Here is a 144,179-nt window from a genome sequence, read left to right as displayed (position 1 = left end):
CCCGTCACAGCCCAGTGTGCTCTAACATATCTTCCTTTTTATCCCTTCATGAGATTTCAAGCAGACCCCAGAGCTGTCCAGTCACTCTGAGTGTTAAAAATTTCCATTTTGATCTACACTAATTTAAAACCATAATCTCTATCAAATCGACTATCTGCATTCTCACTGAACCCAGACTAGCCAAGCCTAAGTTTAAAACGCTGGATTTTAGGGAAACAGCATGTCTGGTCATTTATTCCTTATCCCGCCCTCCTTTTCTGCTCTATCCCATAGAGAGAAGAAGAGAGTAGAAGAAAAAGAGCACAATCATTCTGTGCCCAATTTGGTTCCTTGTAATCTTCATTTTGGAGAAGGCAATGACACCCCACTCCAGTACTCTTGCCTGGAAAATCCCATGGATGGAGGAGCCTGGTAGGCTGTAGTCCATGGGGTCGCTAAGAGTCGGGCACGACTGAGCACCTTCCCTTTCACTTTTCGCTTTCATGCATTGGAGAAGGAAATGGCAACCCACTCCAGTGTTCTTGCCTGGAGAATCCCAAGGACGGGGAAGCCCGGTGGGCTTCCGTCTATGGGATCACACAGAGTTGGACATTACTGAGGCGACTTAGCAGCAGCAGCAGCAACCTTCATTTAGTGGTCACAACCTCTGTGTATGAGCCTTCTAACAGCATCTCACTCCTGCATCGCATATCTGCGGGCTGCAGGCATCCGCACAGGAGGCATTCCCACCCCAGGTCCCTAGTCCTTGTGATCAGTGCTGGTTTGGCCTTTCTCAGCATCCTCCTCAAGTCCTGCGGGATGTGTCACAGTTGCCTGACACACCCTGAAGTGGGAGGGCTGAGGAAGGGCCAAACCAAACTGGCTTCCACTGGTCTCCAGACCTCATGAAAGTGATGCATCTCTGGCACCTGAATCATTAACAGTATGGCCTTCTCTCCCCACTGGCCCATTTCTCCTCCCAGCCATCTCTCTCCATTTCTACTTTCCTCTGCTTAACATGGCTTTCCAGATGGTGCTAGTGGTAAAGAACCCACCTGCCAATGCAGGAGATGTAAGAGACTCAGGTTCAATTCCTGGGTGGGAAAGAATCCTTGGAGGAGGGCATGGCAACCCACTCCAATATTCTTGCCTGGAGAATCCCATTGACAGACGAGACTGGTGGGCTACAGTACAGGGTCTCAAAGAGTATGACATGACTGAGGTGACTTAGCATGCACGCACTGCTTAACACAAACACAGAGCAGGTCAGCAAGCAATTGAAGAAGCAGATTTAAAGAGGCAATTAAGATTGAATCATCTTGCCAGTACCTTCTTCACTGGAGTAGTTTCCTGAACAAAGGACCCCAGAAGAAAAGTCTGCCTGGAGAGATTCTAAGAAGTCAAGAGAGGTCAGCTGGAGGGGTGTGGGGTGGTGGTTCACCCCACATTAGGGAACTGAACCATGGGTGGATTCCCCCCAAAGAAGTTACATGTATACCTCATCACTGAGCCTACAGTTGGGCTTCTGCCACAATCAAGACATAGGTCATTAATACTATGACACTACAAGGCATGAGAACACAGCTTTCATCTCTTTATTAATACTCTTTTTATTCTTGTTCCATCCTGGAGGGTGGTTGGGGCTCCAAGCAGAAACTGGGAGTGAAAGGAAGAGGCCTAAGCCTGGATGGCACTGACTGGGGTAGGAAAGATAAGATTACTTAACTGGATGTGATTTTAAAGCTCTACTCTGAATTATAAAGACCTTATCATGACTTCATAAATTTTGGAAATTGAATGGAAAATAGTAATACCTTCCCAGAATGTTCTTAACATGTGGGGAAGGGAGAATCAGTAGAGTAGATTTGCCTGCTCTAGGAGATAAATGGTAAAGCTGTTTTATGTTTGAGATGCACCAAGTTCAGACTGTCCCAAATCTAGTGACATATTCGATGGGCCAGACTTCCTAATCAGACTAGAAGGAAGGATGAAGTTAATGACTAGAGTTCTGTTCTTTTATGCTTTTCCTGAATAATTTGAAAACTTCTTCACATCATCTCATTATACATTTTCAGAAATCTCATTTATTTCTTAGAAAGTGAATGATAATTATTTAAACAATCACTCAGTAGTTCTGAGTACATTCTTAATTTTCCCCTATTTAAGTTTTCATCATCAGAAGTAAATTTGCTGTTGATGAAGTGCTCTTCGAAAAGTGACCATTTGATTTCTGGGTCAGTATTTAGGGCTGACATTTCAAAACGTGAAAAAATCCATCTGCTAAGACATGAGCAATGACTGGTCAGAAAGGATGCTCTTTTGAGAGACAGTTAATCTGTGGAGGTGCCCACCTTTGCTTTCCATTGATCTTTCATTGTTGGATCATGTCAAGGCTTGAGAGGTGTAGGAGGCTCAGGTCAACAGATGTTTACCAACCAGCAGTTAAGCATTTCATCATTTTCACAATGGAATGGTTGAATTGGTACATAGCATCTGAAGATTAGCCCTGTCAAGATAAGTGAGCCGATAATTTACTTCCGATATCCCAGTAAGATGCCCTAAAGTATATCTCTGAAAGATAAAAATGAGATAGGGTCAAACAGATGGAAAACCCTAGGTACAGAAAGTACAACTCACATTAAACACAGTGAAAGTTTATAAGAAGGGTAAGAGAAATATTCTTTCCATAGGACCTGGGAGAAATTCTTAATCCCAGAAAAAAGCAGTTGAAGAATAAGCACAAGAAAATAATAAAAATGATCCTAGAGAAAGTTTCCTCTGAGCTAAAGAATCTAAACTCCAAATGTAATTAAAACATTTGGAGTTTAGATTCTTTAGCTCAGAGGAAACTTTCTCTAGGATCATTTTTATTATTTTCTTGTGCTTATTCTTCAACCAAAAAAAAAAAAAAAAAAAACTAAAAAAAAAAAAATAAAATAAAATAAAAATAAAAAATAACCTGATTCAAAAAAAAAAAAATAAATAAAAAAATAAAAATAAACTCCAAATGTAAATGCCTACCAACTACAAAGAGACAAAACAAAACAAAAAATAGAGGTGCTAAATATAAACAAATATAAAGAGAAATTCTTAAAAGTTCCTAGGAACAAAGGCCAGGGAGAACAAGTCTATGAAAATGGAATGAACACCGTACTGGGACCAAGCTTCTCATCAGTGCACTAGGTCCAAGAAGACAATGGAGTTATGTTTTTGAAGTTGCAAGATAATTTATTTTTGGAAATATAACTCTTATGAAAATTAAAACTATAATTGAAATCCTATAAAATTTTAAAAAACTTTTTGGAATTGTTGCTGTTCAATTGCCAAGTCTTGCCCGACTCTTCATGACCCCAGGGACTAGAGCACGCCAGACTTCTCTGTCCCTCATTGTTTCCCAGAGTTTGCCCAAGTTCATGTCCAATGAATTGGTGATGCCATCCAACCATCTCATCTTCTGTCACCCTCTTCTCTTTCTGCCTCAAATAAGAAGTAATATATAATGGATAATTATATATAGTATACATTTCTATATACTATAAAATGCAATATAGTAGCTCAGACGGGAAAGAATCTACCATCAATGCAGGAGACCCAGGTTCAATCCCTGGGTCAGGAATATCCCCTGGAGATGGAAATGGCTACCCACTCCTGTATTCTTGCCTGGAATTGCATGGGCAGAGGAGCCTGGTGGGTTACAGTCCTTGGGGTTGCGTAGAGTCAGACACAACTGACTAACATTTTCACTTTTCACAATATAACAAATGTTTTATTATATTAAGTTATAATTAATAAACATGATTGTATAACATACATTTATAAATAAAATTTGCATTAATATAAAATTGAGCAAGAATCAGATGGTCATGGATCATTAGAACCAGGCCAGCCACATCTAAGGGAGTAGAGGTGAGGCAATTCTTAGAAAGGAGACCTTGTGCCAAGACTAAGGGGAGGAGAGGATGAAAGTAGATTTCTACACTTCTCAGCAAGGCCCAATCCAGCCAGACACCTCCTGGAGGGTGGCCAAGCCCCCTTCTGTGAATTCATGAGACTGGCTATCTTGCTCAAGTACTTAAGTACTTGTGACCTGCATCTAGAAAGAGATGGTTCAAACCAAACTTCAGTCAATAGGTGAGATGAATAAACAAATTGTGCTCAATTCACACAGTGAAATGCTGCTGCTACTGCTGCTAAGTTGCTGCAGTCGTGTCCAACTCTGTGCGACCCCAGAGACGGCAGCCCACCAGTTTCCCCCATCTCTGGGATTCTCCAGGCAAGAATACTGGAGTGGGTTGCCATCTCCTTCTCCAATGCATGAATGTGAAAAGGGAAAGTGAAATCGCTCAGTCGTGTCCGACTCTTAGCGACCCCATGGACTGCAGCCTACCAGGCTTCTCTGTCCATGGGATTTTCCAGGCAAGAATACTGGAGTGGGTTGCCATCTCCTTCTCCAATGCATGAATGTGAAAAGGGAAAGTGAAATCGCTCAGTCGTGTCCGACTCTTAGCGACCCCATGGACTGCAGCCTACCAGGCTTCTCTGTCCATGGGATTTTCCAGGCAAGAGTACTGGAGTGGTGTGCCATTGCCTTCTCCACAGTGAAGTGGTAGTCCATCACAAAGAAAAAAGACTAAAATATATTTTTTTTAATTTTTTATTATTTTTATTTTTTTTTACTTTAAAATATTGTATTGGTTTTGCCATACATCAACATGCATCCGCCATGGGTGTACACCTGTTCCCCAACCTGAACCCCCCTCCTACCTCCCTCCCCATACCATCCCTCTGGGTCACCCCAGAGCACCAGCCCCAAGCTTCCTGTATCCTGCATCAAACCTGGACTGGCAATTCGTTTCTTATATGATTTTATACATGTTTTAACGCCATTCTCCCAAATCATCACCCCCCCGCCTCGATTCATGCTTTGACATGGGTTATTCTCCAAATTACTATACAGAGCGAAATAATTCAGACAGAAATGAGTATGTATAACTTATAGCTGTATTTATATAAAATGCTAGAAGTACAAACTAGTATAGAGTGACATAAAGCTGATCAGTGGCTGTGTGGGGATGGAAGAGGGTTGAGTGCATAGGGATGAGCAGGAAGGACATTACAAAGAACATGAAGAAACTTTGAGGAGATAGGTATGTTCAGTCTTGATTTTGGTGATGATTTTACAGGTATCTACAAATGTCAAAACTTATCAAATCGTATAGTTTAAATATGTTCAATTTATATGTCCATTATGAAAACTATTTAATTATGAGCTTCTCTGTTAAAAAATTTAAATATGGGGAGTTCCCTGGTGGTCCAGTGGTTAGGATTCAATGCTTTCACTTCCATGGCTTGGGTTCAAAACCGGATGGGCTAACTGAGATTCTGTAAGCCATGTAGTGCAGCCAAGAAAAATTTTAAATTACTTAATTAATTATTTTAAAGGGATGGTTCAGAATAGATCATCTCAAAGTCACCTTCAGTTTTATTATTTTGTACATTTATCACAGCAGACTAACAATTGAATGGCCAAGAAACTGTGACCAGCTTGCTTTTCTTGGTGTGCGAATTTTTCTGTCTCTGATTTCATCTCCAAATGTCTGACAGAGAGGGATGGTCTTTCCAGAGGTACATCCCAATAACCACAAAATAAGTGTGAAGTGTCTGTAATTTGCATATCACAATAACCACTATGATGCATAAAGAATTATTTCTTTTATATACTCAGGCACATAAATGAGAAGAAGCTTGTGCTTTTAGAAAGAAAGATATTAAATATTCACCAAAATACAATGATATGTTGATCTGGGGAAGAAAGGAGCAAAATTAAATCATTTGTTAAATATATGTGAAAAGGGACTTAAAAAACAGGAAGACAAGTGTAAAAGTACTAAACTAGATGTTAGAAGTGCTTATTTGAATCCAGAAGCTTAGATATGAATCCAAAGTCTGCTAAGATATTCATCAGATTTTGTAAGCACTTTGTAGCTTTTTCTATTTTTAAAATGGTCAGTATGATTTCTCTATAGCTTGTGGCACAGGATTAGAGAAAGTTACTACATTGAAAGCACTAAATCAAAATAAATTGATGATTTTCAGCATTGGAAGAGTTGTGTATAAACTAATACTAAGCAGTCTAGGGTGCCTTTCGGAGAAGGCAATGGCACCGCACTCCAGTATTTTTGCCTGGAAAATCCCATGGATGGAGGAACCTGGTAGGGTGCAGTCCATGGGGTCACTAAGAGTCAGACATGACTGAGCAATTTCACTTTCACTTTTCACTTTCCTGCACTGGAGAAGGAAATGGCAACCCACTCAAGTGTTCTTGCCTGGAGAATCCCAGGGACGGGGAAGCCTGGTGGGCTGCCGTCTATGGGGTTGCATAGAGTCGGACACGACTGAAGCGACTTAGCAGTAAGGTGCCTTTAAATTATCTGTATCATCTTTACTCATAAAATGAAGATGAGAGAGTTTCATTCAAGCATAGTATATTCAGAAAAAGCTCACTGTCTCAGGAAAGGCTTACCAGCTTAAAGCATTTCTTTAATAATAGAAACGATGTGCTAATATATTTCTGATCTTATATAAATCAAGAAATTAAAGAAAAATAACAAGAATATTTTTAATATGTATTCACTCTTGCCCCAAAGATATGATGCTCTGATCTTTAAATTTTGATGTCTGATTACAACAATCTAAAAGTTAGAAGAGAATCAAGCAATTAACTCACTCAGTGCATGGGACACACAGCACCCTCCAATCTTAAGACCCAGAACAAGTCTTCATGTCTGAAAAGCTGGTGAATGTTATACAAAGTGAATAGCTTAGCTTACCCAATGTGAGTTGCTTAAATTACTTCAGTTTCAAATCTGTGGGTCACACAATGTGTTTACCAGCCTGTCTATCATCATTTATCTCCTTCATTTCACTTTTCTATTCTTTTGGGTGTTTTTTAATTTGGACATTTCATGTAAATCATTGAAAGCCCTTATAAATAATTTTGGTACATTTAATTACTATACTTTAATAAAATAAATGTTTAAAAAATAATATTTTTGGTACAATGCAAAAGTGAACAAATATAAAATTAATTTAAGATAGAGTACAGTAATGAGTGACAGTCTTAAAACCCATGTTCTAAAGATATGTTAACTGGTAAAATTTCTGAACAAAAATGAAATTGTAGGAGTAGAATTAATCAGTACAAAGAAGCTTACTGAATGATCAAATACTATTAATGACACCAATCACCTTTCCCATAGTAAAGACTTAAATGGATGTTATAGTCACTCTTTCTCTCTGGGTTGATCTTACCCGACTCTGAGATCATATTTCTGGACCCCAAATCTGAACACCTGACAGTAAGGAGTCACAACTTTGCCCTCCCTGAGCCAGGATGTCTCTGAGTATTCCCCAGCTGCATGTGCATTTTAATAGAGAAATATTACAATCACAAAAATATAAAGAGAAGTAATAACCAAGGCTGAACTATTATAAAGCAATACAAGGGGGGATTTAGAATAATAAAAACATAGTAGTTTTTTTTTTTTTTATACACATTCTTTTCGGCTTCTCTGATAGCTCAGTTGATAAAGAATCTCCAATGCAGGAGACCCTCGTTAGATTCCTGGGTAGGGAAGATCCACTGGAGAAGGGATAGGCTACCCATTCCAGTATACTTGGGCTTCCCTCGTGGCTCAGTTGGTAAAGAATCCACCTGCAATGCAGGAGACCTGGGTTCAATCCCTAAGTTGGGAAGATCCTCTGGAGAAGGGAAAGGCTACCCACTCCAGTATTTTGACCTGGAGAGTTCCATGGACTGTATAGTCCATGGGGTGGCAAAGAGTCAGACACGACCGAACGACTTTCACTTTCTTTATACATTCTTTTAAATTTTCTCAAGAATGCTACAAAGGAGAGGTTATTAACTAGAGACATAAAGAGACGTTCAGAGATGGAAGCAGCCCAAGATCGGTGTTAAATTGCCATGTTTCTGGCTCCAAGGTCATGCTGTTTCCATTACATACAGGGATTTATGTTATAGTTACCAAAGAATGATGAAGCTGAATTTAAGTGTTTGGGTCAAATTTGAAGCATAATTTATTTTACATTAGAAGACCTTAAACACACATGACTAAATTTTCTACCCAGAGTGTGTTCACTGTGAATCTACTGTCAATTCCTCCATCTAAAATGTAGACTTACCCAGAAAATACATTTACTGTTAAGGAATTCTCTCTCAAGAATTTGCCAGTGACAATGAGTTTGATGGCTTTTCGAAACCAAGGATAAAAGAACGCATAAATCAAGGGGTTCATAGCTGAGTTATAATAAGCAATCCAAACCAGTATTTCATAAACATATGTGGGAGTGATGAAACCTAGGAAGGCATCAATGATGGAATCCAGGAAGTAAGGCAGCCAGGAGATCAGAAACACTAGCACTGCAATGCCCAGCGTTTTTGCAGCCTTTCTCTCCCTCTTGGCCACTCTGTCTTGGTAGCTGTATGAGCATCGCTCAGTCTTATTGTTCAGATTCTCAATTTTTCTAGCCTGTTGTTTAGCGATGAGGAAAATATTGGAGTAAAGAACTATCATCACAAGGGTGGGAATGAAGAATAAAGTGAAATTCACTAATACCCAACTTTGATTCACTGCAAATTGACAGCCTCCCACACAGGTGAGAGCACTTACTAGATCCTCCAGTCCAGCTGCATTCGCTCCTGAGCCAAGAAGAGAAAAAGAATAAATAACTGAAAAGAGCCAGGAGAAGGCAACACACATGCCAGAAACAGACATAGTGAACCTAGTTGGATAGACCAGGGGGTCAGTGATCGCAATGTACCTGTCCAGAGAGATAAAGCACAAGTGGTAGATGGAAGCATAACAGAATGACCCATCAAAACAAGTGTGAAATTTACAGTAACTCTCCCCAAAGTACCAGCAGCTCTCCACGGACCTCACTGTGCTGAAGGGCATCACAGTCACTCCTATCAAGAAGTCTGCACAGGCCAAGGAGGCAATCAAGAAATTGGTTGGAGAATGCAGCTGCTTGAAGTGGAGAATGGAAATCATTACCAAGAGGTTTCCAAATATAGCCAGCACAGCTCCAAAGCTGAACACTGTGTACAGGATGAGGCGGGGACCTGGTGAGTAGGGGGTTTTCACACAGGATCCATTCAGGTGCTCGTAGCAGAGCTGCACAGCTGCAACAGTGGATGAGCTGCTGTTCATGGTGCTGCTGTAGATAGCACGTAAACATCCGGAGAAGGTCCTCCCTCTTTCAATCAAATAAAATAGAACAAAGATCTTTGAACCAGTTATTTCTGTTATAATTACCAAACATTATCGTGTGACCGGTCATGTATTTATGTTAGTTTTAATCTCTGAACATATTAAATAACTGTATATTGAATTTGAATTTATTTTAATTTTAGAATATAAAGTATTATTTTTATACTTAAAATGTACTCTGAAACAATATTCTAAATTGAATAATAATTTAACTTCAAATAAATCTGTTGCAAATTTTCTTTTCCCACAAAAGATGTCTTACCTTACAATATAACAACAATCTTTTATTACCTGGCTGATGTTTGGGTGGGTATTCCTCTTTGTCAAAGTTAGCACGGTGCGTGTTATTCATTCATTGTTATTCATTCATTACCTTTTATGGAAGCCCATATAATGCCCGTGGTAAAACTCCTGCCTGCCAATGCAGGAGATGCAAAAGACGCAGGTTACCTTTTACTACTCACCTCCAAACTATCTAACAAGTTAATGCCAAATCCCCCCAGGAAGCACAGCCAAATCCCATATCCAAAATCATCTACAGTGGAGTCCCTATGGTGCAAAGTGTGAAGAAGAAGAAATTCACACTTTTAATCTCCAATTAAAATTTATTATTTGATGTAGAATAGCATGGATAGAAAACCCAAGGAAAAAGAATAAACACTCTCACTCATAATGAAGCAGAAAATAAAATAAAATTAACAGCATATAAAGAGATGATACATCTTGATTAGAGTCTATGCCAAGAATGGAAGTTTGCTTTAACAATTGAAAATCTATTACTATAATTCACCATTTTAAGAAATTTAAATTGTATGATCATCCAATGAAATACAAAATTCCATCTGATATATTTCAAAATGTATTCATTGCTAAAAGGAAAAAGTCTTAGCTAAGTAAAAATATGAGATCTTTTTATCTGAAGAGGTCTACACAAAAAACCTATTGCACAGGATATACTGCAGAGAGATATTTAAGAAATTCTCTTTAAGATGAATAAAAACTCAGAGACACTTCAGTAGGAGAAAATTTTTGAGCTGTAAGGCATGCAAGATATCTGTAAATTCAAATGCATTCCAGTCATTCATGTATATTACATTTATATTTGCTTATTCATTGTATAGACCTTGTCAGGAAAATGAGAGTTATCAAGGGAATAGTTCATGCAAAGATGGACACAATAAAGAACAGAAATGATAATGACCTAATAGAAGCAGAAGAGATTAAGAAGAGGTGACAAGAATACACAGAAGAACTGTCCAAAAAAGGTCTTAGAGATTCAGATAACCATGATGGTGTAGTCATTCATCTAGAGCCAGACATCCTGGAGTGTGAAGTCAGATGGGCCTTAAGAAGCATTACTATGAACAAAGCTAGTGGAGGTGATGGAATTCTAGCTGAGCTATTTCATATCTTAAAAGATGATGCTAAAAAAAAAAAAAAGATGATGCTGTGAAAGTGCTAACTCAATAGGCCAGGCAATTTGGAAAACTCAACAGTGGCCACAGGACTGGAAAAGCTCAGTTTACATTCCAGTCCCAAAGAAGGACAACCCAAAAAGGTTTAAACTACTTCACAATTGTGCTTATTTCACATGCTAGTAAGGTAATGCTCAAAGCTCTCCAAGCTAGGCTTCAACGGTGAACTGAGAACTTCCAGAGGTACAAGCGGGATTTAGAAAAGGCAGAGGAACTAGAGATCAAATTGCCATCATCCTCTGGATCAGAGAAAAAGCAAAAGAATTCCAGAAAAACATCTTATTCATTGACTTTGCCAAAGCATTTGATTGTGTGGATCACAACAAACTGTGGGAAATTGTTCAAGAGATGGGAATACCAGACCACCGTACCTGCCTCCTGAGAAGTGCTGTATGAGAAGCCCTCCTTGAAGAAGCAACAATTAAAACTAGACATGAAACAATGGACTGGTTCAAAACTGGGAAAACAGTACATTAAGGCTATATATTGTCACCCTGCTTACTTAACTTGTATGCGGAGTATATCATGCAAAATGCTGGGCTGGATAAAGTGCAAGCTGAAATCAAGATTGCCAGGAGAAATATCAGTAACTTCAGATATGCAGATGACACCAGCCTAGGGGCAGAAAGTGAAAAGGAGGTGAAAGGTGAAAGACAAGAGTAAAATATCTGGCTTACAATTCAACATTCAAAAGACTAAGTTCATGGCCTCCAGTCCCATCACTTCATGGCAAATAGAGGGGGAAAAATGGAAACAGTGACAGACTTGATTTTCTTTAGCTTCAGAATCACTATGGATGGTGTCTGCAGCCATGAAATTTAAAAATGCTTATTCCTGGGAAGAAAAGCTATGACAAAGTTAGCATATTAAAAGCAGAGATATTACTTGCCAACAAAGGCCCATATAGTCAAAGCTATGGTTTTTCCAGTAGTCATGTATGGATGTGAGAGTTGGACCATAAAGAAAGCTGAGCCTGAAGAATTTATGTTTTCAAATTGTGGTGCTGGAGAAGAATCTTGAGAATCCCTTGCACAGCAAGAAGATCAAACCAGTCAATCCTAAAGGAAATCAATCCTGAATATTCATTGAAAGGACTAATGCTAAAGCTCCAATATTTTGGCTCCTGATGCAAAGAGCTGACTCATTGGAAAAGACCCTGATGCTGGGAAAGATTGAGGGCAGGTGGAGAAAGGGGCGATAAGAGGATGAGATGGTTAGATAAGACCACCATCTCAATGGACAAGAGTTTGAGCAAACTCAGGGAGACAGTGAGGGACAGGGAAGCCTGGTGAACCACTCTCCATGGGGGGTCACAAAGAGTTGGACATGACTTAGCGACTGAATTACAACAGCAATAAAACAACGTTTATAAAATGTGATAATATTGGACCATTTTGTCTTTTACTGGACTCCAAAGAGATTGCTTCTAAATTTTCATCTCTCAGTGTGCTGAATTTCAGTGATATATTTTTATCACTTTAAAGAAGGAAACAATGAGCAATCAAAACTTTGAATAGAACTCAGACAAGATCAAAGAGCTTCATTCTCATACTTAGTATTAACATGATCTTGTGTCTTTGTTACTTTTCTCTTGAGTAATAATATGATAGATTCACTCCTACCTACTAATGGAGAAGGAAATGGCAACCCACTCCAGTGTTCTTACCTGGAGAATCCCAGGGACGGGGAAGCCTGGTGGGCTGCCGTCTCTGGGGTCGCACAGAGTCAGACCTGACTGAAGCGACTTAGCAGCCTACCTACTAATGAGTTTTCCTGGAATCATTTTGCCAAAACTAATTCAGTCATCTAAGGCTACTGCTGCTGCTGCTGCTGCTAAGTCGCTTCAGTCGTGTCCGACTCTGTGCGACCCCATAGACGGCAGCCCACCAGGCTCCGCCGTCCGTGGGATTCTCCAGGTAAGAACACTGGAGTGGGTTGCCATTGCATCTAAGGCTAAGGAGGTCATAATACAGTACCAACAAAAGCATTACATGCTTGTGTAATTAGAAAGCCTTGATCAGCCAACCTGGATAGTGATATTTAGGAAAGACTATTCTGAAGTGATCTTCCCTGTAGCTCAGATGGTAAAGAATCTGCCTACAATGCAGGAGACCTGGGTTCGATCCCCGGGTCAGGAACATGCTCTGGAGAAGGGAATGGCAGTCCACTTCAGTGTTCTTGCCTGGAGAATCCCATGGACAGAGGAGCCTGGCAGGCTATAGTTCGTGGGGTGGCAAAGAGTCAGACACGACTGAGCAACTAACACTGCTACTGCTATCCTGGAGTGAATGCAAGAATCTGCTCTTTTGTTTTCTTTTTCTTTTGTTGAGTTTCACATACTCACTACATGCTCAAAAGAAATTTCATATTCAGAATTGTACTAGAGATTTTGGTATAATATATAACAATAGAATATTTTTCCTACCCATAGGAAGTATTTTTAAAATCTTTAATTTTCCTTTGGTCTATCTATAATTTAATTTAGTAACAGTGTAATTCTGTGTGACATTCATTGAATGGAACTATTATGTGACTCTTTCACTTAATTTTTTCTATGTGCTCTATGCTCTAAAAATAGGAAGATGTCCTTTTTTAAAATCTGCTGCAGTTAATCTGATGTATTGAGGATAGTAAGTGATAACATGAAAATGTACTTATTTTTATCATGCTACTGCTCTACTTGACTCCCTCTTTTTCCAAGCCCAGTCTTCCATTTATGGAAATTAATCCTACAGTCCCAAACTAATCCTCCCTTCTATTTGCCTACTTTTGCCTACACAGGTCCAAACATGCTTGGGGATTCCTCAAAAGTCCTTTTACTGAAAAATAAAGTTGAATGGCTACTCATACCAGTATTCTTGCTTGGAGAATTCCATGGACAGAGGAGCCTGGTGGGCTACGGTCCATGGGGATGCAGAGTCTGACACGACTGAGCGAATTTCCCTTTCACTTCAGTTTCAGGTTCAAAACAAAATTGTGCGGAAGGTACAGAAATTTCCCATGTGCAGCCTTCCCCCATGGAAGCACGTCCTTCCCCACTTCAATATCCAGCCAGTTTTGAAACTAGACAAGTTAATTTCAGTGACAGAGATGAAAGAGGAATTCAGCTTCAGTCCAAACCCCGTGCTCCTCATTCTCCTCACTATGCTAAATGTCAGAACCACCTCCACCAATAAGTCAGTCAAGGCCAGAGAGGTGATAAGGAACTTAGAGAGGACAACCGTTTGAGATGAGACCAGTGAGTACAGCTCCTTATACTGTGGAGAGCTTTATTATCAATTGCATTATTATTGGAAGAGAGCTTCTGTAATTCTTCTCTCATTGTGTTTGATTTATATTCTTTTTGTCATTTCTAAAATGTAAGAGCTACAATGCATGTGTTTGATATAAGCTATATGGGGAAACCATCTTCTAAGCTAAGAAGACAGTGTCCCTAGAGAATGATTATAGAGGGCTTTGAATCAGAATGTGCCTGGATATGCGATCTTGGAAAACTTTCTTGAACTCTCTGGCATCAGATTGCTCAGCGCTGACTTGGGAGTAATAATACCCACCATAAAGAGTTGTGTGACTAGAGGTAAGGTAGGAAAGTATTCAACTTATGCTTAACTGAATTACTATGTTATGTTACCAATAACATAGAATAGTACAGGTTAGTATAGTATACAAGAGTTAGAAATATAATAAGCATTAACAAAAATGATAAAACAGATGCGGGATCTTTACTGCCAATTTACAACTTCACTCCTAAGGACTGAGTAGAATGATGGTGCTGACATTTAAGGTGGGTGAGGAGAATAGTAATGAATTCCAGCAAGCAAGAGGTGAAAGGTGACTTGCATTTGGCATTCTAGAGCAAGTGAGCCTGAAAGGCTGGTGTTGGTGATGACATACCTAAACTGGAGGGATTTCAGGTTTTAGTACAAGTCCACATTCTAAAATTCTAAAATCGATAACATTGTAAGTTTATGTCTAATTAATTTGGTGACAAACACTGACATAGGCTATTTCTAATGTTTATTTTTTAATTAGTTTATCTGAATATTCATGCAGATATATCAATATTGTGTTGAATATCTGATTATTGGTGCAGAAATAATAATGTGTTGATGAAAAATGCTTTGCACACTTCATTGGTTTATTCCAAACATTTAATGGATACGCCTTTTAAATGAAAAATAAAAAAAATTTGATTACTAAAAGTCCTGGGAGTTTTAGATAAAAGATTGTAGCTGGTAAATGACAAGTCCTAAGTAAAGACAGAGGCAAATTGGAGGTGATATCCTAGAAGGACGGAAGATTGTAGCTGGTAAATGACAAGTCCTAAGTAAAGACAGAGGCAAATTGGAGGTGATATCCTAGAAGGACGGAATTTCTAGAAACTGTTAGAGGCAGATTAGCACTTTGTCAAGAGCATGGACTCTGGGGTCTTCCAGTGATTGTTCAGTGTGAGGAATTTGCCTGCCAGTGCAGGGGATGCAGTTTCAATCCCTGATCCACGAAGATCCCACAAACCTAGGAGCCACTGAGCCCATGTGCCACACTATTGAGCCTGTGCTCTAGACCGTGGGAACTACAACTACTGAGCTCCTGCCATGCAACTACCGAGGCTCCCGAATCTAAAGCCCATGTTCCTTAACAACAGAAGACACCACAATGAGAAGCACTGGAACCACAGGAGAGTAGCCCCGCTTGCTACAACTAGAGACAAGCCCACACAGCAGGGAAGACCCAGCAGAGCCTAAAATAAATAAATAAATAAAACTATGTTTTTAAAAAGGCATGGGCTCTGGATCCAGTTGCCTAGGGTTGAATCCAGGCTCTCCCCAACTTTGTAACTGACCGAGGACTTAGTTTCTCAGCTGTGAAATAGGGATAATAATATTCCCTTCAACAGAAGGTTATTATGACAACTGTTGGGGTTACTAATTCTAAAGCACATTATGTAGTATTTAACTAGCACATGTTCACACTTAAAATGTTTAAGATCTATATATATTGAGAGTAGTTCTGGAGAGAATGACAGAGTGCTGGGTATTAACATTAAGATGCAAAAAGGAAGAAGGACCCTGTGCCAGTTGAGAGTATTGGAGAGAGGCAAGACTGGTACAATCTGATGACCTTGAGGGTTTGAGGGAAGATGGAGTGTGAATTCTCCGCCACCATGAGGAACATGGAGGATGCCCCCTCATGGCTTTGCTACTGGAAAGCAAAGTCCTCAGGTGACAACCAGGTTCCTAAATGGTGCAGAGAACCTACATAGAAAAAAACATGTTTGTAAAGTTATTTCTCAATATTTATTCATTTCAATGTAGTCTTTTCATCTTAATTCAGTTATATTGAAAAGCCAGTCTGGGAATCAGTGCTGATCTATGGCCAATTCCTCATCAATCAGAGGAAAAGGAGAAAAATAAGAGCAAAGAGATGTGTGTCTCATATTGTTTGTTCAATTTATAGAACTTCCATTTATTTTTAAATAATGTGTTTCCTATAGTATTCATATCAAAATATGGTAAAAAATTCACCTGCAATGCAGGAGACCCAGGTTCGATTTCTGGGTCGGGAAGATCCCCTGGAGAAGAAAATGGCAACCCACTCCAGGATTCTTGCCTGGAGAATTCCATGGACAGAGTAACCTAGCAGGTTACAGTCTATAGGGTCAAAAGAGTCATTCATGACTGAGCAAAAAAAAAAAAACATACTTCTCTTTTATGAAATTTTGCCAAAACATAAAATTGTCCCTGCAGCTGCTGCTGCTGTTTGTGAAGTCCTTAGCTGGCAAAGTTATTCTTTGGCAAGCATCTGTGGTTTCCTTGGATTTTTTCACCAATTTTATTGTTTCTGAAACCCAAGTTTCCAGGAACCATTAGTCTTCTCAATAGCAAAGGTGGTATTTTAGCAGGTAAGCCTTTTAGAGCCTTAAAATAAACCAGGGCATCCTTTGATCAATTTCAAATATTTAAAATAGTAAAATTTCTTCCAATAGACGTATATGTCCAAGAAATCAACCACATATAAATAGCAATATCTAATGTCTGCTATGAAAAGAAAATAGTTGTCTTGCATTTTTCTACGTTTTCTTTTTTGCTACCTTCAAAACTTATTAGAGGAACCTAGGTTATTTGCTGCTCTCATGTTTGGCCAATTAAGGACAACTAGCCTTGTGGTGAGATGAGGTAAAAATTGGAGGCTCTTCCTAAACCCTCTAAAATTCTTGCAGTATCTGACTCTTCCTTTTATGCTCATACATCTTGAGAAAGTGATCTGCCTCAAATAAAGATAATATTAGACAATAATCATATTTCTCAGAGGCAGTAATCATATTTCTCATTCTATCCTTCTAATACCAAGGACAGAATTTGGAGGCAAATTTTGGTTATCTTGCATTATCCAAAGTTTTCAGTCCCTATTTGCAGATTTTGAAACTCTCAGGCATTCTTAAAAATCCATTCAATAAACTCTCTCCCCAATGACTGATAGTGTGAGACTTTCCTCATTAAAACAAAACAAGAGAAATGTGCATTAAAGTTGTGATTTTTCCAGCACACAAACTCAGAAGCTTGTTAATGGGAGGGGTGAGAGTGAAATGCTTTGTACTCTTGTCTCTTTGGATTAGAAGCTAGATGTAACCAAACACAAAGGAGGGTAGAAGTATTGAACTATGAATCAACAGCAATTGCCATCGATAAAACATAATAAGTACATACACATTAATTATATGTAATAATAATATTTAAAGCATTTTTACAAGTGAGTGTGAAACTGAATCACACTTGATTCTTTATGAATCTAGTTATGGACTTGATTCTTTACATAATCTATTTGTGTTTAATGGATATTTCTCAGAAATATATGTTAACCTCTTATGGAATAAATTGAGTGAAATGGGAAATGATACGTCATTGTATTTTCTCCAACCACAGACTCCCAATGTCCTCTACATATCTTCCTTCCTCAGCTCGCATTAGATCTTAGGGCTGTCTTGTCACTGTGTGTGATAATAACTCAGTTTGGATGACTCCAGGTTGAAACACAACCTAAATGTCATGGAATATCCCTGTCTTCCCTGTGCTAGCCAGGTCTGAACTTAAACATTTCATCATTTTCACAATGGACTGGCTGAACTGCACATGCCCTCTGAAGATAAGCCCTGTTAACTGATCACAGGGTTTACTTCCTCCTAAAATTCCATTGAAATGCCCCTGAAATATTTCTGAAAGATAAAAACTCACTGGAGCAAACTAATGGAAAAAGCAGGGTAGAGAAAATACAATCCACACTATATACAATAAAAGTTTACCATTAAGGTGAAAAAAAATGTTCTTTCTAATAAAGCACGGCAGAGATTCTTAATCCCAGAAAAAGCAAATAAAGAACGAGGACAAGGGAACTTTCCAGGTGATCCCGTGGTTAAGAATCCACCTTGCAATGTAGGGGACATGAATTTGATCCCTGGTCTGGAAACTAAGATCCCACGTGCTGCACAGCAATTAAGCCAGCACACCTTAACTACTGACCCTGTGTGCTCTGGATTCTGTGCACTGCAATAAAAGATCCCACGTGATGGAACAAAGATCCTGCCTGCCTCAGCTAAGACTGGATGCAGCCAAATAAACAAAATATTTTTTTAAAAACACTGAATGAGGACAAGAAAATCATAAAACAATGCTTGAGACATTTTATTCTGAGCTAAAGGGTCTAAACTTGAAATGCAAGTGCCTATCAAGTTTAAAGAAGGAAAATAGAATAAACACAGGCACTAAATATGGACAAGTCTAAAGAGAAATTCTCAAAAGTGCCTGGGAACAGAGACCAGAGGGAACAGGTTTATGAAAACAATGTGAATATCATACTGGGATCAAAATTCTCATCAGTACACTAGGTCCAAGAAGGCAATGGAGTCATGTTTTTTAAGTTATCAGAGAATTTATTTTTGAAACCATCATTCTAGTTAAAATTAAAATAATGATTGAAATCCTATAAAGTTCTTTAAAGCTAGTTTGGAATTAAGAACATTCATTCTAGTTACATGTACATATATAGTATGCATTTCTATGTAGTATACAATATATCAATATATTATAACAAATATTTTATTAAACTGAATTATAATTAATATATGCTTATATAATTCAAATATGTAATTTGCATAAGTATAAAACAGAGCTACAAATGGATGGTCATGGATCATTAGAAGCAGGCAAGCCACAAATAAGCGAGCAGAGGTGGGGCAATTCTTAGCAAGAGGAGGTTGTGCCAAGACCTAAGGAAGGAGCAGATGAAAGTGGACTACTGGGCTGTTCCAGCAGGACCCAATCCAGCCAGACATTCCCTGGGTGGTGGCTAGCCCCACTCTGCGAATGTATGAGACTCTGGGTACCTGGCCTTGTTCAGGTCACTTAAACTTCAGCCTGCATTTTAAAAATGATGGTTCAAACCCAAATTCAACCAACAAATAAGAAGAATAAATAAATTGTGGCCAAACCACACAGTGCAACACTACTGAGTCAGTCACAAAGAAAAAGGAAATCGCTACTGATTCATCCTTTGACATGGCTTATTCTCCAAATTACTAAGCACAGTGAAATAATTCAGACAAAAATAAGTGTATATATGTATGCTTGCATTTATATAAAATGCTAGAAAGTACAAATTAGTGTAGAGTAACATGAAGTTCATCAGTGGCTACCTGGGGACAGAAGGGGGCTGAGTTTGTAGGGATGAACAAGAAGGACATTACTCAAGACGTGAAGAAACTTTTGGAGTAGTAAATAAGTTTAGTCTCGATTTTGGTGATGAATTTGCAGGTGTCTACAAATGTCAAAATTCATCAAATTGTGTATTATTCATATGTGTAGTTTATGTCTATTATGCATATGTATATTATGAAAATATTAAAATTTTAGTTTCTCTGTTAAAAAGTAAAAGGTAATGGTTCAGAATAGATCATCTCAAAGTTACCTTCAGTTTTAGTGTTTTGTACATTTCTCTCAGAGGGCAAATGATTGGATGGTCAAGAAAATCTGGCTAATGTGATATTCTTGGTCTGGGAATTTTTCTGGCCCTGAATTCACCTGCCAAAGTCTGACAGAGAGGGATGTTCTGTCCAAGGGATGATCCCAAGAACCACAAAATAAGTGTGAATAGCGTCTGCAGTACTATAAGCACTGTGATACATAAGAAATTCATGTGGCCGTGGATGGCAGGTATTCTTTCCTTCCTGAGTTCCCTCAAGGTTACCAGTTCATTCTCCATGGTGGCTGCAATGCTGATGATCATAACCTCCTCTGTTAACTGATATGGCAGAAAATATTCCATTTCTTGCTTTCAATAACTTGATTTCAGTGGCTGGGCCACATCAGGGGAGGAGGAGTTACTACTTATTCACTTTCTGACCTCCTGGACATGAACACTGACCCTATTGTTTAACAAATATGCCACCTTGGGCATAAGACTCATCTCTCTTTGCCTCAGGTCCCTCATTTGTGACCTAGAATTTAATAATAATTTAATATAGTCATAATATTTCCTCTCACATAGTGTTGTTGTAAAGACTGAATAGGGCAGGTAAGATGGTCCCAAGCAAAGAATGAGTAGTCTATAATAAAGCATTCTTAAGTTTGCATATCAGAAGCACTCAATAAGTGTTCACTGAAGCAAAGGCGAGTGGACAAGTCCCGCATGAATAGAGTTAATTCATAGAAGAGAGAAATGAAGCCTAGAGTGTATTCTTTTATAAAGAAAGTTCAGAAATATTTTTAAAAATAGAATAATATATAGCTCTAGGAAACAAAGTGGTAAAATTGAATGATTTGTCTAGCTGTGTAAAAGGTTACTAAAAAAGGAAAAACAAGTGTAAATGTATTAAACTATATGTTAGAAGTGCTTATTTGAATCCAGAAGCTTTATGGTATTCAACAGACTTTTAAACATTTTGATTTTAGCTTTTTCATTTTTAAAATGAGGAAGTATGACTCCCTATGGCTTGTGGCATAGGATTAAAGAAAGTTACTACATTGAAAGCACTAAATCAAAATAAATTGATGATTTTCAATGTCAGAACTGAAGAACTGTGGGTAAACTAAATACTAAGCAGGTAAGTACCTTTAAATCATCTTAACCACCAAATGAAGATGAGACAACTTCAATCAAGTATAGTACAATGTAGTCAGAAATAATTCACTATCTCAGGAAAGGTTTATTGATTTAAAGCATATGTTTAATAATAGAAATTATGTTCTAATATATGACTAATTTCTATCAAGCAAGACAGTAGAAAAAATCAGAATATATTGATGTGAATTCACTTCTGCTCAGGAGACACGATGCTCTAATTCTTAAATCTTGATGTCTGATTACAACAAAAGTTAAAATGTTAGCAACTAAAACTAAAATGTTTAGTTGCTAAATAAAATCTGACTCTTTTTTTTTACTTCATTGGACTGTAACTCACCAGGCTCCTCTGTCCATGGGATTTCCCAGGCAAGACTATTGGAGTGGGTTGCCATTTCCTTCTTCAGGGTAATTTCCCAATCCAGGGATCACACCCACGTCCCCTGCATTGGTAGGCAGATCCTTTACCGCTGAGCCACCAGGGAGTTAGAATAGAATCAAGCAATTTATGTAAAAATTTGTTTAATTTACTTTTAATAACCCAGACGTATAGCACCCTCCAATCTTTGTACCAAAAACAAGGCTTCATTTCTGAAAAGCTGGCTGGCTTTTATCCAATGTGAAAATTTGTGAGTCATGTAAAATGTATTAATCAGCCTCTGTCTGTCATCCTTTTATGCCCTTCACTTCAGTGTTCTATTTTTTTAATACATTTTTAATTTGGGCTTTCTTGTGTATCAATGAAAAGCCTTATAAAACATTTCTGGAACAATGCAAAAGTGATCAAAATTGTAAGTTAATTTAAGATAAAGTACAATATGAGTGACAATCTTAAAAACTCGTGCGTGGTCTAAACATATGTTAACTAGTAAAATTTCTAGACTCAAGTGAAATTTTATGAGCAGAGAACCACCAGGAAGAAGCCCACTCGACAAATGAATGTTATGTATGACATCAATTATCTTTCCCATAGTACATAACTCAACTGATATATGTCTGTGTGTTAGTCACTCAGTCATGTCTGACTCTTTGTGACCCCACGGATTGTAGACCACCAGGCTTCTCTGTCCATGAAATTCTCCAGGCAAGAATATTGGAGTGGATTGCCATGCCTTTCTCATATATATATATTATATATATATATATATATATATAATATATACATATGCTGCTGCTAAGTCACTTCAGTTGTGTCCGACTCTGCGACCCGATAGATGACAGCCCACCAGGCTCCCCCGCCCCTGGGATTCTCCAGGCAAGAACACTGGAGTGGGTTGCCATTGCCTTCTCCAATGCGTGAAAGTGAAAAGTCAAAGTGAAGTCGCTCAGTTGTGTCCGACTCTTAGCGACCCCATGGACTGCAGCCTACCAGGCTCCTCCATCCATAGGATTTTCTAGACAAGAGTACTGGAGTGGGGTGCCATTGCCTTCTCTGATATTATATATATATATATATATATATATACATATGTGATCAGTCAATAAATCGATCTCTGGATTGATTTTACCCGACACTGAACTCACGCTTCTGAACTCATAAATCTGACCACTTGACAGTGCAGACTTACCACTTTGCTCTCCTTCAACCAGGACCTCTCTAAGTATTCCACACATGCATTTACATTGTAATGGAAAATATTACAAAGGAATAAAGAGAAGCTATAACCAGGGATTAAACTATTATAAAATGATAAAAGAAGATTTTGAATAAAAAATATACTACATCCTTCCCCATATATTCTCTTACATTTTCTCAAGAATGCTGCAAGGAAGGGATTAATAACTAGAGACTGTACAGTGAAGTTCAGAGACAGGTAGTAGCCCAAGATCAATGGTAAAATGCCACATTTCTGGCTCCAAGGTCATGCTGTTTCCATAACAACCAGGTTTTTATGTTATATTGACCAAAGAATGATGAAACTGAATTTAAGTCTTTAGATCATATTGGAAGCATAATTTATTCTTTTACTTTACAAGATCTTGCATGTATATGATGAAGTTTTCTACCCAATGGAGCGTTCACAGTGAATCTATATTCAATTCCTCCATCTAAAATGTGGACTTACCCAGAAAATAAATTTACTGTTGAGGAATTCGCTCTCAAGACTTTGCCAGTGACAATGAGTTTGATGGCTTTTCGAAACCAAGGATAAAAGAAAGCATAAATCAAGGGGTTCATAGCTGAGTTATAATAAGCAATCCAAACCAGTATTTCATAAATATATGTGGGAGTGATGAAACCTAGGAAGGCATCAATGATGGAATCCAGGAAGTAAGGCAACCAGGAGACCAGAAACGCTAGCACTGCCATGCCCAGTGTTCTCGCTGCCTTTCTCTCCCTCTTGGCCACTCTGTCTTGGAAGCTGTCTGAGCATCGCCCAGTCTTATTGTTCAGACTCTCAATTTTTCTCGCCTGCTGTTTAGCAATGAAGAAAATCTTGGAGTAAAGAACTATCATCACAAGGGTGGGGATGAAAAATAATAGAAAATTCACCAATACCCAACTCTGATTCACTGCAATTTGACAGCCTCCCACACAGGTGAGAGCACTTACTAGATCCTCCAGTCCAGCTGCATTCGCTCCTGTGCCAAAAAGAGAAAAAGAAAACATAATAGAAAAGAGCCAAGAGGAGGCAATACACAAGCCAGAAACAGACACAGTGAACCTGGTTGGATAGACCAGGGGGTCAGTGACGGCAATGTACCTGTCCAGAGAGATAAAGCACAAGTGGTAGATGGAAGCGTAACAGAATGAGCCTTCAAAACAAGAGTGGAGTTGACAGTAACGCTGCCCAAAGTACCAGCAGCTCTCCACGGACCTCACTGTGCTGAAGGGCATCACAGTCACTCCCACCAAGAAGTCTGCACAGGCCAGAGAAGCAATCAAGAAGTTGGTAGGAGAATGCAGCTGCTTGAAATGGAGAATGGAAATCATCACCAGGAGATTTCCAAACACAGCCAGCACAGCTCCAAAGATGAACACTGTGTACAGGATGAGGCGGGGGCCTGGTGAGTAGGGGGTTTTCACACAGGATCCGTTCAGGTGCTCGTAGCAGAGCTGCACAGCTGCAACAGAAGGAGACGCACTGCTCATGATTCTCTGATTTGATACCTGGAAACCTGTCACCCTCTGTGGCCCAGGATGTCATTCCTGCTTTTGAAATGTCCTTAAAGAAAAGATAAATACAATGTCAGTAGTTGCCAGTGCATTCTGTCTTTGCTTCCTTATAAGTGCAAATCTTCACTTACATGTTTAGAAAGTGATTCGTATCCTCATCTTGTAAAATGATTCATTTCTAAATGAATAAGTGGTTAATTTTCATTGTTACATAAAATGCTGTCTATTTAAATTTTTTAAAGACTTCCTGTATTACCTCATCCTTCATTTCAGAGAAGAGTTTGTCTTCAAGAAACTATTACATGATGCATGTCCGAATGCCACATTTTATTCGCATTATTTTCCTAATTTGTCAGAGCAATGATAATGCCCCAAACACTCTCTCCCCTCAGGAACATAGTTCCATAATTTCAATCCCCAAAGCTCTTAAGATTGAATCCCCACAAGTGCAAGGTGTTTAGAAAGAAAGAATTAAATAACAATTATGTTTATGCTAAACTAAGTTTATGTCCTATAATTTCCTGATGTCATTTGACCTTTGCATGAAATATAATAATGCCTAGCCTTTAAAACCTTTAAGCAGAAATGGAAAGTCATATTATTTACTGTTATTAGTTACTGCCTTTTCATTTTTCTTAGAATCATTTATCATTTCTGTGTTGAATGTCACTAGAACTCTTTCAAATAAGTCCTTTCTCTCTTCCAGTATCAGTTTGTGTTAAAGAAAAAAAATAAATAGAATCATATATTAAACAGTTGAATGCTTCAGGTTTAACTTTAATAATTCAGATTTAGAAAAGAGGAGGAGTAGAGGACAAATGTTTGCCTCATGAAACAACCAAGGAAGTGCAAGTACAAAGAAAACATTGTTCCTGCTAATGTTTTTCTTGTTGTAATGGGCACTATATGGAAGATATTTTTAAAAATAAATTGTTGAAAGAACTTTTGGAATGGGAGCATTCCTATATTATACTCCATATTTTACCACTGACAAATTTCCATTTCCTCTTAATGTTCTAGAATAGATGAGCTTATGTTTCAAAAAAATGTTTTCTGATGAATGACTTCTATGTGGTGTGCTCAGTTGCTCAGTCATGTTCAACTCTTTGCAATCCCATGGACTGTAGTCTCCCAGGCTTCTCTGTCCATGAAATTTTACAGGCAATAATACTGGAGCAGATTACTATTTCCTACTCCAGGGGATTTTCCCAACCCAGGGTTCAAACCCATGTCTCTTGCCGATCCTGCACTGGCAGGCAGATTCTTCACCACTGTGCCACCTGGGAAGCCCTCAGTGACTTCTGTAGCTAAGTCGCTTCAGTCGTGTCCAACTCTGTGGGACCCCACAGGCAGCCCACCAGGCTCCCCAGTCCCTGGGATCCTCCAGGCAAGAACACTGGAGTGGGTTGCCATTTCCTTCTCCATGACTTCTACTTATGTTAAAAAATCAGCTTTTTAATATTGAGGCATAAAATATATTTGAAAAGTTTACATTTTTAGTACGTACAGACTGATGACATGATAAATGTATCTGCTCTTGTATTCACAACCAAGAAGGGAAGCAACACCCTGTATTTCTCCTCAGGCCCTTTTATACTTAATCTCACCCCACATATCCCCTCTCCTATCCTGGGGAACCGCGGATCTCCCTTCTATGGCTAGGGATTACTTTCTGAGGCCTAAAAATCTTGTGTCACAAAGGTCACACAGATTGTCTTCTTCTCTGTCTGGCTTATTTTACTCAGCTCAGTGTCTGTGAGTTTCACCCATGTCTGAGAACATTTGCAGCTCATTCCTCCTTATAGCTAAATGGAATTCCATTGTCTGAATTCAATTGCCTTCCAGTTATTTTATCCATATACCAGTTGACAAATATTTAGACTGTTCATCTTGGGACTGTCATATTGGGAAGTGTATGTTTAACTCTGTAAGGAAGTACACATTTTCTAAGGTAGCTGGACCATTTTATGCTCTCACCAGCAAGCTATGAGTGTTTCAGTTTGCTTCAAATCTTTCTTTCCTCCTGATAGATTGCCTATCACCTTACAGGATTTTTAAATAAATTAGAGCTTATCCATTATATTTATTTTACTTCTCTTAACTCTACGTGAGAGGCTAACATGTGGACAAGTAAAGACAACTCAATGTGGTGATGGTTCCGATAAACAGAGTACAGTGGAGGTCACCACAGTGAAGCATGGGAATTGTATTCACAGGTAATTTTACCAAGAAGGTAACTTTAAATATAGGCCGAGAGGATCCAGGAGATATTTAAGGTAAAAACAGACAGGGATTTCCCAGGCCGAGAGGGCAGTGTGTTTCGAGGCTCCGAGATGGGGGCTGGACACATTGGCAAGGCTGAGAGCGGCTGTAGCGCAGGCGCAGTGTGGGGAGTGGCATGAGCTCAAGAAGACCTGCGCACAACTTGACCCCACCCCCCTCATTTTGCCAAGCTGTTTGGATATCTGCAGAGGTGAAGGGTTAGGAAGGGAGAGGACATGAAATGCCCGTGGTGACAGATACAAATCTTCACTTCACCTGCTCAGGGATGGTACATAGGATTTATATTTTTCTGTAATACTCTTAAATCTATTTAGCCTCACATTGCACCAGGTACAAGGAAAAAAATCTCAATAAATATAGGGATTCTGCTCCTTTATCCCCAGAGTGGCATCCATGTTCAGAAAGCTCAGTCTCACAGTATCTGTGGGTGTTTTTTGAGGTCTGTCTACTGAGGAATGCGTTTTCCTACCCTAAGGACCTGACTTGGCAGCACCTTTGCCTTCCCTGAGGGGCAGGGCTCCTAACAGCCAGGCTGGGAGGTTATGTCGTCTCTCAAAAGCATGTGCATCTACTCAACACGTCTACTGTGCATATTTATCACTTTTCAAAAATTACCTAAAGAGTAGAAATAAAGCACAAGTGGAACATGGAAACATAACTCTTGGTAGCTTCCATCGCTCTTGAGTACAGCACATAATTAGTATAGAGAAGAAGAGTCAGAGCATTAAAGATCTACTGAAAGAAACCATTAAAAATACCTTAAAAATATTAAGATATAAATCCTGAGATACTTAAATCTCTTTAAGATGTAGTTTCTAAAATATACCAATGTACCGACAATTTAGTTTCATTAGATAAGACAAAAATAAACCAAAGATATATGCTCAAATGTTAGTCCACCAAAATAAAACAACCAAGCACACAGATAAAACAACTTCAATGCTTAGATAAAAATAGAGATGTGCGTTGTTAACATCAATTTTAATACATTTATTTTATCACAAACATTAACATTTTAAAGATAAATTACAAAGTAAATCCCCCCATAACAGACACTATTATACACAAAGGTACATTTTGTAAAAGTGTAATATGAGGGCTTATTATACATTGCATTATAATTTAGGTCAGATGTTTTGCTTTTGTTTTCTTTTGATTTTAGTCAAAGAAGTATATTGAGGTTTTCTTTCCTTGTCAGTTGCTATTTTTAATGGTCAGTTGTGCTTTTTAATGGTTTCATAACATCTCATTTCAAAGGTAGAGCATAATTTAATTTACACCATATGAAACCTAGTTTATTGTAATTAGTAACTGAAAGATATACAATGAATGTCCTTGTTACGTTTCCTTCCTTGCCTGACTCTCTTCATATGCTTGCTTGCCAGAAACAGAACTACAGAGTCATGTGACACATGTGATTTGAAATTTTACATAAATATCTTAATTCCCCTCTAAAAGAAAATGCTAAATTATGTTTTTCCTACTTGTTTATCAAAGTGCTCAACTTTCAGCAGAGTACTCAATTTCTCATACTCTAATTAATCTGGTATTAATGATCCAGTGTTGTCAAATATGAGATACAAAACTGTATAAGATTTTAATTAATTTTAAAATTATGTGTACATTTGACATTTTAATGTATTTATTAACCATACCTCTGTAAAATTTTGTATTTATGTTTAGTGGGATATTCATCTCCATCTTAATGTTTTGTAAATTCTTTTTATATTTTTTAATCTACTAATTCTTCATCCTGTTTGCTGCCAATAGCTTTTCCAAGTTTGTGTGTTTTTCTTTAACATGTCTTTCTTTCACTTTGAAGTTGAAAATTTTTAATTTAGTGCATGAATCTATATTCTATCATGATTCCACCAATAAATTATAAAAACTATGTTTTCTTCTAGTTTTTAATATCTCAGATAAATCCGTTTTGATTTTGTAAAATACATGAAGCAAGATCGTTAACAGTTTTTCAAAAAGTTTTATACCACATTAACATTTTTAAATTATCCATTTTTCAATAACATAAATAATAGTGTTATTTTAATCATGAATAGCTATAAACTCCAAATAGTACATATAGGGGGAAAAATAAAAGACAATTGCCCTCCATCATGAGCTGGAAGGTAAAAGCAACAAACTTCATGAAATGGGAAAATTGTTACATAAAAGAAACTACTATTGCAGTACAAATATTGCTCATGGTTATTCCTACCTTTACAAAATATCTCCTAAAATATAAAATATGAATCTCATCCTGGGTCTTAAGCTGATGGATATGGCTCAGAGATCTTTAGGAGCTGCAGAAAGACTGGACCCCAAGAATCAATTTGCTAAAACTAAAAGCAAACTAAACCGAGTCCTGGGGTTGCAGAGTCGGACACGACTGAGCGACTGAACTGAACTGAAACTGAGTTCACAGAAAGACATTAACAGAGAACTTGGAAGAAACATTTGGAAATGAAAGAAGAAAAAGCTAAGCTTGGTAGGAAAGGTAAAAGAATAACAGGGACTTGAAAGAGAAAAGTAACAATTGACAGAGCAGGACAGTGTAAAGATGTGAGGAAATTAGAAATTATGACCACCGTGTCAACCACTAGTAAGTAATATGTTTTTATCAAATGCTCGGAGGATGTCCACTTCTCAAAAAATAACAGTGTAAAACTGATGCTGCTGAAATTGAGGTACTGTTTTTCCTCCCCAGTTTAGTGGATCATTTTCAAGCACTATATTTCATATAACAATTATTCAGAAATTTTCAATATATCACTAGATCACTGTTAAATTTTTCAAATCATCAATATAAAATTTGTTTTAGAATTTAGTTTTGATTGATGAAATGTCCGTTAATATTTCCAGTTTAATAAGTCCTATTACTTTTTTAAACCAAAGTAAAATGAGGCATAAATCAAAGGATTTAGAGCCAGTTCCTCATGCGAAGAGTTGACTCATTGGAAAAGACTCTGATGCTGGGAGGGATTGGGGGCAGGAGGAGAAGGGGACGACAGAGGATGAGATGGCTGGATGGCATCACTGACTCGATGGACGTGAGTCTGAGTGAACTCCGGGAGTTGGTGATGGACAGGGAGGCCTGGCGTGCTGTGATTCATGGGGTCGCAAAGAGTCGGACACGACTGAGTGACTGATCTGATCTGATCTGATCTGATAGTAACTGAAGAAGCAAAATATCTCATAAGCATATTAAATGCTATAAAACTCAAAGAAGAATCAATGAATGAATTGATTACACTGAAAAATCATGAGACCAAAAATACTAAACTGTGATGTCCATGGTTTTAGCTGCTTTTCTCTGTGTCTTAGCCACTCTGTTCTTGCAATTCTCTGGTAACAATTTTACTTTCTAGTAATGTTTAAATCTTTTTAATCTGTTTTCTAATCACAAGAAGAGTATTTCTGTACCGAAGAATCTTAACAAAGCCAGGTGTGAAAAACAATAGAGATCCTACCAATATGCAGAACTGATTTAAACAAGTTGACAATCACTTATCAAGCAGAGGGCAGTTACTTATCCCTCCATCCTATCATCTTGGGCATCTGTGTACAATTTGGCACCACTGTGGGCCAGAGACAGGATGCAGAAGATGCTGGAATCAATTTCTCAGACAGACACCAGTGCAGACCTTAAGCATAATAGATTTAACTGAAACCCAAAAGTTTCCTGGGAATATGAGCAAAGTAGAAAAGGGTGGGGGGGAAGGCAACAACCTTGAGAAAGTTAATCACAGAGAAAGTTCTGAGGAGTTGGAAATACGTAGACCACTTTGAAAAAGAAAGACAAAGGAAATCAGAGACAACTGAAATGTTTACAGGATACAAAAGGAATGGTTAATGGAATAAAAATGTGTGTGGCGGGGGAGTGGACGGTCTGCAGAGAGTGGGCTATGGTGAGTTCTGCAGTAGTTAACAAATAAGGGAGTTAACATTTATCAGTCAAATAAATATTTTTGGAGAAGCAAAGAGAAGTGCACATCCTAACAAGACTGAAACACAAGGGCTCATCCAGTTAAACTGAAAAAGCCATTTGTTTTCTTTCATGAAAAACCTTACTTGATTTTCTAAAACTCGTTTCATTTGGAAAATGTAAAGATATCTTCAACCTCCTCAACCCAACGGCTTACATTTGTTCAGAGGACAAATTCATGCTCCCAGAACTATCCTTGAAAACCCGACCACTCACAATGACTTTGATGGCTTTCCTAAACCAAGGGTAAAATAAAGCATAGATCAAGGGGTTCATGGCTGAGTTGTAATAAGCACACCAACAGCAAGTCTCATAAATATAGGCCGCGGTTATGAAGCCCATAAAGGCATCACTTAATGAGTCAATACTGTATGGTAACCACGAGATCATGAATGCTATGACTGTGATACCCAGGGTTTTAGCTGCTTTTCTCTGTCTCTTGGCTACTCTGGATTTATAACTGTCTGATGATGAATCTGTTTTGCTGCCAGTATTTTCAATCTTTTTAGCCTGTTGTCTGGCCACAAGAAAAATATTACTATAGAGAATGATCATGACAAGGGTAGGTATAAAGAAGGACAGAAAATCTATCAATACCCAGTTTTGATTTGCAACTGTCTGACAGCCTCCTACACAGTTGAGGGCACTAGACAATTCCTCTAGCCCTTTCTCATTGGCACGCGTGTAGAACACGGCACCACTGTAAGTAAGGGGCAGGATCCAGGAGATGCTGATGCATATGCATGACACAGACACCGTGAACTTGATGGGATAGATCAGAGGCTCAGTAACAGCAATGTACCTGTCAATGGAGATGAAGGACAGGTGGAAGAGAGAGCAGTAACAAAATGCTACGTCAAAGCATGTGTGAAAAGTGCAGAAAGTTCGCCCAAAGTACCAGCAGCTCTCCACGGTCCTGACCATGCTGAAGGGCATCACAGTCACTCCCACCAGAAAGTCTGCACAGGCCAGAGAGGCGATGAGACAATTGGTTGGTGAGTGCAGCTGCTTGAAATGAAGGATGGCAGTCATCACCAGGAGGTTTCCAAACACAGCCAGGACAGCCCCAAAGCCATACACCATGTACAGAATCACGCGGGATGCGGGTGAGTAAGGGGTCTTCACACAGGATCCGTTCAGGTGCTCATAGCAGAGCTGCACAGCTGCAGTGGGGGATGAGTTGCTGCTCATGATCTGTCGTTTACACTCAAAGAATTCTGTCCTTGATTTTCACAATGAACATAGGATTCTGATTTTCAATACACCTAGGGGAAAAACATACATCCACTAGGATATCTGAGGAAATTATCAGATATTATTACAATTTTTTTTTCATTTTCCTTATTGTAAAAATCACAATTGTGTTTAATAACAAAGCACAAAAATTACACTGAAAAATAACATTGGGATTAGTTTTAACTAACGCATCATTCCCTGAATTTGATAAAATTTTCTTTTAGTTATAAATATTTTTCTATTTTTTTACCTCCAGAGTTTCTCTTTGCAACAGGAAGTGATATGGGAAGTAATTACAGAGTGAAGGAATCATTTCCTACCAGGTTTATCTGTATTACTGCCTAAAGCACACAATCCTTCCTGATATATAAAAGCTATCTATAAGAGAATCCCTAGATGGAATCCCTGTAGTGCAAGGTGTGAACTTGGAAGATTATTTTGAAGAGTGATTATTAAGACAGTTATTCTCCAGAAGAGTTCCTCACATTAAGTTACCCATTATGTTTCTTTGGCCAAAGACTTTTTATATCCTTAGACTTGAACCAATTCTTCATCCTGTTGTGGCCACTTTACTGGATTTTAGCTAAAAAGATATAACTGGGTACACACAGTGAGAGCAAATACTTGGCTTTTTTCCTCCAGTCAAGAATCATTTTTGTATCTTCAGTGGACACCAACAAACAGACAAGGGAACATACACCATGAGCAACTTGTAATGGACGAATTACATTACAGGAAAGCATTAAAAACACCATGATATTTAGGCACACCCACAATTGTGAGCTTCTGCAAAAGTCAGTGCTGATTGAGAAAAGATCGCTCTCTTCTCGGGATGTTGTCACTGGAAGCAGATTGCAACGTCTCTCCATTCACCTGAGAAATGGGTGTAATCCCTCTGAATACTGCTGCTGTGAGATCCTCACAGATAGAGGACTCACATTCCCCTCTGTACTGCGTTCAGTACTGCCCACCCCCCCACAAATGATATGTTCATGTTCTAACGTCCCAAATCAGATATTCTTTGGAAAAGATGTCTTCACAGGTTTGATAACACACAGTAAGTATATTAAGTATATGCAAGTTTTAAGCATTTTTGCAAGTCAGTGTAAAACTGAGTTGGTTATGAACTTGATTCTTTACATAATTTATTTCTATTTAATGGATATTTCTTAATATATCTTAACCTCTTCTGGAATAATTTGGGTAAAATGGCAAATGACACAACATTGTATTTTCTCCAACCACAGACTCCCAGTGTCCTCTGCAAATCTTCCTTCCTTATCCCTCATTAGATCTCAGGCACACCCCAGAGCTTTCTAGTCACTCTCCGTGTTAATAATTTAGTTTGGACAACTCCAATTTGAAACTACAGTCTAAATGTACAAAGAGTATCCCTGTCTTCTCTGTGCCTAGGCTAGCCAGGTCTGAACTTAAGCATTTCATCATTTTCACAAGGGAATGCTTGAAATGGTACATACCATCTGAAGATAAGCCCTGTTAACCAATCACAGAGTTCATTTCCTCCTAAAAGCCCATTGAGATGCCCTTAAAAGTATTTCTGAAAGAGGAAAATCTGATGGAGCAAACTAATGGAAAAACCAGGGTAGAGAAATACACTCACGATATACACAATAAAGTTTACCAGAAAGGTGAAAGAAATGTTTTTTCTAATAGATTCTGAAAGAAATTCTTAATCCCAGTAAAAGCAACTGAAGAATGAGGACAAGAAAATAATAAAAACAATGCTATAAAAAGTATATTCTCAGCTAAAGAGTCTAAATTTCAAGTTCCTACCAAGTGCAAAGAGGAAAAATGATACAAAAGCAGATGCTAACTACAGACAAATACAAAGAGAAACTTTAAAGTTCCTAGGAACAGAGGCCAGAGGGTACCAGCTTATGAAAAAGACATGAATATCATATCATGATCAAGCTTCTCATCAGTACACTAGGTCCAAGAAGGCAATGGAGTCATGCTTTCAAAGTTATCAGACAATTTATTTTTGGAAACATAACTCTAGTTAAAGTCAAAAATTTAACTGAAATCTTATAAAATTCTTTAAAATGCATATGGAACTAAGAAGAAATATATAATGCATAATTGCATACATATAGCATATATTTCTGTATATCATACAATATATCAATGTATTATACCAAATTTTTATTCTACTGAATTATAATTAATATAATAAAGTACATGCTTATATCATGTAAATAATATATAATATTTGCATTAGTGTAAAATAGAGAAGAAATGGATGGTTGTGGATCATTAAAAGCAGGCAAGCCACATATAATGGAGCAGAAGTGAAGCAATTTTTAGAAAGGAGAGCTTGTGCAGGACCAGAGGAGGGGCAGATGAAGGTGGACCATCAGGCTGTCCCAGCAGGACCAGATGCAGCCAGACACCCTCTGGAGAGTGGTTGGCCCCACTCTGTGAATTCATAACTCTGGCTGTAGGACCTTGTTCAGGTCACTTAAGCTAGGGCCTGCACCGGAAAACGGATGATTCAAACTCAACCTCAATCAACAAAAAAAGGAGAAACAAATGTGGTCAATTAACACACAGTGACGTACTACTCAATCAAAAAGAAAAAGAATCAAATGTTCATTCATGCTTTGGCATGGCTTATTCTCTATGTTATTCATCAGAGTGAAATAATTCAAACAAAAAAGAGCACATAATATAATGTATGGTTGCATTTATATAAAATGCTAGGAAGTACATTCTATAAAATTCTAGGAAGTCCCACTTGATGGAAATGAGTTTGAGCAAGCTCCGGAAGTTGGTGATGGACAGGGAGGCCTGGCTTGCTGCAGTCTATGGGGTGGCAAAGAGTCGGACATGACTGAGCGACTGAACTGACTGATGAAGTGCAAATTAGTATAGAGTGACATAAAGCTGATCAGTGGCTGCCTGGGGATGAAAGAGGGTTGAGTGTGTAGGGATGAGCAGGAAGAACATTACAAAGGACATGATTAAAATCTGGGAAGTGATATATAGCAAAGCTAGTGGAGGTGATGGAATGCCAGTTGAGCTATTGCAAATCCTGAAAGATGATGCTGTGAAAGTGATGCACTCAATATGCCAGCAAATTTGGAAAACTCAGCAGTAGCCACAGGACTGAAAAAGGTCAGTTTTCATTCCAATCCCAAAGAAAGGCAATGCCAAAGAATGCTCAAACTACCACACAATTGCACTCACCTCACATGCTAGCAAAGTAATACTCAAAATTCTCCAAGCCAGGCTTCAACAATACATGAACCATGAACTTCCAGATGTTCAAGCTCAACTTAGAAAAGGCAGAGGAATCAGAGATCCAATTGCCAACATCTGTCGGATCATAGAAAAAAGCAAAAGAGTTCCTACGTCTGCTTTATGGTCTATGCCAAAGCCTTGACTGTGTGGATCACAACAAACTGTAGAAAATTCTTCAAGAAATGGGAATACGAGACCACCTTACCTGCATCCAGGGAAATCTGTATGCAGGTCAAGAAGCAAAAGTTAGAACTGGACATGGAACAATGGACTGGTTCCAAATTGGGAAAGAAGTACGTCAAGGCTCTATACTGTCACCCTGCTTATTTAACATATATACAGAGTACATCATGCGAAATGTTGGGCTAGATGAAGCACAAGCTAGAATCAAGATTGATGGGAGAAATTTCAATACTCAAATATGCAGATGACACCACCCTTATGGCAGAAAGCAAAGAACTAAAGAGTCTCTTGACGAAATTGAAAGAGGAGAGTGAAAAAATTGTCTTAAAACTCGACATGCAGAAAACTAAGATCGTGGCATCCAGTCCCATCACTTCATGGCAAATAGACGGGTAAACGATGGAAAAAGTGAGATACTTTTTTAGCTCCAAAATCACTGCAGATGGTGACACAGCCATGAAATTAAAAGATGCTTGCTACTTGGAAGAAAAGCTATGACCAACCTAGATAGCATATTGAAATGCAGAGACATTACTTTGTCAACAAAGATCTGTCTAGTCAAAGCTATGGTTTTTCCAGTAGTCAGGTATGGAAGTGAGAGTTGGACTATAAAGAAAGCTGAGTGCCAAAGAATGCTTTTGAACTGTGGTGTTGGAGAAGACTCTTGAAAGTCTCTTGGACTGCAAGCAGATCAAATCAGTCAATCCAAAAGGAAATCAGTCCTGAATATTCATTGGAAGGACTGATGCTGAAGCTGAAACTCCAATACTTTGGCCACCTGATGCACAGAACTGACTCATTGGAAAAGACCCTGATGCTGGGAAAGATTGAAGGCAGGAGGAGAAGGGGATAACAGAGGATGAGATGGTTGGATGGCATCACCGACTCGATGGGAATGAGTTTGCACAAGCTCCAGCAGTTGGTGAAGGACAGCGAAGCCTGGCATGCTGCAGTCCATGGGGTTGCAAAGAGTTAGACATGACTGAGTGAATGAACTGAACTGAACTATGTTCAGTCTTGATTTTTATATTAACTTTACAGGTGTCTACAAATGTTAAAATTCATAAAATTATAGAAGTATGAATAGATTACATCTGTTATACATGTCTATTATGAAAGTATTAAAATTAGAGTCTCTAAAAATAAAAAGGGATGGTTCAGAATAGATCATCTCAAAGTTGCCTTCAGTTTTAGCATTTTATACATTTATCACAGTGGGCTAATGATTGGAAGGTCAAGAAAATGTGGCTAATGTGATATGCCTGATTTGGAAATGTTTCTGACCCTGAATTTACCTACAAATGTCTGACAAAGAGGAATGTTCCTTCCAGGGAATGATCCCAAGAACTACAAAATAAGTGTCTGTAGTGTCTGCAATTTTGGTACTACTATAAACACTATGATGCATAAAGAATTATTTATCTAATGTATGTGAAAAGATCTTAATGACACAGATAAGCATAATGGTCTGATCACTCACCTACACCCAGACATCCCGCAGTGTGAAGTCAAGTGGAATTTAAGAAGCATCACTATGAATAAAGTTAGTGGAGGTGATGGAATTCCAGCTGAGCTATTTCAAACTCTAAAAGATAAAGCTGTTAAGTGCTGCACTTAATATGTCAGCAAATTTGGAACACTCAAAGGTGGCCACAGGACTGGAAAAGATTAGTTTTCATTCCAATTCCAAAGAAAGGCAATGCCAAAGAATGTTCAAACTTCCGCACAATTGCTACTCATTTCACATGCTAGCAAGGTAATGCTCAAAATCCTTCAAGCTAAGTTTCGACAGTATGTGAACTGAAAACTTCCAGATGTTCAAGCTGGATTTAGAAAAGGCGGAGGAACCAGAGATCAAACTGCCAACATTCATTGGATCACAGAAAAAGCAAGAGAATTCCAGAAAAGCATCTATGTCTCCTTCATTCACTACACTAAAACCTTTGACTATGTGGATCACAACAAACTGTGGAAAATTTTTAAAAACATGGGAATACCAGACCACCTTACCTGCCCCCTGAGAAATCTGTATGCAGGTCAAGAAGCACCAGTTAGAACTGGACATGGAACAAGAGACAGATTCCAAATCGGGAAAGGAGTACATCAAGGCTGTATATTGTCACTCTGCTTATTTAACTTATATGAAGAATACATCCTGAGAAATGCAGGGCTGGATAAAGATTGGAGCTGGAAATCAAACTGGAATCAAGATTGCTGTGAGAAATATCAATAATCTCAGCTATGAAGATGATACCACCCTTATGGCAGAAAGAGAAGAAGAACTAAAGAGCCTCTTGATGAAAGTGGAAAAGGAGAGTGAAAAAGTTGGGTTAAATCTCAATATTCAAAAAACCAAGATCATAGCATCCAGTCCCATCACTTAATGGCAAATAGATGGGTAAACAATGGAAACATTGAGAGTCTTTTTTGGGCTCCCAAATCACTGTAGATGGTGACTGCAGCTATGAAATTAAAAGATACTTGCTCCTTGGAAGGAAAGCTATGACCAACCTAGACAGCGTTAAAAAGCAGAGATATTACTTTGCCAACAAAGGTCCTTCTAGTCAAAGCTATGGTTTTTCCAGTAGTCATGTATGGATGTGAGAGTTGGACTATAAGAAAGCTGAGCACTGAAAAATTTATGCTTTTGAACTGTGGTGCTGGAGAAGACTCTTGAGAGTCCCTTGGACTGCAAAGAGATCCAACCAGTCAATTCTAAAGGAAATCAGTCCTGATTATTTGTTGGAAGGACTGATGCTGAAGCTGAAGCTCCAATACTTTCACCACCTGATGTGTAGAGCTGATTCATTAGAAAAGACCCTGATGCTGGGAAAGATTGAAGGCAGAATCAAAGGGGATGACAGAGGCTGAGATGGTTGGATAGCATCACCGAATCAATGGACATAAGTTTGAGCAAGCTCCAGGAGATGGTGAAGGAGAGGGAAGCCTGGTGTGCTGCAGTCCATGGGGTCACAAAGAGTCAGACACAACTGAGAGACTGAACAAAATGTGTATTCTTATATAATCTATGAGAAATAGAATATGTCCTCTCATATCAGTAAACAAGAATATTACAGTCATCAGCAACTAGTCTTCCAACATGAGCCTCTGAGTTCTAATGAAAGTCAGAAAAGAATACCTACCATCTAATAACCATCACACTGTACCACTCCCTACAGTGAGACCTGAGAATACTCAGAATGTGAAAATACAGGATACTGACCCCAGGTAGCTGAGGTACATATCAAAGGAATGGTTTCAGTGAGCCCAGACTCTTACTTCTTCCCATATATAGAAGAGCACTAAATTTCTTAACTTGACACACCTGGTTTCTTTAATTAATAGTAATTTTTTGATATTCCCAACTACCCAGCCTTTGTTGCAAAACTCCTATATATCTAGTTCCTCCCCTTGCCTCCTCAGAGCAGTTCTTTAAAGCTCTCTGAAATGCCATCTCCTGGGCTGCAGTTCTTGTTTTGCTCTAAATGAAACTTAACTCTCAACTTTCATGCTGTGCAATTTTTTCCCAATGTCTATGAAGTATTTCTATATTTAAAGAAAACATGCATTTATTTATTCAGCAAATAGGTCTTGAGTTTCCCCTATATTCCAAGCAAAGTAGAAGGTTCATCTTGAAGCTACTCATATAAACAAGTAGGTCATTTTCTTCCAAGGCATGCACTGTGGGGGAGAGATGTTCTTAGTTGATAATCATGTCCAATTCTTTGCAACCCTATGGACTTTAGCCCACCAGGCTCCTCTGTCCATGGGGATTCCCCAGGCAAAATACTAGAGTGGGTTGCCATGCCCTCCTCCAGTGGATCTTCCCAACCGAGGGATCAAACCCAAGTCTCCCGTATTGCAGACGCATTGTGGGCCACAGTGCAGGAGGAGAGATAGGGCACTATAAATATATATGTGTATAAATATAATATAAATATGTCCAACATATGATCGGAAAGCTGCAAGTAGTGTGATGGACAAATGAACAAAGTGGTTCCTAAGAAGGTAGGAGCTATTTAGACAGGTATCAATTGCTACTGTTCTAATTTCTCATTCACGGAAAAAACGAAGACAAACTTTACAACATATTGTTAATACATGAGCTATTCAAGGAGCATATAAGGTGCAAATATAATCATTCATTATCATAATAATATACTATATCCATGAAAAAAAGTTAAATGCAATTCGGAAACCCACACCACAAAGATGGCATGAAGTGTTTTGAATGTAAAAGACTTGCTATGGGGAAGAGGCTCAAAGGAACCAAATAATCAGTAATAGAAAAAACAAGAGCCTGTATTTGCTTGATGTGCAGACCAATCCTGCTGCAGAAATTGAGATGTAATTTATTTAAATGAACCTCCCTTCACCCTCAGGGGGAAAACTTTGTACAGTAAAATACATAATGAAGAATTGTAGGTTAAAATGATACATCACTAAATCAATTACTCCCATCAGTGTATTGGTATCTCCAAAGAATTGTGTTTAGTCTGTTCTCTGTGATGACTGATTTTTTTCCTTTAAAACAATTGGTACAAAGTCTTGTGTTCATATTGCTCTCAATACCTTGACTGCAGTGCCTGGGCCCCAACAGAGTAGAAAGAATTATTGGTTACTTTACTTATTCTCTGATTCTTTGGATGTGAGTATCAGCTCTATTGTTTAACAAATACACCAAATGAGACTCACCTCATTATGCCTCGTGTCCCTCATTTATGACCCAGAAGTAATAATAATATAGCAATAGTGTTCTCTCTCACATAGTATTGTGAAGACTAAGTAGGGCAGGTAAGTCAGTCCCAAGCACAGAACGAGTGGCCTATAACTCAAAGCATTCTTAGGTTTGCATATCAGAAGCACTCAATGAATGTTCATTGAAACAAAGGCCAATGAATTAGAATCCCACACAACCAGAGTAATTCATAGTAGAGAAAAATGAGAGCAGGAGCTTAAATTTTTTTTAAAGAAGAAAGTCCTGATATAGTTATAAAAACAGAAGAAATGTAGATTAGGAAAGTTGAACAATTAATGATTTGTCTAGTACATGTCAAGCTCTACTAAAAAAAGACAAGTGAAAATGTATTGAACAAGATGTTAGAAGCACTTGTTTGAATCTGGAAGCTTTATGATATTCAGCAGAGTTTGTAAACACTTTAATTTTAGCTTTCTTATATTTAAAATGAGGAAATATGATTTCTCTATAGCTGTGAAACAGAATTAAAGTTACTGCATTGAAACCACTAAATGAAAATAAGCTGATAAATTCCAGTTCAGAACTGAAGAATTGTGGCTAAACTAAGCAGTCTAGAGTGCCTTTAAATCATGTCTATCATCTTTAATCATCAGATCAAGAGTTTCACACAAGTAGAATATAATCAGAAAGAATTCACTATCTCAGGAAAAGTTTACCAATCTGAAGCATTTGTTTAATAATAGAAATGATGTGCTAATATAAGACTGATTTACAGCAAGCAAGAAATTACAGAAAAATAACAAGAATATATTGATGTGTATTTACTCCTGCTACAAAGATGTGACACTGACTTTTAAATCTTGACATCTAATGACAACAAAGCTAAAGTTAGAATAGAATTAAGCAATTTATTTAAAATTTTTAAAAATTTATTTTAAAAAAAGATATACAACATCCTCCAATCTCAGTACCAAGAACAAGTCTGCATGTCTGAAAAGCTGGCTAAGTTGTATCCAACGTGAGTTGCTTAACTTATTCAGTTTCAAATCTGTGGATCCCACAGAATGCATTTATCGGCCTCTGTCTGCCATCCTTTACACTCTTCACTTCAGTTTTCTATTCTTTTGGACACATTTTTAATTTGGGCTTTCGTTTGAATCCTTGAAAACTCTTATAAGTAATTTTTGGAATAATGCAAAAGTGAGGAAATGGTAAATTAATTTAAGATAAAGTATAATAATGAGTGACAACCTTAGAAACCAATGCATGCAATAAACATAAGTTAACTGGTAAAATTTCTAAACACAGCTGAAATGTTATGAGCAGATAATCACCAAGTAGAAGCTCATTCAACAAATGAAAGTTATTTATGGCACCAATTACCTTTCCCATAGTAAATAATTCAACTGATAGGGTAGTAAAGAATCTGTCTCTGGATTGATTTTACCTGACTCTGATCATCATATCCCTGGCTCAGAAATCTGAAAACCTGACAGTGCAGATTCAATACTTTGCCCTCCCTAGACCAGGACCTCTGGATCTTCCAGCTCCTTTGCATTTTAATAGAAAAATACTACAAAGGAATAAAGAAAACTCTTAACCAGGGATTGAACTATCATAAAGTAATAAAAGGGAGGATTTAGAATAACAAAAATATACTAGATCCTTGTCATGCATTCTTCTAAATTTTTTTAAGGATGCTACAAAGGGGAGATTATTAACTAGAGAAACACAGTCAAGTTCAGAGAGAAGTAGCAGCCCCAGATCGGTGTTAAAGGTTTCTGGCTCTAAGGTCATGTGGTTTCCATAACAACCAGGTTTTTATGTTATATTGATTAAAGAATGATGAAACTGAATTTAAGTGTTTAGGTCATATCGGAAGCATTTTGCCTTAGAAGATCTTGCACATAAATGATTAAGTTTTCTACCCAATGGTGTGTTCACTGTGAATCTATTTTCAATTTCTCGATCTTAAAAGTGAACTTACCCAGAAAATAAATTTACTGTCGAGGAATTGGCTCTCAAGACTTTGCCAGTGACAATGAGTTTTATGGCTTTTCGAAACCAAGGATAAAAGAAAGCATAAATCAAGGGGTTCATAGCTGAGTTATAATAAGCAATCCAAACCAGTATTTCATAAACATATGTGGGAGTGATGAAACCCAGGAAGGCATCAGTGATGGCATCCAGGAAGTAAGGCAGCCAGGAGACCAGAAACGCTAGCACTGCGACGCCGAGTGTTCTCGCTGCCTTTCTCTCCCTCTTGGCCACTCTGTCTTGGTAGCTTTCTGAGCATTGCCCAGTCTTAATGTTCAGACTCTCAATTTTTCTAGCCTGTTGTTCAGCAATGAGGAAAATCTTGGAGTAAAGAATTATCATCACAAGGGTGGGGATGAAAAATAATAGAAAATTCACCAATACCCAACTTTGATTTATTGCAATTTGACAGCCTCCCACACAGGTGAGAGCACTTACTAGATCCTCCAGTCCAACTGCATTTGCTCCTGTGCCGAGAAGGGAAAAAGAATAAATAATTGAAAAGAGCCAGGAGAAGGCAATACACATGCCAGAAACAGACACAGTGAACCTGATTGGATAGACCAGCGGGTCAGAGACGGCAATGTACCTGTCCAGAGAGATAAAGCACAAGTGGTAGATGGAAGCTAGACAGAATGACACGTCAAAACAGGAATGAAATTGACAGTAACTCTCCCCAAAATACCAGCAGCTCTCCACGGACCTCACTATGCTGAAGGGCATCACAGTCACTCCCACCATGAAGTCCGCACAAGCCAGGGAAGCGATCAAAAAATTGGTTGGAGAATGCAGCTGCTTGAAGTGGAGAATGGAAATCATTACCAAGAGATTTCCAAATATAGCCAGCACAGCTCCAAAACCAAACATTGTGTACAGGATCAGGCGGGGACCTAGTGAGTAGGGGGTTTTCACACAGGATCCGTTCAGGTGCTCGTAGCAGAGCTGCACAGCTGCAACGCTGGGTGAGCTGCTGTTCATGATGCTGCTGTCAGTAGCTTGTAAAGATTTGGAGAAGTTCTGTCCCTTTTCAGTCACACAAAATAGAGCAGTTTTCTATTTCCTGGTGGGAGAAAAAAAGATCTCATTGCACTGATTACCTTTGTTATAGTTACCAAACATTATCCCCATCACCTGTCATATATCCATATCAGTCTGTGAATGTATAACAATATATTCCATTCAAATGTCCATAAATCTTAGCTATTATTTTTCTTATAATTTAGAATGTAATTTAAAACAGTATTTTAAATCAAATAAGAATTTAACAGAAAATAAATATTTCAAATATTCTTTGCCACAAAAGATTTCTTGCTTTACAATTTATCAGCATTTGTTTATTACCTGATCTATATATGGGGAATATTCCTCTTTGCCAAAGGTAGTAAATGTGTATGATTTGTTACTCATTGGTTACCTTTTACTACCCAACCGCCCTCTTCAGACTGACTATAAAGTTAATGACAAAACCCCCCAGGAACCGCAGCCAAATCCCATGTCCAAAATTATCCACAGTGGAGTCCCTATACTGCAAGGTGTGAAGAAGAAGAAGAAGAAGAAACTTACACTTAATAATCTCTGGTTAAAATGTATTGTTTCATGCATGGATACAAGAAAAACTCAAGAAAAACAAAGGAACACTCTCACACAAAAACAAAGATGCAAACTAAACAAACTGAAGTCAAATACATATTAAAAGATGATACATCTTGATTAGAGTGTATGCAAAGAATGGAAGCTTGCTTTAACAATTCTATAATTCACCAGTTTAACAGATTAGAATTCTACGACCATCCAATGAAATGCAAAAATGCATTTGATAAATTTTAACTTTTATTCACTGATAAAAGAAAAAATTCTTAGCCAACTAAAAATACAAGAGATCTTTTGTATCTGAAGAGGTCTGTACTAAAAGGATCTATCACATATGATATACCCAGCAGTGGAATTTGAGAGAATTCTCTTTAATATGAGTCAAAAAGCAAAGATGCTTCAGTGGGAGAAGATTTATAGGATATAAGTCCTTGCAAGACATCTGTGAATTCACCTGCATTCCATTCATTCATGTAGGCAACATTTATATATGTTTGTTTATTTAGAAGTTATTTGGGTCACAAATAAAGATATGAGAGTACACAAGAAACATCTCCTGCCCTTTAAGGGTGTCTTCACGTAATATGAGAGACAGACAGAAAATAGCAAGAATAATGTGCTTCAAGCTAAAATTAACACATATGAAAGATATAAAGTTCATTTTGATATTTGGCAAAACTAATACAATTTGTAAAGTTTAAAAATAAAATAAAATTGAAAAAAAAGAAAGATATAAAGTGATGAGAAAAAGAACAATGCTGGAAGTATCATGTTCCTTGACTTCAAATGATACTACGAAGCTAAAGTGACACAAAAACAGATACACAGATCGATGGCCTCTGACTAGAGAGCCCCAAGATAAACTCACGCTTATGGCCAGCTCGTCTGTGACAAAACAGGCGATCTATGGCACAAATGGGGAAAGGACAGTCTCTTCAGTAAGTGGTATTGGGAAAACTTTCACTTCTCAGAGAAATGGATTCTTCAGTTATGCTTGTACACATGGGGCCATGGGACACTTGGGGATTTCTAGGACCTGTCATGACTGCGTGCTACTCTCAGCAGCTCAGGAATCTTTTACTGTCCCTGTGCTGTGGCAGAGTGGTGAAATGATCTGTCAGGCTACATCTGTAGACAGCCTAGGTGACCATTTCCGCCCCATGGTCTCCATTCTTATTGACTTCTGTCCAGAAAATGGAGAATGAGCTCCCCCTACGCTTGGATCTTCTCCCTTCAAACATACTTGACTCTTATCAGTTTTCTGTCACTGCTTCAAGAAATCACCACAAACCTGGTAGCTTGAAACAACAGAAAGGTATTCCCTGATAGTTCTAGAGGCCAAAATTATAGAATCCTAAATCAAGGTGTTACCAGGACCAAGCTTCTTCTGGAGGATCTAGGAAAGAATCCATCCCCAGCCTCCTTTAGTTTCTGCTGACTTCCAGCCTTCTTTGGCTTGTGGCCTCATCACTCTAATCTCTGCTCCTGTTATCACATCAACTTTTTCTCTCTGTGGGTAATCTCCTAGTGCCTCTTCCTTAGATGAACATGCAGGGTGATACATGTGATGTACTCACTCAAATAATCCAGGATAACTTTTCCATCTAAAGGTTCTTAATCACATCTTCAAGAGCTTTATTTTTCAAATAAGATTAACATTGACGGGTTCTAGGGTTTAGGATGTGGATCTCCATATAGGGCTTCTATAACCAATTACATGAGCTTATCATTTATTATCACTCTCAACTCAGACCATATTCAGAGAAATGGGTTACCCTTCCCAATAGACCTTCACTATTTTCTTACTAATTTCTGGTCTCTGATTATCCTTCCTACTCTTACTCCTGGATGCAAGGAAGTTTTGCTATTGTCCAGAACTAGTTCAAATCTATTGAACACCATTTCCTCCTGTCCCAACAGACTCTGGCCTTGCAAGTCTGAAGTGTTAGGAAAATAATCCTACTTATTCCTCATTTCAACCAAAGCAATCAAAATAGAATAGATGTTCTAAAGAGGTATTTCAAGTTTCTCTTATTCACAACTTGATTTTTTATTATATGGAAATTTTAAATTTTGAAACATGATGTTAAGAGAAAAATAGGAAGAAGAAAATGAGCATTGAAAATAATAGGGAGGTGAGCATGAAGGGTGAAAATACAAAAAAAAATGTATTCACCAGAAGACTGGGAAATGGAAAAGTAAAAAATCTTAGCAGTAAGAAAAGATGACCAACGTGCTTTTGGAAACACATTTCTAGGAGATGGTTGAGGAAACTCACTTTAAACAATGTTTGTTTCATTAAATTTGAGGAACAACTTTTCTCAAATTTGAAATTATATCCTACACTATATTCTATGCCATTAAAAATGGAAATTTTTTAAACTAAATTTCCTCATTTTAATTTCTTATCCAGAAAACAAATTTATATTGATAAACTTTTTAATCTTGACCAGTTATATTAAGTTTTATTTCTCCCCTAAACCAAGGGTAAAGAAAGGAATTTAAAGCTGAATTTTAAAAATCCAATCCAATAAATTTATTGTAAATTTGAATGATTACTGTGTATATATTTAATATGATTATTGATGTGTTTGGGTTTAAATGGATTGTATTATTGTTTTTTCTAATAATCAAATTTTTTTCTTTGTTCTTTAAGCCTTCTTGACTTATTTTAATTAAATTTTGTTATTATTCAATCATTCCCAGCTATGAAATTATAAATATCACTTTTATCATTCTGTTGGTAGGTACCTAAGAATTTCAATATGTACTGTTGATTAATTAAATTCTTCCATAAATTCATAATTTTATGAATTCCAAGCAGTGCAAAAAATTTCCAGGAGTCACAGCTAAATATTTAAACTTATTATCTCCCCCAAGTCTTTTGATAAATGTTGTCATTTATTTTATTTAAATAATTTAATTTAAATTTAATTAAATCCCAAAAGATTTAATTAAATCCCAAAAGACATTTATTTTAGTTTAGCATGTATTAAGTTTTCTCTTCTTTATACTTTGTGATATTCTTCATTATTTCCTACCTTTCAGTGTTTCCTCTGGAATTGGTTTTCTTCTCCATGGAGAACTTGCTTTAGTTTCTTTGTGTGTGATGGTGTGCTGGCAATGAATACTCACTTTTTTCCAACTAAAAAATATTTTTATTTTATGTTGCCTTCAGCTTTGAATGGTGTGTCTGATACTACCTCCAGAATTCAAAGTTTTCAGTCATTTTATATGATGTGAGCTGGAAGCAGACATCTTTCTTATAGAATTTTTTTTTTTTTTTTTTTGGCTGTGCCTCTCCCCATGGAAGATTTCCCCCTATCAGGGATCAGACCCATGCTCCCTGCAGTGGAAACTCAGAACCTTAACCACTGGACTGCCAGTGAAGCCCTTGTGTAGGATTTTTAAAAAACATAACAGGAAAGTTTTCTTAGGGGACATATATGGTATAATTCAAAGTCACAGAGTGCTTTTCCACCTCAAGTAAATTAAACAATTGTGGGAAATATATGTCTATAATCTCTATTTGTATGGCAAGCAAAGGCATTTGGTGTCCAGAACTTGTTTCTCAATAATATCAAGGCAGACTTAAATTTTTTTTAGTCATATCGTCTGTAAATGATGATACACTAATTTTTAATTTTTGAATTTCCATGTCTATTTATATGGCTTGTCTAATTGTATTAACTAGTACTTACAGCATTTATAAAATGTGATAACATTGGACCATTTTGTCTTTATCTGAACCTTAAAAATTGTGCTCCTAAAATTTTACCTCTGAGTATGTGTTGAATTTCAGTGATAGATATATTTTTACCATGTTAACATGGAAACAATGAGCAATCAAAACTTTGCATAGAACTTAGGGAAGATCCAGGAACTTCATTCAAATGCTCAGTATTAACATGGCCTGTGTCTTTGTTCTTTCTCTCTTGGGTATAATATAATAGACAATATAATAGATTCATCCCTACCTACTAATGAATTTGTCTGGAATCATGCTGCCAACTCTAATTTAGTCATCTAAGACCAAGGAGGTTATAATGTGGTGTCAATACCATCAAGGCATTGTAAGTTTTTATTAGAAAGCCATGATAGGCATATTTGGGATAGTCATATTGAGAAAAGACTATCATGAAGTGTATGACAGAATCTGCTCTTATTTTCTTTTGTTGTATTCCACATACTCACTTCATGTTCAAGTGAATTTCATATTTAGAATTACATTGAGATTTTGGTGTCATTTGTAACAATATAATATTTTGCTTACTCATAGAACAAACTTTAAAAAGTTTACTTTTCCTTTGGCTTGTCATATACATTATCTATAATTTAATTTAGTAACAGTGCAATTCTCTATGACATTTATTGAATGGAGATATCAGTTCAGTTCAGTCGCTCAGTCATGTCTGACTCTGCAACCTCATGAACCGCAGTACGCCAGGCCTCCCTGTCCATCACCAACTCCCGGAGTCCACCCAAACCCATGTCCATTGAGTCGGTGATGCCATCCAGCCATCTCATCCTCCATCATCCTCTTCTCCTCCGAACTATAATATGATCCAACTCTTTCACTTAATTTTTTCTATTGTCCTCTATACTCTAAAAATAGGGAACATTATATCTTTTCTTAAAAATCTGCTACAGCTAATCTAATTTATTAAGGATAGGAAGTGATAGCATGAAAATGTATTTATTGTTACCAACCCACTCATCTATTTTTTGTAGATTGTCTTTCTCTTTTCCCAAGCCCAGGCTTCCACTTCAGGAAATTAATCCCACAATCCAAAATAGCTTTCACACTCCAATCTGCCTATACAAGTTGAAACATGCTTGAAGACACCTCAAAAGTTCTTTCTACTCAAAAATAAGGCCTCTTTAACAATATTTTAAGTCCTCATTAATAATTTTTAACAAATTAAAGCCATGGGACCACATGTGGGTGAGAAGACAATGTTATAGGAAAGACCAATACCAAGTGCCAATCTGGTAATGACAACTAGTCCTCTGCTTACAGGATTTAACATCTATGGTACTCTTCTAAGCCTCAAAAATATAATTGAAAATTCATTGTCCATATTACCTACAAAACACTAGACAAAATACATTTTTTTTATCCTTAGCCATCCTTGACACAGGTATTTGCATATAATTAATGTTCAGAATTTATTTGATAACAATGAAAAGCCTCAGTGAAAACCAAAGAGAAAAAATTACTTCAACCATTTTAACTGAAATAACAGCACAGAACAATCCAAAAAAAAAAAGGCTTATATACCAGTATTTTATTATAACTTAGTTTCATTATACAAAATATTCCGGAAATGCATTCCAAAAACTCTTATTGAATCAATAGTGTAAAATATTCCAGAGATCAACATGTAAACTTACAGCACACATTGTTTGTACTCTCATTAATATAAAAATTTTTGTAAAAAGCATAAAATTCTTGACCCTACAATATCCCAGAGAAGTAAATACAGACTACATTTAGGTGAGAAAACTGCTGAGAATAAATAAGGATGTGAATTACACTTTACCTTCCAGCGAGAAAAATTGGTGCAGAAATTGTCACTGTTAGTGATAATTGCTTTCACATGCAGATTTTACATTAGCTAATGATCATTATGCCAGTCTTTCTGTGGTACAATTTTCCCACAATTTTCTACTTCTGCATAATGTCTGTAAGTAATATCTGATTCCAAAACAGAATTACTGCTTCCACAATACGGCAAGTGAACATTCCAAGATTCTGCACAGCCATTAAGCAGGAGAGGCTTACCTGCTGCTCCAAAAGCTCCAGGAAGGTACAGAGGAGTTAGAGATACAGACACTTGTGTGTGTGTGTTAAGTCCCTTCAGTTGTGTCCCACTCTTTGACACCCTATGAATTGTAGCCCACCTGTGGGGTATGGCTACTGTCCATGGGATTTTCCACCAAGAATACCGGAATGAGTTGCCATGCCCTTCTCCAGGGGATCTTCCAAACCAAGGAACTGAACCTGCGTCTTATATCTCCTGCACTGCAGGTGGGTTCTTTATCACTAGCGCCATCTAGGAAGCCTTATGTAATGTTATTGAGTCTGGACTGTCTGATATGGGCTGAATCAGGTCCCCTCATCCCTAATTCACATGTTGAAGTCCTAATTCCCAGTATTAAGCAGTATAACTGTATTTGGAGACAAGATCTTTGGAAAGGTAATTAAGTTAAAATGAGTTCTTAAGGATGAGCCCTAATCCAACATGACTGGTATTCTTAGAAAAGAAGATCAGGACGCAGACTCTCATGTAGCAAGGACCATGAGAGAACACAGAGAGAAGACAGCCATCTGCAGTCCAAGGAGAGGGGTCCTCAAAAGAAACAAACTGCTGACACATTGATCTTGGAATTCTAACCTCTAAAACTAGGAGAAAATAATTTCTGTTGATTAAACCTCTCCATCTGTTGATACTTTGTCATGACAACCCTAGTAACATAATATAATGTTGCAAAAGACTGAGAAAAAAGAACAATTGAAAGCTATATGAAAGTTGAGCATAAATGAGAAAATTATTACAGATTTGACAATGAAAAATGAGATTCAGGATTCAATGATATGGAAAGAGACAAGTGCATGTGGTAAGAGCATGTGCAGAGTGTTGAGACAGATAACACGGGTAAAACACTTTATCATTTATTATTTAGTGCAATAAATATCTTTACAATGTAAATATCTTTACATTTTATGATTAAAACACCTGCCTGAAAATTTGTTCCTGGCTAACTTGAAAAAAAAAAAATATTTCCCCAATTTTGAAAGGCTTTATTCATTTTTTGTATCTAATTTCATCATAAATTCATAATTTTAAAAATAGCCCTAATCACTTCATGGGAAATAGATGGGCAAACAGTGGAAACAGTGTCAGACTTTATTTTTTTAGGCTCCAAAATCACTGCAGATGGTGACTGCAACCATGAAATTAAAAGACGCTTTCTCCTTGGAAGGAAAGTTATGACCAACCTAAACAGCATATTAAAAGGCAGAGACATTACTTTGCCAACAAAGGTCCGTCTAGTCAAGGCTATGGTTTTTCCAGTAGTCATACATGGATGTGAAAGTTGGACTATAAAGAAAGCTGAACACCGAAGAATTGATGCTTTTGAAATGTGGTGTTAGAGAAGATTCTTGAGAGTCCCTTGCACTGCAAGGAGATCCAACCAGTCCATTCTAAAGGAGATCAGCCCTGAGATTTCTTTGGAAGGAATGATGCTAAAACTGAAACTCCAGTACTTTGGCCACCTCATGTGAAGAGCTGACTCATTGGAAAAGACTCTGATGATGGGAGGGATTGGGGGCAGGAGGAGAAGGGGACGACAGAGGATGAGATGGCTGGATGGCATCATCAACTTGATGGACGTGAGTCTGAGTGAACTCCAGGAGTTGATGATGGACAGGGAGGCCTGGCGTGCTGCGATTTATGGGGTCGCAAAGAGTCGGACACGACTGAGTGACTGAACTGAACTGAACTGATTCAACTTAGTGCTGTCATTCATTCTAAAAATAAACTAATGGTTGATGAACTACCATTTAAAAGTCCCCCAGTTAAAATGACTTTCATGGCTTTCCTAAACCAAGGGTAAAATAAAGCATAAATCAAAGGGTTCATGGCTGAGTTATAATAGGCACCCCAACAGCAAATCTCATAAATATAGGCAGGGGTTATGAAACCCATAAAGGCATCAATTAATATATCAATTGTATATGGTAACCATGAAATCATAAATGCTACTACTGTGACCCCCAGGGTTTTAGCCGCTTTTCTCTCTCTCTTGGCCACTCTGGATTTATAGCTCTGTGATTCTGCTTTGCTGCCAGTATTTTCAATTTTTAGAGCTTGTTGTTTAGCTACAATAAAAATCTTACCATAAAGAATTACCATAATGAGGGAAGGTATAAAAAATATGAGAACGCTTATCAAAACCCATCCTTGATTTATAACAATTTGACAACCGCCTACACAGTTGAGAGCACTTACTAATTCCTCCATCCCATCGTCACTGACACCTGTGTAGAACACAGCTCCGCTGTACACAATGGGCAGGATCCAGGAGATGCTGATGCATACTCCTGACACAGACACCGTGAACTTGGTGGGATAGACCAGGGGGTCAGTAACAGCAATGTACCTGTCGATGGAGATGAAGCACAAGTGGAAGAGAGAAGAGTAACAAAATGCCACATCACAGGAACTGTGAAGGGCACAAAATCTGGCTCCAAAGTACCAGCAGTTCTCCACGGACCTGACCATGCTGAAGGGCATCACGGTCACTCCCACCAGAAAGTCCGCGCAGGCCAGAGAGGCGATCAAGAAATTGGCTGGCGAATGCAGCTGCTTGAAGTGAAGAACTGACATCATCACCAAGAAGTTTCCAAAGATAGCCAATAAAGACCCAAAGCCAAACACTGTGTACAGAATCACCCGAGATGCAGGTGAGTAGGAAGATTTAATACAAGATCTGTTCACATTCTCATAGCAGAACTGCACGGTATCAGGTTGGGAAAGATTGCTGGTCATGGTTCTGCAGTTGGATGCTTGCTTTTTTTCTGCCCTTTGGAAAAAATGGTTCAATCCTGAAAATTAAATAAATAAAACTGCATACTTGAATAGTGCTTTTTAAAACTTCCTCATATTACATCTATGTTCCATTTTTTTATGTAAAGAAATTAAAAGAATTTTTAAAATTCTGAAATTTAGTCCTTCTGTGTTTATATAATTATTTCTCTGTATCTAAATCTCATAGGTAGTTAACTTTAAGCAAATCTACTATGGTTATTCAGAAATCACATTATCTGAATAATTGAAGAAATTTAATTTAAATACCTGGCCCTTTACACCTGTGAACTTCTTCCTTGCAAAGGATAATCACATGCAACAATTGCACATTTAAAAAGTCACCTCTCAATGGACCTCAGCCTTCATGTTGTCTGAAACGTTAACATCTAGGGTGCTTTAGAAAGCCAGCCAATAAACTTTGCCCATTATAAATTCCTCACAAGCAATCCCTGTAGTGTAAGGTGTGACTGATGAAAAGAAACTTACTTTTGTTGATTATAATTAAAAAGTTTTTCGGCAAAACATATTTCTCTGTGCCCTTTTACTTTATCAGAACACGATTTTCACATTCAAGAAATCGATTTTAATTCAACTGTTCCAAAATAGCCTCATTCTGTATTTGGCAATAATGTTACCTATTCCCTATTTATAAGACTGGCTGCACAATTTGCAGGATCTGGGACAAAATAACAATCTGGAGATCTTTGTTCAAAAATATGAAAAATAGTGCCCTCACATTCACAAGTTTTTTCCCCTTCTCTGCAGTTTCTCTCGACTTGCCAAGATTATTTGATTTTTGCTGTGGAATGCCTCACTCTCTTGGACGTGGAGATATTAGCAGGTCAAGTGCAGGTCCTCATAGGTGCCTGGAGACCCTGTTCTGCAACTCAGTGGCCCCCCCCACTGCCAGGCTCCCCCTCCCACCAACCACTGAAACAATAGTCCAGGCTCTGTTTGGGGTGAGGAAGCTGAGCCAGGCATCTACCCTTCTCCTGGGCCTGCTGCTTCAACCAAAGACAGACAGACAACCCCCTGGGACTGCAGCCTCCACATCAGGACCCACACCGTGCATGAATTGGGGTAGGTGAGGGGCTTGGCCCGCTGAGTCTCTACTGGAACGTGCTGTGGCCCTACCAACCTGAGATGGGATGACACCTGCCATGCATGCCTACAGTGAGACTGCTGGAGTGCGCACCTGACCACAGCCTTCCCGACATCACGTCCAGTCCTCGCACAGGGTGGAAAAGGAATGGTGGTGGTAGTAGGTCAGAGTAAGGAAGGAGACACTGGACTGGGCCCAAAGAGCCAGGGGGTGAGGAGCAGGTGGATGATCCCAGGGAGAAAGGGATATAATGGGAGACAATCACAGGTATTGTGATTCCAGGTTCCAAGACCCTGCACATGCTCCATCGTCCCTTCCAACTTCACATACAAATTCAAGTCAAAGATAAAATTATTACAAGTTCCAAAACTGCAGCTGCTGCTGCTGCTAAGTCGCTTCAGTCGTGTCTGACTCTGCAATCCCTGAAACAGCAGCCCACCAGGCTCCCCCATCCCTGGGATTCTCCAAGCAAGAATACTGGAGTGGGTTGCCATTTCCTTCTCCAATGCATGAAAGTGAAAAGCGAAAGTGAAGTCATTCAGTCGTGTCCGACTCTGAGCGACCCCATGGACTGCAGCCTACCAGGCTCCTCCATCCATGGGATTTTCCAGGCAAGAGTACTGGAGTGGGGTGCCAACCTGATAGCAGGGTTCAGTGCTGCTGGACTAGTGGCAACCTATGGAAGGGCCCTGTCTGATTCGCTTCTGAAATTAAATTATCTCTTTGTAACAGCAACTAAATGAAGCAAAGAATGTCAAGCGGAGGCAACTGCCAAACTATCTGATGGGACAATTGGGAGCTGAGGGCCAGGCCGTTCTGATGGTAGTATACTTTCTGGACACAGAATTTTGCCCTTCGAGTATGAACAGGAAATCAGAGAATTACAGAGGCTGACTAAAGACTGTAAAGTGTTAATCACTCAGTCTTGTCCAACTTTTTGGGACCCCATGGACTGTAGCCCACCAGGCTCTGCTGTCCATGGAATTCTCCAGGCAAAAATACTGGAGTGGCTGTGGTACTGTATTAATGTACTTTTCAAGGTACTGTATTGTAAGATTAAAGATGTTTTCTTTATTTTTTGTGCTTGTGTTTGTTTGCCTTCTTTGTATTATTTCTGTGGAAAGTATTATAAACCTATTACATTACAGTACTATATAACCAATTATGTTAGTTGGGTACCTAGGCTAACTTCATTGGACTTAAACAAATTGGACTTACGAATATGCTCTTAGAACAGAACTTGTTTCTGTGTAGGAGATTCATTGTAATTGTATCCCTCATCTAAAATAAAAAGGAAAACTGATGTGTTTGTCTACAGAAAGAAAAAAAAGAATACTTGGTCGGTAGCCATTCCCTTTTCTAGGGGATCTTCCTGACCCAGGAATTGAACCCCAGTCTCTTGCATTGCAGGCAGATTCATTACCACCTGAGTGGTACCATTCTGAGTACCATTCTGAGCCACCCCATTAAAGTATTTGAAGTCTGAGGAGAAAAGTTACCTTTGATCCTTTAAAGCAAATAGGAAGCAACCCTACAAAACAAATAAGTGATGAAGAATTTTTTCCTTCACATTATGTTTAATACTTAAAAATTAAAGCATAATCTGCCATTGAGGATAAAAATAGTGAAAATAGCTTGATATGAAAATGAAACAGATATTAAAGATATTCATGAAAACAATTACTCAGTTAATGGTCAACCGAATTCTTCTGGGTAGTGCAACCTTTTCTTCACTCTCAATTCTCAAACCTAACTTGTTTTCACCCACTCTTATTCAGTAACCTTGCCCCCCTATTATCTGACAATATAACATACAGAATTTAAAGACTGAGAGGATGTAAAGATTTGGGGTGCATAATGGAAGCAGGAATCAAGGATGATTCCCAGGTGTTTAGCTTGCCAAAAAGAAAGATACAGTATGTAGTACAAAAAGTACATTTGAGGGGATGATGATGGATTAAGTTGGGATTGGGTAAAAGAACATAAAACTGAGGTTCTTCAGTGAGTAGGTTAGCCTGCATACTTTTAGCTCAGGAAAAAAATTGTGCCTGATATGATCATGTGGGATTCCTCAGCATACTGGTGTTTTTATGGGCATATGAGTATATGTGATAGCCTGTTATACACCTGCCATAAAGCTTAGGATATATCTGCTACTCAGTAAGCATACAAAAAAGATCTCACAACCCAGATAATCACGATGGTGTGATCATTCACCTAGAGCCAGACATCCTGGAAACCAAAGTCAACTGGGCCTTATAAAGCATCACTATGAACAAAGCTAGTGGCGGTGGTGGAATTCCAGTTGAGCTACTTCAAATCCTAAAAGATGATGCTGTTCAAGTGCTGCACTCAATAACGCCAGCAAATTTGGAAAACTCAGCAGTGGCCACACAACTGGAAAAGGTCACTTTTCATTCCAGTCCCAGAGAAAAGCAATGCTGAAGAATGCTCAAACTATCACACAATTGCACTCATCTCACACACTAGTAAACTAATGCTCAAAATTCTCCAAGCCAAATTTCAGCATTACGTGAACCGAACTTCCAGATGTTCAAGCTGGTTTTAGAAAAGGCAGAGGAACCAGAGATCAAATTGCCAACATCTGTTGGAAATCATTGAAAAAGCAAGAGAGTTCCAGAAAAACATCTACTTCTTCTTTATTGACTACACCAAAGCCTTTGACTATGTGGATCAAAACAAATTGTGGAAAATTCTTCAAGAGATGGGAATACCAATTCACCTGATCTGCCTCATGAAAAATCTGTATGCAGGTCAAGAAGCAACAGTTAGAACTGGACATGGAACAGCAGATTGGGTCCAAATTGGGAAAGGAGTACATCAAGGCTGTATATTGTCACCCTGCTTATTTAACTTATATGCAGAGTTCAGTTCAGTTCAGTCACTCAGTCGTGTCCGACTCTTTGTGACCTTATGAATCGCAGCACGCCAGGCCTCCCTGTCCATCATCAACTCCCGGAGTTCACTCAAACTCACATCCATCAAGTCGGTGATGTCATCCAGCTATCTCATCCTCTGTCGTCCCCTTCTCCTCCTGCCCCCAATCCCTCCCAGCATCAGAGTCTTTTTCAATGAGTCAACTCTTCGCATGAGGTGGCCAAAGTACTGGAGTTTCAGCTTTAGCATCATTCCTTCCAAAGAACACCCAGGGCTGATCTCCTTTAGAATGGACTGGTTGGATCTCCTTGCAGTCCAAGGGACTCTCAAGAGTCTTCTCCAACACCACAATTCAAAAGCATCAATTATTCGGCGCTCAGCTTTCTTCACAGTCCAAATCTCACATCCATACATGACCACTGGAAAAACCATAGCCTTGACTAGATGGACCTTTCTCGGCAAAGTAATGTCTCTGCTTTTGAATATACTATCTAGGTTGGTCACAACTTTTCTTCCAAGGAGTAAGCGTCTTTTAATTTCATGGCTGCAGTCACCATCTGCAGTGATTTTGGAGCCAAAAAAATAAAATCTGAACCTGGTCCCACTGTTTCCCCATCTATTTGCCATGAAGTGATGGGACCAGATGCCATGATCTTAGTTTTCTAAATGTTGAGTTTTAAGCCAACTTTCCACTCTCCTCTTTCACCTTCATCAAGAGGCTTTTTAGTTCCTCTTCACTTTCTGCCATAAAGGTGGTGTCATCTGCATATCTGAGGTTATTGATATTTCTCCTGGCAATCTTGATTCCAGCTTGTGCTTCATCCAGCCCAGCGTTTCTCATGATGTACTCTGCATAGAAGTTAAATAAGTAGGGTGACAATATACAGCCTTGACTTACTCCTTTTCCTGTTTGGAAATAGTCTGTTGTTCCATGTCCAGCTCTAACTGGTGCTTCCTGACCTGCATATAGGTTTCTCAAGAGGCAGGTCAGGTGGTCTTGAATTCCCATCTCTTGAAGAATTTTCCACACTTTATTGTGATCCACAAAGTCAAAGGCTTTGGCATAGTCAATAAAGCAGAAATAGATGTTTTTCTGGTACTCCCTTGCAGAAGAACCAGAGATCAAATTGCCAACATATGCAGAGTACATCATGAGAAATGCTGGGCTGGCTGAAGCACAAGCCAGAATCAAGATTGCTGGGAGAAATATCAATAACCTCAGATGTGCAGATGACACTACTCTTATGCCAGAAAATGAAGAACAAAGAGCCTCTTGATAAAAGTGAAAGAGGAGAGTGAAAAAGTTGGCTTAAAGCTCAACATTCAGAAAACTAAGATCATGGAATCTGGTCCCATCACTTCATGGCAAACAGATGGGGAAATAGTGGGAAAAGTGGCAGACTTTGTTTTGAGGGGCTCCAAAATGACTGCAGATGGTGCCTGCAACCATGAAATTAAAAGATGCTTGCTCCTTGGAAGAAATTATGACCAACCTAGACAGCATATTAAAAAGCAGAGACATTACTTTTCCAACAAAGCTTTGTCTAGTCAAAGCTATGGTTTTTCCAGTAGTCATGTATTGATGTGAGAGTTGGACTATAAAGAAAGTTGAATGCCAAAGAATTGATGCTTTTGAACTGTGATGTTGGAAAAGACTCTTGAGAGTCTCTAGGACTGCAAGGAGATCCAACCAGTCCATCCTAAAGGAAATCAGTCCTGAATCTTCATTGGAAGGACTGATGCTGAGGTTTAAACTCCAATACTTTGGCCACCTGATGCAAAGAACTGACTCACTGGAAATGACTCTGATGCTGGGAGGGATTGGGGGCAGGAGGAGAAGGGGATGACAGGGGATGAGATGGCTGGACGGCATCACCGACTCAATGGACATGAGTTTGAGTGAACTCTGGGAGTTGGTGATGGACAGGGAGGCCTGGCCTGCTGCAGTCCAAGGGGTCAGACACAATGTGTCTGACAAAATGTCGGACACAAACAAGCCACAGAATTGAACTCAACTTACCTCAGCTGAAGTTGAATGGTTCTATGAACACCTACAAGACCTTTTAGAACTAACACCCAAAAAAGATGTCCTTTACATTATAGGGGACTGGAATGCAAAATTAGGAAGTCAAGAAACACCTGGAGTAACAGGCAAATTTGGCCTTGGAATACGGAATGAAGCAGGGCAAAGACTAATAGAGTTTTGCCAAGAAAATGCACTGGTCATAACAAACACCCTGTTCCAACAACACAAGAGAAGACTCTACACATGGACATCACCAGATGGTCAACACCGAAATCAGATTGATTATATTCTTTGCAGCCAAAGATGGAGAAGCTCTATACAGTCAGCAAAAACAAGACCAGGAGCTGACTGTGGCTCAGACCATGAACTCCTTATTGCCAAATTCAGACTTAAATTGAAGAAAGTAGGGAAAACCACTAGACCATTCAAGTATGACCTAAATCAAATCCCTTATGATTATACAGTGGAAGTGAGAAATAGATTTAAGGGAATAGATCTGATAGATCGAGTGCCTGATGAACTATGGAATGAGGTTCGTGACACTGTACAGGAGACAGGGATCAAGACCATCCCCATGGAAAAGAAATGCAAAAAAGCAAAATGGCTGTCTGGGGAGGCCTTACAAATGCCGTGAAAAGAAGAGAAGCAAAAAGCAAAGGAGAAAAGGAAAGATATAAGCATCTGAATGCAGAGTTCCAAAGAATAGCAAGAGATAAGAAAGCCTTCTTCAGCAATCAATGCAAAGAAATAGAGGAAAACAACAGAATGGGAAAGACTAGAGATCTCCTCAAGAAAATCAGAGACACCAAAGGAACATTTCATGCAAAGATGGGCTTGATAAAGAACAGAAATGGTATGGACCTAAGAGAAGCAGAAGATATTAAGAAGAGATGGCAAGAATACACAGAAGAACTGTACAAAAAAGAGCTTCACCACCCAGAGAATCACGATGGTGTGATCACTGACCTAGAGCCAGACATCCTGGAATGTGAAGTCAAGTGGGCCTTACAAAGCATCACTACGAACAAAGCTAGTGGAGCTGATAGAATTCCAGTTGAGCTATTCCAAATCCTGAAAGACGATGCTGTGAAAGTGCTGCACTCAATATGCCAGCAAATTTGGAAAACTCAGCAGTGGCCACAGAACTGGAAAAGGTCAGTTTTCATTCCAATCCTAAAGAAAGGCAATGTCAAAGAATGCTCAAACTACTGCACAATTGCACTCATCTCACATGCTAGTAAAGTAATGCTTAAAATTCTCCAAGCCAGGCTTCAGCAATATGTGAACCATGAACTTCCTGATGTTCAAGCTGGTTTTAGAAAAGGCAGAGGAACCAGAGATCAAATTGCCAACATCTGCTGGATCATCAAAAAAGCAAGAGAGTTCCAGGAAAATATCTATTTCTGCTTTATTGACTATGCCAAAGCCTTTGACTGTTTGGATCACAATAAACGGTGGAAAATTCTGAAAGAGATGGAATACCAGACCACCTGATCTGCCTCTTGAGAAATTTGTGTGCAGGTCAGGAAGCAACAGTTAGAACTGGACATGGCACAACAGACTGGTTCCAAATAGGAAAAGGAGTACGTCAAGGCTGTATATTGTCACCCTGTTTATTTAACTTATATGCAGAGTACATCATGAGAAACTCTGGGCTGGAGTAAGCACAAGCTGGAATCAAGATTGCCGGGAGAAATATCAATAAAATCAAATATGCAGATGACACCACCCTTATGGCAGAAAGTGAAGAGGAACTCAAAAGCCTCTTGATGAAAGTGAAAGTGGAGAGTGAAAAAAGTTGGCTTAAAGCTCAATATTCAGAAAACAAAGATAATGGCATCCAGTCCCATCATTTAATGGGAAATAGATGGGGAAACAGTGGAAACAGTGTCAGACTTTATTTTTTTGGCTCCCAAATCACTGCAGATGGTGATTGCAGCCATGAAATTAAAAGATGCTTATTCCTTGGAAGGAAAGTTATGAGCAACCTAGGTACAATATTCAAAAGCAGAGACACTACTTTGCCAACAAAGGTCCAGCTAGTCAAGGCTATGGTTTTTCCTGTGGTCATGTATGGATGTGAGAGTTGGACTTTGAAGAAGGCTGAGCGCCGAAGAATTGATGCTTTTGAATTGTGGTGTTGGAGAAGACTCTTGAGAGTCCCTTGGACTGCAAGGAGATCCAACCAGTCCATTCTGAAGGAGATCAGCCCTGGGATTTCTTTGGAAGGAATGATGCTAAAGCTGAAACTCCAGTACTTTGGCCACCTCATGCGAAGAGTTGACTCATTGAAAAAGACTCTGATGCTGGGAGGGATTGGGGGCAGGAGGAGAAGGGGACGATGGAGGATGAGATGGCTGGATGGCATCACTGACTTGATGGACGTGAGTCTGAGTGAACTCCGGGAGTTGGTGATGGACAGGGAGGCCTGGCGTGCTGTGATTCATGGGGTCACAGAGTTGGACACGACTCAGCAACTGATCTGATCTGATCTACCTCTGCTATAAGAAGTAAGTTCTTCCTCTGCTCCTTTGAGACACAAATCATTTTAATAGCCTCTTGCCTATTTTACCTCTCACAACTGTCTTTCTTAAGTACCTGACAACCATCCCTTGAAATGTTAGCATCAGTTCCCCTTTCCCATTTCAGTTCACTTCAGTTCAGTCACTCAGTCCTGATTGACTCTTTGCAACCCCATGGACTGCAGCACTTACAACCGCATGGACTGCAGCACACTGGGCCTCCCTGTCCATCATCAACTCCCAGAGTTCACTCAGACTCATGTCCATTGAGTCAGTGATGCCATTCAACCATCTCATCCTCTGTTGTCCCCTTCTCCTCCTGCCTTCAATCTTTCCCAGCATCAGGGTCTTTTCCAACAAGTCAGTTCTTCACATCAGGTGGCCAAAGTTTTGGTGCTTCAGCTTCAGCACCAGTCCCTCCAATGAACATTCAGGACTGATTTATTTTAGGATTTCTTTTAGGACTCTTAGGATTGATTTCTTGCAATTCAAGTGACTCTCAAGAGTCTTCTCCAACATCACAGTTCATGTTGAGGTTTGACAGAAAACAGCAAAATTCTGTAAAGCAATTATCCTTCAATAAAAGATAAATTAATTTTTTTTTTAAAAAGCATCAATTTTTTGATGCTTGGCTCTCTTTATGGTACAACTCTCACATCCGTACATGACTACTGGAAAAACTATTTAATACTTGGGCCAGGTGGGCAATAATATTTAGCCAGAAGACTCAGGCTAGTATGTGGATAGAAAAAAAAGCTGGACAGCAGGTTCCTTATAAGACTTGCTCAACATTGATTTTGCATGGAAATGGAGAAGGAACTCTTCTCAATAAGAGGACCTTTAATTTGGACTAATTGAGAGACACCAGGAAGTTTTCCCAACTGAATAAATCTTCCCTTCTTGAAATGTCACTCTTAGCCCTTTATCCTTTTTACAAAGTACTTGTTGTCTCTGGATGCCCCCTAAAATTTCTCTTGTGCCTTCAACCACTGCCACCTCACAGGGGAAGCTGTGTGAGAATGGTATGTTTCATTGTTCATGCTTTCATTCAGGCAGTAGTTACTGTTTAGCAGCTCATAGGAAGGAGACGGAGTCCCTAGGAGATGGTAGGAAGTAAAGACAGGGCAAATGGGAGACTCCAAAGTAGATTTTACCTGCCTCATAAATTAACAAAGATGAGTCATAGCAGAAACCTTATCTATTCTTCTCTTTAAAATTGTCTATTCTGCTTAGCTTTGAATCGCCCTTAGAACCTGATGAAAGATCACCCTCTGCCATTAGATATAATTGAGTACATACCTTGAAGCTGTTGTGTCTGTGGACAGAATAAAATATAAATGTCAGTTGCTATGTAATACCTGGGAATATAGTCTACACTTTTTTATTTCTGAGAAATGCTATTGGTTTTTTGAAATTTATTATAAGACATTATGTTATTTCCCATCACTGTGTATAATAGCCAAGAAGTCTTTTTGGTTAAAATGCTTGATTGTATGACTTTAGCTAATCAATCTTACAAAGGCATGTTCTGAAACTGTCTCAAATAAAACATCCTAATAAATTCTTTCCACTGATAAAATTTATAAAATTGAAACAACAATTCCAATGCAATAGTAGTTTGTGTACTGGCTCTTTGATCTCCAACACCTACAGATTTGTTTAAATCATCTTAATTTTTACACAAGACCTCAATGAGAACACCTATTATCATTTTCATTTTATAGGTAAGCAACTAAGATATACAAAAGGGTAATGACTTAACCAAGATTGAAACTAGAAAATGGTAGGGATGGGTTTCAAACCAGAGAACCTGGCTTTAAAATCTCACTCTGGACTCTGTAGTATGTGTAGATTTTACAGATAAAAGAAGGCACATGTTTCTAAAAACTACTAGACATTCATAATCCAGATAATATATCTCTGAGATATCACCCCATGAATGTCCATTTCCACTCTGTATTATGGAAGTTTATGTGTTATAGCATTTTTCTCATTAAATATAAAATTTGGGGATTAGACAAACACTATCCATAGCCAAATCTGGATTTTTCCTGAATATTGATTACTAACAATCTTCTACTTTAGAAAACCAAATTTAAAAGGAGACAGATTTTTTTAATTTATTTTTTTATTGAAGGATAATTGCTTTACAGAATTTTGTTTTTTGTCAAACCTCAACATGAATCAGCCATAGGTGTACCCTTTTGAACCTCCCTCCCTTCTCCAGCCCCATCCCATCCCTCTAGATTGAAACAGAACCCCTGTTTAAGTTTCCTGAGCCATACAGCAATTTCCCATTGGCTATCTATTTTGCATATGGTAACGTAAATTTCCATGTTACTCTTTCCATACATCTTACCCTCTCATCCCCTCTCCCAATGTCAATAAGTTTATTCTCTATGTCTGTTTCAAAAGGAGGCAGATTTTTAATGCAAGAAAGCAATACACAATTATTTGATGGATGAAAATAAAGTCATTATTTGCTTAAAAATAACCTTGAAAGTGAAAACTGAAAGTGAAGTCGCTCAGTCGTGTCCAGCTCTTTGCGACCCCGTGGACTGTAGCCTATCAGCCTCCTCCATCCATGGGATTCTCCAGGCAAGAATACTGGAGTGGGTTGCCATTTCCTTCTCCAAGAGATCTTCCCAACCCAAGGATTGAACCCGGGTTTCCTGCATTGTAGGCAGACGTTTTACCGTCTAAGCCACCAAGGAAGTCCCAAAAATAGCCTTAGGTGCTTACAAAGAGCAAGGAACTGTACTAGGTATTGAAATAAGGTGAAAAAATAACAAGTAAAAAGTACACTGCTATTTAGTATTATTAGTGAACATCAGATTACTTGATATACTTGTATATATATATATACAAGTATATATATATATACAAGTATATATATATATACTATATATACTTGATATAATAAATCTGTCTAAAGCCTGAAAATATCTAAAAATTATTGCTAAGGTTCTGTGATAAACTTAAGTTTAAAATATAGTAATCAAAATAAATTTCTTGCATGTCAAAGGACAGTTGTCTTTAAAACTCACTTTTGACTTTTTAATTACTATGACTAGTGTGTTTCTGCTTTTTTTTCAAGTGCAGATGTAATACTGAAGAGTCATTCTCCAAGACTGATACTTAAATAGGTTGGAATGTGTCAAAAATTGAAAAAAAAATAAATGAAAAGCATTAGAGCTGAAGAAAAATAAACAACAGCTTCAAATGTTGTAAACATAGGGATGTGTGAAATTCAGGTAAGCATCAATTACATCAGTAACAAAAGAAGAAATGTTGTTACAGTGGTGACCAATGAGTGACACTGACAGTTCTGCAAGAGAACCTATATATTAATGATGGTCTTTTTTGTCTTTGCAATGTATTATTGATGGATTATTCACAGCCTTGATGCCAACTGATAAATTTGCTCTAATTTCAACCAACACTGAGGCAATGACAGCAATTGTTCTATAACTTTTTTTTTAATTTATTTATTTTAATTGGGGGCTAATTACTTTACAATATTGTAGTGGTTTTTTGTTCTATAACTTTCTATTTATGAACACTCCATTTCAATATTTTTTTAATATACAATTTTTTAGAAGTAGCACTTTACTTTTAGTATCAACCCATTAAGAAAAATACATGTTGGACAAAATTATGAATTCAATAATGCTTTTACATAAATGCATATTTTATTAATAAAATAAACATGCACTTTAATAATAGTACATATATGTGAGAGATATAGTATTTATGAAATCTACAACCTGAGCCTAAGTGGATTAATTACATCTTTGCAATAACAGCCTACTTCCATCTTCAGGGTGTCTTGTTCCAAATACATCCAAGGCTCTGCAGCAATTTTGTATGCAGCTAGCCAAGAAGTTAATCTATTACTTGTATAAATAAATTAGATGTAGAAGAAAGGAGTGGTGCTGAGGTCATCCCTGAGATAGTTTGGTGGTAAATAACCAAGTGTTGTGTTTTTTTCAATCAAAAGACTTTTATGAAGAACTTCTAGGACAGTAGAAAAATAAACAATAAAGACTACATTTGAAGTGTATTCTTCATTCATAAATGTGAATAAGAGCTTAAAAACATCACTGGACAGTATTTATTTCTACAATCAGTTCATCCAATGATTACACTCTACAAAGTGCAAGTGAATACAACAGTATATTTATATATATTATTTAAGACCCCCAGATTATTTTCCTTATTATATATGAATGTCACTGTCAGTTTACACTTGCAATTAACACACATTTCTATGAAGACAACATTATTGATTCACTATTGAAGGGACACAGCTTTGAGCTCTTCTCTGGAGAGAGTGAGAGGGACCTTAATGATGATCATTTGAAAGGTGACCAGTAGACCTGTTTGGTGATGTCATGTCTGAACCACATAGGTGTTCTGCCATGAAGACTCCATATTCCCTTCATCCTCTTTTATCTTTATTTTTTTTTCTCCTAAATACTGTCAGCTCTATTTGAAAGATATTAATGCATAAATGTGAACTAGCTTAACCTTGGAGAAGGAAATGGCGAGCCACTCCAGTGTTCTTGCCTGGAGAATCCCAGGGACAGGGGAGCCTGGTGGGCTGCCGTCTCTGGGGTCGCTCAGAGTCGGACACGACTGAAGTGACTTAGCAGCAGCAGCTTAACCTTTGTATTTCACAAAGTTTTTTTTTATAAAACATATAACATACAAAGTTTATGTAACTCTAGTTATCTCTTCTTTTCATCTCATAAAACAAGTTTGTTATAGAATAGTCTGTGAAAATGAGTTATCTAAATAAAAATTTAAGGCTGTGATTCAAAGATTTAAGAAGACAAATCACCCTATTCTTGGTTTTTTCAAATTTTTCTCCATCTTAAACACTTGACATACATGTTTAATTAAAATGAATTAAAATTCATGTGAATAAGAAATGTTATCAGAGAAAACTAATAATCTTACTAGAGTCTATAGTACCGACTTGGGTACTTGCTCTTTTGAAATAGTCCTTGTTTATATTTGGGTAATTCAGCTGTTATTATAATTCAGGTAATGTATATCTCCAAATACAGTCTCTAATACAAAGAATGAACTCAAAAGTGGAACAGAATGTTCATTTGAATTAGCATTTGGTGGCTCAAACAGTAAAGAATCTGCCTGCAATGTGGGAGACCTGGGTTCAGTCCCCAGGTTGGGAAGATCCCCTGGAGAAGGGCATGGCAACCCACTCCAATATTCTTGCCTGGAGAATCCCCTCAGACAGAGGAGCCTGGCGAGCCATAGGGTAGCAAAGAGTCAGACATGACTGAGTGACTAAGCACATCACATCTTATCCAGATTGTTAAAAAAGCAGTACCATCTTTTTGTCTACATGCTCATTTGACTATAATAAATTATGTTCTCCAATAGTAAAATGTTCTGTAATCACGTAATTACTGTACATGTTTTCTGTGAACCCAGTGTCCATAAAATGGAGAGAAAGTATGACCAGGATTTAGAAAACAAAAATCAGTCTTTAATTCACTAGAAAATTTCCATTGCACCTTTTGCTTTTTCCCTTTTTCTAAAGTCCTTTTTAGATTAACAAGTTTCAAGAGTTTGTAATCTTACATTAACTTTCAAATAAAATATACTTTAAAAAAGATTTTTTTGTTCCCCCAAATCTAACTTCAAGTTAGGTAGGATTTTTTTCAGCATCTATATATTTTGGACAACTTAACATTGGTAACAAGTATAAAAGAATCTACAAAGTTCAAATTATTTGAAGAAACAATGAGAAATTTCAGAGGAAAAAGTAGAGAATCAGAAAAGCATAAAAGAATATGAAATGAGAGACAACATTACTCATTTAACACTAAATTCTAAAATAAATGCCAATATTCTACACATGAACACAACAAAATTTTGGAACAACTAACTTTTAAACATTAATATCCTTCTGGTTGGCAAATGATTACACTTGCCTCTCTAGATCCAAGTACTTAATTTTGCCCTTGACCTTACTCCCATGTTAGTTTTTAAGTTCCTGAAGCAATCTTGTTAATCTATGTCTGCTTCCTCAGAAAATATATTAATTGTGGATGAATCAACTCTTAAGACTTGGCCACTTATGATAAGCTTTATTGCCTTCCGAAACCATGGATAAAAAAAAGCATAAATCAAGGGATTCATAGCCGAATTATAATAAACACACCACACTAAAATCTCATAAACATAAGGAGGAGTTATAAAATTCATATAAGCATCGATCACAGCATCAATAACATATGGAAGCCAAGAGACCAGAAAAGCTGCCACGGCAATACCCAGTGTTTTAGCCGCTTTTCTCTCTCTCTTTGCTACTCTTTCCTTGTAACTCTCTGAGGAGCACTGAGCTTGGCTGGCTGTACTTTCTATCTTCCTGGCCTGATATTTAGCCACCAAAAATATCTTACCATATATAAACACCATAACAACAGTGGGTATAAAGAATAGGAGAAAACAGAGTAGAACCCAATTTTGATTCAATGGAGCCTGGCAGCCTCCTACACAAGTGAGAGCAACTACGAGGTCCTCAATCCCTTCCTCATTGGCCCCCGTGTAAAAGATAGAAAAACTGTATGTGACAGAAAAGAACCAAGAGAGAACAATGCATATTCCTGAAACAGAGACCGTAAACTTGGTAGGATAGGCCAGAGGGTCAGTAACAGCAATATATCTATCGATCGAGATACAGCATAAATGAAATAAAGAAGCAAAACAGAAGGAAGTATCGAAACAAGTATGAAATTTACAGTAGCTGTCCCCAAAGTACCAGCAGCTCTCCACTGACCTCACTGTGCTGAAGGGCATCACAGTCACTCCCACCAAGAAGTCTGCACAGGCCAGAGATGCGATCAGAAAGTTAGTGGGAGTGTGCAGCTGTTTGAAGTGAAGAATAACAATAATGACCAGTAAGTTTCCAAACACGGCCAGCACAGCCCCCAAACCGAGGACTGCATATAGAATTGCCCGAGGACCTGGTGTGTAAGAGGTCTTAACACAGGACCCATTGATGTTCTGGTAGCAGAGTTCCACAGCTTCAGCTTGGGAGAAATTGTTCACCATTGCCTTCTTCTTTGAAAGAGTTTAGGGTTCTCCAATTCCCTATTTCAGCAATTTAAAACAAGAAAGAGACGGGAATTTTAAAAGCTTCTGGAAGAAAAAATTTCTGGTTAAAATAAATGAAAGTTAGTAACTTTTTTCCCATTTGGGGGAGAATATGAACTCTAACCTCTTGGTCTTTTCAAAAACTATTCCCAAGTTTTTGATATATTTAGATTGGGAATTTGTTGCAGAGTCATTAAAATATAGTCAGCATTCTTAGTCCAATGATACATTTTATATAATGTAATTAGCTAATGGTTAGAAAGTCCCTTTTTGTGTGTTACTTTACCTTTTGAAACCTTGTCTATAACCTCCTGAGCTGAGAGCTAATTAGGCTACCAAAAGCTGGATTTTATCCACTAAGTCATCTCCCCTGAGTAGTCCACCAGTAAGGATAAACTGTACTTCATTTTTTCAAGAAGGAAGAAGTAAATTACGTCTCCTTCAAATTATAGCCTCAAAAATCCCTATAGTATAGAGTGTAAAGACTAAGGAAATATTTACTCATAATAACTTGCTAAACTTATTTGGAGAGTGTATTTCCTCCACTGCTTATATTTTCAAATTTGTGGGGGTTTTTTGTTTTTTGGTTTTTTTGTATTCCTCCGTGGTTTGGACTGCTTGAGATGATTTGCAGAACTATTCTTCCCAAATTGATACTAATATATAATCAGTGTATAAGTATTTTTCTAGCTAACAACCAGTTTTCAGTTCAGTTCAGTTCAGTCGCTCAGTTGTGTCCGACTCTTTGGGACCCCATGAAGTACAGCACACCAGGCCTCCCTCTCCGTCACCAACTTCCGGAGTCCACCCAAACCCATGTCCATCAAGTTGGTGATGCCATCCAACCATCTCATCCTCTGTCGTCCCCTTCTCCTCCTGCCCTCAATCCCTCCCAGCATCAGTGTCTTTTCAAATGCGTCAGCTCTTCACATCAGGTGGCCAAAGTATTGGAGTTTCAGCTTCAGCATCAGTCCTTCCAATGAACAGCCAGGACTGATCTCCTTTAGAATGGACTGGTTGGATCTCCTTGGAGTCCAAGGGACTCTTAAGAGTCTTCTCCAACACCACAGTTCAAAAGCATCAATTCTTCGGTGCTCAGCTTTCTTTATAGTCCAACTCTTAAATCCATACATGACCACTGGAAAAACCATAGCCTTGACTAGACAGACCTTTGTTGGCAAAGTACTCTGCTTTTTAATAGGCTGTCTAGGTTGCTCATAACTTTCCTTCCAAGGAATAAGCGTCTTTTAATTTCATGGCTGCATTCACCATCTGCAGAGATTTTGCAGCCCCCAAAAATAAAGTCAGCCACTGTTTCCACTATTTCCCCATCTATTTGCTATGAACTGATGGGACTGGATGCCATGATCTTAGTTTTCTGAATGTTGAGCTTTAAGCCAACTTTTTCACTCTCCTCTTTCACTTTCATCAAAAGGCTCTTTAGTTCCTCTTCACTTTCTGCCATAAGGGTGGTGTCATCTGCATATCTGAGGTTATTGATATTTCTCCCAGCAATCTTGATTTCAGCTTGTGCTTCCTCCAGCCCAGCATTTCTCATGATGTGCTCTGCATATAAGTTAAATAAGCAAGGTGACAATATACAGCCTTGACGCACTCCTTTCCTGATTTGGAACCAGTCTGTTGTTCCATGTCCAGTTCTAACTGTTGCGACCTAACCTGCATACAGGTTTCTCAAGAGGCAGGTCGGGTGGTCTGGTATGCCCATCTCTTTCAGTCTAAAATCAGTGAGATTGATTAAACTAAGAAATAACTCACCTAGCCCTTCACCTTTCATCCTTAAAAGAACAGAGGCCTATGTAACACCTGGAATGGTCTGGGCTAGGGTGGGGAGGTGGTTAGATTAGCTACCTCTCTAATGGGAATGGATTTATTCAAAGGCATCCAAAATTCAAGGAGATACAAAGTTTGTTTCTCCCAGTGTTTGTTTTTATTTGATTGTTTCTATACTAAAGAATACAGTCTTCAGACACTTTACAGAAGTCACCAAACAATTTAGTTCAGTTCATTCTCTCAGTCATGCCCAACTCTTTCCAACCCTGTGGACTGCAGCATGCCAAGCTTCCCTGTCCATCACCAACTCCCAGAGCTTGCTCAAACTCATATCCGTTGAGTTGGTGATGCCATCCAGCCATCTCATCCTTTGTCGTCCCCTACTCCTCCTGCCTTCAATCTTTCCCAGAATCAGGGTCTTTTCCAATGAGTCAGTTCTTTGCATCAGGTGGCCAAAGTTTTGGTGCTTCAGCTTCAGCATCAGTCCTTCCAATGAAGATTCAGGACTGATTTCCCTTAGGATGGACTGGTTGGATCTCCTTGCAGTCCAAAGGACTCTCAAGAGTCTTCTCCAACACCACAGTTCAAAAGCATCAACTCTTTGGCGCTCAGCCTTCTTTATGGTCCAACTTTCACATCCATACATGACTACTGGAAAAACCATAGCCTTAACTAGATGGGTATGTCCATAATGTTTCTGCTTTTTTAATATGCTATCTAGGTTGGTCATAGTTTTTCTTACAAGTAGGAAGCGTCTTTTAATTTCATAGCTGCAGTCACCATCTGCAGTGATTTAGGAGCCCAAGAAAATACAGTCTGTCCCTGCTTCCATTGTCTCCCCATCTATATGCCATGATTGATGGGACTAGATGCCATGATCTTCGTTTTTTGAATGTTGAGTTTAAACCAGTTTTTCACTCTCCTCTTTCACTCTCATCGAGGCTCTTTAGTTCCTCTTTGCTTTCTGCCATAAGGATGGTGTCATCTGCGTATCTGAGGTTATTGATATTTCTCCCAGCAATCTTGATTCCAGCTCATGCTTCATCCAGTCCAGCATTTTGCAGGATGTACTCTGGATATAAGTTAAATAAGCAGGGTGACAATATACAGCCTTGATGTACTCCTTTCTCAATTTGGAACCAGTCCGTTGTTCCATGTCTGGTTCTAACTGTTGCTTCTTGACCTACATGCAGATTTCTCATGAGGCAGGTCAGGTGGTCTGGCATTCCCATCTCTTAAAGAATTTTCCACAGTTTATTGTGATCCACACAGACAAACGCTTCAGCATACTCAATGAAGTAGAAGTAGATGTTTTTCTTGAATTCTGTTTCTTTTTCTATTATCCAATGGATGTTGGTGATTTGATCTCTGGTTCCTCCGCCTTTTAGAAATCCAGCTTGAACATCTGGAAGTTCACGGGTCATGAACTGTTGAAGCCTAGCTTGGAGAATTTTGGGCATTACTTTGCTAGAGTGTGAGATGAGTGCAACTGTGCAGTAGTTTGAGAATTCTTTAACATTGCCTTTTTTGGGGATTGGAATGAAAACTGACCTTTTCCAGTCCTGTGGCCACTGCTGAGTTTTCCAAATTTGCTGGCCTATTGAGTGCAGCACTTGCACAGCATCATCTTTTAGGATTTGAAATAGCTCAGCTGGAATTCCATCACCTCTGCTACCCTTGTTCATAGTGATGCTTCCTAAGGCCCACTTTACCTCACACTCCAGGATGTCTGGCTCTAGGTGAGTGATCACACCGTCATGGTTATCTGGGTTATGAAGATCTTTTTTGTGTAGTTCTTCTGTGTGTTTTTGCCATCTCTTTTTAATATCTTCTGCTTCTGTTAGGTCCATACCGTTTCTGTCCTTTATTGTGCCCATCTTTGCATGAAATGTTCCCTTGGTATCTCTAATATTCTTGAAGAGATCTCTAGTCTTTCCCATTCTATTGTTTTCCTCTATTTCTTTGCACTGATCACCTTATAAGGCTTTCTTATCTCTCCTTGCTATTCTTTGGAACTTTGCATTCAGATGGATGTGTCTTTCCTTTTCCCCTTTGCCTTTCGCTTCTCTTCTTTTCTCAACTATTTGTAAGGCCTCCTCAGACAGCCATTTTGCCGTTTTTGCCTTTCTTCTTAGGGATGGTTTTGATCACCGTGTCCTGTACAGTGTTATGAACCTCCAGGCACAGTTTGTCAAGCACTCCATCAGATCTAATCCTTTGAATCTATTTCTCACATCCACTGTATAATCATAAGGTATTAGATTTATGTCATACCTGAATGGCATAGTGGTTTTCCCTACTTTCTTCAATTTCAGTCTGAATTTGGCAATAAGGAGTTCATGGTATGAGCCACAGTCAGCTCCTGGTCTTGCTTTTGCTGACTGTATAGAGCTTCTCCATCTTCAGTTGTAAAGGATATAATCAATCTGATTTCGGTATTGACCATCTGGTGATGTCCATGTGTAGAGTCATCTCTTATGTTGTTGAAAGAGGGTGTTTGCTATGACCAGTGCATTCTCCTGAAAAAACTCTGTTATCCTTTGCCGTGCTTCATTTTGTACTCCGAGGCCAAACTTGCCTGTTACTCCAAGTATCTCTTGACTTCCTACTCTCGCATTCTAGTCGCCTATGATGAAAAGGACATCTTTTCTTTTTTTGGGGGGGGGGGCGTGGTAGTTCTAGAAGGTCTTGTAGGTCTTCATAGAACCATTCAACTTCAGCTTCTTCTGCATTTGTGGTTGGGACATAGACTTTAATTACTACCTTGAGAACCCCATGAAGAGCACCAAACAATAGTAACTATTTTTAACTTCATTTAACCATGAAAAGTTACAACCTTGAACCTGACTCTTAATTGAACTAGAGACTAGATTGCTTACTTACTTTATTGCCATCATACCATCGGCTTTCCAGGTGGCTCAGTGGTAAAGAATCTGCTGCCAGTGCAGGAGACACAGGAGATGTGGGTTCGATCCCTGGGTGTGGAAGACTCCCTCAAGAAGGAAATGGCAACCCACTCCAGTATTTTTCCCTGGAAAACTCCATGGACAGAGGAGCCTGGCATGATACAGTTCATGGGACCACAAAGAGTTTGACTGAGCAAATGAGCACCCACAGCACATGTATCTCATACCATAGATTTGGCCTCTGTTGAAAGTGCAGGCTCTTAAAAAAAGCTGGGTGAACACACTTGTGTATATGTGTATCTTTTATCTATATGTATATACTCTGTAGTTAATAAGCTTTGCTAATCTGTGAATTATAAATGTATGTGTGTGGTATGTGTGTATATATGTCTGTGGCATTTTCAGGCCTTACTAGTCCATGAGTTTTATATCAATTCATTTTTACTTTTATTTCTCAAGTTTATATTTATTTAAGCTCTGGCTTACTGGCATAAATCTAAGTCTCCTCCTTAGAACAGATCTCATAGTTACCCCTCGAATTCCCAAGGTAGGTGCATGCATGTACTCATAAGCCAGTTTACCCAATAAAATGACCATTTCACACTTCCATGTTTCCGTCTTCTGCAACATAATCGAGAAATCGTTTATTTAACAAAAGTATAAATTATGATGCTTGAAATCTAAATCCCTTAAATAGTAAAAGTATAAGGGATTGAGGCATCTTAACTCATTATTTCTTGGCAGGTCTTTCTTACTGATCTATTTCAAGGGTAATAATGTCTCCCTTCTTTGACACTTTCATTTTTCCCTGTACTCTGCTGCCCCTTAGTGGTCACGCTAGGCAATACTGGGCTGACCAAACGATTAAGTTAAAGCCCAGAAAAGTAAGTGTGTGTTCAAAAACGTCACCACCCAACCCCCTCCCCAAAATAAGCTCCACACCAAACACTTTGAAAAGAGTCTCTGTGGTGACTCAGATGGTAAAGAATGCACCTGCAGTGCAGGAGACCCGGATTTGATCCCTGGGTTGGGAAGATCCCCTGGAGAAGGGAATGGCAATCTACCCCAGTATTCTTGCCTGGAGAATTTCAGGGACAGAGGAACCTGGCTGACTGCAGTCCATGGTGCTGCAAAGAATCAGACACAATACAGCAACTGAACGACAAACACTCTGAAAGCATGACAGCTAGAGACTACCCACTTTCTCCCTTCCAAGCTACTTCTCCATACAAACAAGTCAAAGAAAGATTTTTGAACTTGTCTTCGTGTTCAAAATCACGAGGTGTTTAAGATTTCAGGCCTTGCACCCAGAAGTTCTAGGACTGTGGTGAAGTGTGCTTTTTAAAGTCATGCACCACAAATGATTCCGGCATTCCACAGAACATTTCTTGAGAAACACTGCCCCAGGGGAAGTAGCCCTAGTAGAAAGGAAAATGCTCTCAACTCAATCGGAAAAATCAGGTCCATTCTTTCCACTCACACTTGCTAAGCACTTTCTAGAGCCAGGCATCCATGGTTGGCGCTAAGAATGCAGATAAAAGTCACAACCCCTAACCTGCTCATGGTCTGGTTTGGGAGAGGCCAAGTAAACAATTACAGAGCTCTGAGATAAGAACTCAGGAGAGAGGGAGGAGGAGCATTCCGGGGAACAAGGAGGGGGTGAAGGGAGGTCCCTGGGAGAGCCAGGCTGATGTTTTTATTATAGAATGTTTTCCCGTCAGAGACTCTGAAATGAGTAAGGACAGACTATACTGAAGTTCCTAATTTCTCATACCCTGAACCCATCTTCAAACTCTCTGGGTTTCAATTTGTTATAAGCAAAAGACAGATTATACACATGTCAATTTACACATGTGGTTTTGCATACATGTTTAGCTGTTTCTGGCACTTTTCACTTTTACTTGACAGTGTGCTTACAGTTTACACTAGTAACAGTGTTTCTGATAAGTACAGTGACCCCAAGACATTATTCACTGTCTCCAAACACCTCCCACCCAGTGTTTTACGATCCTATTTATGTATGTGATCCAGATGCCTTAGGAAGAACAGTTGGCTATTCTTTCAACTAATCCAAGGTCCTAACTGTTTTGTCATTAAGTTGTGTCCTACTCTTTTGTGACCCCGTGGACTGTAGCCCCCCAGGCTCTTCTGTCCATGGGGCTTCCAGGGCAAGAATACTGGAGTGAGTTGCCATTTCCTTCTCCAGGGGATCTTCCTGATCCAGGGATTGAATCTGCACCTCTTGCATGCATCTTGTGCATTGCAGGCAGATTCTTTATCAACTGAGCCACCCGGAAAGCCAAGAGAGGACAGAGAAAGTTTTTTCTCTACTGCTACATGTGTCATAAATACAAACCATCCCATTCTGCTTTCCTTGCCTTTTTCACCCCAAGATAAAAGCAGTCATTAAGGTATGTGGAATATAAAATAAACCATAAACTTAGATCTACTCAAAGAAATGAAGAGATTCAGGAATGGAATATATGAAGGTAAAATAAATGTTTTTTTCATTTTAAATTGCTCTAAAATACGGATGACCATATTAAAACCGTAAAATACATTATGTTTTTATAGCATATGTAAAAGTGAAATGTATGACAATAACAGCACGAGGAAAGAGAGGGAGGATTTAGGAAGACACTACTATAATGTCCTTGGAAATATTACTTGAAGGTAGGCTCAAAATAATTTTTTTCTCTTTCTTTTTTATTTTTTAAATTATGACAGTATGATAACATATTTACAGGAGATTTGGAAAATACAGAAGAAAGTTACATATAGTTTCACTATATATTATAATTTTTTAAGTAGTTAAATTAATATTTTTAGTTGGAGTTTCAATATCAAACCCTCAAAAATTAATAGAATGAATAGACAGAAAAGTAGAAGGATAGTAGTAGACCTGAAAAGCACTACGAACCAATTCAATATAAATAAGATTTATACAATTTTCACACAAAAGTAGGATATAAATTCTATTCAATTTCCCATAGACTATAATCTAGGAGACACTGGAACATATCCAGGGACATAAAATAAGGTGCAAAAATTTCATGGTCTAAAGGTATTGAAATCATACAGAGTCTGTTCTCTTATCACGGTGGAATTATGTTAGAAATCAACATAAAAAGATATCTGAAAATAACCCACATATTTTCAAGTACAATGTGACATTTACCAAGGCTCAAATTAATTTTAAAAATGGGACAAAATATTTCTAAGAGAAATATATGTCAATAAAGGAAATAAAATTATTAAAAATTCTTAAACCCAGGGAAGAAAGAAAAAGGTGAACATAAAAAGAATAAAAGGAACAAATAAGCAATTAACAGGATGGTAGACTTTAATTAAAAGATATCATAGATTTAATTCAAACATACTTTAAATGTTAATGATCCATACGTGTTGGTTAAGATTAAGAGGACTTTGAAATTAAAAATACTTTTATAACAGCATCCAAATGAATGAATACATTACATATGACTTACAAAATATGTTCAGGATTTGTATACTGAAAGTGATAAAACACTTATTAAGAATAAAAGAAAAGCTATATAAATGTAAAGATATACTGTGTTCATAAACTGAAAGTTTCGGTTTTGTTAAGGTGTTAATTCTCTTTAACTGAGAAAGCGTCCCTGGTGACTCAGATGGTAAAGAATCTGCTTGCAATGCAGAAAACCCGGGTTCGATCCCTGGGTCAGGAATATCTATCTCCTGGAGTAGGAGATGGCAACTGACTCCAGTATTCTTGCCTGGAGAATCCCACGGACAGAAGAGCCTGGCAGGCTACAGTCCACGGAATTGCAAAGAGCTGAACACGACTGAGCAACTAATTCTTTACTTTCACTTTCCTCTTCAACTGACTTTTGACAAGAGTGAGGTCTACTTAAGATTCACAACATGAGAATTGCGAATTGAGTTTTAAATGGGGCAAAATGAGGACTGCTGACCGGGAGACAGCACCACAGATATCTCTGAGAGACTGCTCCAAAGAGGCAGGCGGGGAGGACAGTGTGTATATGATTTTGTTGAAAGGAGAGTACATGCAATCAGGCACATATTTTTCCAGAAGGCTTTTGCTAGTCTTATGACACTTTCTGCTAGTCATGAGAAACAGTTATCACCATGAAGGATTTTAATGCTTTTCTAGATATGAGGAGCTACAAGAATTGGGCTCATAAAATCACCTCCTGAGAACATCTATCTGAAAACCTGTCCTGCCAGTTTTTCCCAAAGCACAGAATGCCTCATTTCTCCACTACCCTGAACTCCTTTCAGAGGGATGTTGAAGGTCAGCAGCTATAGCAGGACATGATTTAAGGTAGAGGCAAGTACCCATAGCACATGCCAATTTCTACCTGAGAGCGCAAAGGCAACTCAATGGAGAAAAAAGTCTTTTCTACAACTGATCCTGAAACAAGTAGACATCCATATTAAAAAAAAAAGAAACCAAAACTTTGATATACACCTCATACAAAAATAAAAATTAATATGTATTGTAGATCTAAATGTAAAAGGTAAAACTATAAAACTTTAAGAAAACAATTTAGAAGAAAATCTGTGTAATTCTGGATTTGGTAATGAAAAGATTCAACAACAATAGCATGATTTATAGAAAGAAAAATTTGGCAAATTGGATGTTATAGAAAATAAAATTTTTTGCTCTGTGAAAGACACTGAAAAGAAAATAAAAAAGACAAGCTAAAAAAATAGGAGGAATATTTGCAAATGACACATTTGTTACAGCCCCAGAAAATATAAAGAACTCTTAAAACCCTACAATAGGGAGACAATCTAACAAAAAAAATGGGCAAACGATTTGAACAGATACGTCAGTAAAGAAGACATATAGATTTTAAATAAGCATATAAAAATGTTCAATCTCATTAAGAAAATGAAATTAAAGCCACAGTGAGATGCCACTACACAGCTATTGGTTTGGTGGTTTAGTCGCTAAGTCATGTCTAACTCTTGTGATCCATGGGCTGTAGCTTGCCAGACTCTGTCCATGGGATTTCCCAGGCAAGAGTACTGGAGTGGGTTGCCATTTCCTTCTCCAGGGGATCTGGAGCTCCCCTAGGGAGCAAACCTGTATTTCCTGTATTGCAGGCAGATTCTTCACTGCTGAGCAACCAGGGAAGCCTATACATCTATTATAATAGAAAAAATTAAAAAAGAAAATCTAACAATATCAAAGGTTGACAAGGAATTAGAGCAAAAGAGATTCTCATTCATTGCTGGTGGGAATGCAAAATTATATGATCAATTTAGAAAACAATTCGGCAGTTTCTTATAAAATTAAACATATACAACCCAACAATTTCACTTCTAGATATTTACCTAAGTGAATTGAAAATGAGTACTTTTATCTAAACCTGCACACATATATAAGTTTTATTTGTAATTGCCCCAAATTGGAAACAACCAATAGGTGACAGAATAGTATTACATAATGACAATGGAATGCTACTTAGCCATAGAAAAGACCAAACTATTGATTCATACAATAGTGTGCCTGTATCTTAAAGGCATGCTGCTAAATGCCAGAAGGCAGACCCCTTCTATGATTCCTTCTCCCAACCTTACACAATCCCTCACCCCTGCCCAGTCCATGCACTTTTATTTCTAAGAAGTACATTTGAGGGCATGTGGCAGTCATGGTGATGACATGAAGCCTGAAGTAATGTTTCAGATTTGTGCTTCAAATATTCAGTGCTGGCTTTGAGAATAATGACATTGAGTGGAGTGGAGGTACAGATGCCAGTGGATTGGGACACAGACCATGAGAGACAGAGATAAGAGGCCACATATTGACAATATTTAGGAGGTAAAATTAGAAATGAACATACCACTTGTCATGCTGTCAGCTGTAATTGTCCATGTAAGATTTCTGTGGGATGTCTATTAGCTCTACATGTAAAAGTGAGAGCAAAATCTGCTCTGTGCTTGGCATTTAACTAGGAACAGGGTGGTCTTAGAAAACAAAGAGACTGCAAAGGAAGGTGAGGGGTGCCTAAAAACAAGGCACAATGTAACAAACTTGTTTATTAGATATTAATTTCAGCTGCCTCTTAATCTAGGACAGATTTCTTAAAACAGCTGTGGTTTTCCCACTAATAATCAAAACCAAACTTTCACAAAAACTCTTGTACCTCTCATTTATCAATAAATTCCTTGTCTTGCTGTATTTTTCTTTTTGTGTCTTTTATTTCTCTAGCTGTCCCACAAGATCATATGGTAGTCCTTGAAAAAATTTTTAGCTCAGGGACTGTCATGTGAATGGACAATTATCTCCTTCTGTTCACTAGAACTACTATTCTAAACACTGGAGATACACCAGTGAAGAGTTCCCTAGCCTACATGGCAAAGGTTATTTAGGTAGTATTTATAATAAGGACACTAGCATGCAGATAGCAATTCCCACTCAAAAACTTATTTCTGATTGCCCTTCAAAATCTTTCCAAGACCCAAATCCCCAAACTTGCTAGACTTGAAAAATCCAGGTCACAAGCCTTGAAACAGTTTAGTTCAGTCACTCAGTCGTGTCCGACTCTTTGAGACCCCATGAAACACAGCACACCAGGCCCCTCTGTCGGCACATCACCAACCCATTCACTCAAACTCATGTCCATAGAGTCGGTGATGCCATCCAGCCATCTCATCCTCTTTTGTTCCCTTCTCCTCCTGCCCCTAATCCCTCCCAGCATCAGGGTCTTTTCCAATGAGTCAACTCTTCGCATGAGGCGGCCAAAATATTGGAGTTTCAGCTTCAGCATCAGTCCTTCCAAGAACATTCAGGACTGATCTCCTTTAGGATGGACTGGTTGGATCTCCTTGCAATCCAAGGGAGCCTCAAGAGTCTTCTCCAACACCACAGTTCAAAAGCATCAATTCTTCGGAGTTCAGCTTTCTTCACAGTCCAACTCTCACATCCATACATGACCACTGGAAGAACCATAGCCTTGACTAGATGGACCTTTGTTGGCAAAGTAATATCTCTGCTTTTGAATATGCTATCTAGGTTGGTCATAACTTTCCTTCCAAGGAGTAAGCGTCTTTTAATTTCATGGCTGCAGTCATCATCTGCAGTGATTTTGGAGCCAAAAAAATAAAGTCTGACACTGTTTCCACTGTTTCCCCATCCATTTCCCATGAAGTGATGGAACCAGTTGCCATGATCTTAGTTTTCTGAATGTTGAGCTTTAAGCCAACTTTTTCACTCTCCTCTTTCACCTTCATCAAGAGGCTTTTTAGTTCCTCTTCACTTTCTGCCATAAGGGTGGTGTCATCTGCATATCTGAGGTGATTGGTATTTCTCCCAGCAGTCTTGATTCCAGCTTGTGCTTCTTCCAGCCTAGCGTTTCTCATGATGTACTCTGCATAAAAGTTAAATAAGCAGGATGACAAGATACAGCCTTGACATACTCCTTTTCTTTATTGGAAACAGTCTGTTTCATGTCCAGTTCTAACTGTTGCTTCCTGACTTGCATATAGGTTTCTCAAGAGGCAGGTCAGGTCATCTGGTATTCCTATATCTTTCAGAATTTTCCACAGTTTATTGTGATCCACAGAGTCAAAGGCTTTGGCATAGTCAATAAAGCAGAAATAGATGTTTTTCTGGAACTCTCTTGCTTTTTCCATGATCCAGCAGATGTTAGCAATTTGATCTCTGGTTCCTCTGCCTTTTCTAAAACCAGCTTGAACATCTGGAAATTCACGGTTCACGTACTGCTGAAGCCTGGCTTGGAGAATTTTGAGCCTTACTTTACTACCGTGTGACATGAGTGCAATTGTGCGGTAGTTTGAGCATTCTTTGGCATTGCCTTTCTTTGGGATTGGAATGAAAACTGACCTTTTCCAGTCCTGTGGCCACTGCTGAGTTTTCCAAATTTGCTGGCATATTGAGTGCAGCACTGTTACATCATCGTTTTTCAGGATTTGAAATAGTTCAACTGGCATTCCATCACCTCCACTAGCTTTGTTCATAGAGATGTTTCCTAAGGCCCACTAGACTTCATATTCCAGGATGCCTGGCTCTAGGTGAGTGATCACACCATCATGATTATCTGGGCCATGAAGCTCTTTTTTGTACAGTTCTTCTGTGTATTCTTGCCACCTCTTCTTAATATCTTCTGCTTCTGTTATGTCCATACCATTTCTGTCCTTTATTGAGCCCATCTTTGCATGAAATGTTCCCTTGGTATCTCTAGTTTTCTTGAAGAGATCTCTAGTCTTTCCCATTCTGTTGTTTTCCTCTATTTCTTTGTGCTGATCACTGAGGAAGGCTTTCTTATCTCTTTTTGCTATTCTTTGGAACTCTGCATTCAAATGGGTATATCTTTCCTTTTCTCCTTTGCTTTTCACTTCTCTTCTTTTCACAGCTATTTGTAAGGCTGCCTCAGACAGCCATTTTGCTTTTTTGCATTTCCTTTTCTTGGGAATGGTGTTGATCCCTGTCTCCCGTACAATGTTACAAACCTCCATCCATAGTTGACCAGGCACTGTCGATCAGATCTAGTCCCTTAAATCTATTTCTCACTTCCACTGTAGAATCATAAGGGATTTGAATTAGGTCATATCTGAATGGTCTAGTGATTTTCCCTGCTGCTGCTGCTGCTGCTCAGCCGCTTCAGTCATGTCCAACTCTTAGCGATCTCAGACTCCTCTGTCCATGGGATTTTCCAGGCAAGAGTACTGGAGTGGGATGCCATTGCTTTCTCTGGAGGAGGGGCGACCATGAGGAGATACCCCTCGTCCAAGGTAAGGAGCAGTGGCTGCGCTTTGCTGGAGCAGCCATGAAGAGATATCCCACATCCAAAGTAAGAGAAACCCAAGTAAGATGGTAGGTGTTGCGAGAGGGCATCAGAGGGCAAACACATTGAAACCATAATCACAGAAAACTAGCCAATCTGATCACACAGACCACAGCCTTGTCTAACTCAATGAAAGCAAGCCATGCCATGTGGGGACACCCAGGACAGGCGGGTCATGGTGGAGAGGTCTGACAGAATGTGGTCCACTGAAGAAGGGAATGGCAAACCACTTCAGTATTCTTGCCTTGAGAACCCCATGAACAGTATGAAAAGGTAAAATGATAGGATACTGAAAGAGGAACTCCCCGGGTGGGTAGGGGCCCAATATGCTACTGGAGATCAGTGGAGAAATAACTCCAGAAAGAAAGAAGGGATGGAGCCAAAGCAAAAACAATACCCAGTTGTGGATGTGACTGGTAATAGAAGCAAGGTCCGATGCTGTAAAGAGCAATATTGCATAGGAACCTGGAATGTCAGGTCCATGGATCAAGGCAAATTGGAAGTGGTCAAACAGGAGATGGCAAGAGCAAATGTTGACATTCTAGGAATCAATGAACTAAAATGGACTGGAATGGGTGAATTTAACTCAGATGACCATTATATCTACTACTGCAGGCAGGAATCCCTTAGAAGAAATGGGAGTAGCCATCATGGTAAACAAATGAGTCCAAAATGCAGGACTTGGATGCAATCTCAAAAATGACAGAATGCTCTCTGTTCATTTCCAAGGCAAACCATTCAATATCACGGTAATCCAAGACTGTGCCCCAACCAGTAGCACTGAAGAAGCTGAAGTTGAACGGTTCTTTGACTTTTCACTTTCATGCATTGGAGGAGGAAATGGCAACCCACTCCAGTGTTCTTGCCTGGGGAATCCCAGGGACAGAGGAGCCTGGTGGGTTGCTGTCTATGGGGTTGCACAGAGTCGGACATGACTGAAGTGACTTAGCAGCAGCAGCAGCATGAAGACCTACAAGACGTTTCAGAACAAACACCCCAAAAAGATGTCCTTTTCATTATAGGAGACTGGAATGCAAAAGTAGGAAGTCAAGAAACACCTGGAGTAACAGGCAAATTTGGCCTTGGAGTACAGAAAGAAGCAGGGCAAAGACTAATAGAGTTTTGCCAAGAGACTGCATTGGTCATAGCAAACACCCTCTTCCAACAACACAAGAGAAGACTCTACACATGGACATCACCAGATGGTCAACACCAAAATCAGATTGATTATATTCTTTGCAGCCAAAGATGGAGAAGCTCTATACAGTCAGCAAAAACAAGACCAGGAGCTGACTGTGGCTCAGACCATGAACTCCGTATTGCCAAATTCAGACTTAAAATGAAGAAAGTAGGGAAACCACTAGACCATTAAGGTATGACCTAAATCAAGTTCCTTATGATTATACAGTGGAAGTGAGAAATAGATTTAAGGGAATAGATCTGATAGACAGAGTGCCTGATAAACTATGGACGGAGGTTCATGACATTGTACAGGAGACAGGGATCAAGACCATCCCCATGGAAAAGAAATGCAAAAAAGCAAAATGGCTGTCTGGGGAGGCCTTACAAATAGCTGTGAAAAGAAGAGAAGTGAAGAGCAAAAGAGAAAAATAAAGATATAAGCATCTGAAAGCAGAGTTCCAAAGAATAGCAAGAGGAGATAAGAAAGCCTTCCTCAGTGATCAGCACAAAGAAATAGAGGAAAACAACAGAATGGGAAAGACTAGAGATCTCTTCAAGAAAACTAGAGATACCAAGGGAACATTTCATGCAAAGATGGGCTCAATAAAGGACAGAAATGGTATGGACATAACAGAAGCAGAAGATATTAAGAAGAGGTGGCAAGAATACACAGGATAACTGTACAAAAAAGAGCTTCATGACCCAGATAATCATGATGGTGTGATCACTCACCTACAGCCAGATATCCTGGAATGTGAAGAGAAGTGGGCCTTACAAAGCATCACTACGAACAAGCTAGTGGAGGTGATGGAATTCCAGTTGAGCTATTTCAAATCCTGAAAAACGATGATGTAACAGTGCTGCACTCAATATGCCAGCAAATTTGGAAAACTCAGCAGTGGCCACAGGACTGGAAAAGGTCAGTTTTCATTCCAATCCCAAAGAAAGGCAATGCCAAAGAATGCTCAAAGTACCGCACAATTGTACTCATGTCACACGGTAGTAAAGTAAGGCTCAAAATTCTCCAAGCCAGGCTTCAGCAGTACGTGAACCGTGAACTTCCAGATGTTCAAGCTGGTTTTAGAAAAGGCAGAGGAACCAGAGATCAAATTGCCAACATCTGCTGGATCACCAAAAAAACAAAAGAGTTCCAGAAAACATCTATTTCTGCTTTATTGACTATGCCAAAGCCTTTGACTCTGTGGATCACAATAAACTGTGGAAAATTCTTCAAAAGATGGGAATACCAGACCACCTGACCTGCCTCTTGAGAAACCTGTATGCAGGTCAGGAAGCAACAGTTAGAACTGGACATGGAACAACAGACTGGTTCCAAATAGGAAAAGGAGTATGTCAGGGCTGTATATTGTCACCCTGCTTATTTAACTTATATTCAGAGTACATCATGAGAAACGCTTGGCTGGAAGAAGCACAAGCTGGAATCAAGACTGCTGGGAGAAATACCAATCACCTCAGATATGCAGATGACACCACCCTTATGGCAGAAAGTGAAGAGGAACTAAAAAGCCTCTTGATGAAGGTGAAAGAGGAGAGTGAAAAAGTTGGCTTAAAGCTCAACATTCAGAAAACCAAGATCATGGCATGTGGTTCCATCACTTCATGGGAAATGGATGGGGAAACAGTGGAAACAGTGTCAGACTTTATTTTTTTGGCTCCAAAATCACTGCAGATGATGATTGCAGCCATGAAATTAAAAGATGCTTACTCCTTGGAAGGAAAGTTATGACTAACCTAGATAGCATATTCAAAAGCAGAGACATTACTTTGCCAACAAAGGTCCGTCTAGTCAAGGCTATGGTTCTTCCATTGGTCATGTATGGATGTGAGAGTTGGACTGTGAAGTAAGCTGAGCACTGAGGAATTGATGCTTTTGAACTGTGGTGTTGGAGAAGACTCTTGAGGGCCCCTTGGACTACAAGGAGATCCAACCAGTCCATTTTAAAGGAGATCAGTCCTGGGTGTTCTTTGGAAGGACTGATGCTAAAACTGAAGCTCCAATACTTTGGCCACCTCATGGGAAGAGTTGACTCATTGGAGAAGACCCTGATGCTGGGAGGGATTGGGGGCAGGAGGAGAAGGGGACAACAGAGGATGAGATGGCTGGATGGCATCACCGACTCGATGGACAAGAGCTTGAGTGAACTCTGGGTGTTGGTGATGGACAGGGAGGCCTGGCATGCTCGATTCATGGGGTTGCAAAGAGTCGGAAACAATTGAGCTACTGAACTGAACTGAACTGAACTTCAATATAAGTCTGTTTTGGCAATAAGAAATTCATGATCTACACCACAGTCAGCTCCCAGACTTTTTGCTGACTGTATAGAGCTTCTCCATCTTTGGCTGTAAAGAACATAATCAATCTGATTTCGGTGTTGATCATCTGGTGACGTCCATATGTAGAGTCCTCTCTTGTGATGTTGGAAGAGGGTGTTTGCTATGACCAGTGCATTCTCTTGGCAAAACTCTATTAGGTAGGTGGATTCTTTACCACTGCGCCATCTGGGAAGCTCCTCTCACTATTTCTCTTTATTTTCCCCCATTCTGCAAAGTCGTCTTCATACGATGGAATTATGAGTACATCACACCTTTGCTTTCATACTTTAACTCCTATTAGGTATTCATGTAACATGATATGCAGGTTTTCATTATGTAAATTCCATTTGACTTTCTAGTCTCATGCCCCTCCATTCCACCCACTTTGCTTTATCTAATTAAAGTCATAAGAGATCCCTGAGAGTTTACACTTGCCTATGATTTTATGTTTTATGTGTTCTTCCTTTTGAGTGGAATGTCCTTTCCCATCTTGTCTCCCCAGTAAACTCTTACACATTTTTCAAGATTCTAGTAACTCTTCCTTTTTTGGAATGGTCCCTGTCCCGGTAAGTGATCCTCATCTCTGGGCTCCCTTGGTGCTGTGTACAAATCTTTATCACAGCATCTCTTGCAGTGTTCTGGGAAAGATCTCACTCCTTGAGGGAAAATACTGTATCCTCCTCATTTTGAGATTTGCAGTGCCTCACACAGCACCTAGCACAGGGCAGAGCATCAGTGAGTATTTGCTGAATGAAATAAAGGAAGAAATCAAGATGCTGAATTAGGTTACCTGGACCTGTGCTTCTCATAATTATTTGTGTAATTTTGATGATGCTTCTTTGGGTTTCAGATTTTTTTCATCTGTCAAATGGGGAAATAGAGCTAGCTTTTCTGTTAGGCTTTCTCCAGCTTTAATACTCGATGGCTGAAATTATCATCTATTACAAAGGCTGAAATACATATTTTATTTGATTACAGAATGTTTTATAAAAAGGTTAAGAATACTGGGAAAAAAATTTCGCAAAAAATCAGAATTTCCACTATATCTCAACAAAGCTGATAATTTGATTATATTGGGCCAATGTTCCTAAAAGTCCACAATCGGCTCTAGCTGAATCATGCTGCTCCTTTAGATGCGGGTGTGTGCGTTTTGTCTGACAATCCTGCCCATCTTTTTCTAACAGAGTGAAAGTATAAGTTGCTGCCTATTGTCACACTTACACCACAGTATTCTTCAGGAAAAATGAGAACTAGAAAATATTTCTTGGGGACTTTCCTGGTGGTCCAGCGGTTGAGAATCTGCCTTTCATTGCAGGGGATGTGGGCTTGATCCCTGCTTAGGGAACTAGGATCCCACATGCATGGGGCAACCAGAGAAAGCCTGAGTGGTGCAACAAAGATGCAGCATAACCAAAAATTTTTTAAAAAAATAAAATATTTCTTGTTCCCATTTCTCTATTTAAAGGAGAAAAATGAAAAATAAATAGAGAGCCTCTTATATTTCTTATCCTTGAGTGACCTCTCACTTAAGTACATTTGTATGCATAATTACAAACAACCTAAAATTTGCTCCTAAAGTGAAAGTGAAACTATTAGTCCCTCAGTCATGTCCAGCTCCCTGTATTCCATAGACTGTAGCCTGCCAGGCTCCTCTGTCCTTGAAATTCTCAAGACAAGAATACGGGAGTAGGTTGCCGTTTCCTTCTCCAAAAATTTGTTTGGGTGGTACCAATTCAAAGTATTCTGGCTTTAGATTTCTTTTCCACTTTAGTTTATCTGGATTTTGATGTCCTGATGATCCTTTCAGAAAATACTGTTGCCTTAATAAAGACAAATATGTGCTTTGTGCTCAGTTGGGTCCAACTCTTTGTAGTCCCATGGACTGTAGCCCACCATGCTCCTCTGTTCATGGAATCTTCCAGGCAAGAATACTGGAGTGGGTTGCCACTTTCTATTCCAGGGGATCTTCCCAACCCAGGGATCGAACCTGCGTCTCTTGTGTCTCCTACATTGGCAGGCAGATTCTTTACTACTACAGCGCCTGAGAAGCCCCAGTAAAGACCTCATTAATTAATTTGGTATTTCTTTCACCTGAAGCAACTGATGCTTTTTATCTAACGATTACTTTATATTTGAATATTTATCATAAGAACATTCTCTGTTCACTTCAAATCCTGGGAAAACTACATCCTGCCTTTCAAGGATGCTATGAAAACTTGTCTAAGAGAGCACAAGGAAATTACTCTTCGTTTATTCCTTCATTGTTCCTGTTAGAACTGCAAGAACTGCATATTTATACGTTTGCATTTTTTTAATGGACTTGCGAATACGGTCTACTGTAGAGTTAAGTGTTGGGAAACAAGGTAAGGCATGAGTTGATGATACGGCCTGAAGTCTAGGGAGGCCGAAATCACCAGATAAAGAAAACAGCAGCTCTCCATTCCCTCTTTTTGTTTTTTACACGCAAACTAGGGCGTTCGCCATCCGCACTTGAGACCTCAAAGAACACCTCCTGTGTACTGTGTGATTTTGCAGAAACCCCTGTTCCTTAGCTTAGAACCAGAGTGGGCGGGGAAGGCCGCCGTCACTCAACTCCACTGGCCAATGAGAGGGGAGAAAGCCCCGCCTCCTTCCCTGGGTGGTATTGCGGGCATGCGCAATGGGCGTTCCAGCGCCACCACCCATCAGCTGAGAATCGTAGCTGGGGGCTCAGGGGCCCTTGGGTCCCCGCGGCCAAAGAAGGAGAAGGAAGCCGAGGAGGTCGGGGTAAGAGGAGCCTCGGGAGGGGGTGTCTCTGGCGGGGCGCCCCGAAAGCGCGTGTCCCCGTGGCTGCCGCGCCACCTTGTTTTTTGTGCGCGTTGTCAGGTGGCCGCCGCCCCTGCGCTTTGCGGCAGGCTCTCGGGAGTCGGAGGGCCGGCGCTAACCCTGTCCCGAGATCTCGCTGCTCCCCACGCCCCGCCGGCTGGCGCGGGTGCGCCGCCCGATCAGGCGGGTCCCGCCGGCCCTGCCAGCCCGGCCCGCCCAGCGCCCGCTGCGCTCTAGCCTCGCCTCCGCCCCCGGCCGCCCCGGCCGCGCTCGCTCAGGCGCACCGGCGGGCTGCGGGCTCCGGGGCGGGGCTGGTGCCGTAGCCGCTCCGGCCCAGCTCTGGAATTCTGCTTCTGCCTGGGGCTGGACACCAGTTGACCTCTTCCTCTTTTTAACGCACGGATTTAGAAAACGCGCTTTAAAGTTCTCCTCTCGAATACAGAACAACTGAAGACATATATTTCTGTAGTAAAGGAGCCGTCTGTTTATTCGAAGGCTCATCGTGGTTGGTTTTCGGTTTGGCAAGGAGTTTGACATGCAGCCTTTCTTTGATCTTTTCAGTGCAGGAAAGTGTTAGTCGCTCTTTCGTGTCCGACTCTTGTGCGACCCCACGAACTCTAGCCCGTCAGGCTCCTCTGTCCGTGGAATTTTCCAGGCAGGAATACTGAAGTGGGTTGCCATTCCCTTCTCCAGGGGATCTGCCCGACCCAGGGATCGAACCCACGTCTCCTGCATTGTAGGCAGATTCTTTACCATCTGAGTACCTGCCCTTAATTGGCTTGCAGAAAGCCCTTTGCAGGTACAGAAAATATACCAGGATGCCTCCCTACCCCGCCCCTCTTGTTTTTTAGGTTGTTACTTTCCTTAAATTCAGACAAAAGAAAAAAATGCCCTTCCAGTCATATGCTGTGTATTTTTTTCCCTCTCAAGTTTCTTACATTTGCTTGGCTCTTGTAGACACATGCTAAATTTTGTTTAATTCAGATCAACATATTCTGACCATAATTATATATCATTAAAGCTTGCACAGCATCTGGAAGAAAAGAAAATGGTTATGAAATGCTGTGCTGTTCAGTGATATTGGAGTGAACGTTTCTTCAGGAGTTGTCCTGATCACCGCCCCCACCCGCCCAGGGCAGAGACTTATAGCAGTGTTAAACTGTGTGTTGTGATGTGGACAGGCCTCTGCTTTGCAGGCTGCTTTGAGAAGTTTGTCCCAGACTTTTGACTGGTTAAGAATTATGCTTTAGTTCAGATTTTCTGAAGAAGTTAACATGATACCATGTTAACTCAGTAACATGTACATTTTTCTTCAGATATCTTACTTCTGCTGTTCCTGATCTCAAAATCAGTCTGAATTTTGATTATGATCTCAAACTTTAGCCAGGGGCTGCTGGTTAAAAAATAAATCGTATAGAACACCTGCAGTAAGTCTGAGTAAAGTTTGCTGTAATTCCATTAAATTTGAAAGCTTAGTGCATGAAAGAGTGAAAAATAATTCTTGGTATTGTGGACCAAACCGAGTTGTATGATAATTTAACGGATGGAGGAGCTGAGCTAACAAATGCAGTTCGTGCAGCTTATGTTGACAGTGCTCATGCTTGTAGTAGAGTGATGACCCTCACATCTGTGGAACATCTCCTGTGGCCCCAGCACTTGTGAATTCCACAAGACTGGCAGACTTGCCTCTCTCATCTCCATATTCCGGAGGTAGGAATAGACAATAAATGATGTACTGACTAGATCATTTTAAATGATGTTTAGCACTGTGATGCAGTAGGTTAAATCAGCAGAGTGGCAGAATGGTGACTTCGCACTTCAGATCACAGTAACTGTAGAATACTTCTCCAGCCATGTGACGCGACTTCCTGGGAGAAAAAGAGCAAGTCACCGAGGGAGGAGGCGGGGGCCATGGGATGAGCCCTCCAGGGAGAGGAAATACCGTGGAGCAGTGGCCCAAGTCAGCGATAAGCCTGGGACATCCTGGATCTGAAAGAAAGCCCTTGAGTTCACTGTCTTGGCAGTGGTTATATTAACCCTCAGACTGGGTATGTGTTCTTAGGAAATAGGTACATTTATTTTACAAATATTTATTAAGCATTTATTATATATACAGATACTTAAAGTAGAGCAGTCTATGCAGTAGACCAAAAAAAAAAAAACCACCAAAAACAAACAAAATAAACCTGCCCTTCTGGGAGCTTATTTTTGGAGCACAGGTTGGAGGAAAGTACTGCTGATGCTCACTGTTAAGAAAGTAAAGCTGACTATAAACTATTTCTATTGCTTTATCCACACTGAATTTACAGAGCATGACCTTTATGTTAATGGGAATTTTAAGAATTCTGCACTGCATCCTGTAGTAACTAGGAATAATGTTTGATGCTCAAGATTCCTTTTAAAAATCCCCTTTGTTCTTTTATTTGTGCTCTTTAGAAACAGTCTTAAGATTCTCAGTACAAATATTGCACTTTGATCCTCTCTTCCCATCTTTCCCTTTGTAATGTTTATATATCCTCATACAATGCTAATTTTTGAGATGTTTGGTGAACACTGTTCAGCAGAACTTTGCTGAAATGGAAATGTTCCATCCGTGAGCTGTCCAAGCCAGTGGCCACACATGTGCGAACACTTGATAGTGCTAGTTTAGATAATGAGGTACAGTTATTCTGAGCCATAAAACTAGGAATTCTGAATGGCCTTTCAGAAGTATACAGCGTGAGTTCTTTGGTGCATTTTAGCTCTGGGCTACGTGCTGGATGGAGAGTGAACATGCAAAGCAGACCTCAGAATAACTTGGTTGATGTAGCCTGTGTGCAAAGATCATACACTTTTAAATCAGTTTATAGTTACCTGTGTATGTATTTCTATGTATTTTATAATATAGTTGGTTGTTTGGATCCTTTATTTCTCATAGCTCATCATCAGGAGAGCCAATCACTGTTGTCTTTTAGATATCACTATGAGCTTTGGCCACCTCATGCGAAGAGTTGACTCCTTGGAAAAGACTCTGATGCTAGGAGGGGTTGAGGGCAGGAGGAGAAGGGGACGACAGAGGATGAGATGGCTGCATGGCATCACTGACTCAATGGATGTGAATCTGAGTGAACTCCGGGAGTTGGTGATGGACAGGGAGGCCTAGCGTGCTGCGATTCATGGGGTTGCAAAGAGTCAAACACGACTGAGCAACTGAACTGAACTGAACTGAACTGATGAGCAGATGAGCAGAATAAGAGAAGATAAGGAAGCTATGCAGCCGTGTTACCTTGATTCATCATGAAGTCACCCCAGGCCTATTTCCCCATCTTCCTTGAGTTTAGCCAGATTTCATACAGGGTCTGCAGAAAGGTGGTAAATTTGGTGTTTCTGAATTGAGTGGGCTCACCTGTCCTTAATTTTGTTGTACAGGGCAGCAACAACATGGTTTTGTGTTTTAAAAATATAGTAGGCTTTAAGATTTAGTTTCAAATTTTAGTTCTTTTCTTACATTAAGTGTGTTGCTTATTCTCATTATGCCTCAGTTTCTTCGTGTAAAAAATCATAATTATTGTCGTACCTATCTCCGTAGGCTTGATGGAAGAATCAACTGAGAAAATAAACATGGAAGTCCTAAACACAATGCTTAGAAAATCATGTTAGCGATAATCTTGTTGAGTTTTTCCTTCCCTTCCATCGATCACAGTTTCTTTTCATTCTTAGCTCAGCACTGAGCCAAGAGACTCAGCACTTCGCCCTTCCTCTGAGGAAATGCAGCCAGTCCAGCAGTGGCGGCCCTTTTGGATGAATGACGCTTAGTTGTCTCACCAGCAGAGCTTCCTCAAATGCAGGCGCTTGAGTAAAGGGATGAGGAACACTGGTAGTTTGTAGCTATTTGGTTGATTCTCTAAAGAGCAGAAAAGGCGACCATAAAAGAAAATAGTGGGAAGGCTTATCCTAGGCTTATTGAGTCTTGAGGGTTAAGGTTAATGCTACCATGAAGTGGCAGTCCATGGGACTCAGTGATCATACTCCCCACTCTGGGGGAGAAAGCGGGCCTCAGCTAATCCTGTGGTCAGGTGGTCCTGAGGCAGGGAAGGTGGTTATGATCTGTTGATGTTGCTCCTGCAGATGCAAGAGCGGAGCTTTCCTTTCTTCTGTGTGGAGTAGGAAAGCTCTTGGTCCCTGGATGTGCATTATCTCATTTGGATCCTGGCCGCAGGCCCAAATGTTAAGTGTCTTCCTCAAAGTAGAGACTTCCCATTTTTGCCAGTGCCACTGGCAGCTGAAAGGCAGTTAGTGAGTTCCTGCAGCTTCAAAGACATAGAGACACTACAGAGAGTGAAGAGTGTGACTTGGAGACGTGGATGTGAGACTCATTTGTTTGTGTGTGGACGGAAGAGCACCCCCAAGAGAGTACATAAAGAAGAAAGAGGAACATGTTCTCATCAAGTGTGTTTGTGTAGGCCGTGAGCCTAGTTGATAGAGGGAAAGGAGAAAGAAGGATATCAGTGAGCCAGGAGGACGTTGCCCCTGTCTGTACAGTAAAATATTATTTGGCAGTGAACAGGGAGGGAGAAGGCAATGGTAACCCACTCCAATGTTCTTGGCTCGAGAATCCCAGGGACAGGGGAGCCTGGTGGGCTGCAGCCTGTGGGGTAGCACAGAATCTGACACAACTGAAGCAACTTAACAACAGCAGCAGCAGTGAACAGGAGGGAAGAATCGATACATGCTGCAACATGAATGGGCCTTGAAAACATGCTGAGAAAAAGAAATCAGTCACAAAAAGAACACGTTGTATGTTTCCTTTAATATGAAATGTACAGAACTGGCAAGCCTGTAAAGACATAAAATAGATGAGTGGTGGCCTGCAGCTTAGGAACTTGTTCAGAAATGGGGAGTCACTGCTAATGGGTATCAGCTTTATTTGCGGGGTAAGGAAATGTTCTAGCAGTGATGTCGTGGTTGCACAACTTTTTATTATGAGTGTTTAAAGACACCATTGGATAGTGCACTTTAAATGGGTGAGTGTATGCTCTGTGAATTGTATCTAAGTAAAGCTGTTGTGCTCAGTTTCATCCAGCTCTTTGGACTGCAGTCCACTAGGCACCTCTGTTCATCGCATTCAGGCAAGAATACTGGAGTGGGTTACCATTTCCTTCTCCAGGTAATCTTCCTGACCCAGGGATTAAACCCGCATTTCCTGTGTCTCTTGCATTGGCAGGTAGAATCTTTACTCACTGAACCATCAGGGAAGCCCTTTTCAACCCCCAAGTTCTTATTGGGGGAAAAAAGATGCAAATTTTAAAGATCTAGTTGGTGTTTTGTAGGCAACTTGGGATAGTGTTGATCTCGCTGAATCCCAGATCCAGTGTAGGTTGGGTCCTCAGCTCTTCAGGTGGCTGCAAGCCCAAGTCCAAGGCTACCTGGGAGTAATCTTATTCCTGCTGCCCTGCTGCAGTGGTTCTACTGTTTGAGTAGAAGTTTGATTTACCCTTTTGTGAAATTGGTTTTGGGTCTCTTTCAATTACTTAGTGAAGTCCAAAGGGCTCAGAATAGAGAAACTGGACCTGTCAATCAGGGAGAGAGAATGGAGAGCATCTAAAACCTCCCAGGGATTCAAGGGTGGCCTCGACACAGCAGAGCACAAGCATGGCCCCAGTACTATTTTTTCTGTCACAGCCGTTCCACTGTTGTACTTCCTACCAGCACCAACCATTAGATCAAAGACACATATTTCCTTGTGGTCTCTTCCCTCCTGATTGCCAGAAATCTCCAGTGGGTTCTTCTTGCAACATATTCAAACCAAACCTAGCATCCAGAGCCCACCCTCTTCTGTGACATCAGTTTTATGGGGCAGCAGGGATAGGTAGCGGAGCAGGCAATGGCACCCCACTCCAGTACTCTTGCCTGGAAAATCCCATGGACGGAGTGTCCATGGGGTCGCTAAGAGACACGACTGAGCGACTTCACTTTCACTTTTCACTTTCATGCATTGGAGAAGGAAATGGCAACCCACTCTAGTGCTCTTGCTTGGAGAATCCCAGGGACGGGGGAGCCTGGTGGGCTGCCGTCTGTGGGGTCACACAGTCAGACATGACTGAAGCGACTTAGCAGCAGCAGCAGCAAGGACAGGTAGTGTTAGAATCAGAACCCTGGAATTGAATCCCACCTCTGCCTACTGGGTCGTTTGGGGTACCTTTCCAGTTACTTAATCTTCATATGCCACAGTTTGCTCATTGGTAAAGCCAGGTTTATTTGTCACTACCTAAAGGGGAGAACTTGAAAATTAAATTAGACAGTCTATGTGAAATGCTTTTCATTTCACAGATGTGCAGTAAATGTTAGGCCATTGCACCTTTTCCTTCTCTGAGTCATCTCCTGCTTACCCGACCATGACGCATCTGATCCAGGGTTGACCGTACATTTCCCCTTCCTTTGGTAACTGACACACTGCCTTCATGCTGTCCACGGGATCTGGGTCTGTCTGCCTCAGCTTCATGTCTTTGCCTTTGTTGTTTTTCATATAGTCATACTCAGGTATCCAAGTCTTACACCTGAGTTTCATAAATTCTTTTTAGAGAAGAGTGATAGTCATGTTTCCTTTTCCCTATCCCTATCACTTTTGCCCAGCACATGACTTTCTACTGATCAACCCACCCACCAGCAGAGATAGGATTCAGTTCCAGGATTCTGGTTCTAAAGCTGCCCATCCTTGCTGCCCCCTAAAACTAATGTCACAGAAGAGGGCAGGCTTGTATTGCTTTCATTGTTTTATATTATTAACTTTATCATTCTTGTAAATGGCAGACTTGATTTGAGCATTCTTTGGTATTGCCTTTCTTTGGAATTGGAATGAAAACTGGCCTTTTCCAGTCCTGTGGCCACTGCTGAGTTTTCCAAATTTGCTGGCATATTGAGTGCAGCACTTTCACAGCATCATCTTTTAGAATTTGAAATAGCTCAAGTGGAATTCATCACCTCCATTAGCTTTGTTTATAGTGATGCTTTTTGAGGCCCACTTGACTTCACATTCCAGGACGTCTGGCTCTAGGTGAGTGATCACACCATCATGATTATCTGGGTCGTGAAGATCTTTTCTGTATAGTTCTTCTGTGTATTCTTACCATCTTCATTCCAATTCCAAAGAAAGGCAGTGCCAAAGAATGCTCAAACTACCGCACAATTGTACTCATCTCACACGCTAATCCTGGAGAAGGGATAGGCTACCCACTCCAGTATTCTCGCTTGGAGAATTCCATGGACTGTATAGCCTATGGGGTCGCAAAGAGTCGGACACAACTGAGCAACTTTCACTTCACTCACACACTAGTAAAATAATGCTCAAAATTCTCCAAGCTAGGCTTCAACAGTACGTGAACTGTGAACTTCCAGATGTTCAAGCTGGACTTAAAAAGGCAGAGGAACCAGATATCAAATTGCCAACATCCACTGGATCATCGAAAAAGCAAGAGAGTTCCAGAAAAATGTCTACTTCTGCTTTATTGATTATACCAAAGCCTTTGACTGTGTGGATCACAACAAACTGTGGAAAATTGTGAAAGTGATGGGAATACCAGACCACCTGACCTGCCTTTTGAGAAACCTTTATACAGGTCAGGAAGCAACAGTTAGAACTGAACATGGAACAACAGACTGGTTCCAAATAGGAAAAGGAGTACGTCAAGGCTGTATATTGTCATCCTGCTTATTTAGCCTAAATTCTGAGTACATCATGAGAAGCGCTGGGCTGGATGAAGCACAAGCTGGAATCAAGATTGCTGGGAGAAATATAAATCACCTCAGATATGCAGATGACACCACTTTTATGGCAGAAAGCAAAGAAGAACTAAAGAGCCTCTTGAAAAAGTGAAAGAGGACAGTGAAAAAGTTGGCTCTAAACTCAACATTCAGAAAACTAAGATCATGGCATCTGGTCCCATCACTTCATGGGAAATAGATGGGGAAACAGTGGAAACAGGGAGAGACTTTATTTTTCTGGGCTCCAAAATCACTGCAGATGGTGACTGCAGCCATGAATTAAAAGATGCTTGCTCCTTGGAACAAAGATTATGACCAACCTAGACAGCATATTAAAAAGCAGAGATATTACTTTGCCAGCAAAGCTTTGTCTAGTCAAAGCTATGGTTTTTCCAGTAGTCATGTATGGATATGAGAGTTGGACTATAACGAAAGCTGAGCACCGAAAAATTGATGCTTTTGAACTGTGGTGTTGGAGAAGACTCTTGAGAATCCTCTGGACAGCAAGGAGATCCAACCAGTCCATCTTAAAAGAAATCAGACCTGATTATTCATTGGAAGGACTGATGCTGAAGCTGAAACTCCAATATTAGGGCCACGTGATGCGAAGAACTGACTCATTTGAAAAGACCCTGATGCTGGGAAAGATTGAAGGTGGGAGGAGAAGGGGATGACAGAGGATGAGATGGTTGGATGGCATCACCATCTCAACAGACATGAGTCTGAGTAAACTCCAGGAGTTGGTGATGGACAGGGAGGCCTGGCCTGCTGCAGTCCATGGGGTTGCGAAGAGTCGGACACAGCTGAGCGACTGAACTGAACTGGTTCAAGCAGATGCTTTCTCTTGATTGTTTTGTTTGCTTGTTCGCAGCTCCCCAGGGCCTAATGTAATGTAGGCTGTGTAGCAGAGTCAGTTAGCATGCTGACTGCCTGCACCTTTACAGTGTTCTGAGCATACTCCATGAAAAGATAGTTCAGGAGTAGTTGAAATTCTTTGCTGTGCATAGTCCTATCCACAGGGACACTCCTTTTTATCCTTTTCCCCTAACTATGACTGATGTGTGGTATGAACTGAAGAAGAACAGACCTTCATTTTACCTGCTTCCTGTGGCAGCTGCCCCACTTAGCTTCCTGTTCTAAGATACTGGCTTCCACAGCAGAATTCTCCTTACTCTTTCAGGGGAATGTGCATGTGATGGGCCTTTTACAGGGTTTATTTCCTTTTTTCTTAACTTTTTGGCTCTGCTCTTTCAAATTGAACCTTTTTTCCCATTAAAATCAGAGACCCATTAGTGAGCTGTTCCTGTGTTAAGTTAAATGAGATAAAATGAAATTTCTGGGGAAAACCTGAAATGGGTGTGCCATATAATTCATAATTGAATTCCTCTTCTCTGCCAGGAATTATTTTAAATGTTGGAGAAAGAAACATAAATAGTATGTGGACCCTGGCCTATAGTTGCTCACAGTTTAGTTAAGAAGGAAATATACAAATGGTTAAAATGATACACAGAAAAGGCACTTGCTAAGTCATCCTTTGCGAGATCAAAGATGTTTCCAAAGGGAATGGACAATTTGAACCTTATTTTCTTTAACATGTTTAATTCAGTTCTGTCCTATAAAGTCCATTTTTAAGAATATCAACATGTGAGTTTTACTCTTTGAAGAGTTCCTTTGCTAAATTTCAACCCTGTTAGGTACATCAAATTTGTAAAATGTATCTGAAACTCCAGTACTTTGGCCACCTCATGCGAAGAGTTGACTCACTGGAAAAGACTCTGATGCTGGGAGGGATTGGGGGCAGGAAGAAAAGGGGACGACAGAGGATGAGATGGCTGGATGGCATCACCGACTCGATGGACGTGAGTTTGAGTGAACTCTGGGAGTTGGTGATGGACAGGGAGGCCTGGCGTGCGGCGATTCATGGGGTCACAAAGAGTCGGACATGACTGAGCAACTGAACTGAACTGAAGGAGTAACTTTAAAATAGGTATAACTATGTGACTTTTCTTTTATGTTATTTAGGTGACTGCTGAGAAAACTGCACTGCTCACCAACAGCTGATGAAATTAGCGAACAAGCAAAGCAACCATGTCTTACACTCCAGGTGTTGGTGGTGACCCCGCCCAGTTGGCCCAGCGTATCTCTTCCAACATCCAGAAGATCACACAATGCTGTGAGTTGAGTTTTAAATTGACTTCACTATTTGTTGTCAGTTCTTCATGAGAACTTGGTGGAGATTCAGAAATGGACAACTCGTGTTCCTCCAAGAAGAGATTCTCTTTAGAATGAATGTAAGAAATAATTACGTTAGAAGAGATAACACTTAACTGCATTTTTCTGTAGTGTGTTAGGCAGCTAATAAATGTTCATTAATGAAAGATTTACAGATGTAGATACCAAGGTTTGCTTTAAAACTATGTGATTCTAGATGAGATCTGACGAAATCTCATAGCTTTGGAACTTGGAAGCACTTTCAAATTTTAGGAACTTTTGTTTATTAAAAATAAAATCTGACTGGATATGATATAGGTTAATTTTGTCAGGGTAAATGTGTAGTATATTATTAAGGACAGGGATGAACTAAAGCGGGGGTATTGTTATCTCCTGAGGCAGATGTAGAAGATAACTCGATTCCCCACAAATTATCCTTTGCTGTACTTGTCAAAGACGGAATACTAGAAAACTAGTTTAATGTGGCATATTGTTAGGAATTATTACTTCTCAGAGTATATATAATAATTTTTTTTTTAAAAATCACAGATCTGATCTATAGGTTTATTTGACTTTTTGTTTCTGAATCACAGCTAATCCTATACCTGGATCATTCTAGTCATTTTGCAATCAGTATTTTGGTCGTCCAGACTTACCTAAACTCTTTCAGGATATATTAACCTACATAGTTGTATTTTTCAGCCTACTTCGTTAAGGCTACTCTGTTTGCCAGAGTGCTGACACACTGGAACATCTGAAATGTTTTCAGATGACCAACTGTGTTTCTGTAATCATTAACTTCCCAACAGTTATTACTCTACCTGAAAGATTGAAGTGAGATATTAGTGTGTTTTGGAGTCAAAGGGAGTAAATTAGATTACAGATGATTCTAAAAAAGTGCTGCTGTGCTCAGCAGTGTAAGGTAACTCATATTGCGATTTGGAGTAACTCTAGTTTTCTTTGGCTGTTCTTGGAGGAGCAAGGAAGGGAATGGCGTGGAGGTCCCACCTTATCCCCGAGAGTCCGTAGGATCGGTGCACTGACGGTTGTTCCAGTTTGTCCAGGGGCACCAGTGTTGGCTCCACCTTGCTCTTCTGGCTGCAGATCTGTTCTCGTAGTTAACTAAAAGGGCCTCTCCTTTCTGTGGCTCCCTGGCTGCTGATTAGAAATAATGCTAGTCTGCCTCAGGCTACCTGTGGGAAGATAAAGAGAGTTTATAATTTTAATTTGCATATGTGGAAAATCAGGACCTTTATCCAAGAAGGGAGGCCAGGAGGTCTTTTTCCATAGGATAGGATTGGTATCTTATGTTGGGAAAGCTAAATGGCGTCAGGAATTCTGGGAAGAAGATGGGAATGACTGTAGTGCCCAGAGATTACAGAAGCAGTGTGCACTTAGTGGTATGAAGGATGCATGGATGGGAAATGGTGTGTGAGCTTGAACTGGAAGGAAGATAGAGTTAACTTCAGTTAGGTCAAGCTCCCTCAGAAAGAGATCGGTTTATGAGGTAAATTGGACCAGAGTTGCATACTCATGGCATGGTTGATAGCTAAATATGTGACTACATTGTGGTTTGGGGCAGTCTTGGAGTATGTGGAAGGGTGAAGAGAAGACCCGAAACTCTTGTTTTTAATAGCCTTGTGAAGAGCCGTTAAAGAGACTGGGACTGTTCAACTCTGGGAAGGTACAGTCACCACCTTCAGATATTTGAAGCACTATCTTGTCTGAAACACAAGGAATATACCTGCTTGATCATAGAGTTCTCCACAGATGAACAGAGCCACAGTAGTCAGCCTTCAGCTTACGAAGGAGTAAGGGCATTTGAGCAATCCTAGTTGTTAAGAGAGAGAATTGTCTACCTCAGAAGCAGTGCAGTTCTGAGCAGCATATCGTGGTAAGATATTTCTCAGGTCTGTTACTCAGAGTTTTAGATACCTGAATAATGGTTCAGACTGAGTGACTTTAAAGTTTTGATATTAAGTCTTTATTCATTCAGCAAATAATTTATTGAGCCCCAACTGCTTGCTCGTCACTGTTTAAGACCCTGGGTATCCAGCAGTAAACAAGATCCAAACGGTCCTGTTCTGTAGTTTCCAGTGTGAGGAGAAACCAGTGGTTTTTTTTTTTTTTTTTAATTAATGAGCAACTTAATTTCCCATGAAGGAAAAAAAATAATGAGAGTGATGTGAGAGCAGGTGATTAGGGAGAAGCTGCCTTAGCTTAGAGAATCCTCTGAATGCAGAAGAGGAGGGGCTGATAGTGAGAAGATACTGGGGAAGAGCAATTAGTTGGAAGCCTGCTAACAGCTGGAAAACTACTAACAGCTGGTAGTTTTAAAAAGCAGTCCAGAGCTTAGGGTGTTCAGAAAACAGGAAAAAAAGAAAAATCCAGTGTGGCTGATGCACAGCACTTGAGGCAAGAGTGGCAAGAGACAGAACTGGGAGAGGAGGCCAGTCAGGTCACCTAGAGCTGTGGAGGCCATGTGAGGCCTTGTGGAGCTTAGATTTCAGTCCAAGAGGCAGGGAAGAGACAGAATCAGATCTGCACGTTGGAAAGATTACTTTGGCTGCTGCTTAGTAAATAGACTTTGAGGAAATAGAAAGAGGACACCCTGGCTATGGCAGGGTTTTGAAGAGAGAGGTGTTGCTTGCCCCAGAGTGGTAGCTGGGGGAGGTGGTGAGAAGTGCTGGATGTACTGTGGAGGCACAGACAGCAGGACTTGTAATGCTTGGGGTGGGGTGGGGGCGAGAGGGAGAGAGGAGATCTGGGTGATGCCATGGTTTTTGCATTGAGCAGCCAAGTGGATGGTGGTGAATATGTACTAAGATGGGAAGAACAACGGTTCAGGAGATGTGGGAGAATTTTGTTTTGGCCAAGTAAATTTTGAGGTGTCTTTTAAACATCTAAATGGAGGTGTCAAACATCTAGTTTAGATACATGAGTTTGGAGACCAGAGTGGCATCAGAATACAAATGATATTTTAAACTATAAATCTAAAATAATCACATAGAAGGGAGTAGAATTCAGAGGGCTGGAGCATTAAAAAAAAAAATGTAGATGTTGGGAAAGCAAGGAGAAAACAGCATAGTCAGGGAAGGAATGACCATTAAGTTAAGAAGAAAATCAATCTCTGCTGGGGAAATTAAAAAGAGTGTTTTAAGGATGGGTGAGGCATCATGTGTCTAATGTTGCCAAGACATCGAATAAGATGAAAACAGAGAATTGAATCTGGCAAACTAGTGACTTTGAAAGAATAAATCCCTGGATATATTCCAGGGATGAAAAGCTGGTTCAGTCTCCGCAGATCAGACCATGTGATGCATACAGTGCATTAACAAAATGAAGGATAAAAATCATATGATCGTTTCAGTAAATAGAGAAAAAACATTTGACGGAATTTAACATCCATTTATGATAAACTCTCAACAAAGATGGGTATGGAGGGAACTTACTTCAACATAGTAACATCCATAGTAACAAGCCTGCAGCTAACATCATACTCAATGGTGAAAAGCTAAAAAGCTTTTCCTCCAAGATCAGGAACAAGCATAAGGATACCCATTATTGCCATTTTCATTCAAAAGTATTGGAAATCCTGGACAGAGCATTAGGCAAGAAAAATAAATAGAAGACTTCCAAATTGGAAAGGAAGAAGTAAAACTCACTATTTGCAGATGACATGATAAATATATATAGAAAACCCTGAAGACTCCATCAAAAAACTAGTATGACTAATAAAATATAGAACTAATATAAACAAATTTAGTGATGTTGCAGGTTATAAAATCAATACTCAAAATCCGTTGTGTTTCTATACACTAAAAACAAATTATCAGAAAGAGAAATTAAGAAAATCCCATTTACAATTGTATCAGAAGGGAATAAATTTAACCAGGGATATATATTGAAAAATACCAGACATTAAGAAAAGAAATTGAAGGAGACACATGTAAATGGAGAGCTATTCCATGCTTATGGATAAGAACACTTAATATTATGTCCATATTATCCAATGTAATCTACAAATTCAGTGTAATCCCTATCAAAATTACGATGGTATTTTTCATAGAATAAACAATCTTAACATTTATATTGCAAAACATCCTGAATAACCAAAACAATCTTGGGGAGAAAAAAAAAAAAGCTGGAGTAATCACACTCTCTGATTTCAAACTATTACAGAGCTATAGCAATTAAAACAGTATGGTATTGGTATTAAAAACAGACAGATAGGTCAATGAAAAAGAATGGAGGGTCCAGAAATAAACCCATGTATATATTATCAATTAATTTACAATAAAGCCAAAAATATACAGTACAAAAAGGAGTCTCTTCAATAAATTGTGTTGGGAAAACTGGACAGACACATGGAAGAGAATGAAACAGGACCACCAGCTTACACTAATACGCAAAAATTAACTCAGAATGGTATAGACTTGAACATAAGGCCTGAACTACACAACTCCTAGAAGAAAACATAGGTGGTGGGCTCCTTCATATAGGTCTCAGCAATGATTTTTTAAATTTGACAACAAAAGTGAAACCTACAAAAGCAAACATATGTGGGACTATATCAAACTAAACCGCATAGCAAAGGAAACCAAAAAGACAAGAAATAACAGGTGTTGATGAGGATGTGGAGAAAAGGGAACCCTTATGCACTGTCTGTGGGAATGTAAATTGGTGCTACCACTATGGAAAACTGTATTGGAGGTTCCTCAAAAAATGAAAAGTAAAGTTACCACTGTGCTGTTGTGTTAGTCACTCAGTCATACCTAATGCTTTGTGACCTCATGGGCTGTAGCCTGCCAGGCTCCTCTGTTTATGGCATTCTCCAGGCAATAATATTGGAGTGGGTTGCCATTTTCTCCTCCACGGGATCTTCCCAACCCAGAGATCAAACCCTAGCCTCCCATATTGCAGGCAGATTCTTTACCGTTTGATCCGCCAGGGATTCCCATATGATCCAGCAGTTCTACATTTGGATTTTTATCCAAAGAAAACAGAAATGCTAGCTTGAAAGTGTGTCTCACTCCCATGTTCATTACAGCTTTATTTACAATAGCCAAGGTATGGAAGCAACCTGTGTCCATTGATGGCTGAATGGATAAAGATGATGTGGTGGATAGATAGATATACACAGTGGAACATTATTCAGCCATTAAAAAAACCCGAAATCTTGCCATTTGTGACCACATGGATAGACCTCAAGTGCACTGTATTAGGTCAGAGAAGGGGGCAATTACTGTATGATCTTTCTTGCATGTGAAATTAAAAAAAAAAAAAAAAAAAAACTCAAACCAAACAACCCCTAAACTTCTGCATATGGAGAACAGATTGGTGGTTGTCAGGGGTGAGGGGTGGAAGAAATCAGTCAAGGGGGTCAAAAGGTAAAAAAAAATATATATATATATTTAACTAAAAAGAAGATGGTTCACAGATTTGGAAAATTCAAAAAAAATAAAAAGAAAGGCAGTGTCCTATCCATGTTCCTTGTGTAGATGGAGAAAAGGAGGCAGAAGGACTGACCTGTTCCACTTAAAGGGACTTCCCAGCACCCTCTCACCTCTGTGTATATTACTGACCAGAACTGAGAGTCACATGGCTACTGCCAGGAAGGCCGAAAGCATCTTTTAGCTGGATTGCAGTGTGCTCACTAAAAATGGGGATTGCTCCATTTGAGAGAAAAGGGATAAATAAATCAATTATTTAGGAGGCAACTAGTAGATTCTACCATAGAAATACAAAGATGATCAAAGAAAAGGTGCATTTTTTTCCTACTATACAAGGGAGATTCTGGTGAGAGTATACTTGTGAAAGAATTGTCTTTGAAGGTGAGAGACTATGGGGAATGGACCACTGATAAGTGGTTTGCCTTTTTATCCACCGTGCAGATTTGTTGCAAAGTGTGGTGTGGACTCGAAATTTGATGGGTAAAGATGGAAAGTTTCTGAGTTCTGAACAAAATAGGAGGCACAGGCACCAGATAGGTAGTGAGAGAGAAAGCTGTTAGAAGTTTATGGAAAGAAGAGAAAGTAAACTTCTTGAAGTTTTGACAGTTGAAAGAATGAGTGTACCAGGGAAGCAGAGGAAGGTTGTCTTTTTTAAATTCTAAGATTAAATGTTTAAATGATGGGAAGTTTAGATTTCAGTAGAGCAAGTTACTGCTAAAAATCTAACCTACCATCAAGTGTGCATTACTGATAAGGGCTCTGCAGAAATCACATGGAAGTGAAAGGGAGAAGTGTGAAATTTCAGTTCACTTTTTCCCCCATCTGGTAATGCTAATAATATTGAATGTGATTGAATAAGATGATACTTTGCACCCCATTTAGGTGCTTCTCTTCACACTACATTTGCATCTTTTGAATTTGTGTCAGTACAAATTATCTAATTTTACAGAAGAAATCAGAAGATGCTGTAAGTAAGGAAATATCCTCATATTTAGAATATGTACATCTATTCAACTGAAGCTAAAGTCTTCCTGAGGATTGCAGTGGGAAAATTTATTTTCATATTAATTTTGATTAAGATCAATGAAAACATATAAAATACTAAATTGTATGGTTTAATTTATACCAAAAAAAAAAAAATATTGAGTTGTATGGTTTAATTTATACCAAAAATAGCAGTCAAAAGGCTTAATTCTTGGAGGAACCCCAAAACAGCATTTCATAAAATTGGAATTTTGTGAGTTTTCAAAACAGTATTCTGGCAGTCCTGTTTTGCAAAATGTAGGGTAGAGGAAACAAAATGTTTTTAAACTTAAGTAGGTTTTTTTTCCCTCCCTATTAAGCTACTTTTTATTACAAATAATCTCTAGTCTTGTTGATTTGCTTTACTCATGATGTATTTAAACCACATTACAATAATATAATTTATATTAAGCATAAAATATTTAAATATTCTAAATATGTAAATGTAAAATATGTTAGAAATTAAATTATGTTAAAATAATATCACTTTCTAAGTATATGCAGTAAATAGATTTAATAAACTAGAACTTTATTAGAGATTTCTCTGTGGAGCATTTAAAATGATTAAGAACCTGTTTTTATCCTAAGGGAGAAAGTGTTCTGTTGACTGTGAGTCAGCAAGGTGTTTGTGCTCCATTTTGACAGTATTCTCTATCTCTGGCCTTAACACGGAATTAAATCTTTCTTAGTGCAGTGTTCTAGGCAACCATTCCCAATAGACTGAAGTTGACGTACAAATAAAACCGATTGTTATCCAAAGACCAGAAGATCATAGTGCGTCAAAGACATGCTTAGATTTAGTTCTCAAACTTTAGATTTAGTTCTCAAGTTATTTTTTTAAACAGTACTATTTTCATTAACAGAATGAGGAAGGGAGATATACACTCGTTTACCCTTTAACATCTGTATTTTGTTTGGGACATCCTACCTGTGACATCCGGGACAAGGATAAGCAAGTCTCTGTGGGTTGAAAAGGCTTGAGCCTACTATATGAGGTGAACCAGAAGAGGGTGTTTCACAGGGCCCCTTCATCCTGGTGCAAACACACACAATTCAGAGAAGGACTCAGGACACATGGAACACACAGAAAGAATGCATGTTTTTGAAAGAAACAGATAAATATATTGACATCCCATCACATAATTAAAGACTTTTTTTAATTTTAAAAAATAGAAGTATTTTATACACACACATGTATATAGAGAGAGTTGTTATAGAAATTATTTAACTATATGCAGAGTACATCATAGAAACACTGGGCTGGAAGAAGCACAATCTGGAATCAAGATTGCCGGGAGAAATATCAATAACCTCAGATATGCAGATGACACCACCCTTATGGCAGAAAGTGAAGAGGAACTAAGAAGTCTCTTGATGAAAGTGAAAGAGGAGAGTGAAAAAGTTGGCTTAAAGCTCAACATTCAGAAAACAAAGATCATGGCATCTGGTCCCATCCCTTCATGGGAAATAGATGGGGAAACAGTGGAAACAGTGTCTGACTTTATTTTTGGGGGCTCCAAAATCATGGCAGATGGTGAAATTAAAAGATGCTTACTCCTTGGAAGGAAAGTTATAACTAACCTAGATAGCATATTAAAAAGCAGAGATATTACTTTGACAACAAAGGTCCGTCTAGTCAAGGCTGTGGTTTTTCCAGTAGTCATGTATGGATGTGAGAGTTGGACTGTGAAGAAAGCTGAACTCTGAAGAATTGATGCTTTTGAGCTGTAGTGAAGGAAAAGACTCTTGAGAGTCCCTTGGACTGCAAGGAGATCCAACCAGTCCATTCTAAAGGAGATCAGTCCTGGGTATTCATTGGAAGGACTGATGCTGAGGCTGAAACTCCAATACTTTGGCCACCTCATGCAAAGAGTTGACTCATTGGAAAAGACCCTGATGCTGGGAGGGATTGGGGGCAGGAGGAGAAGGGGACAACAGAGGATGAGATGGCTGGATGGCATCACCGACTCAATGGACATGAGTTTGGGTGGACTCCGGGAGTTGGTGATGGACAGGGAGGCCTGGCGTGCTGCAATTCATGGGGTCGCGAAGAGTCGGACACAACTGAGCGACTGAACTGAACTGTATAGAAATTATTAGTGTAGCTCAGTAAATTATGTTACAATACCACACATCAGGAAGTAGAACATTGCCAGCCTCTTGTAGACCTTCTCATGCTTAGAGCCCATCCATACTGTCCATAGATCACCAGCGTCCTGACTTCTAATGTCACCAATTAACCTTCCTAGTTCTTAACTTTATCTAATGGAATCAAGTAATTTATGTTAAACTTCTTTCTCCCATTAGGTTTGTGCACTTTCTAAGTATTGTTGCATCTGTATTGTTACAGGTAGCTGTCAGTCCTTTGTTTTCATTACTGTATTCAGACATACCATATCTAGTTTTTCTTTCTACTGTTGCTGGACGTTTGGAGTGTTTCTGTGTTTTTGCTTTGTTTTGTTTTTTTCCTTTTATGAACAATGCTGAGCACTCTTGTACATTGTTTTGTTTCATGTCTGTGTCTGGGAATTGGGTTGCAGTGTCGTAGGATAATGTGTATGCTCAACTGTAGTCGATACAGGAAACCAGTTACCCAAGTAGTGGCCCCACCAGCCACTGTATTCGTTTATGTTGCTCCAAATTCTTGCCAATATTTGACATCTGCAGTCTTTTAAATTTTACCCATTTTAGCCACGGTTGTGTCCCATTGTGATTTATATTGCAGTTCCCTGATTAGAACCAGACTTTTCAGAATTTCGCTGAGTGGGGAAAATCAATGAGACAATAGGGAAAGTTTCTAATTAGGCAAGCTCTGTGTGCATGCATGCACATTTCCTGAAATCAGATCCAGAGAGCAGTGTGACCTGAGTAAGCTGTCTAGTCTTCCAGAGCATGATTTTCTTATATATTTTTTCTGTGGGCTGGATTATGGTCTGTTCTAACTTTAACAGGCTATGATTTTAACCAAGTGAAATTGGTTAAACCAAGTAAAAAAATAAAAGTCCTGAGAGCTCTTCTAACATATGTGAGATTCTTCTCTTTGGTATTAAGAAACCAGTTGCCACATCTGGACCCTTCGTGCATGCTTTTAAATTCCCATAATGGAAACAGTTATCTGTAAGTTAGAACTAGAATTCCACTAAGAGCTATGTATTATTTCTAAATATTAAGAGGTGGGAGAATTGCAGTCACAAGGGATTCTGGAGTGAATCATGTCATAATTATCTTAAGTTATGAGTTGAAGGAAATTGATAGATAGAAATGACCACAGCTGACCACGAAACACATTTGTTGAGGTAAAAATTTACCGTACATATATATTACAGTAAGTCTTACCAGTGCTAATAAGAATTCTGTCATTTGAGTATTGGTTTAAAGAATCATCTAAAAGAGGAAGTTGGAGAGTGGCTAAAGCTTGCCTTTGGAAAAGAACCAAAAAAAAGATCCATTGGTAACTTTATAAAATATGAATGTGTACGTGTAGAAGTTTTCTTAGCAGAAAAAATATGCGTGATATGTCATATGTGTTCCAGAAGATTTGAGAAGTCAGGACTTTGTAGGGGGGCGTAAAATGTGTGAACTGAAGCCCATATTATAAATATTAAGGGAAGGTGACTGAAAAAAGATTTATGTTGAATCTTCATTGTTTTATTTTTTTTAATCATATATCTCCTATAGATTAAAGCTGTTGATCCAACACAGATTTGTTTAGATTTGAAGTAAATATTATTGGTTTCTCTGTTGTGATTTCTTTCCTTGTTTATTGAGAAGGATCGGCGCCTGGCTCTTATTCTCAGGAGGTCCTTAGGACTTTGAGATGAAACATAAAAATCTCTATAGTGGTGTGAGCCCTTTTGTTTCTTTTGAGAATGAATGCAGTTCTTTTAACTACAGTCTGGTGAAGAACACTCTTTTTGCACCTTAACACATGACTGCAAAAAAGGGAAGCTGGTATCATCAACTTCTCCTTTTTGGTTGCCAGAGCAGACTTTTCTTTAAAAAGAATCACCAGTCCTGAGAAGTTAATAAATTGACTGAAATGGCGTATTTACCTAGGAAATGGAGGTGTTTCCTTCCTTTTCCTAGGGCGATTGGTTGGTGGGTGTTGGTGGAAGGGAAAGCAGTTTATAGAAGGAAACGAGTAGAAAACATGTTCTCTCTCTCCACCCGTCCCTCCCTCCCTTCCTTAAAATGCGATATATCTACTTCTGATGTCACATGTCTGAAAATACCTGGTTGAATTTTTTTCCTCTTGAGGAGAAAAGCTTCAGTAGCTTTGAATTCACTGTTGTGATTTTCTTCGCCTAAGGTGTTGACATGGAACAGAGGTAGGGGTAAAAATTCATGTCTTAATCCAAGGGAATCTGAACAAAGAGCAGCCACCCTTTCTTCTCTCTGGTGATTTTGCCCACGTGACTGAAAACGAGTGTGGTTTACAACTGAATGTGAGTGAACGCTTTCTGTTTGTTTTAGGAACTAAAATTTATTTTACGAGCTAAAATAAAGATACAGCTCCAGGGAGCTCTGTCCCTCACTGCCCCCGTATGTAAACCACTGTCCTGAACGTGAACTTTCTTACCCTTGGTCCCAAACTCCGTCCCTAGTTCTGTGTAGTTTTTGCTCCCCGTTTGCAACCTAAATGCACACCCTGTTGGTCCTACCTGCCAAATCTGTCCTTTCCCCTCTGCCTCTGCTGTCACCACGCAGGTCCCAGCTCCTACTCTTTCTTCTCTGGGTGATAGCAGCCTCTGAATTGTACCCCCGGCTCCCATTCCTGCCCACCTGCAGTCTCTTCTCCACACTGTAGCCGAGGTGAAGGATGTCAGACCGTGTCAGCCCGCCATACCCCACCACACCCTCCAAGGCTGATCTTGCCCTCACTCTCCAACTGCAACCACTCTCCCTCTTTGTAGATTTCAGCCACAGTAGTTGCCTTTCCCCTGACTGAACAGTTGAGCTCCTTCTTAACTCAGAGTAACTGCACTTGCTTTTCCTCTGCCTCAAACATTTTCTCAAATCTTCGCACAGTTGGCTCCTCCTTGGCATTCAGGTCTCAGCCCAAAGGTTGTGTCATTAGACATATCTTCCCTGACCTATCGCTGTGCTTCCTCCACTCATTGTTTCTCATTAAACAGCTTTGTTTCTGTGATGCCTTTCATCAGTAAGTCTGTTGTTCAGTCACTCAGTCATGTCTGACTCTCTGCGACCCTATGGACGGCAGCCTACCAGGCTTCCCTGTCCATCACCAGCTCCTGGAGCTTACTCAAACTCATGTCCATTGAGTCAGTGATGCCATCCAACCATCTCATCTTCTGTCATCCCCTTTTCTACCTGCCTTCAATCTTTCCCAGCATCAGGGTCTTTTCCAATGAGTCAGTTCTTCGCACCAGATGGCCAAAGTATTGGAGTTTCAGCTCAGCATCCGTCCTTCCAATGAATAATCAGGACTGATTTCCTTTAGGATTGACTGGTTGGATCTCCTTGCAGTCCAAGGGACTCTCCAAGAGTCTTCTCCAGCACCACAGTTCAAAAGCATCAATTCTTCAGCTCTCAGCCATCTTTATAGTCCAACTCTCTTCTATTTGATTGGTATATTAAACTACTATAATTGTCCGCTTATTTTCTGCATTCCCTACTAGAATGCCAGCTCCTAAAGAGAAAGAACTTCACGTGCCCTGTTCATAGCTCTCTGTCCTATAAGAACAAATGAATAATCTCAAGTAGGTTACCCTTTATCTATATAAGTATGTGTGTCATGTACTAGCCATTATAAATGTTTATTTTTTTTCTTACCTTTGACCTTATGGCAGGAATCTCTTCTCACTCATTTGGTAATGAGATGCTGGCTTGTGAATTCTTCTGTATTTCATCTTTATGCTTTTTTTCTAGGTGCCAACATTTTTTCCTTTACTACCAGAGTCTCTAATCTCTTCTATGGCAGGGGATCATACTTTAATGCAGAATTATATCCCTCAAGAGCTTTGCATACAGAGGCTATTAAGAATCCATTGGATGACAAAGGATAGAACATAAAGGTGAGAATAGAAAACTTTAAAGAAGAGAATGTTATGATTTCAAGATGTGACCCTGGAGGAGAAGAACACAGTTTGATAAGATGGGAAGCGCTCAGCAATCCTGACTACAATGCTACAATGTAAAATCAACTGAATGAGAACAAAACAGTTTTATAAAGAAATCTTAGTGCTCACGTTGGCAGCACATATATTAATACTAAAAATGGAATGATACAGAGAAGATTAGCATGGCTCCTGCACAAGGATGACATGAGGGGAAAAAGGTATCTTAGAAATCTTAAAGGAAAGGCACAGTACCTTTCTATGAGCCTGGTTCTGGGGTGGGGTAGGGGTGGGGTACCAGTTGTTTAATATGAATAATGGAAAGGGAGAGGGGAATGAGAGGGTACAGAAATCACTCTATGATGCATGGATCCATACAGCATTTGGAAATACTAGGAACATTTCATCTAGAGGGGGATTGGATTGCTGCTTCAAATAGTTGAAGGGATGTCAAGAGGAACCAGAGATCAAATTGCCAACATCCGTTGGAAATCATGGAAAACGCAAGAGAGTTCCAGAAAAAAATCTACTTCTGCTTCATTACACCAAAACCTTTGACTGTATGGGTCACAACAAACTATAGAAAATTCTGAAAGAGATGGGAATACCAGACCACCTGACTTGCGTCTTGAGAAAACCTATATGCAGGTCAGGAAGCAACAGTTAGAACTAGACATGGAACAACAGACTGGTTCCAAATAGGAAAAGGAGTACATCAAGGCTGTATATTATCACCCTGCTTATTTAACTTATATGCAGAGTACATCATGTGAAATGGCAGTCTGGATCCATTGAAGCACAAGCTGGAATCAAGATTGCCAGGAGAAATACCAGTCACCTCAGATATACAGATGACACCACCCTTACGGCAGAAAGTGAAGAAGAACTAAAAAGCCTCGTGATGAAAGTGAAAGAGGAGAGTGAAAAAGTTGGCTTGAAACTCAACATTCAGAAAACGAAGATCATGGCATCTGGTCCCATTACTTCATGGGAAATAGATGGGTAAGCAATGGAAGCAGTGACAGACTTTATCTTTTTGGGCTCCAAAATCATTGGAGATGGTGACTACAGCTATGAAATTAAAAGACGCTTACTCCTTGGAAGAAAAGCTATGACCAACCTATACAGCATATTCAAAAGCAGAGACGTTACTTTGCCAACAAAGGTTCGTCTAGTCAAGGCTATGGGTTTTCCAGTAGTCATGTATGGATGTGAAAGTTGGACTATAAAGAAAGCTGAGCACCAAAGAATTGATGCTTTTGAACTGTGGTGTTGAAGACTCTTGAGAGTCCCTTGGACAGCAAGGAGATCCAACCAGTCAATTCTAAAGGAAATCAATCCTGAATATTCATTGGAAGGACTGATGCTGATGCTAAAGCTCCAATATTTTGGCCACCTGATGCAAAGAACTGACTCATTAGATGCCGGAAACGATTGAAGGTGGGAGGAGAAGGGGATGACAGAGGATGAGATGGTTGGATGGCATCACTGACTCGATGGACATGAGTTTGAGCAAGCTCTGGGAGTTGGTGATGAACAGGGAAGCTTGGCATGCTGCCATCCGTGGGGTCTCAAAGAGTCGGACACGATTGAGTGACTGAACTGAACTGAAGTGTCAAGTGGAAGAGGATCTCCTTTCCTTTTGTATGATATTAAGGAGAGTAATTAAGAGTTGAGTAGAAGGAATTGCAGTGATTATGAGTGGTCCTTCCTGCAAGGTTTTCTGAGGTTGCTATGGACTGGTACAAGTTACTCATTCATCCAGGTGTTTGAGCGTACATCAAAGATACTTGACAAGTATCTTAATTTATTCATTAATTTTTTTTTTTTTACCTTTCTCTCTTGTAAGCTGTGTCAAGTTCCTTGTTATGGACTGAATTGTGTTCCCCTATTCATTTGTTGAAGTCCTAATCTGCAGTGTGACTGAATTTGAAGATAGGGCCTTTGGAAAGGTAATTAAGGTTAAAATAGGTCATAAGGGTAGTGTCCTAATCCGGTGTGACTGTTGTCCATATGTGAAGGGGAGAAACACCAGGGATGCTCAGGCACAGAGAGAAGGCCACATGAGGATATAGCATGAAGAAGGCCATGTGCAAGCCAAGAAGAAGCCTCAGGAAAAGCCCACCCCACTGGCACCTTGACCATAGGCTTCCAGCCTCCATCCAGAACTGCGAGAAAATAAAATTCTGTTGTTTTAAGCCGCCACTCTATGCTATTTTGTTATGGCAGCCCTCGCAAACTAAACACAGCCCTGCATTCCGTGGCATATTGCACTGGGATTTAAAGTGACAGGAAACCCAGATAATGCTGAAGTTGGCTTTTGAATCCCAAGATTCTACACTTTGTTGTAATGTATTGTATTTTGAAAGTAATGCGGGTTAGTGTGCTTTAGGCAGGTATTGATAAAGAATGAGAGAAGAGATATTTATATTAACTTCTTTGATTTTTATGAAAAACTCAAGATTCTGAAAGATGTTTTCATTTACTGAATAGCTCATTAGGAAGAGTAATTCATGGATAATATAGAAATACCTTTATTAAATAGTCCTTTGTTATAAGGTTACTTCTGTTTGAAGTGATTACTGATAATGACCATAATGATAAGCCAACCCTGACAGAGTGACATTAGTTGATTTTTCAGCTCTTATCTACCAAAATCCCTAACTCAGGCTTTTACTCTGGGTAGAACTAGACTTTTGAGCATGTAAATAAATGGAACTTGGATGCACAGATAAGAGAATGTTTTCATCTAGGTATCATTACACTGGGTATTTTCTCTATATAGATCTCGGAAGGATTCATTTGTAAAAACAGCATGAGTGGTAAGTTCCCCCAGTGTTAAACTTATAATCTTAGGATAAAGTCTCCATGAACAGAGGTTTGGTAAGTGCTGTATGGCACAGTCATGTACTAGAGGACCACAGTATTGGGCTCAACTAGAGTTTTGGATTTGTCGAGTGGTTAAGATGAGTGGAGGGAGGGACTCAAGGACACAGGCAGGGGAGTAGAAGATGATGATGTTTAGGCTGGCTGTGGAGTGCAAGTTGGGTCAGGAGGCCAGTGAACCGAGGGGGAGGGGGAGGTTGTGTGAGGGAAAGTGGCAAAGAGGCAGGACCGAAGGGCCCTAGGTCCTGGGAGTTGTCAGAGGTTTGTTGGGATCAGGGTACCAGTCAGAGAGTGCTAGGCATACAGGAGGTGGTGATTTGTAAGTTGTGTCTATGAAACTAAGGTTATGGAACAGTTAACAGTTGTTGGTAATAAGAAGGCATTCGGTTAGATCTTGGAGTGTGTGATTTTTAGAGGATAGAGGATAAGCTCATTTGGAAAGAAACATACAAAGAACTGAGGCTTCTCTGTGGCTCAGCTGATAAAGAATCTGCCTGCAATGAGGGAGACCTGGGTTCGATGCCTCAGTTGGGAAGATCCCTTGGAAAAGGGAAAGGCTACCCACTCCAGTATTCTGGCCTAGAGAATTTCATGAACTATATAGTTCATGGGATTGCAAGGAGTCGGACACAACCGAGCAACTTTCACTTTCATACAAAGAACTGAGGCCAGGATTGTTGTTCAGTCCCTCAGTCGTGTCTGACTCTTTGCCACCCCATGGACTGCAGCCTGCCAGGCCAGGATGGTGGCAGGGTTATCAGCATGGGTACTGAGATCACCAGGAGCTGAGAGAGAGGAGTCGAGAGTGACGGTGAACCTGTAGCTAAAACCATCAGAAAGTCTGGAGTGTGACCTGAACAACCCAGAGTGACACCCACTGTTTCTGGGGCTCTTGCTTTCTGTGCATCTATCCTGACCTGTCATTTTTTATTCATTGCAGAAAAGAATTCTAAATTCTTTTTCTTCCCTAAGTTCCTCTAGTTTCTGCTTCATTGGTGCATCTTATCTGGCCCTCTTGCGTGATCTTCCTTTAAAATTGCAGTTGCTTCACTGAGTTAAAAAAAAAATTCAGTGCTATTTTGGGTTATAATTTTCACCTTATCCACTTCTGTGGTTACATTTTTTTTTCCTGCTGCGTTTTCCTCATAGGGAGTTTTGCTGTTCTTTTCCACAGTTTTTTATAGTCTTCTGCATGGTTGCTATATCTGTTCTTTCTGTTGTTATTCAGTGGAGTGAGTGTGCTTTTCCTGGCTGTGAAGGGAGAGGGAGGAGCCAGACTCTACTCTAGGGCCCCTTCCTCTCTGTGCTGCCCTGAGGCACTGTTTCTTTCCCCCTCTGCCTCTCAGAACCTAGCCTGGTGTAGGAGGGCTTTCCCCTCCAGCCATGGTGTCCCCCCATCACTCCATTGACTCCCCAGTGTTCAGCTGCTTCTTTCTAAGGTGTCCCTTTCCTCTTAGGGAAAGGTGACACTTTAAGAGATGGGTAGCCTGGGGGCCCGAGGGTGGTCCCAGCCTCCGGTTTCCAGCTCCCCCAGCAGAGCCGCCCCCGTTCCCTCTCAGCGCTGCTCCTGGACCCCACCTCGGGGTGCAGTCACCGTCTTCTGCTGGTGGATACTTGCTGGTGACATTTGGAGCTCTGCCTCCCCTGTTCTCATCTGCAACACCCTCTCACTCCCTGTCCATACACGTGGCTTCTCACCCAGGATCTGCTCTTATCTGTTCCTTTTGGCCACATGTACATATTTTTGAGGATTTTTTTGTTGTCTTGGTTTCTCTGAAAATATAACTTGTGTAGGTTTCCTTCCCCCACCCCCACTCTGTTCTTTATGGCTTGGGGAGGGAAGAAGAGGCAATAACATGTGAGTAGCAGGGTGTTGCAACTAAAACTGATCAGGAATTCAGACTGAGGTTAACAGTTGAGGAAGCACTGTCATACAAGCTGGAGGGGGATTCCTCACATGCCTAATACTGCAGCTGCTTTTGGAGCAAGGGGAGGCCATCAGCGGATGACAGGAAGGAAGCTCGTCCAAGAGGTGAGGTGGGCCGAGGAGGCTGGAAAACCGGAAGGAGTAAGGTTTCCCCGCTGGCAAGCCCCCCTGTCTTAGCTGTGTACACAGACCACCCTCTCAAGGGGCCGCGTCCTACTCTCGGCCTCTGTTAACTCCTGATTCTAGACTCCCTCCAACTAGGTCGGCTGGGCAGGCCCACGTGACAAGAGGTAAGTCTGAATGTCTTTGCTAAGTCAGAGCTTGCAGTATTCTGGCCACCTTCGAATTCCAAAGTACTGTTTAGATACAGTTTGCAAATGACTCGCTTTTGTACTTTGTTCATTTTTAAGAACCATGACTTCAGATTTAACTTTTTGTTAGTCTGCAGAAGCTGTAAAATGCCCGAAATTGCAACTCTGTGACACTGTGTGCCTTTCTTGAAATATCTGGGAAGAAAACCAATGAGGAATTTAAAATTAAATGTGTTCTAGATGAGAGACTGCTTCATGGAAGCAGGACTTGCCTGCGGGTGTTGGAGTGCCAGGAGGGCGAGCACAGTAAACCAGAGTGCTTGGCCCCGGCTGCACCGGCTTCACCTGCAGCTTCTCAGCTCAAGACTCATTCTTTAGAAGATCCTTCATTTTCCTCCCCACCATGCACATCAGTTCTTTCACTCATGAAGAAGATAAGCTCCCTGTTCAGGTCACAAGACAAAATATTGGGGAAAAAAGCCCATAATTATTTCAGTAGTTTTCTTTCAGATTTTCTAACGAGTTTTTCTACTTACCATGTGCTTTTTAGAATTACAGTATACTTTCTTGGTTTTGATATAAGAAAATAAACCTAGGTCACTTGATTTTTTTTTTTTCTTCAAACCTTTTTGTGTTCAGACTTATTTTCAACCAGCTGATGCAGGTATTTTTTCATGGTACATTATCTTTTGCACCTTGTACTGAGTAATGATTAGCCCAACCTGATTCTAACTCTGATTATCGTAAAGTTACCAGTAACAGCATCTTGTGTTCTTTTATTAGGTTGGTACAAAATTAATGCAGTTTCAGACAGTAAATTTTAATCATTATCTGTTCAGTTCAGTCACTTAGTCATGTCCAACTCTTTGCGACTCCTACAGCACTCCAGGCTTCCCTGGCCATCACCAACTCCTGAAGCTTACTCAAACTTATGTCCATCGAGTCGGTGATGCCATCCAACCGTCTCATCCTCTATCGTCCCCTTCTCCTCCTGCCCTCAATCTTTCCCAGCATCAGGGTCTTTTCCAGTGAGTCAGTTATTTGCATCAGGTGGCCAAGGTATTGGAGTTTCAGCCTCAGCTTCAGTCCTTCCAGTGAATATTCAGGACTGATTTCCTTTAGGATGGACTGGTTGGATCTCCTTGCAGTTATAACTAGTCTCAAACACATCTGTATTAATCAGAATAGGAACCATTACAATCAACCCATTCTTGCTTATTTGAGAAATAAGTTTGTGTATTCCTGTGGCATAAAAATTCGTGCTTCAAGTTTCAGCAAACTTTTGGAAAGCGTTTTCTGCGTCCTGCTGGTTGTGAAAGCATTTTCCCTGCCAAAAGTTGTTGAGGTGCCTGAAGAATTGGTAGTCGGTTGACGAGAGAGGCCAGGTGAATGTGCAGATGAGGCAAAACCGCGTAGCCCCATTCGTTCAACTTTTGAAATGTCGGTTGTGCAGTGTGTGGTCGGACGTTGCTGTGGGCCCTTCTGTGGACCAGTGCTGGCTGAAGGTGCTGCATCTTGCAGTGCGTCTCATTGATCTGCTGAGAACACTTCTCAGAGGTAACGGTTTCACCGGGATTCAGAAAGCTATAGTGGATCAGCCAGGCAGCAGACCACCAATGACCATGGCCTTTTTTTTGGTGCAAGTTTGGCTTTGGGAAGTTTTTTGGAGCTTCTTCTCAGTCCAGCTACTTAGCTGGTCATCGCTGGCTGTTGTGTAAAATCCATTTTTTTGCCACATCTCACAATCAGGTTGAAAAATGGTTCATTGTTGTTGAGTAGAATAAGAGAAGACAACACTTCAAAATGATGATTTCTTTGATTTGCAGTCAGCTTATGAGGAACCCACTTATAGAGCTTCTTCACCTTTTCAATTTGCTTTGAATGCCGAATGACTGTGGAATGTAGATGCTGAGTTCTTCTGCAATTTCTCACGTAGTTGTAAGAGCATCACCTTTGATGATTGCTCTTAATTGGTCATTGTCAACTTCCGATGGCTGGCCACCGTGCTCATATTCAAGGCTTTCGTCTCCTTTGCAAAACTTCCCTAACCACTACTGCACTGGACGTTCATTAGCAGTTCATGGGCCAGGTTGTTGATGTTGCAAGTTGTCTCCACTGCTTTACAACCCATTTTGAACTTGAATTAAAAAATTGCTTGAATTTGCTCTTAGTCTTTGAGATGACTGAATGACATCACCGACTCAATGGACATGAGTTTGAGTAAACTCTGGGAGTTGGTGATGAACAGGGAGGCCTGGCGTGCTGCAGTTCATGGGGTCTCAAAGAGTCAGACGTGACTGAACTGAACTGAAAAATAAACAGCAAGTAATGCATTAGCAAAAAAGCACAAAGCAAGAAATGTCCATTAAAATGATATATAACATAACCACATTTATTTAAGAATGTATTCCAATATCAAACAGCAAAGTTCAACAGTGCAAAACCACAATTACTTTTGCACCAACCGAATAGAAATTTATGCCATTTTGCAATGTTTCTATATATACCATCTTCTATAATAGTGATGCTTAAAAGCACCCTTTAAAATAGATGGTTTGATAGATGAGGAAAGCCTGGAGGCTAATACAGAGTTTGCTTTTATTTAGAGTTTGTTTAATATTTAGTAGGGTTTTTTCCTATTAATAGTTCAGTTTCTCACTTGTATGTAACTGCTAGACATGGTTACTGTCAGGTAATAGCTGACTTTCTTCCTAATTGGGGGTTATAACTATCTTGTCTTGATTTATATTTATCATTATCTCTACAATTCTCATAACTTTATCAGAGTTTATTAGATTTCAGTACCCTCCTACAGCGTGTTTCACATTAGTTAATATATGTTAATAAGAATATTCTTATTCTTCATTTTGTTGTAAGAACATCACCTTCAATGATTGCTCCTAATTGGTCATTGTCAACTTCCAATAGCTGGCCACTGTGCTCATCTATGACTTCCAGAAGAAAAACATTAAGTCTCTTCATACTATTCTCTCTCATTTAGTAAGCTCTTTCTGTTTCCAGTACAAAGCCCTTACATACATTGCCCCGAGTTGAGGTTCCTGATGACTGAGGAAGAGGTGATTTTCCGTCCACTTAACTGTGAGGCAGTTATAGCTTGGAGAGATGAGATCACTTGCCCAAGGTCAGCAGCCAGGAACGAGTGAGGTCAGGTTTCCAAATCAAGCTGTCTGGCTCCCAGACTGCTTGCTGATCAGTGTTAAACTCGTCTTCCTCTGTGTGATGTTGGTGAGACTTGAGTCAGAATCTCTAAACCACTTGCCCATGTGTTTTAATAACCGTTATTTTTTTTTTCCACGATTGACAGTTTCAGCTGAGTTATTTCCGATTGAGCAACAGAGCTATTTTGTGTTAAAAGAGCAGGTGGTTGTATTCTGTTCTCCGTTATTTGGAGACATTTCTTTGAAGGTGGTCTGTGTGCCTTTGGGGGCTAACTCAGGGTGTCCCCAAAGCCTGGCCACTCTCACTGGTCAGACAGTGTCCTCCCTGATCCCCTGGGAATTCTGACAGGTGCTAACAGTGCAAAGCCTCTGATAGCATGCCTATAGTTGTACTGACAGGAAAAAAACAACAACAAAAACCTTTTGCTATGAAGCAGGTTTTTCCTCAGGTCATCCGCTAGATGGCGGCAGACTCTTACGGAACACAGTGGGTGTTTGGTACAGAAAAGAATGAAGAGGCAGAAAGGACATGGTTTGAGTTTTGTATAAATAATAATGCACTTTTCCTGGATGTGTAGGAAATGGTGTTCTCCTTATGTTATGAAAAATGTAATATACTTTAATGTTACCTCTCTAGTAGTAATAGTGCAAAGAGTTGTAGATTGTGAATAATGCAAAAATAATGTGCTCGTTGTATTCTTGTAGTGGTGCATCTTGATTTAATCCTATCTCAGTGTATTAGGTGAGTTTTTCTTCAAGTAACTGTTTATGGCTATGGAAAGAATTAATTCCGTAATTTTCATGTTTCACAAGGGTTTTTTTTTTTTTCCTTTCAAATTAGACATTTGCCAGTAAAAATGAATATGACTACTTCAAAAATTCACAATACCCCAGGCAAGGTAATGAAATGAAATTTACTAGACACGACTTGGGAGAAGCTAGGAATGATTATCAGTTATTTTAGATCACTATCCTGTTTGTTACTTACCTAGAAACCTCTTTTTTGTCTCTCTGTCTCTAAACCAATTTTTTTGTAAAGAGTTTTGAACATGTCAACATGAGTAAGGCAAAACATCATATGAGCCACCATCCTAAAACGAGGAGATAGTCATAAACTGGAGAGTAATAAAATAGATTGGTAACGATACATCAGTTACTCTGCAAAAATCTTCATCCAATAAAATGAAAAAGTAACCATAATTGTTTCTAAACTAACGTGAGAAGAGCAGCAGTTAAAAATAATAACTGACACACACCAGCACCTTTAATGTACCGGTATCATTTTGCCGTTGTTCAGTCTCTCAGTCATGTCTGACTTTTTGCGACCCATGGACTGCACCTCGCCAGGTTTCCCCATCCTTCACCATCTCCTGGAGCTTGCTCAAACTCATGTCCATTGAGTCGGTGATGCCATCCAACCATCTCATCGTCTGCTGTCCCCTTCTTCTCCTGCCTTCAATCTTTCCCAGAATCAGGGTCTTTTCTGATGAGTCAGTTCTTCACATCAGGTGGCCAAAGTATTGGAGTTTCAGCTTCAGCATCAGTCCTTCCAATGAATATTCAGGACTGATTTCCTTTAGGATGAACTGGTTGGATCTCCTTGCAGTCCAAGGGACTCTCAAGAGTCTTCTCCAACACCGCAGTTCAAAAGCATCAGTTCTTCAGCATTTACTCTTCTTTACGGTCCAACTTTAACATCATGATTACTGGAAAAACCATAGCTTTGACTATACGGACCTTTGTTGGCAAACTAATGTCTCTGCTCTTTAATATGCTGTCCAGGTTTGTCATAGTTTTTCTTCCAAGGACCAAGCGTCTTTTAATTTCATGGCTGCAGTCACCATCTGCAGTGATTTTGGAGCCCAAGAAGATAAAGTCTGTCGATATCTATTTGCATGAAGTGATGGGACTAGATGCCATGATCTTAGTTTTTTGAATGAGGAGTTTTAAGCTGGCTTTTTCAGTCTCCTCTTTCACCTTCAAGAGGCTCTTTAGTTCCTCTTTGCTTTCTGCCAGAGGGTGGCGTATTCTTTCTGAAAATTGCAGAAGTTCAACTTCTTATACATGATGAGTGCTCAGTGGAAGACTTGCAGCACTGCTCAATTTTGTGTGAAATAGACTTAGTAACATAGTGTGTACTTAGTACACTCAAGTACCATACTGAACTCAGTTATGATTACAAAATTTTAGTAGTTTTTACTAATTTAGGACAAGGATCAGCCTATTTTTACTATAAATGGCCAAATAGTAAACATTTTAGGCTTTGCAACACACATATGGTCTCTTGTGTATTCATCATCGTTGTTTTGGTTTTTGTTAACCTTTTCAAAATGTAACAACCATTGTTAGCTGGAGGGCTGTATCAAAGGAGGCTGAAAGCCCCCACAGGCCATATATGCCTGACACTGATGTAAGAGGGTGATGCTGGTGTTAGGTAATGTGATGTCTATGGAATCTTGCTCATACGGCCTGAAGAAAGGACAGGTGTTTATTTCCTCATCAGCTTCAGCAGGGCAGAAGGCTCCTTGTGGTCCATGGGAGGCCTTGAAATGTACTTCGAACACCACTTGAAACACCAAAGCGTCTCAGCTCAATTCCTCCAATTTTGCACACTTATTTTTCCTTTCTTTGCTTTGGCAGCTATCATACCTGCATTATGAAATAATCTTTTTTAAAAGTCTTTTACTCTTAGCCCTTTTAGTGCTCTGAAAAATACTGTTTTAGAAACTAAGATGTCTACATTCTAATCCTAACTCTTCTACTTAAAAATAGCCATAGTTTCTTGAACAAATCAGTTATTCTGTCTGGTTTTCAACTTCATGTGTGTAATAAAATTGAACTAATACCATATAATGTTTCTCCTAAATTTGATTCAGTAACTTCAGATGTGTGTTTCCATAGGCTCTTCATCACCTGATCAGATGATACCTTCACTTGTTCCTCAAGTTTGTGTGCTTAGTCACTCAGTTGTGTCTGACTCTTTGCAACCCCATAGACTGTAGCTTGCCAGGCTCCTCTGCCCATAGAATTTTCCAGACAAGAATAATGGAGCCTGTTGCCATTTTCTCCTCCAGGGGATCTTCCCCACCCGGGGATCAAACCTGCATTTCGTGCGTCTCCTGCATTGGCAGGTGAATCCTTCACCAATGTAGCACCTAGGAAGCCTGCTCCTCAAGTTTAGAGCTGTACAGATTAAAGAAGCAGGAATGACTGTCGATGTCCAGAAATCCTGGTGGATAGTAGGTACCCAGACCATGTTGAATGAATAAATAATAAAGGGACATACCTACCTCTCTTAACTTTTTTCTTATATATGCCTTGTGTTTTAGAAATACATAAGACTTATTATATAAGATTCAGTCTTTCTGATGCTGTTTTGTGGCTCAGTTTAAAAATATTCATTGAGTGTCAAGAGACACTGATAATGAGATCTGATAATGAACAGTGAATGCCTAGTTCTTTCTTTTAGGAGTTTATTTACCCTTGTGGTTGGGGGAACCAGTTGATAATCTGAATATCAAGTTATGTCTTAAGTATGATATCGAGGTTCGAATCTCCAAAGTAAAGTGTCTGGTATCTTGCACTTCAAAAATAATACAAATGCCTCCTCCATTAAGGCTTTTTGGATTGTCCTTCAGTAGAATGCCTATACATAGGTCCTTGTTTGAAACATTATGAGAGCATTTATACTATGTATTGATACTTTTTTCCCTCCTTTTCTAGATTGCATACTGCTTGAGTGTAGGAGGCCTTGTTTTACATTTGCATTCATGAAAAACATCGAACACTCAGTTAATTAAATGCACTCTATTAGGCAAAGCTGAATGGTTGCCTTTCTAAGAAACTTCATTTTATGAGATACTATGTTATTCAAATTATTGTTTTAGAGTGAAAAGAAAGTTGTCAGCTAAAGCATTTGACTTGTAAGCAACTTTGGTATTTATGGAACCTCAATAGCATTAAGTCAGTCTAGGTTTAAGTATAAGTAGCTAAGCTAGTTTTCGGAGAAGGCAATGGCACCCCACTCCAGTACTCTTGCCTGGAAAATCCCATGGGCGGAGGAGCCTGGTAGGCTGCAGTCCATGGGGTCGCTGAGGGTCGGACACGACTGAGCGACTTCACTTTCACTTTTCACTTTCATGCATTGGAGAAGGAAATGGCAACCCACTCCAGTGTTCTTGCCTGGAGAATCCCAGGGACGGTGGAGCCTGGTGGGTTGCCGTCTATGGGGTCGCACAGAGTGGGACACGACTGAAGTGACTTAGCAGCAAGCTAGTTTTATGAGTCTGGTCTTTCTTTTCTTGTGATTGTTGCTGGGACTCTGTCATTATTAATCACCTGCATTACTCATAATGGAGGTCAGCAATGCTCAAGGACTCAGAATGGTTTTGTGACTAAACTGTTCAGTTTGTTCCCCCTAAGGACTGGTTCTGTAATGATACTTCCCAGTGGTGATATTATAAACCAAGAAGATCCAGTGTCATAAGAATTTGGGGTATCAGATGGCCAAAAATATCCATTATAATTCATCTCTTTTGTTTTCTATACTGAACAGATTTCTCCTTTTTTTTCATATTTAAGCTTGAAAAAGTTAAAGAGCCCCATTTAGCATGGTACTGCTATTGCTCATACAACCCCAACTCCTCTCCCATCTCCACTGCCAGGTGGAACCAAGACACATCTGTTTCCTGCTTCCAGTGCCAGGTCTGTTTGGTGATTTCCAGTCTATGCCTCCTCTGATTTAGCAAGATGGGGGGTCACAGTATTTCCTTAGTCTGTGGACCAGAGTTTCAGTGTAACTGCTAACAACATGCCCCTATAATACAGTGGAGAATAGAGATAGGGAAGGAAACAAATAGTTAAAATATCTACATTACAGAGCAAGGAACAGAATATTGGCACGTGCTGTAGTCTGCCGCTTAGTGGCTGGAAACAAGGCTGCAGTTTCTATTAGTCCTTTTCTCCTGGATGGCTATTCCATGTTCCTTTTACCTTCTTTTTGTACCTCGGCTGTGGAGTAACCCAGACTTTCAAACCCGGATCCTTGTTGCTCCTGTTTACGTGTTAGATCATACTAACTTTTCTGATTGAAGACGGCAGTATTAGCTAGTTCCCTCCAGCTCATTTCCCAAGGTTTGTTTACACGTCTCCCTCTGACTTTGCCCTGGGCACACTTTTACTTCCCCTTGATAATGACCTCAGTGGACATTGTGCTACGCTGGCCCCAAGTGGCCCCATGTAGTCTCAGCTTCCACTCAGGTTACACTCCTTACTTGAATATTGTCTCTCAATCATTTCAAGTGATGGAAGAAAGTTTGCAAATGGGTAATTAGATGTAAATGTGAACTATTTCTCTTCACTTTCGCACTTTAGGTCCTAAATCTGAGGGTTTTTTTTGTGGATATAGGTGAAGCAGCATCAGAGAATGGTGGGTCTTTGCGAGCATAAAGGTCCCGTGGGATTGCATTTCAGCTTCCCAAGATACTGTCTCTCAGGTGACACCATAATTGGGTCTTCAAAAGGCCATTAGACATTCTAGAAATCCAGCAGCTTCCAGATAAAGGAGTACTGGCAGACCAAGGAATTCTTGGTCTTTGGAAGCTGTGTTTTATATATATATATATATATATATTTTTTTTTTTTTTTCTTTTCCCCCCTCTGTTAAATTGAGTATCTTCATCAGGAGCACTGGTGGGTAGAATGATTGTGATTGATACATGGATTCAGAAGCCGGTGGGATCATGGGGGGAGGGCAGTAGAAGAAGCAGTATAAAATCCATAGTGCTGCTCTTTCAGTCAATATAAAATTCCACCTCCACCAAGATGGAAGGGCTCTAATCGTCTTGCCACTGGGTGACGGGCTCATAACCCCCAAGAATGGTGCCATATTGTATATTTACTTTTGATTGCTGTTGGCTGCAAACTGGTACATGGCATTGTCAGTAATCATGTTAATCTGAAGAAGGGGAAGCCCATGTTGGCAAGCCTGTATGTAGTTTTTCATTCTTAAACCATTCCTGGTTGTTTATTCCATTGAACAAGTACTGCAGAAGTTGGAGTGAGAGACAGGTTGACTAACATACAAAATCTAGAAAGAGATACATCAACAAGACAGTGAAAGTGTTTGTCACTCAGTCGTGCCTGACTGTTTGCAACCCCACAGACTGTAACCCACCACGCTCCTCTGTCCTTGGAATTCTCTAGGCGAAAATACTGGAGTGGGTAGCCATGTCTTCCTCCAGGGGATCTTCCTGACCCAGGAGTCGAACCCAGGTCTCTTGCATTGCAGGCAGAGTCTTTACTGTCTGAGCCACCAAGCAAGAACCTGTCAACAAGATAACATAACACCTAATATGTAGCAGGCAACTCCAGTCACTGGGTCACCTAGTATATCACTGTTTACTTTTTAGCCGAGAATCAGTAGTAAGACTAGAACTATTCCACAAAAGGGTAATATTGGCTTGACAAAGAGCATCATTTTGCTCAATGAATCTAAGGGACTTCTGTTGTTTTTTTTCCTAGTGGACCTTGCCACTAGTTTATTATACAAAACCCTGAAATTCCACAGGTTCTGGAGTTACCATTGGATCAAGCAGGTCATTGAAGCCAAGTTGTAGAACTGCTTGTGCCACCACTTGAACTAGAAGGATAGCCTTTTCTGTTGGGGAGTTGAAGCCAAAGCCAGCAACCTTTTAGGGCATTCAGTAGAATGGATTGGAGCCACATAAAAAGTCTCACTAAGCCGTATTTTCCCATTTGTTTTTGAGGTTGCAAAGAAAAGCAATTTGTCATTTACTCTGCAGGAGTGTATCAGTGATCCATACGGATCAATGGGCCAAGATTCTTCACCAAGGAAACAGGTTTCTGCATTAATTTATCTTCTGTATGCTGGCATACTTCCATGCTTCCAAGGCACCTAAGAGAACATGTGGCTTCTCACTTGGCAGATTTTAAAAGCACATGTAAGGAGTGTACTGGACTTGTGTAGTGTCCTGGAGGAGGAAAGGCTCAATAATCTTAACACCTGACTTGTACAGTGATAAAGAGGGTGTACAACCCTAAGATAAGACGTGGAAGGCTTGCCGCCCACCCCATCCAGCTGAAAGCATACTCCTCTTGTTTTCTATTTTTTAGGATAGAGGTAGCCTAGAAGAATCTGCTGAGGTTGAAAAGGAAATATATAACTTATTGTACAAAGCAGCCATAAGTTTAAAACAGCAAAGTTTCTCACCTTACAAAGGAAAATGTCTATTACCCCCCCAAAAAACAAAAAGAAATTCCTTTGTAACTAGCTGAGTGGTTAACAGTTGCTATATATTTCCTCTCCAGTATTTATATTTTCCATCTTTGACTTGAAAGCAATATTCATTACATCATCCTGAGTGAACAAAAGTAATCCTGTGTTTTGGAATACAATCATTCCCTTGATCCCATAAATAAACAATGACTTTTTTAAAAGCATTTAAGCTATATAAATAAATGACTTCTTTTAAATGAAAAAGAATGGATGGGTTGGATCATTTTTCCCTAGTTCTTGGAAATGTGAAAGTGCTTTACTTTGAGATGGATTTTCAACTTATCTCTGCTTGCCATTTTATTTGTGTACATAAATACATAAAACGAGAACCTTCCCCTTTGTAAAGAGCCTTTTTAAAAAAATTACTATTATTACAGTGGTAGACTTCTGAATGGTGAACTTAGCATGAAATATTTAAAACCTACAGAAGAGTAGAAGTATAGTACAGTGATCTTTTTATATACACTTTACCTGGGTTCACCAGTTGCTGACATTTTTCAATTTTTGTTTAGTCTTTCTCTCTCCAGATTCAATTCAAGTTTCTCTAGTTGTCTCTATAACTTTTTAAAAATAGTTTTTGTAGGTTTTTTTCTTTTTTCCTGAATCAGAAGACAGTCAAAAATTGTATACTGGGTGTTTTAGTATTTTATGTTTTTAATTTAGAAAGTATTTTGTGTTTTTAATTTAGAAAGCTTTCCTGCTTTTACATATTTTTTTTTCTTTTGTGACATTGATATTTTAAGAAGTACAGATCAGTTATTGTGAAGATTATCACATAATCTAGATTGGTCTGATTTCTTTCTCATGATTGTGTGTGATGTGTGCTCAGTTGCACATAGATTCCAGTTAAATATTTTGGCAAGAAAAATACATAGGTCATTTTGTGACTTTCTGGTTGCATCGTGTCAGGAGGCTCATAATGCTAGTTTGTACGACTGGTGATCCTAAATTTGGTCATTTGTTTCAAGCAACAGATTAATCCTCTATAAAGTTAGCCCAAGTTAATGACACGTATGTGATGATAATTTGAGGTCATGTGAGTATTCTCATGGTTTTAGCATCCTTTGATTCTTGCTTGAATTACTTATTACGTAGACAGTTGAAAAATGGTTATTCTAATTTTGTTATTCCTCCGTCGTTTATTAACCATAATTCATTCACTTTATATCCCAGTGAATCATATTTTCCTCACAATTTTTGTGCCAGTAGAATTTACATGACAGTCCATGTGCCATTGTACCAAATGTGCTGATGGAATAGGGAAGAAGATAACATTTTTGGATCATAGTTACAGTTTCACACGTTAAGGTACCCACACAATACATTGTCACTAATTATGTTTGAATAAGTCATTGATTTTTTTTCTCAACTAATATTTTCTATATTTATCCCTTTGTTTTTCCTGTCTTTTTCTAACTGTCCCATTGTTTGTGTTAATTTCTAATGGCCTAACATTTGTAATAATTACTATACATTTACTTTCTATCATAATAGCTGCGGAAATACAGAGGACCCTGAATCAACTTGGAACACCTCAAGATTCACCTGAATTGAGGCAACAGCTGTAAGTATTTAGTTAAACATCAAAAGAAAATAAATAAAGAGGGGAAACCACCTATTGTTATGTTCATTTGATAGTGTGTAGTGTTATATTTCGGAGAAGGCAATGGCACCCCACTCCAGTACTCTTGCCTGGAAAATCCCATGGATGGAGGAGCCTGGTAGGCTGCAGTCCATGGGGTCGCTACGAGTTGGATGAGACTGAGCGACTTCACTTTCACTTTTCACTTTCACACAATGGAGAAGGCAACGGCAACGCACTCCAGTGTTCTTGCCTGGAGAATCCCAGGGATGGCAGAGCCTGGTGGGCTGCCGTCTATGGGGTCGCACAGAGTCGGACACGACTGAAGTGACTTAGCAGCAGCAGCAGCAGCAGTGTTATATTTATTGGAGAAAACAATGAAAAATTAATAAGGTTTTTCTGCTGCCTCATTTGTACTCAGATTTTGTGTAAGTTTTTCCCTGTCCAAAGTGGGCAGCTCTTTTCCTTTATTTTAAAGATCTGGCTTTCTCTATCAAAGCAGAATTTCTTTGGTTACCTAATACTTTTTAATAGGTTGTTTTTGATGGCTTTAGAAAAACAGTACTCTAAGCTTCCCCTTGTGTGAGTCACTTCTCATAGCTAACAGTCCCTGTGATGATTTTTATTTATTTCACTTGGATTTCATTGCACATCCAGTATGAACTATGCTCCCCAAAAGTTTATCTTTACATCCTTGAATTTCAGAAAGCATTAGCCTCTGTTTAAAAAATAAAAGATATAATCAAGTAATGTACTTACATATTTGAGTAAATTAATATGCTGTAGAACAACAGCAACAATACTTTGTGGTGTTACAGATTTTACAGTGTGTTTTTACACCTTTTCTCATCTGTACCTTACAAAATCGCAGTGAGCTAGATAGATCAAAAGAACTATTTCCATTTTACTTATAAGGAAAACATTTCTGTTTGGGGTTTGATGGTTTGCCCAACATTACTCTAAACCTGAATCATTTTATATGTCAATTTAGCACTATTGCCAGCTACAAATTTCAAGTAGTATATATGTAGTAAATGAAATGCCAAACATTAGCTACAGAAGGAAAAGTTGCAAAAAGGAAGAAATTAAAAGATAGGTAATAATAATTCATATTTTTTGTGAAGTACAGTTTGAGGAATTTACAGTTGTCTTATAATTTATATTGCATTTTTCTGCAGTGGATAGATATCAGAGGGATAAACATGTCCCAAATCTAAATAATAAACCATCATTTATTAAAATAAAGTAGAACAGAAGCCATAATTCTTAATAGTTAACAATATTTTGCTAAGGTTAAGAGTGGAGATTCTGAATATGTAGACATCATTAAAGTCTTCTTTTTATAATTTTAATTATATTACTTTTCATAAAGATTTATAAAAGATGTATAAAGATAGGGCATTTGGTAAACATATATAAGTGCAGTATAATTCCTCATCAGTCAAATATAGATATCTATATACTAAAAGATATTATCATATGCTGCTGCTGCTAAGTCGCTTCAGTCGTGTCCGACTCTGTGCGACCCCCATAGACGGCAGCCCACCAGGCTCCCCCGTCCCTGGGATTCTCCAGGCAAGAACACTGGAGTGGGTTGCCATTTCCTTCTCCAACGCATGAAAGTGAAAAGTGAAAGTGAAGTCACTCAGTCATGTCTGATTCTTCGTGACTGCATGGACTGCAGCCCATCAGGCTCCTCCAGGTCCATAGGATTTTCCAGGCAAGAGTACTGGAGTGGGTTGCCATTGCCTTCTCCGATATTATCATATAGTTTCTCATTATTTTAAAGGACCCAAAGTGTGACCAATACACAGGAAACTCAAACAGGGGCTCTGTATCAACCTAGAGGGGTGAGATGAGGGAGAAGGGGGGGGAGGTTCAAAAGGGAGGGGATATATGTATACCTATGGCTGATTCGTGTTAAGGTTTGACAGAAAACAGCAAAATTCTGTAAAGCAATTATTGTTCAATAAAAAATAAATTAATTTTTTTTAAAAAGCAAAAAAAAAAAAAAAACCCCAAAAAATAAATAAATAAAATGAGAGATAATATATATGAGAGGTACTGATGTTGTGACCTGTGAAACATCACATGAATACAAGCTTTTTTAAAATGTCAACTTCTTTAGTTATAGATCTTACTTTTCACTTTATAAGCTAGTTAACCTCTTTCACTGTGTTCGGTTTTTTTTTACAGAGAAGTGCTATCATCTTTTTTTCCTATGGTTAACATAAATAATAGTAAATTTGTACTATTATTCATTGTAACTTCTGCTCTTTTTTTTTTTTTTTTTTTTTTACTAAAGTATCTATAGGATATAAATACTCAGGTAGAGAAATAAGAGAGGCTGGCTGTACCCTGAGAACTGGACAGAGTTTTAAGGCTCCCACATCCCCCAGATCTCAAACATCAGACATTTTACAATCTTGCGTTGGCTTTAGTCATCTTTTCTAAATAGCTGCTGATATTTATTTCTCAAAGCTTGGTTATCTCCATATGTGAGTAAAGCACCTTCCACATAGTATTTACTCAATATTTATAGAACCTGAGAACTTTGTTTTCATAGAGAAAATTTGAGCCAGTCTCTAAAAAGAGTGATTTTTCTAAAACTGTTCATCAGGGTTGAATCAAGTGGCACAGTTATAGCTTCAAGAAATACCTTAGTTCTTTGACTGTGATGTGTGTTTTCTCACTTTAGCCAGCAGAAGCAGCAGTATACAAACCAGCTTGCCAAAGAAACAGATAAGTACATTAAAGAGTTTGGATCTCTGCCCACCACCCCCAGTGACCAGGTATGAAGCTTTAAGACACACTGTTGATGTACTGAATGTGAAATGAATCAAATGCCTTGTAGGATCTTTGAACTGTTGTACTAGAAAGGAAATCAAGGGTGGAAAAATCTATTTGAGATTAGTTCAGAGAACACAAAACTGTATTTAATTGCCCAGGTAGTATCCTGTGGTTCAGTAAAGCAAAAATTATTTCCATGCAGTTGTCCTGACCCATAATTAAGTAAGTGCTCAGAAAATGCTTCCTGACTAATTGTTTCCTGGCCTTCCAGGACTGACTTCATACAACATGCATGCTCATTCAAGATGTGAGGTTTCCTAGGGGCACATGTTTTTATTACCCTGCTTAGTGGAAGTTATTACTTAGGTGAATCAAAGGTTTTATTTCCATTAAAATAAAGAAGAAGAGGAATTACTTCAAAAGCGTGGCCTAGTTTTTAGGATGAAAACTTGAGTTGAAAAGTCCAATATTATGGGCCTTTGCCTCAAGATAAATATGCACAGTGTTCGAACACATTAGCAACTTGAGCAAAATGTTATTGAGTGTTAATCAATAAGGCTCTGTAATAGAGTGAGTGAAATTTTCAAAATTAAATAAAGAGCCAGCTACTAGCAAAATAGCTTTTGCAAATTCTATAGAACTTCACAGCTTGATTCTAGCAGGTTTCTTTTCCCCACCTCTCCTCTAGCGTCAAAGGAAAATACAGAAGGATCGCTTAGTGGCTGAATTCACAGCATCGCTGACAAACTTTCAGAAAGTGCAGAGGCAGGCTGCCGAGAGAGAGAAAGAATTTGTTGCTCGAGTAAGAGCCAGCTCCAGAGTATCTGTAAGTATTTAAAGCAGCATTGTAAAAATGAACACGGTATTCCCCAGGGATCATGTAAAAAAACTACATGGCATGTATTTTGAGTCTTAAAGTCCTGTGAATATCTTGGAAATCGGTGTTGAATATTTATTTTCAGGAGTTTTCTGCTCAGTTTTTAAAAGGATGATAATTGCGTATTATTGGTGGCTCAGATGGTAAAGCGTCTGCCTACAATGCGGGAGACCCGGGTTCAATCCCTGGGTCGGGAAGATCTCCTGGAGAAGGAAGTGGCACCCCACTCCAGTATTCTTGCCTGGAAAATCCCATGGACAGAGGAGCCTGGTAGACTACAGTCCATGGGGTCGCAAAGAGTCGGACACGACTGAGTGACTTTGCTTGTCACTTGTGGTTATTCTGTCCATGTCATGGAACAAAAGATTACAGATTATGTAAAAATACGGAAACGTTCTGTCAGAGAAGATTAGGAATCAAATCCTGATTTGCACCTGAGGCTGTTACTTTGTATTCCTGCTGGAGTAGAAGACTCTTTACTCCTGGGTTATATGAAGATGATTTGAAATGAACAGAGTGAATATATTGTGTGAATATTAAAAATGAACTTAGACCTGGAGAAGATAAATGGAAGAATAAATTAGAGTGGAATTTTGATTTAATTTTAAATCTCCCTGGAAACTATCATAAGTGTTTCCTTGTTCCTTAATGTAGAGGTTCCAAAGCTACATTCTGTTTTAATCAAATAATATTCATTATTTGGCTCTTGAGAATATTTAATGAATTGCTTCCATGTCAGCTTAGGGTATAGTTTTATTATTACTTGAAGTAATTGACTTAAGATATTAGAACAAGAACTTTTCTCTTTTCTTAAACCTATACTCCAGTGTCTACATAAATCAGTTTAAATTATCCTAAAGGAAAATATGAATGCTGTGTGCTTTTCCTTTGTGCCGTCTCAATCCATTCTGTTACTAAATTATTCAGGGTGGTTTTCCTGAGGAGAGCTCAAAAGAAAGGAATCTTGTATCCTGGGAAAGGTAAGAAGTATAAAACAGTATACAGAGTAAAAGATAATTTTTCATATTTGTTTTTTACATCATGGTCTTGGGCAAAATTAGTTTTCAGTATATTATATCATGATTCCTAAGTTAGTTATTAATAGAAAACAATACATTTGAAAAATTTTTTAAATAATTATTATAAAATATATAAAAATAGTCCAGTATAGTAATAATACTCTTTAGTTATTTATCCAGATAAATATTATTGACTTAATTTTTGATTAAGATTATTTTTGATATAGATTATTCCCATGTGTGAGGTTTAAGTCAACCAAGAAGAAATACTCACTTGCCAGATGTAATAGCTTCCGATAATTAATTAATAACTCCAAAAAAAATCATTGAAATGAAAATGAATAAAATTTGGTTAACATTTCTGTTATACTTTTAGAATTTAAGTCAGCAATTCTGTGACTTTGAAGCAAAAATGTTCTATTCAATAAGTATTTCTGTAATAAGAAGGAAGCCCCCTTGTTTCCATACTGGTTTTTCTTTTTTTACATATTCCTTTCTTTTTAATAGCCAAACTCAGCCTCAAGCTCAGTTGCAGGATGAAGAAATTACAGAGGACGACCTGCGCCTTATTCAGGAGAGAGAGTCTTCTATCAGACAACTCGAAGTAAGCTTTGCATTGTAGAACTGCACTGCCTCACTTAGTGAGTTTCTTCTCAAAATGCTTCGGTGATGCTGGGAGATGGGTCAGGAAAGAAAACTAAATAAATATCAGTTCGGTGGCATTTCTCATATAAGTTAGAATCATTGCTTTTAAAAAGAGTAATCTCTTTAGAAATGGTGCTAGGATGAAAAAATATACTTCGCTCCATCCAAATTTTCTTTCTTTTTTTTTTTTAAATTCTGTTAAGTCATCTCAAGGCACCTGAGCATTGAGAAGAATATCAGTCTAGTGATAAAGTTCTGTTCAGAGGGTCTGGATGGCTTCCATGGCACATAGTACACATCACACCTGCATGAATAAGATTTCTTCCAAGGGCTTTAAACGTATTTTATTTCCCTTTAGTACATGTAGGATATTGAAAAGGGCTAAAAGGTTTATAGCCTTAGTTCATAGGGAACGTACCTGTTCCCTGGAAAGTGGCCTGATAATAGCTAACAGTAGCTACCATTTATTGATGGATTCCATCCACCAAGCACTATATGATAAATTGTTTGTGTTGTCTCATTTAGTTTTCATAAAAGTAACTTAACTGTGTCACTGTCACTCCCCATTTTACAGATGAGAAAACTAAGTTCTAGGATGAATGTGTAAATCACCCCACTCTTCCTGAATAAAGTATTTACATGTTACTCTTTAATCAGGCAAAATAATAGTTATATATTAAAGAAAATTAAATTTATAACTTATTTACCCATCACTATTACATTGCATATTCAAGTTTATTAATTTGAGAATTTGAATTTACACCTCATGTTTTATTCTTTTAAAGTGTCAAATTGAGAGACTTCCCTGGTAGTCCAGTGGTTAAGAATCCACCTTCCAAAAAAAAAAAAGAATCCACCTTCCAATGCAGGGAACGTAGGTTCAGTCTCTCGTCAGAGAACTAAGATCTCACATACTGTGAGGAAATTAAGCCCACTTGCCACAACAAAGACCCAGCACAGTCTTGAGTGTCAAATTGACACATAAATTTTTACTAGAATATTTTCAGTGTTTTTGAGGAAATACTGCTTGTCATAACAAGACTAATCAAACTGCATGGTGTAAATTCAATAACGCACCATCCTTCTCTATTACATAGATCGTTCATTTCCATTCCAAATCACTTGATATTTTTAACATTACAGACTTGTTTTAGAGAACTGGTTACTGTTAATTCAAAGTCTACTTACTTGGGATTGCCTATAGTCAAATAGTTTTCTCATGTGCCCAAAATGTATGTTATTAAGTCCAGATGCATGCTCACCTAGGTATGAGTAATGGTTTGGGTTTTGTAAAAATTTTCCCCCTTTGTGGATTGGGGACTGAATTTCTGATTACAATAATACGTACTTTTTTTCTCTTAGGCTGATATTATGGATATTAATGAAATATTTAAAGATTTGGGAATGATGATTCATGAGCAAGGAGATGTAATAGGTAAGGCCTACGTGTGAAGTGTCATGAGGTGGAAGTGGGCCACATGCAGTTTCCGTGTGTAACTTCTCAGAGTTAACTTCCTCCTTTTCTCTCGTCGGGTCCTCCTGGAGTCAAAACCACCGTGTCTGCAACAGACAAAGCACCACCCTTGGCATTATCGAAAACAGATCTCATTTTTGGCTCCTACTGGTTGAAATGACCGATTTCATGTATTTAAGAAGTCCCAAATTTAATCAGGTTCTGCTGCTACTGACATCATGGAAGGTTCCATGTAACATCATCCTAGCTCATTCCCAGGACCTCTGGTTTCTGTCTTATCCCATTTTAATTCTCATCACACCAAGACTTTGGGGAAAATGTCTTTTCATAAAGTGCACACTGTCCTCTCTTCTCAAGTAGAGGGGATAAGTAGCCATTTGCCTAAACATTCATTCTCATAACCTTTTTGGCGTATTAATGTAGTAGTATTACTTAGTTACTGAGAATTTTTTTTTAATTCTTTTTTAAAAACTCTGTAAGACTTCCTTTAAATTTTAAATGTAATCGTAATTCATATAGGATATAATTATGAGCGTTGATCATGATTCTGATCTTCTTTATCATTTTTAAGTATGAAGATATTTGTGAGTATACTAAAGATATATTTAATATGTTTTCTGAATTTGGTGTAGTTTAAATACTTGGACCTATAGTTTAATTATTATTTTTCTATTCTTATCCTCTTCTGTAGTCCCAGTAGATCACAGGGTAAAACTTAAGAAACCATTCATTCATCCAATAAATATTTATTGAGTGCCGACTACATTCAGGCATAAATCTAGGCATTGAGGATTCAGCTGAAATTAAACAACAAATAAAAGATATTATAATCTAATTGGAGGAGAGAGACAATTACAACAGAAAGAAAAGTAAGTGTTGATAAGTGCTTATAGGGAGAATAAGGCCAGATTGGGGTGGGACTGCAGGTAGTGGGGAAGGTGCTGCTTTTCAGTGTGGAGTCAGTAAGGGCAGGTGACATTTCAGTGAGGACTTCATGGAAGTAAGAAGCCAGCGGGAGAAGAGGGTCCACGCAGAGGGAATAGCAGGTGCCCTGGCCTCTGGCAGAAGCATGCCTGACATTTTAAGTGAATGGAGTGAGCACAAGGAGGATGGAGGCAGTGTCCAAAGTCACAGGGGACCAGATCACATAGGCCGCTGAGCCATCATAAGAACAGTTTTTGTATTAATAGAGGAGAAGCCACAGGAAGATGTGAGCAGAAGGGCGTAATCATCTGACTTCGGTTTTAAGAGACTCACTTGGACTGTTGGGTTAAGAACAGAGGTTGAGAACATGAGGTAAAGGGGAGGTGAGAACAGAGGTTGCGAATGTGAGGTAAAGTGGAAGTGTCTGGACTGGGGTCTTAAATCTGGGTATTATCTGCACATAGATGATATTTAAAGCCATGAGATTAGGTAAGATCACCTGGGAAATAAGTTGAGATAGAGAAGAGAGGGGCTTCCCTGGTGGTTCAGTAAAGAGTCTGCCTGCAATGTAGGAGACCTGGGTTTGATCCCTGGGTTGGGAAGATCCCCTGGAGAAGGGAATGACAACCCACTCTGGTATTCTTGCCTAGAGAATTCCATGGACAAAGGAGACTGGCAGGCTACAGTCCTTGGGGTCACAAAGAGTGTGACACGACTGAGCAAGAGGAGGTTCTAAGGATTTATAAATATTTAGAGCACAGTCAGCAAACTGCATCCATTCATTTGTGTGTTATCTACAGCAGATTTTGTACAACAGAGGCATAGTCGAGTATTTATGACAGAAACCATAAGAATGAACTGCAAAGCTTAAAGTATTTATTATCTGGCACAAAGAAAAAGTTTGTCAATCTCTGATTTAGAGGCTAGAAAGCCAAGGAGGAACCAACAAAAATGACCAAGAAAGAATAACCGGTGAAAACCACGTGAGTGTACAGTTTTAGGATGGTGTGGAGGAAGCATTTCAGGGTGATGACCCATCTGCTCTCTCTGATGCTGCTGTTGGGTTAGGTAAGCTGAGGATTAAGAGCTGACTGCTGAATTCAACAACATGTAGGGCATGGATGACCTCAGATGAGAGCTGTGCTGGTAAAATAGTGCAGGTAAAAGCATGATAAAGTAGGTTCCAAAGAGGCTGGGAGGAGAGTGACCGGAGACAGCAAATGGAGATTGCTTTTTCTGTCAATGAGGTCCTAACTGCCAGTGGATGTGGCATCAATAAGAGATTTGAGGGTTGGTTTGTGTTTAAGATAACAGCAATAGGATTGATGAGAAAGAAGTGTTGATAGTGAGAGGGAAGCAACTGCTGGCCTGAGGTCGTTGAGCTAGGCAGCAGGAATTGGGATAAAATGCACGCACGGAGGGGTTGGCTCTCACTGAGCACAGATGGGTCCCCCACAACCATGGGAGAGAAGTCTGAGCACAGAGGTGGTTGCATGTGTTAGTGGGTAGGGTCAGAGGAGATTGTGGAAGTGTCTTCTGATTGTTCCTGTTGTCTCAGTGATCTAGAAATAGGGCCCCTGGTGGAGAATGACAGTGAGTGAGGATGCATGGGAAGTTAGAGGAGAAAGTGTGACTTAATCTTTCAGGAGCTGGGGAGATGGGGCAAGAGTGCTCTGCAGTCAAGAATTTAAAGTGAAATAAGTCAGCCCCGATGACTTTTTTGTACCCCATACAATTGCACAGGATAGGTTGGGGTTTTGTCACCTAAGTGTGACTGCAGTAGGGGGGAAGAGGGCTGACGATGAGTGCAAGAAAGCAGTGGCAAATGACTGTCCATGGAGTAAAAGGTAAGGAAGAGGGAAGTGAGGACATGAAGTATTTAAGGGGCCATGACAAAGGGGTAGGATCATTAAAGCTGGGGTCTCAGAAGGAGAGAACTCTCAAGGTAGCAGGTGGTCATCAGAGAGTGAGACCTGGAACGGAGATTATAGAGAAGCTGCAGTTGCTGGTAATGACAGGTTTGGAACATGACCATGGAAATAGATGGCTCAGAAAGCATCACAGGCAAAGTTGATGAAAAAAATCTGTGTTCAAAGAATTGAGAGGCCTGGGTATTTGAGGGTCAGCAGTTGGACATTGAGATCACCAATATGGATAATAGTAGAAGCAATGAAGAGAACATCAGTGGAGCAGGGAGTAAAACATTCAAGGAAAAAGAAGAAAGACATCTCAGGATGCCTGCTGCACTGCAGAGTGAGAGAGGTAGGCGTGAGCTCTGAAAGTCGGCAGGGAGGAGGAGGAGACAGCAGTCATCCGTCCTACAGATGTAGGACGTTCTGCCCTCAGTGGAGGAGGGGAGGAAGGGAACCTGTCACCACTTGAGAAGCCTGTGGGGACTCTCAGGGAGCCTGGGTTTCCGGCACAGAAGGAGGTTGATGCTGGCCACTGAGCAGATGACGGTTTTCAGGTCTCCCTGTATCCCCTGAACCAAAGTTCAGAATGCTTTGCTTGGTACTGAGTTGGCCACCACAGAATGCAAACTCAGTGACAGTACTTTTGGGATTTACCAGGTAGAACTGGAGTACGCTGTAATGAAGATAATCAAGTTCATTTTCTTCACATTGTTTCTGTATTGTTTGAGGCACCTGAGAAATATAATTGCTAAAAGAAAATTCAGCTGTACACATGTAAACCTTTGAATAATGAATGTATTTAATCTTAACCATGAATAGAATTAGGTGATTAGTGCAGCTCTATTACTAGCACATCAGCACCTGTTTAACATTTTTTTGTGTGTGTTTTATTTTAAAGATAGCATAGAAGCCAACGTGGAAAATGCTGAGGTGCACGTCCAGCAAGCAAACCAGCAGCTGTCAAGGGCGGCAGACTATCAGGTAATATCAACTGTGCTAAGCTGTCCTATAACGTAGACTCTTAAGTGTGTGTGTGTGTGTGTGTGTGTGTGTGTGTAATCATGTGGCTGGAGACGTTAATTTAAAATCCCATGGAAGACAGGCCAGAAATATGCCAGTCCATTAAAACGGGGTTTAGCCTGTCTGTTCTCAGGGTTGAACAAGTGTTGTGCCCACAGGAATGAGCAGTTTAGCATTTAGAGTCTTGAGAGGAGCGGTAGACAACTCCAGTCTTTTCTGGCAGCTTCTGGTCTCCAATGTCATTTTCACATTTCAAAACAGAAACCTGTTTGATAGCGATTTCCCTCCATTTCTTGCAGTTCCTTTCTGCCTTTCTTTTTGGTATGTGATACTTTGGATTAAAGAGGCTAAGATCCTTGTCTCAGAAAGATGTCTCAGGTTCTGTGGAAATTTTATTAGCTTGAAGTGTCCTTGACTGGTGGGTATTTGGTCAGCATTCAGCAGACCCTTCACCAGGAATGAAGTGATCCCTAAAGTGAATCAAGTTAGTATAGGAAATCCATACATATGAGTCAAATATAAATATATACAGAAGACTACAAATATTAGAACCATGAACTATATCATTTAGTATGTAAATCTTTGATGTTTAACAGAGATAAGTTCTCTTTGGGAACCCCTAAATACCACCCTAGTGTTTTATTTCCCTTTTAAAGGTTCGTTATTCATTGATGTAGTTGTTCATAATTATTTTCTCAGAAATTGTCACTTTCCTATAAAATTTCTACACTTTCCTATGAAATTTCCTATAAAATTTCTAAAATATCCTATAAGATATTGTGTCACCATCCTAGGCCTTTTTAATCACTTTTCACTTTTCTCACTGATCTCAGAAGTTCCCTTTAGTTTTAGTGCAGTTTTCTCACTGGACGAATCAGTACACATTCAATAGCATGTCAGGAACAATGAAGCTGGATAGAGGATGCTGAGTTATACAGCCAGTTCTGCTCACCAGCAGAGTAATTCATGTTTACTGTCTTCATGCATGAGATTCAGACATGCAGCTCTGTTCTGGTCAGTTCAGTTCAGTCACTCAGTCGTGTCTTACTCCTTGTGACCCCACGAATCGCAGCACGCCAAGCATCCCTGTCCATCACCAGCTCCCGGAGTTCACTCAAACTCACGTCCATCGAGTCGGTGATGCCATCCAGCCATCTCATCCTCTGTCATCCCGTTCTCCTCCTGCCCCCAGTCCCTCTCAGAATCAGAGTCTTTTCCAGTGAGTCAACTCTTCGCATGAGGTGGCCAAAGTACTGGAGTTTCAGCTTCAGCATCATTCCTTCCAAAGGACACCCAGGACTGATCTCCTTCAGAATGGACTGGTTGGATGTCCTTGCAGTCCAAGGGACTCTCAAGAGTCTTCTCCAACACCACAGTTCAAAAGCATCAATTCTTTGGCGCTTAATTTTCTTCACAGTCCAAATCTCACATCCATACATGACCACTGGAAAAACCATAGCCTTGACTAGACGGACCTTTGTTGGCAAAGTAATGTCTCTGCTTTTGAATATGCTATCTAGGTTGGTCATAACTTTCCTTCCAAGGAATAAGTGTCTTTTAATTTCATGGCTGCAGTCACTATCTGCAGTGATTTTGGAGCCCCCAAAAATAAAGTCTGACACTGTTTCCACTGTTTCCCCATCTGTTTCCCATGAAGTGATGGGACCAGATGCCATGATCTTCATTTTCTGAATATTGAGCTTTAAGCCAACTTTTTCACTCTCCTCTTTCATTTTCATCAAGAGGCTTTTGAGTTCCTCTTCACTTTCTGCCATAAGGGTGGTGTCATCTGAATATCTGAGGTTATTGATATTTCTCCCGGCAATCTTAATTCCAGCTTGTGCTTCTTCCAGCCCAGCGTTTCTCATGATGTACTCTGCATAGAAGTTAAATAAGCAGGGTGACAATATACAGCCTTAACGTACTCCTTTTCCTAGTTGGAACCACTCTGTTGTTCCATGTCCAGTTCTAACTGTTGCTTCCTGACCTGCATATAGGTTTCTCAAGAGGCAGGTTAGGTGGTCTGGTATTCCCATCTCTTGAAGAATTTTCCACCGTTTATTGTGATCCACACAGTCAAAGGCTTTGGCATAGAAAATAAAGCAGAAATAGATGTTTTTCTGGAACTCTCTTGCTTTTTCCATGATCCAGCGGATGTTGGCAATTTGATCTCTGGTTCTTCTGCCTTTTCTAAAACCAGCTTGAACATCAGGAAGTTCATGGTTCATGTATTGCTGAAGCCTGGCTTGGAGAATTTTGAGCATTACTTTACTAGTGTGTGAGATGAGTGCAGTTGTGCAGTAGTTTGAGCATTCTTTGGCATTGCCTTTCTTTGGGATTGGAATGAAAACTGACCTTTTCCAGTCCTGTGGCTACTGCTGAGTTTTCCAAACTTGCTGGCATATTGAGTGCAGCACTTTCACAGCATCATCTTTCAGGATTTGCAATAGCTCAACTGGAATTCCATCACCTCCACTAGCTTTGTTTGTAGTGATGCTTTCTTTCTAAGGCCCATATGACTTCACATTCCAGGATGTCTGGCTCTAGGTGAGTGACCACACTGTCATGATTATCTTGGCCATGAAGATCTTTTTTGTACAGTTCTTCTGTGTATTCTTGCCACCTCTTCTTAATATCTTCTGCTTCTGTTAGGTCCATACCATTTCTGCCCTTTATCGAGTCCATCTTTGCATGACATGTTCCCTTGGTATCTCTAATTTTCTTGAAGAGATCTCTAGTCTTTCCCATTCTGTTGTTTTCCTCTATCTCTTTGCATTGATCGCTGAGGAAGGCTTTCTTATCTCTTCTTGCTGTTCTTTGGAACTCTGTATTCAGATGCTTATATCTTTCCTTTTCTCCTTTGCTTTTCACTTCTCTTCTTTTCACAGCTATTTGTAAGGCCTCCCCAGACAGCCATTTTGCTTTTTTGCATTTCTTTTCCATGGGGATGGTCTTGACCCCTGTCTCCTGTACAATGTTACGAATCTCTGTCCATAGTTCATCAGGCACTCGATGTATCAGATCTAGTCCCTTAAATCTATTTCTTACTTCCACTGTACATGCAGCTCAGCAGAGTTAATGTCACCACATCGTAGACTGAAGATATCGTATCATTCATAAATAGTTGAACACACACACATACCCCTAGAGTAATCTGTAACCGCCAGCTGTTAAATTTGCTCAGATAGAGTGACTAGGATCCATGTCATTTCATTTTGCTTTTGAATTTTAGGGAGATGTAGATATATCCCCAAATTTTACTTTTCCTCTTCCTTGTGGAAGGAAAACCTACAGCTGCTCTGGGGAAAAAGGAACACATCTTCCCAAGCTAAACCTTCAGAGCTAGAACTGCGCCCCCCACCCATTAATCCCACAGAACCTGCTTGTTACTCTTGTTCAGTCGCTCAGTTGTATCCAACTCTTTGCGATCCCATGGACTGCAGCACACCAAGCTTCCCTCTTTCACCATCTCCTAGAGTTTGCTTGAATCAATGATGCCATCCAACCATCTCATCCTCTGTCACCCCTTTCTCCTGCCTTCAAGTTTTGCCACCATCAGGGTCTTTTGCAGTAAGTTGGCTCTTTGCGTCAGGTGTCCAAAGTATTGGAGCTTCAGCGTCAGTCCCAGTGAATATTCAGGGTTGATTCCCCTTAGGATTCACTGGTTTGATCTCCTTACTGTCCAAGGAGCTCTCACAGGACCTGGAGGGATGAGAAAAGAGCCATGCAGCACAGGAGCTGGGAAGAGAGCAGTTTCCCAGTAGTCCCACTTGGCAGCCTTGATATTAAATGATGCTTCTGCAAGATACAGTGTGGTGATGGATTAAGAACATAAAACAAGGTGGAAAATGTTCTCATCACCATAGCACCCCAGAGTCTTGCCACCCCTGGAGATGGTGCCCCAGGGAAAATAAAAAATTCTCCAGTGGAACAGTTGTCATTGTTGATGAAGGCACATTACACATGGGTCTGCAGTAACCAGGTAGAGTCTGGGGGAAATACACGGGCATGATAAAATTGAAATGAACTGTGTTTAATATATGAAGAGTAGTATTTTGTTGAAAAATTAGATGGCCACATGGAATACTAAACAGTAATAATAGTTTTTAAGAAAAATTGAGTCAGAAACATATCTTTTTGGTAAATTTTACGTTACTTCTGGTTGACCCAAGGCAAATTTACAGACTTTTCTACTTTGTAAGAAAAAAGATTCCTGGATGTTGTTGTGAGATGGACAAGCCATTAAAGAAATATAGAAATCTACAGCTGGGCCAGGAATGAAGAATGGAGCAAAGCTCAACCTTTATAATTTAAATGAGTGTTTTTTAATTATTTTTAGCTCTTTTTAAAAATTTATTTGCATGTTGAAATTCTGAATGCAGTTTCCATTCATATTTAGGGATGAGAATGATTTGGGAAACAAGTAAATTTTAGGAAACATTGTCATATATTTGCTGATATGGTCAGAGAACTCATTTTGAAGAGCAGTTTTTTGATAAAAGTTTAAAAATTGATGTCTTTAAGCTGTTTTGTATTTTCACATATAGTTAAACTCTGTCTCTTAATTTTTATTTCTCTGTATCTTTCCCAACCTCACATCTAGAAAAAGCACCAACAAAAGTTGAATAATTACCCCCTGAATTAATACCATTAATTCAAGAATATATTATGAAAGCATAGTACTATATGTGTTGAAAAGAAAAAAAATATAGCCCCAAATTTGAGGCGAGAAATTACCATTGAGTTTACTCTAGAAAAGAACCAAATGATTTTCACTTGCCATCGAGATGCTCCTTACATCTGTAAACATGTTTTTTGTTTTTGCATCTGCAGCGCAAATCCAGAAAAACCCTCTGCATCATCATTTTTATCCTTGTTATTGGAGTTGTAATTATCGGTCTCATCATATGGGGAGTGAAAGGCTAAGATGATAAAGGAGCACACTACTGCACTACATTATGTAAATTATGTAGGAAGATTCCTTTAATCATGGTGGGTTTTTTTTATTATATTATTTTAAAGCAGTTGCCTAAAGGATGGTTCCTGTACTCTGTTATTTTTATTTGGAAGAAAGTTTTCTTTGGATTAAATCTTATATTTTCTAATGCTGAAAGTTTTCCTATATATCACTGCTGGCATAACATTCATGCTTTTCAATCTAATAACTGTTCTGCCCACATTGTATCTGCCTTTCATTTATAATTTATTTATCCTATTGACTTAGCTTTTGGAAATTAGTAAATCTAAAGGTGTGTGTGTGCATCTTCCCACGTTTTCTGTGTGCATCTTCCCATCACAATGTAACATGCACCCATGTTTGTGTTAATTACAGATCTTCAATATAATTTTGATTTGTGCCAGCAGAGGAAACATTGTCAGTAACTTTAAAAAGTAACATATATGTTTGTGTTTGGTATTTTGTTGTTTTCGTGGTTCACAGCAACATAAGTTGTCTATTTAACTTTTATCTTTGTTTTTCTCTCAAGACCCTTGTTGATTCTCAGTGAAGTCAGTGAATAACTTCCTAGTATATCTTTCACTCCTGATGTGTAGATAGTAAGCATTTGTTGTAGATTGCCTGGTAAAATGCTAAGGATAGGTTGTTTTTACATAGATTCTGCTGAGGCTGACATTCCTTTACAAGGAACTGTGTTGTCAGTATAAATGTTTAATGTGATCTGGAGGAAGAGTATGACAAATCGGTACCTATTGTGTTAGAATTCTAAAGACCCCAAACTTATTCTGCTGTGTATCTCCACAGCTGTTATGATGGAAAATTAATTACCTTCCCTTTTGTCCTATAGAATAATGATTACATTTGTGTCCTTGGGTCAAGATTACTTTGGGGAAGTAACTTTCCCACAGTTATTGTTTTTGGATACCTAACATTTAAAATTCTGGGTTTCCTTTGCATATCATTTTGTACCATCCTGCATTAGCAAATGAATTGGATGTTTGCCAGTTAATTCACTTGCCTTTTTAAATCAATGTTGTTTTAATGCACTAATCTGAATACTATAAAGAAGATCATCTTTATAGTTAGTATTTTATAATGTTCTTACATAGCGATTTGATAGTGAAGGCAATGTTTTACATGGCAAGCTATGAGACTTCAGATGGGAACAAATAAAATATTAAGTAACTAAGTAAATTGTATCTTTGCAAGCAAAATAAAGATGATTTTAAAAGTGCCTGGAGAGTTTTATTTCAAGAGAATTCCGCTTCTGCGGGACTTGATACTTACCTCACACTTTTTCCACTGTACTACCTGAAATCTCAACAGAAGTGTAACCACATGGCTACCATTTTGCATCTTGCTGGAGTACCAACTCACACAGAGTTTTTATTTTGGCCCTCTTTTGCTGCTAACAGGTAGAAGCTGTTTTGCTTGTTACCAAAACACAAGAAGAACCTGTAGAAAACTGTTTTGTGAGTGAATGATCAGAAACGTCAAGACTATGTTCACCTACATGAGATT

The 144,179-nt window shown here is 39.4% G+C and overlaps 7 protein-coding genes and 1 pseudogene across 8 annotated transcripts; 2 read left to right on the top strand and 6 right to left on the bottom strand.

The window, feature by feature from the left end:
• Positions 1-8,177: 8,177 nt before the first annotated feature.
• On the bottom strand, positions 8,178-9,221 carry LOC139184846 (trace amine-associated receptor 7a-like). The gene has a single exon (XM_070795639.1). The coding sequence runs from the start codon at positions 9,207-9,209 to the stop codon at positions 8,178-8,180; it is 1,032 nt and encodes a 343-aa protein (XP_070651740.1). The 5' UTR covers positions 9,210-9,221.
• Positions 9,222-22,919: 13,698 nt separating this feature from the next.
• On the bottom strand, positions 22,920-23,951 carry LOC109563540 (trace amine-associated receptor 7a-like). The gene has a single exon (XM_019966925.2). The coding sequence runs from the start codon at positions 23,949-23,951 to the stop codon at positions 22,920-22,922; it is 1,032 nt and encodes a 343-aa protein (XP_019822484.2).
• A 6,442-nt stretch (positions 23,952-30,393) lies between these two features.
• On the bottom strand, positions 30,394-31,479 carry LOC139184833 (trace amine-associated receptor 6-like). Its single transcript, XM_070795626.1, has one exon. The coding sequence runs from the start codon at positions 31,429-31,431 to the stop codon at positions 30,394-30,396; it is 1,038 nt and encodes a 345-aa protein (XP_070651727.1). The 5' UTR covers positions 31,432-31,479.
• A 10,123-nt stretch (positions 31,480-41,602) lies between these two features.
• LOC109563539 (trace amine-associated receptor 7a-like) lies at positions 41,603-42,634 on the bottom strand. Its single transcript, XM_019966924.2, has one exon. It carries the CDS (start codon positions 42,632-42,634, stop codon positions 41,603-41,605), a length of 1,032 nt encoding a protein of 343 aa, XP_019822483.2.
• Positions 42,635-50,778: 8,144 nt separating this feature from the next.
• TAAR8 (trace amine associated receptor 8) lies at positions 50,779-51,804 on the bottom strand. The gene has a single exon (XM_019966988.2). It carries the CDS (start codon positions 51,802-51,804, stop codon positions 50,779-50,781), a length of 1,026 nt encoding a protein of 341 aa, XP_019822547.2.
• A 14,626-nt stretch (positions 51,805-66,430) lies between these two features.
• TAAR9 (trace amine associated receptor 9) lies at positions 66,431-67,477 on the bottom strand. Its single transcript, XM_019966987.2, has one exon. It carries the CDS (start codon positions 67,475-67,477, stop codon positions 66,431-66,433), a length of 1,047 nt encoding a protein of 348 aa, XP_019822546.2.
• Positions 67,478-87,197: 19,720 nt separating this feature from the next.
• STX7 (syntaxin 7) lies at positions 87,198-143,892 on the top strand. 2 transcript variants are annotated; one of them, XM_019967450.2, is made up of 10 exons: positions 87,198-87,308; positions 97,116-97,266; positions 126,952-127,021; positions 129,738-129,831; positions 130,518-130,655; positions 131,634-131,686; positions 132,233-132,329; positions 133,733-133,805; positions 137,580-137,662; positions 142,535-143,892. In XM_019967450.2, the coding sequence occupies exons 2-10, from the start codon at positions 97,182-97,184 to the stop codon at positions 142,625-142,627; spliced, it is 786 nt and encodes a 261-aa protein (XP_019823009.1). In that variant the 5' UTR covers positions 87,198-87,308; positions 97,116-97,181; the 3' UTR covers positions 142,628-143,892. The 2 variants fall into 2 exon arrangements, with proteins under 2 accessions (XP_019823009.1, XP_019823008.1); XM_019967449.2 differs by having other exon boundaries at positions 87,198-87,314.
• LOC139185056 (U6 spliceosomal RNA) lies at positions 109,982-110,095 on the top strand (annotated as a pseudogene).
• Positions 143,893-144,179: the final 287 nt, after the last annotated feature.

This window comes from Bos indicus, chromosome 9 (assembly GCF_029378745.1).
Source record: "Bos indicus isolate NIAB-ARS_2022 breed Sahiwal x Tharparkar chromosome 9, NIAB-ARS_B.indTharparkar_mat_pri_1.0, whole genome shotgun sequence".
Classification (NCBI taxonomy): domain Eukaryota; kingdom Metazoa; phylum Chordata; class Mammalia; order Artiodactyla; family Bovidae; genus Bos; species Bos indicus.
Note: the sequence above shows the minus strand (reverse complement) of the source record. Positions and strands in the feature narration are given on the sequence as shown.

Excerpts from the sequence above, each read along its gene's own strand:
- LOC139184846 (XM_070795639.1), bottom strand. The coding sequence starts at position 9,209 with ATGAACAGCAGCTCATCCACTGTTGCAGCTGTGCAGCTCTGCTACGAG.
- LOC109563540 (XM_019966925.2), bottom strand. The coding sequence starts at position 23,951 with ATGAGCAGTGCGTCTCCTTCTGTTGCAGCTGTGCAGCTCTGCTACGAG.
- LOC139184833 (XM_070795626.1), bottom strand. The coding sequence starts at position 31,431 with ATGAGCAGCAACTCATCCCCCACTGCAGCTGTGCAGCTCTGCTATGAG.
- LOC109563539 (XM_019966924.2), bottom strand. The coding sequence starts at position 42,634 with ATGAACAGCAGCTCACCCAGCGTTGCAGCTGTGCAGCTCTGCTACGAG.
- TAAR8 (XM_019966988.2), bottom strand. The coding sequence starts at position 51,804 with ATGACCAGCAATCTTTCCCAACCTGATACCGTGCAGTTCTGCTATGAG.
- TAAR9 (XM_019966987.2), bottom strand. The coding sequence starts at position 67,477 with ATGGTGAACAATTTCTCCCAAGCTGAAGCTGTGGAACTCTGCTACCAG.
- STX7 (XM_019967450.2), top strand. The coding sequence starts at position 97,182 with ATGTCTTACACTCCAGGTGTTGGTGGTGACCCCGCCCAGTTGGCCCAG. Across the intron at positions 127,022-129,737 it reads CCTGAATTGAGGCAACAGCT|CCAGCAGAAGCAGCAGTATA; the intron begins GTAAGTATTTAG and ends TTCTCACTTTAG. Across the intron at positions 131,687-132,232 it reads AATCTTGTATCCTGGGAAAG|CCAAACTCAGCCTCAAGCTC; the intron begins GTAAGAAGTATA and ends TCTTTTTAATAG.